Here is a 144,179-nt window from a genome sequence, read left to right as displayed (position 1 = left end):
TGGTCAACTTCTGTTTCGGGTTCCCTGAGGAAATGTGTTTGTTTTTTTGGTTTGTATGTATATTGCTCTATTCCCTAAGAAGTAATGCTCACTTGAATGTTTCAATTTCACTTATGTCAGCAGAAACAGGTATGTGTTTAGCACCTGGTCTCTCAATTCAACATTTTTACAGCATTCCATTTAAAATGTCAGCATGGTAGTTAAAATAATGTCAATTAATGCTATGGGTTTTAACTACCCCTTTAAGAGATCGATGTTATGGAAAGAGGCTGCACAGACCTCCTCGGACATTATTTATGTTCAAGAAATTCACCTGAACGAAAACGATTCCTTTAGGCTTGACAACAAAAAGATTCCCTTTATAGTCTAGTCCCCAGCATGCAGAAAAAAGAGGGGGTCTCCATTGCCGTAAAAGACTCGGTGGCATTCTCAATAACCAAGCAAATTATTGTTAAGAACGGTAGCTACGTCATCTTACATTGTTTAATTAATAATCTTCCTTATATTCTGATATCTATATACGCGCCTAAAGCCAAACAATGCAAATTTGTCAAGAAAATGATAACATTAGCCAAGATGAACAGATATGGCTCTCTTATCATAGTAGGCGACTTTAACCACACCTTATGGCCCTCAATGGATACTACTTCTAAATGCAGGGATCTGCAGCCTAGTCCTCTAGTACATACTTTTCATTTTACTTAGTTATATGACATTTGGAGGCTACAGAACCCTTCAGAAAGAGACTACACCTTTTTTTCACACCCACATAAAACTTAGTCAAGGATAGATTTTTTTTGGTAGATAGAACCTTACTCACCAGGGTAGATAAAGCTAGAATATCCAACATTAGTTGGTATGACCGCGCCCCAATCACATTATTGTAACATGAAAATTATAAAGCTTTTCCTAACCCAATCTGACGTCTTAACAGCTGTATCCTAAACCACGCTTCCTACAGCTCTCATATTCTCCTTGCTATTAAGGACTATTTTGATCTTAATGATAACCAGGAAGTCTCAGATACAACTCTTTGGTGTGCTCATAAAGCTAACCTAAGGGACCACTTTATTAAGCAAGCCACTCACAACAAAAAACTAGACAAACGTTTTACACAGATATTTCAAGCAAATTAACCTCCCTACATAGGCTTAATAAGTTGGTCTTCTCCAAAGATAGGGCACAAAAGATTACTCTTCTCCATCAACAGCTACATGAACTAAATCTTTATAAACATGAACAAGCAGTAAAAAGAAATAAAAAATGACCTACTACTGGCATGGGAATAAACCGAGTACTCTACCAGCCAAACAAATAAAATTCCAGATTTCTAAATCTCATATACCCTTTATAAGAAACCTTGACATTATTAAGGTAATGAATCCTCAAGACATTGCTAATGCATTTGTGAGTTACTATCACAAGCTATGATAACGGAAAGATATATATCTTTGTACCGTATTAGCCAGTAGATAAAAGGTATCAAGCACTGAGGACTCTCAATTCTAAATATTCTTCTCTCACAAGCTATATAATTTAGAAACTGACCCAATGAACCCACAACTAAGCATGGATATAATTACATCCTTTCTTGATAAGGTTAAACTACCGTGTCTTAAGGCCCCTTTACATTTAGCGATGCACCAGCGATCCGACCAGCGATACGACCCGGTCAGGATCGCTGGTGCATCGCTAAATGATTGCTAGTGAGCTGTCATACAGGCAGATCTCACAGCGATGCAGCAGCGGCGCAGCACACGATACTCACCTTTCACACACAGCGATCCTGATGACCTCCCGCCTCCACACGTCGCTCGTCGGCGCCAGCAGGAAGCCCAGCAGGAAGCGGACGACGAGAAATGGAGCCGGACATTCTCGCGCGATCAGTGATGGACAGCGGGGGAGCCGGTCGGAGGTAAGTATCACACATAGCAATATCGCTAGCGATATCGCTATAACGTCACAAAATCAGTGACGTTATAGCGATATCGCTAGCGATATCGATATGTGTAAAACCCCCTTTAGTTCGACTCAATTAACTGCACTATCCCACCCCTTCACAATTGATGAAGTCTGTAGAGCAATTGACTCACTTAACTTAAATAAAGCTCCAGGCCTTGATGGGTTAACAAATGATTATTACAAAAAATATAAAAGCTCCCTGTCTCTGTACCTGACAAAATTATTTAATGAAATCATTAAATCAGAAACCTTTCCAAAGGAAATGCTCAAAGCACTTATTATTACCCTACCCAAACCTGAGAAAACTCTGGATACCCCTTCTAATTTTAGAACAATCTCTCCATTAAATTCAGATTTAAAATTAAACGCTAAACTTCTCTCATTTAGACTACTCGATATTCTGCTCTTAGTTGTTCATAGAGATCAAGTGGGGTTTGTTAAAAACCACCAAACCTTGGATGGTACTCACTGCTTCATTAATATCATATCAGAAGTGGAGCGTCAAGGAATTCCATCTCTGCTCCTCACATTGGATGCAGAGAAGGCAATTGACTGCGTATACAACCCCTGACAAAAATTATGGAATCACGGGCCTTGGAGGATGTTCATTCAGTTGTTTAATTTTGTAGAAAAAAAGCAGATCACAGACATGGCACAAAATGAGTCATTTCAAATGGCAACTTTCTGGCTTTAAGAAACACTAAAAGAAATCAAGAACGAAAAATGTGGTAGTCAGTAATGGTTACTTTTTTTAACCAAGCATAGGGGAAAAATTATGGAATCACTCAATTCTGAGGGAAAAAATTATGGAATCACCCTGTAAATTTTCATTCCCAAAACTAACACCTGCATCAAATTAGATCTTCTTGTTAGTCTGCATCTGAAAAGGAATGATCACACTTTGGAGAGCTGTTGCAACAAGTGGACTGACATGAATCATGGCTCCAACACGAGAGATGTCAATTGAAACAAAAGAGAGGATTATCAAACTCTTAAAAGAGGGTAAATCATCACGCAATGTTGCAAAAGATGTTGGTTGTTCACAGTCAGCTGTGCCTAAAACCTAGGCCAAATACAAACAACATGGGAAAGTTGTTAAAGGCAAACATACTGGTAGAAAGGAAAAAGCGCTCCAGCTCCCATAAAATCATAGATTTGTTCCCTGAGCTGCCTCACATGAGCATGCCATTTGTCTAATGCTTTTAATGGAAGAATAAAAATCTTCGATTTTATTGGAGCTGGAGTGCTTTTTCCTTTCTTCATGTGATTCACACTTGTCCTGGCGGAGCTCTGTGCACCCGTGGCAGACCAGTGAACTGGTTACTTTTTCTTTTCTCTAAACATACTGGTAGACCATGGAAGGCGAAACATCAAGACCAGAAACTTAAAGCAATATGTCTCCAAAACAGGAAATGCACAACAAAATAAATGAGGAACGAATGGGTGGAAACTGGAGTCAACGTCTGTGACTGAACCATAAGAAACCACCTAAAGGAAATGGGATTTACATACAGAAAAACTAAACAAATGCTATCATTAACACCTAAACAGAAAAAAACAAGGATACAATGGGCTAAGGAAAAGCAATCGTGCACTGTGGATGACTGGATGAAAGTCATATTCAGTGATGAATCTTGAATCTGCATTGGGCAAGGTGATTATCCTGGAACTTTTGTTTGGTGCCGTTACAATGAGATTTATAAATATGACTGCCTGAAGAGAACATGCAAATTTCCACAGTCATTGATGATATGGGGCTGCATGTTAGGTAAAGGTGATTCTATGATTAATCTATGATTCTATGATTAAAGGCACTGGGGGAGATGCCTGCCATTACATCTTCAATAAATGCACAAGTTTACGTTGATATTTTGGACACTTTTCTTATCACATCAATTGAAAGGATGTTTGGGGATGATGAAATCATTTTTCAAGATGACAATGCATCCTGCCATAGAGCAAAAATTGTGCAAATATTCCTTGAAAAAAGACACATAAGGTCAACAAAAATATAGCATATAAACTGGTCTCCTATAGATTGGCTAACATTCCCCTCGAAACACTGCAGTATGCCTTACCATTCCTTAAGCTAGATGATCAGTTAGAAAGAGGAATAACTCGACTGGGGAACATGATGCAAGCTAACGCTCTGCGTCCCTTTTCTTCACTGGTGGATAAATATAGCATTAATAAGAGAGACTTTTTCAAAAAACTTCAAATCAGACATTTTATGAACAGTATGAATAATGGGTCAGAAAGCTATACTAATACTATTCTTCTATTAATAAGGACTCTTCTAAAGGGATTTCTAGAGCATATGAAGCTATAAATTCACTGAGCTTAAATCTTTGCCTTTTGTAAAGAGATGGGAGAGAGCCTTAAGGCCCCTTTACATTTAACGATGCACCAGCGATCCCGACCAGGATACGACCCAATCAGGATCGCTGGTGCATCGCTAAATGGTCACTAGTGAGCTGCCAAACAGGCAGATCTCAGCAGCAATGTAACGATGCAGCAGCGGTCGTTACTTACCTTTCAGACGCGGCGATGATGACGTCCTCCACCTGTGTCCATGCGTCGCTCGTCGGCGCCAGCAGGAAGCCCAGCATGAAGCGGCCGACGAGAAATGGACCCGGCCGATCTCGCGCGATCAGCGATAACCAGCGGGGGAGCCGGTCGGAGGTAAGTACCACACAGAGCATTATCGCTAGCAATATCGCTGCTGCGTTACAAAATCGGTGACGCTTTAGCGATATTGCTAGCGATATCGCTATGTGTAAAGCCCCCTTTAGGCTCTACTTTTACCCAGGAAGAATGGTCACAGGCATTACAGATAGCCAAACAGTCTTCAAATTGCATAAACCATTTTTAAACCTCTAGGAAGATCTTATACCGGTGGTATTTTTTTATTATTATTATACATTTTTATAGCACCGTTTATTCCATGGCGCTTTACATGTGAAAAGGGGCAAACATAGACAAGTACAATAAACATGAGCCATATGAGACACACATAAGTACAGAAGGAGAGAGGACCCTGCCCGCAAGGGCTCACAGTCTACAGGGGATGGGTGAGGAGGGTAGAGAAGGTCATGTGGCGGTTCAGTAGACTGTTATAGGCTTGTCGGAAGAGGTGGGTCTTCAGGTTCTTTTTGAAGATTTCAAAGGTAGGCGAGAGTCTGATGTGTTGGGGTAGGGAATTCCAGAGTATGGGGTAAGCACGGGAGAAGTCTTGTATGCGGTTGTGGGAAGAAAAGATAAGAGGAGAGTAGAGAAGGAGATCTTGAGAGGATCGAAGGTTGCGTGTGGGTAAGTACCGGGAGACCATGTCACAGATGTATGGAGGAGACAGGTTGTGGATTTCTTTGTATTTCATAGTTAGGGTTTTGAACTGGAGCCTCTGGACGATAGGAAGCCAATGAAGAGCTTGGCATAGGGGAGAGGCTGGGGATAATGGGGAGACAGGTGGATTAGTCGGGTAGCAGAATGGAGGATGGATTGGAGTGGTGCCAGAGTGCTAGAGGGGAGGCTAGAGAGTATGATGTTTCAGTAATCGAGGCGGGAGATAAGGGCATGCACTACTGCTTTTGTGGTGTCATGGTCAAGGAGTGCACGGATCTGGGAAATATTTTTGAGTTTGAGACGGCAGGAGGAGGCTAGGGTTTGGATATGTGGCTTGAAAGAGAGGGCAGAGTCGAGGATCACCCCGATGCACCGAGCATGCAGGACTGGGGAAAGTGAGCAGCCATTGATATTGATGGATAGGTCTGGTGGAGGGGTATGGGAATTTCACCCCGTATTGTCTCAATAAGATATTCCCACAAACATCAGCTTTATGCTGGAAGTGTCATTCAGAAGTGGATGATTTGTTGCATATCTGGTGGTCATGTCCCCTAATCCGCATTTACAGGTTACAGATTTATAGTATTATGTGGCGCCCCTGAGGGTTCAGTCGCCACAGAGGTACTGCACCTCCTCCTGAGGTGTAGTATCCCACTTCCCAGGTAAGATGGAACACCTGACCAGACCCCACCACTCACATCCAGCACAAACACTAGTAGTGTAGCAGAGCACCCTTCATGGCTCCCTGCTTGGAGCACAAAGAGTGCTGGGAGGTGGGTGGAGTTTAGACTGCACAAGAGAGTGGGAGAATGTTAGGAAGCAGGCAGTTGGTGAGAGAAGATCCCCAGAGAGGGATGGAGTGAAGGAGGTGCTGCAGCAGACTTCAGTGACCTGGAGCTGATGGCACGGGAAAGAGCAATAGAAAGCCTGATTCTTCAGAAGGAAGAAAGATTAGTGCGGAACGTAAGGAGAAGAGAACTAAGGACTAGGGTCAGAGCATAGCCCTTCCTCAAGTTTGAAACGCATGGCCGGAGTCCGGTCTCCGAGGCTGTTTGTGAAACTAACGTTCCTGCAGCAGAAACCGGAGGAATAGGAGTTGTGACCACTCTATTCCCACAAAAAGATTCGAAGACACGGTGGCAACCTAAGTGTGAGCCGGGACACGGATGGAGTCGGGACACGGATGGAGTCCCCAAAGCAGGCTACAGTCACTTGTCATGCGAGTGGAGTTTGAGTAACAACAAGCAGGAGGAACTTCAGTGTAACTCAGTACTGCAAGTACCTCAGGTAAGTGCTAGAAAGGAGACGTTCAGAAGAGGCACACAAAAGGGAGTGCTGGAAAGGTTAATTCCATCTGCCTGGGAGTTGGCTGAGCCCCTGATCTGGAGACCGCAGCATTGAAGCGAGCACCTGTCTGTACCAAGAACGTGAGTAAAAGAACTGGAACTGCACTCAGCTGTCGCATTGCCTTCTTCCTGCGCCAACCCACTCAGCACTGCTACATCTCTGTGCCTAACACTGCACCCTTTCCCTCAACATCTAAGATAAGCGCTAGAAAGGAGACGTTCAGAACAGGCACACGAAAGGGAGTGCTGGAAAGGTTAATTCCATCTGCCTGGGAGTTGGCTAGGCCCCTGATCTGGAGACCGCAGCAATGAAGCGGGCACCTGTCTGTGCCAAGAAAGTGAGTAAAAGAACTGGAACTGCACTCAGCTGTCTCATTGCCTTCTTCCTGCGCCAACCCATTCAGCACTGCCACATCTCTGTGCCTAACACTGCACCCTTTCCCTCAACATCTATTACTACTGCCCTGGGACTACAGCTCCACCTATGGGGAGCTTCAACACCATTGCTGCACCACACCATCTGTCCCAAAGAAGCAACCCTGCAGCGCTGGTCAAATTGACCAGAAACCACAGGTGGCGTCACGAATCACCACAATAACTTTATCCCCATCACTCTACCCCTTTTACATTGACCGCTTGAGGCCATGGACTGGGTCACTGCCACTGTGATATCTCCCATTTAAATCAACGGGCCCGGCACCGAGTACCCCACGGCCTCTGGGGACGAGTCAATGATTTCAGGCATACTGGGATATGACATAATGTGGGATCCTGCAACAGCTTTATTATCTCTGAAACTAGAGCAACTCCAATACGAGGATGCAGTAATTACAAGCCACATCCTTACATTTACAAGAGTCAATATAGCAAAGAATTAGAAAAGTGTTACAATTCCTTCATTTCAGGAGATAATGAGAAAAATTAATTATAATTGTATCATGGAAAGCCAGTTGCCTGGGTAGGGTTAGACAGTTTGATTCCTAACAACGAATATCCATTATATTCCTTTATTTACAATTAGGCAGCACAGAATACCTGATATTTGTTATCTAACAATACAAATTGTCAAGATGAGCATTTCATAACTGACATTACCAAAAAGAGCAATTATTTGTGTTATCTTGGTTATTTGTGTAAGTCTGGGTTATAGTTAAAAATTCTTTGGTTCCTTGTAAAGAAGTAATTTGCAATATTGACCAAATCTTGTACTATTGGTAAATTATTGCAATTATTTGAATGGCTGTTGTCAGCGTATCTTCTTGCTCTGGAGCCAATAAAGTTTATGTTAAAAAAATGATGAAAGCTGAGCTGTGATTGGTTGCTATGAGCAACAGTTTTCCTTGCAGACAGTTGTGGTAACTGAGGCATATTATTCTTATCATTTTTATGGTGCTATCGTCCTTCTGTAAAGCTGGAAATAACACTATTTATTACCGTGCTGACACAGACCACCCTCTGACACAGACTGCAGGGGGAGCCCAGAAACAGGAACTTTCCTTTGTCTGGCATGAAACATCCTCATTAACTTAAAAATTCAAACACAGATTTAAAAAAAGAAACAAGACTGATTTCTCCAACCCAGGTATCATTTTAATCAGTGTAACAGCGTCAACCTGACAATGCCTGGTTCGCTTTAAACTTATACAGGGTGGGCCATTTATATGGTTACACCTGGATGGGCCATTTATATGGATGCACCTATATAAAATGGAAATGGTTGGTGATATCAACTTCCTGTTTGTAGCACATTAGTATATGGGAGGGGGAAAATGTTTCAAGATGGGTGGTGAACATGGGGGCCATTTTGAAGTCAGCCATTTTGGATCCAACTTTATAAATGGCCCACCCTGTACAGCTACAACTAATACCACTCTAAATTAGTCCTTCTTTACAATTTCTATCTAAATGGTATTGCACTCAGGGGCAGAGCCATTGCGCTGAAATGCTCTGTGCTGCAGGGACACTGCACCTCCACCATGAACAGATGGGAGGGAACCTGCAGATGGCATACAGGTATATACTATATACAGAAGGAGATGACATACAGGTTACACTACATACAGGGGAGATGACCTACAGGTTTATACAGGAGGAGATGACATACAAGTATATACTATTTACAGGGGAGATGGCATACAGGTACATACAGGCTCAGACTGGCCCACAGGGTAACAGGGGAATCCCCCGGTGGGCCCCTGTGCAGATCTGGGCCCCCAACCCCACTATATGGATAATACTTGGCATAATTCACTTGATTTACTCTGTACAGAAAAAAGCAGCATCTCATCATTACCCAAACACCTAGCTTATTTTTATATAGAGATATAGGTAAATTTGTGAATGAGGGTAGTGTAATATTTGTATACGGTTGAAAAGTGGGCCCCTCAAAGTCAATGTTACTGGTGGGCCCTTGGCACCCTAGTCTGACACTGGGTACGTACTATATACAGGAGGAGATGACATACAGGTTATACTACATACAGGGGAGATGACCTACAGGTTTATACAGGAGGAGATGACATACAAGTATATACTATTTACAGGGGAGATGGCATACAGGTACATACAGGCTCAGACTGGCCCACAGGGTAACAGGGGAATCCCCCGGTGGGCCCCTGTGCAGATCTGGGCCCCCAACCCCACTATATGGATAATACTTGGCATAATTCACTTGATTTACTCTGTACAGAAAAAAGCAGCATCTCATCATTACCCAAACACCTAGCTTATTTTTATATAGAGATATAGGTAAATTTGTGAATGAGGGTAGTGTAATATTTGCATACGGTTGAAAAGTGGGCCCCTCAAAGTCAATGTTACTGGTGGGCCCTTGACACCCTAGTCTGACACTGGGTACGTACTATATACAGGAGGAGATGACATACAGGTATATACTATATACAGGGGAGATGACATGTATATACTATATACAGAAGGCGATCACTCACAGATATACACTATATACAGCAGAAGATGACATATAACAACAATTTATGTGCAATATAATCATTATAATTTGCTATAACAAACCAGAGTTAATTACTATGCCCGGGCAACGCCAGGCTCTTCAGCTAGTTCAAAATAAAGCAAAAAAAAAAAATCAAACATACACATATTTGGTATCGCCACGTTCAGAATAGCCCGATCAATAAAATAAAGGAATAACCTGATCGCTAAACAGCGTAGCAAGAAAAAAAAAGTCAAAACACCAGAATTACGTTTTTTTTGGTCACCGCAACATGCATTCAATTGCAAAAACTGGCAATCAAAAGACTGTATCTGCACCAAAATGGTATCATTAAAAATGTCAGCTCAGTGCGCAAAAAATAAGCCCTCACCCAACCCGAGATCACGAAAAATGGAGGCGCTACAGGAATTGACAAAATTATTATTTTTTCTTTTTTTATAAAGTTTGGAATTTTCTTTCACCACTTAGATAAAAAAGAACCTAGACATATTTGGTGTCTTTGAAGCCGTAATGACCTGGAGAATCATAATGGCAGGTCAGTTTTAGCATTTAGTGATCATAGTAAAAAAAAGTAATTTGGGATTGCACTTTTTTTTACAATTACACCGCACTTGGAATTTTTTCCCATTTTCAGGTACACGACATGGTAAAACCAATGATGTCTTTCAAAAGTACAACTCGTCCCGGAAAAAAACAAGCCCTCACATGGCCATATTGACAGAAAAATAAAAAGTTATAACTCTGGGAACAAGGGGAGCAAAAACTGAAAATGCAAAACTAAAAATACCTCTGGTCGTTAAGGAGTTAAAAATTGTGTTCATGGGTAACTAGAAGAATTGATGCCATTTTGATGTCTTTTGAAGGTTTCGTAAGCTTCTTAATTTGTAGCATTTTGCCCACACCTGCCTAAAACTTTGCAGATTGCTGTTTATAAACAGAAAACATTTTATACACTTGGAGGATATAAAATGGTGTTTATTGGTAATTGCGTACAATTCCTGATCATCACTTGACACTGGAAATCACTTTCCGTTTCTTATGTAACATGTGACTTTACTTTGACTTTAGCATTTTCTTGATAAATTTGTCAATAAAAAGAAAATCACTGCTTCAATGTGTGATTTCTCCGAGTTTTAGGAAAATGTGATTTGTGAGTAAAACATTCTGGATAAGAGTTTATACAAATGGATGTAAAGAAGGGTAAGAATAAACGGTTAACTAAAAAAAATACCTGAAAATGAAACTTTTATTAAGTTTAACTAAAAAATAAATAGAATTAGACTTACCGATGTCACGCTCGCGCCTTGGCTGAGTGGCGCGAGCCGGGGGGCTGTGGCCCCACTGTGCCACAAACCAGACTACCCTGGAAGGGGCGTAACTACGGCAGCTACCTCGGTCTTCGCTGGAGCCTCTGATGGTGAGCTCAGGCTTGTTCGGCAGGTAGCTGCCGGGTGCCACTCCAGAGTGGTGTCTGGCTGTGGCTGCTGATCCCACTCGGGAACAGGACACCTGGACAGGTGTGAGTGACAAGCAGGCTGAGACACAGGGCAAGCGGACACGGCTGGGACACAGGGCAAGCAGGCACGGCTTGGTACATTGGCAGGAAGGCACGGCTTGAAGACACAGGGCAGGCGGACACGGCTTGGAGACCCTGGACAGGCGGGCATGGCTTGGAGCCACAGGACAGGCAGGCACAGCTTGGAGACACAGGACAGGCGGGCGTGGTATGAGAAGGGGCAGGTAGAGACTTGTTCACACAGCAGGTGCAGGCTGGAGGGAGTGGTGTCTGTTGGAACAGGATTTGGACCTGTTCACACAGGAGGTGCAGGTATGGATATAGGCAGGAGTGTGGAGTAGGAAGAGCCGCAGGAGTACGGAGTAGGCTGGGTGGCAAGGGAGCCGGTCAGGCAGAGCGGCAAGGGAGCCGGTCAGGTAGAGCGGCAAGGGAGCCGGTCAGGCAGAGCAGCAAGGAAGCCGGTCAGGCAGAGCGGCAAGGGAGCCGGTCAGGCAGAGCGGCAAGGGAGCCGTGCAGGCAGAGCGGCTAGAGAGCCATGCAGGCAGAGCGGCTAGAGAGCCGTGCAGGCAGAGCGGCTAGGGAGCCGTGCAGGCAGAGCGGCTAGAGAGCCGTGCAGGCAGAGCAGCTAGAGAGCCGTGCAGGCAGAGCTGCAAGGGTGCAGATGCACAGACAGAGCTGCAAGGGTGCAGATTCACAGACAGAGCTGCAAGGGTGCAGATTCACAGACAGAGCTGCAAGGGTGCAGATTCACAGACAGAGCTGCAAGGGTGCAGATTCACAGACAGAGCTGCAAGGGTGCAGATGCACAGATAGAGCTGCAAGGGTGCAGATGCACAGATAGAGCTGCAAGGGTGCAGATGCACAGATAGAGCTGCAAGGGTGCAGATGCACAGATAGAGCTGCAAGGGTGCAGATGCACAGACAGAGCTGCAAGGGTGCAGATGCACAGACAGGGAGGACACAAGGAAAGACACAGCAGGGAAGGAAGCCACGGACAAGGAGAAAGGGAGATTAAGGTAGGACAGAGTACAGACAAGGTACTGGGACCAAGACTCAAGGGCCAGGATATTCAGCCTCCTGGCAGGCAGATAAGGTACAAGGCAAGACTAGGAGTAATAGTCCAGAGAAGGAGATACACAGAACAGGGCCTGGCTAGCTCAGCAGCAAGTTGCTAACTGAGTATAGACATTGCTCAGGCAATATTTCAGTGGTTGTGGCGGAGCTAAATAGTCAAGGGCTCTAGGTGATTGGTCAGGGACCCATTAGCCAGGTGTATCCTGACTGCATAAGAACCAGAGAGTTCAGGCGCCACCCCCCTATACACACAGTCAGGAAACATGGAGAGCAGCGGCACAGAGCTGGAAACAGACAGAATTCACAGCATGGCTTGAAGCAGAAAGTAAGTTGGTGTGCGGGGGATGGGAGGCCATGCAGTGATGCCAGCAGGGTTGTTACAGTACCCCCCCTTTATGGACCCTCTTCCTCAAGCCTGCCAGAAAGACCTGAAGAAGGAGTATGGGACCACACACAGTCCAAGTTGTCACGACATCCTTCACGTAGGGTGGAATATGTGTGCCATCAGGAATCCCAGAGTGCCAAGCTTCTTGGTGCCCGATGGAGTCAGCTTCCAACACAGAGGGTATAAGGACTTGGATTTCTTCCTCCTGAGTGGCAGAAAGCAGGGACCTGGAAGCCTCAGACTTGACCCCTACATCATCCGGCCAGCTGGAAACAGAAGAGACCTTTACTGAGTCCAACTTCAGCCCGATATCCCAAGAAAATTGGACCTCCTCCTCCACATGGGTAAAAAACAGAGATGCATAGGCCACTGTTCCCACCTCTTCATCCACCTGCCACATGGAAGTTGGAGGCATACATACGGGGAGCCACTTCCGCCTGTTACCCGGAAAAGACTGGGCCACTTCTTTCAAGTTGGCGAACGAGTACTGCTTAATCCTGGGACCTTCACCCACTGGCCATAGAGGAGCCGAGGGCATCCACTCAGGATCCATCTTCAGCCCAGTATCCTGGGGAAGACTATCAAGCGTCAGGGATGTTCCTGAGGACTGGTCACTGGTATGGTCACAGGAGGTGTGCGGAGAGGGCGCCACTGCTTTCTTTTCTTCAGTGACGTCAGTACACCATGGCTTGATAGCTGGCAGATCAGGTGGAGAGGGTGACGATACAGAAGACTGACCTTGCAGTAATGGAACTAGACACCTCTGTTGGCTAGGCAGATCCAAATGTAGCACCACGCTGGGTCTTTGGACCGGAAGGGGCAATAGAGTACCCGGCTCAAAACGACCGGTGGGCAAGTTGGTCAGCAGGTGGAAGACAAATTTCTCTGTGTATAATGCTCCAATTAGGAGCTGTAGTTGACCCCTCAATACTGGACTGTTCACAAGTAGGGCTCGGCCATCACCAAACCCCCTCAGTGGATTCTGGAGCGGTGGAGCAGGAACCATGCACAGACTTCATCTGGCTTGTAGCTTGCATACATCTGCATGGCCGAAACTCCCACAAGACACCGGAACAGTCACAGACTTTAGTAGCGAGGAGGTACTCTCACCAAGGGCAGTCTCTCCTACTGGCCCAAGGTTCTGGAGCTTTGGCTTCACAGGGCTGAGACCATAAGGATGTTCCTTCTCAGGACTAGCCTCTGGCGACAACCTAGCCAGCCCCTTTTTCTTAGACCTCTTGGATCTTGCATGGGGGGCTGCTTTGGCAGGCTGAGGAACAGATTGGTCATGGACGGTCACAGACGGAGAAGATGAATTGGCCACAGGTTTCTTTCGTCCGATACATTCCTGGAAGCTTGGAGGGGAAGACTCTTCAGGAGACACTGTACTGGGCTTGTCAAGGGCTTTGCAGAAGGCCACCAGGAAGGCCGGTAAGCTCGAGGTGATGGGATCCCCTGCTTCCCAAAGGGGGTTAAGCCACTGCAACGCATCTCCTGTTAGGTAGGACATTAGTAATCCTACCTTTACCCGATCGCTGGCGAAGTAGGGAGCATGCCATTGAAAATAGCGTAGGCACTGCTCCATAAAGGCACGACACTGCTTGGGGTCCCCATCATATCTTGGCGGGTCCGAGGGAGGTTCAACTTTAGGTATGCCAGCCTCTAGTTGAGCAAACAGTCTATTGGAGACCACAATGGTGGGCGGAGCAGTGAAGGATTGGGCTTCAGACCGGGTAAATTTATTTGGTTGCCCATACTGGCAAAAAAGTTCATCTTGCTCCGAGGGCGAAAGGACATGGGACTCAGCGGGGACCATGGCCTGAGCAAACTGTCACGCTCGCGCCTTGGCTGAGTGGCGCGAGCCGGGGAGTTGTGGCCCCACTGTGCCACAAACCAGACTACCCTGGAAGGGGCGTAACTACGGCAGCTACCTTGGTCTTCGCTGGAGCCTCTGATGGTGAGGTCAGGCTTGTTCGGCAGGTAGCTGCCGGGTGCCACTCCAGGGTGGTGTCTGGCTGTGGCTGCTGATCCCACTCGGGAACAGGACACCTGGACAGGTGTGAGTGACAAGCAGGCTGAGACACAGGGCAAGCGGACACGGCTGGGACACAGGGCAAGCAGGCACGGCTTGGTACACTGGCAGGCAGGCACGGCTTGAAGACACAGGGCAGGCAGACACGGCTTGGAGACCCTAGACAGGCGGGCACGATTGGGAGACACAGGACAGGTGGGCATGGCTGGGAGGCACAGGACAGGCGGGCAGGGCTTGGAGACACAGGACAGGCGGGCACGGCTGGGAGACACAGGACAGGCGGGCACAGCTTGGAGACACAGGACAGGTGGGCACGGCTGGGAGGCACAGGACAGGTGGGCACGGCTGGGAGACACAGGACAGACGGACACGGCTGGGAGACACAGGACAGGCGGGCACGGCTTGGAGACACAGGACAGGCAGGCACGGCTTGGAGACACAGGACAGGCGGGCGTGGTATGAGAAGGGGCAGGTAGGGACTTGTTCACACAGAAGGTGCAGGCTGGAGGGAGTGGTATCTGTTGGAACAGGATTTGGACCTGTTCACACAGGAGGTGCAGGTATGGATATAGGCTGGAGTGTGGAGTATGCAGAGCCGCAGGAGTGCGGAGTAGGCTGGGTGGCAAGGGAGCCGGTCAGGCAGAGTGGCAAGGGAGCTGGTCAGGCAGAGCGGCAAGGGAGCCGATCAGGCAGAGCGGCAAGGGAGCCGGTCAGGCAGAGAGGCTAGAGAGCCGTGCAGGCAGAGCGGCTAGAGAGCCGTGCAGGCAGAGCGGCTAGAGAGCCGTGCAGGCAGAGCGGCTAGAGAGCCGTGCAGGCAGAGCAGCTAGAGAGCTGTGCAGGCAGAGCGGCTAGAGAGCCGTGCAGGCAGAGCTGCAAGGGTGCAGATGCACAGGTAGAGCTGCAAGGGTGCAGATTCACAGACAGAGCTGCAAGGGTGCAGATGCACAGATAGAGCTGCAAGGGTGCAGATGCACAGATAGAGCTGCAAGGGTGCATATGCACAGATAGAGCTGCAAGGGTGCAGATACACAGACAGAGCTGCAAGGGTGCAGATTCACAGACAGGGAGGACACAAGGAAAGACACAGCAGGGAAGGAAGCCATGGACAAGGAGAAAGGGAGATTAAGGTAGGACAGAGTAGAGACAAGGTACTGGGACCAAGACTCAAGGGCCAGGATATTCAGCCTCCTGGCAGGCAGACAAGGTACAAGGCAAGACTAGGAATAATAGTCCAGAGAAGGAGATACACAGAACAGGGCCTGGCTAGCTCAGCAGCAAGTTGCTAACTGAGTATAGACATTGCTCAGGCAATGTTTCAGTGGTTGTGGCGGAGCTAAATAGTCAAGGGCTCTAGGTGATTGGTCAGGGACCCATTAGCCAGGTGCACCCTGACTGCATAAGAACCAGAGAGTTCAGGCGCCGCCCCCCTATACACACAGTCAGGAAACATGGAGAGCAGCGGCACAGAGCTGGCAACAGACAGAATTCACAGCATGGCTTGAAGCAGAAAGTATAGTTGGTGTGCGGGGGATGGGAAGCCATGCAGTGATGCCAGCAGGGTTGTTACAACCGGTAATTCGGTTTCTAGGAACCTTCCACGATGGTATACGGAGGTTGCCTCTTTGCCTGATGGGGGACAGGAAACACAGAGAGGTTAAAAGGCCCTCCCTCCTCCCACCTGCCAGTGACTTATAACTGAGACCATAGCACTGGTTTACTTTCGGGTTCCCAGATTTTTATCCAGGAGTATAGGGTGGGAATTAGTGCCATCGTGGAAGGTTCTTAGAAACCGAATTACCAGTAAGTCTAATTCCATTTTCTCTAGTCACCTTCCACGACGGTATACGGAGGAATACCAACTAATTTGGCACTACGGAGGGACAACGGCCTGGAGAACTTTTCGTCCGAAGACTAGATCCCTACTGGATGATACTTCTAGTCTATAATGCTTTGAGAAGGTATGCAGTGAGGACCACGTTGCTGCCCTGCAGATCTGCTCTGGAGATGCACCTGCTTTTTCTGAGCAGGAGACTGAAGTGGATGTGGTTGAATGGGCCTTGATCCCCACTGGGGGAGGCATATTTTGAGTGATATATGCTTCCACTCTAGCTTTTTTTATACAATTGGTTATAGTGCTCTTTGCCACCTTTTTCCGCTTGTTTTGGCCTGAGGAATGGACAAACAGATTCTGGTCGACTCTGCAAGGACGGGTTTGGTCCAGGTAATGTAGAACAATGCGCCAGACATCCAGAGTATGAAATTTTTCCTCTTTAGCATTTGCTGGGTTTTGGCAAAATGATGGTAGGACAATTTCTTGGGACCGGTGGAACTCAGAGACTACTTTCGGAAGGAAGGAAGGGCCAAGACGAACGACTATTGAGTCATCTCTAACAAGCAAATAAGGCTCTCTTATCGATAGGGCTTGTAATTCGCTTACTCTCCTGGCTGTGGTTATGGCGATCAAGAACACTGTTTTGTTTGCCAGGTTTTGAGGAGAGCAGGAAGATAAAGGTTCGAAGGGTGGACCTGTGAGCCTCTGGAGCACCAAGTTCAGATCCCATGGAGGGACTATCGTTTGTTTCTTAGGATTCATTCTGATGGCCGAAACAATGAATCTTCTGATCCAGCGAAGGCCTGCCAGATCCTGGTCAAAAACAGAGCTGAGAGCTGAGACCTGGACCTTCAGGGTACTAGGTCTAAGGCCGATCTCTAAGCCCCTCTGTAAAAAAATCCAGAATTTGTGACATATTTGGCCTGAGTGGATCCGGTAAGTCTGGTAGACAAAATGATGAATATTTTTTCCAGATTTTATTGGATATAGCGTTAGGTACAGGCTTCCTGGATTTTTGTAGGGTAGCAATTACCAGATCTGACAAACCCTTGGATCTCAGTAACTGGGCCTCAGTAACCATGCCGCTAGATTCCACTTCTGAGGGTTTGAGTGAAGAATCGGCCCCTGCGAGAGGAGGTCGTCTTCTAGTGGTAAGAGAAACGGGGCATCTACCTGCATCTCGGCAATCAAGTTGAACCAACTTCTTTTCGGCCAGAACAGGGCTACTAAGATAGTCGGGGTCCGGTGTTCTCGTACCTTCCTCAGGACTTTCGCCAGGATTGGAATTGGTGGGAAGGCATAGGCCATGTGGAAGTCCCAATTTTGGGCAAGGGCATCCACTCCCCTGGAATTGTCTCTGGGGTTTAAGGAAAAAAAGGCTTCGACCTGCGCGTTTTGGTGAGAAGCGAAAAGGTCGATTTCTGGTAGGCCCCACCTGTCCGCCAGCAATCTGAAGCTTCTGCTGTTTAGACTCCATTCCCCAGGATGGATGACCTAGCAGCTTAAAAAGTCTGCCTGTATGTTGAAGGTGCCTTTTAAATGGACCGCCGTCAGGGACAACAGGTGTTTTTCGGCCCAACAGAATATTCGAGTGGAGATCCTTTTCAGGTTGCTGAATTTTGTACTGCTCTGGTGCTTGATGTGAGCAACTGTGGTCATGTTGTCCGAATATATTTGGATGTGATGTCCCGTAATCTTGTGACCTGCCATCAGGAGGGCTTCTTCCACAGCTTTCAGTTACCTGAAATTGGACGATTTCCCGCTCGTTGTCTGATCCCAGAGTCCCTGGAACGGAGTATGATTTATCATCGCCCCCAGCCCCTTCTGCTGGCATCCGACGTGATTGTAGTCAGAGGGACCTGGTTCCAACTTACACCTCTGCAGAGGTTTCTGGTGTTCATCCACCTTGCTAAGGAGGCTCTTACTCGACCCGGTGTGTGCACTGTGTTGAACTGGTAGTGCTTCACCTGACGACTCCCCTGTACCGCAAACCTCAGATACATTCTGTGTCTCAGGTGGATTGGAATATGAAAATAGGCATCCTTTAAGTCGATGGTTGACATAAGGAAGTGTGGCCCGATCAGGGGGATGGCTGACCTTACGGATTCCATCTTGAACTTTCGGTATTTTATGTGCCGGTTCAGTCCCTTCAAATTTATAATGATACAGGCCTCGCCTGATGGTTTGGTTAACAGAAATAACCGAGAGTAATGGCCCTGACCCCACTCTGATTCGAGATTGGAGATTGCGTTTGATCCCAAGAGGTCTCTGAGACCTAATTGCGGTGTTGTCGGTCTTTTGGGGTCGGGAGGCAAGTGACTTTTAGACCTTGTGGAGGGGAGGAGATGAACTCTATCATTAGGCCCTCCCTGATGACGTTGAGGACCCAGTGAGAATTGGTGATGTTTTCCCACTGATGTACATATTTTGAGAGTCTCCCCCCCCACCGAGTCGAAGTAATTGCTTCTCTGGTTAGGCCTGCTGCTGCTGTGGGACGTGAATATTTTTTCCGCTACCCTTCTCATAACTCCATCTCCCTGTTTTACCTTTACCTCTTGCTTGGGAGGTTTGAGCCTGTGGGGCACGAAAGGGCCGTTTTTTGAAAGGTTTTTGTTCTGGGAGAGCTTTTTTCTTGTCGGTGGCTTTCTGTTATGGACGGCGGAAAACGCTAAATAAAAATATAAATAAAGCGTGTTCGCCGCCCGGGGTCCACCGTGCGGCAGGTGTAGAAACCGCTGCTGAGAGAGGCAGAACACTTAAACGGTAGGGTGCACAGGGTTCTAAATCACCCAAGTGCAACCTAAGCAGTCTCTGTTTAGAGCTGCACAGGGAAATAATAGGAAAATGATACGCTGAGCCTGTTAACAGCACAGGATCACAGCGGCACACGTGCGGTAGCCAGAGAACAGAGTAGTTAGGTAACGTCACTACAGCCGAACGGACTTACCATAACTGGATGTGTGCACGGCATCACAACTGCAAATGCCAAAATGGACTGCAAGCGCAATATCGCAGGCGCAAAGCAGGACGCTGGCTGCTGCAACAGATGGAGCTGGCGCTAGCGCTGCTACTGGCTGACCCAATCACTCACACAATCGTAATAACCAAGGAGGGGGATATTTAATGAGTCAGTCACCAGTCCAAGCATCCATCATCAAACACACAGCAGCAAGTATAGAAAATACTAGCGCATGGCGGAACAGCCATGCGCACTTTTTATAGCGTACGGGACCTTCCAGAAATCTCCAGAGCACAGAGCAGAACCAATGAAATCAGGAGCAGGACCTGAGCACCTGACTCCTGAACTCCAATGAGAGCTTGTCCCGTGAGCATGCTCTGAAGCTGGGAAAAAGGACTTAATGTTAGAATCTGGGTTCCTGCATAGGCATAGAAGGACCCAGATTCCTAACATTACCCCCCCTTCTAGGGCCCCCTCCTCCCTGAACCCTCCGATCCACCAGCCCGTGCCCGACAGTGGCACAGGCCCCAGACTCGTCAGAAGGCGAGCCTGATGTCCCGGTAGGTGAAACCGAAAACCGGGACACGCGGACGGTGTCAGCGGAGGCCAGGTCGCAAGGTCTCAAGAGGGACACCCGGGAGACAATGGGAGCGGGAGTTTTAGGAGGGTGCCGCCGTGTATCGGCGGGCGTAGCCACTCTCCGTTCGGGAAGGCTGTCCCGAGCACATAGGGTGCATGCCCGAATAAATTTTTTTACATCCCGAGCCCTGTGCGGCCACCAATACGAACCGGCCAGTGACGTCGTGGTCTGCATATAGCCACGATGGCCATCCGCATTGGACCCGTGTGCCCACGCAAGAACTTTAGGCCGCTGGCGAGGAGGAACAAAAGTCTCGCCTACCGACTCACAGTCAGACCATTGCGGGGCGCTGTCTTGCTTGGAAGCAGCGAGTAGATGGTGACAACCACATATGGACTCCTGAGCCGGACATTTCTCAGAAATGGTGCGAGACACCTCTATGGGTTCGGGAGGTAGAACCTCTGGCTCGGGCAGGTCCAGAGGCTCAAAAAATTTGGGAGCCGGAGTACCTCTCCATTTGGAGTGAGCTCGCTCCATACCACGCTCCGAAAAACGGAGGTCGATACGGGAGGAGATAGAGATTAGCTCCTCCAAAGTGGTAGGGATCTCTCTAGTGGAGAGAGCATCCTTCATGTGCTCAGCTAACCCTCTCCAAAAAACTGGGATCAGTGCCTTGTCAGACCACTCTAACTCAGACGCCAGTGTCCGAAAACAGACGGCGTTTTGACTCACTGAGAGTGATCCCTGAGAAAAGGCGAGCAGTTGGAGAGAGGTATCGTGTGTAACCTGTGGACCGAGAAACACCTGCTTGATAGCTGTTAGCAGATTAGCTGCGGTCCCAACATCTGGGTCACCACGCTCCCATATCGGCGTAGCCCATTCCAGCGCCTTGCCCGACAGTAGGGATATAATAAAGGCCACCTTGGCCCGCTCTGTAGAGAATTGCACAGCCAGCAGCTCCAGGTGAATCGAGCACTGGCTGATAAAACCCCTGCAGGAGGCGCCATCCCCAGAATATTTTTCAGGCAACGGGAGGCGGGTAACTGTCGGCGCAAGGGCGGACATGGACATATGACCTACCGCATCCGTGAGTGCCTGAACAGCAGCGTCTGTGGCCTGCGAAGCTGCGAGAGCCCTCTCAAGGGTAGCCAAGCAAGCCTCGAACTGTCGCACGCATTGCAACAGTTGCTGCTGATCTGCCATCTCCAGCCAGACCCTGGCGCTAGTATTATGTTATGGACGGCGGAACACGCTAAATAAAAATATAAATAAAGCGTGTTCGCCGCCCGGGGTCCACCGAGCGGCAGGTGTAGAAACCACTGCTGAGAGAGGCAGAAAACTTAAATGGTAGTGTGCACAGGGTTCTAAATCACCCAAGTGCAACCTAAGCAGTCTCTGTTTAGGGACACAGAGCTGCACAGGGAAATAATAGGAAAATGATACGCTGAGCCTGTTAACAGCACAGGATCACAGCGGCACACGTGCGGTAGCCAGAGACCGGAGTAGTTGGGTAACGTCACTGCAGCCGAACGGACTTACCGTAACTGGACGTGTGCACGGCGTCGCAACTGCGAACGCCAAAACGGACTGCAAGTGCAATATCGCAGGCGCAAAGCAGGACGCTGGTTGCTGCAACAGATGGAGCTAGAGCGCGCTAGCGCTGCTACTGGCTGACCTAATCACTCACACAATTGTAATAACCAAGGAGGGGGATATTTACTGAGTCAGTCACCAGTCCAAGCATCCATCATCAAACACACAGCAGCAAGTATAGAAAATACTAGCGCATGGCGGAACAGTCATGCGCACTTTTTATAGCGTACGAGACCTTCCGGAAATCTCCAGAGCACAGAGCAGAACCAATGAAATCAGGAGCAGGACCTGAGCACCTGACTCCTGAACTCCAATGAGAGCTTGTCCCGTGAGCATGCTCAGAAGCTGGGAAAAAGGACTTAGCCTCTGGAGATAAATGTGAGAATCTGGGTTCCTGCATAGGCATAGAAGGACCCAGATTCCTAACACTTTCTCTAGTATCTCGTCTAGGGCTGGCCCGAAGACATATTCCCCTTTAAAGGGTATGGCACATAATTTGGCCTTGGAGGTGATGTCACCACTCCACATCTTAAGCCACAGCGCTCTCCTGGCTGAGTTGGACTGTACCAGAGATCTCGCGGCCACGCTAATGGATTCCATGGAAGCATCCGCTAGAAACCCACTAGCTTTATGCAGGATGGGTAGGGAGTCTAATAACTCACCCCTGGAGGTACCCTGTGATATGTGGGTTTCTAGTTCCTCAAGCAAACGAAACAAAGCTCTAGTGACGCAGGTGGAGGCGATGTTAGCTTTTAACGTGGACATAGATGTCTCCCAAGATTTTTTTTAGGAGACTCTCTATTTTTCTGTCCATCGGGTCCTTCAATTGTGAAGAATCCTCAAATGGGAGCGCAGTTCTTTTTGCGACTCTTGCCACCTGAACGTCAACTTTGGGAATGTCCCACTTCACAGAATCGCCTTCCAGGGGAAACCTATGTTTCATTTCTGAAGGAGTGCTGAGGCATTTTTCCGTCAGTTCCCACTCCTGCAAGATCATGTCCAATATGTTGGCATGCACTGGGAATCCTATGCGTTTTTCTGTTTTAAGCCCAACAAACATTTGGTCTTGAATGGATTGAGGCTCTGGTTCCTCTTCTAACCCCATGGTGCTGCGTACTGCAGATACCAGCTCCTCAATATAGTCAGAGGAGAAGAGGTAGTTTCGGATCTCAGCGGCCCTGGGTGATACGGGTTCCTCCCATTGCCAGAGGACGATGTATGAGAAAGGTCGGACTCAGAATCAGAGTCTTCAACCTGTATTTTCCTTTTCTTTGCTGGAGAATGGGATTGTGGTGGCGGAGGAGTAAAAGCCGCTAGGGAAGACTGTACCTCCTGTTTGAACAGGGAGCGAATCTCGTCTAAAAGGAACGGCTGCTCTGCTCTAACTACTTTGTCGGTGCAACACCGGCAAAGCTTTTTATCCCATAATGAGGGTATTTTAATGTTACAGATTGGGCACTTTTCCTGGTTGCAGCTTTGGGGGTAGACGTTTCTCCCTAAAACAAGAGGGAGAGAGAAGTCAGGACAAAGGGGGGCCCCCTAAATGATATCACCACCCCACGGACCCCTTCCCTGCAAACACCCACTGTAGCAGGGGCAGCGCTGGGCTCAGCAGACGCAGGGCACGAAGTGCTATCCATGTTGAGGATTTTGCCTTACCTCCATGTAGCCTTCAGCAGGGTTTTTATGCTTCTCAGAGCCAGCGCCTGCCCTCCAGCGTTGCGGTTCTTCCCCCTCCCACCTCCTGGGTCCATGTGCTGGCGTTAGAAGCGGGAATCGCGTGCAGTATGGAGGCGGCCATTAGCCAGAAGTCGGTGTCTTCCCCGGAGTGCCGATACCGGAAGTGACGCGTGAGATCCACTGACATCACTTCCGGGACGCCCCAAACGCCGCGTGCTGGAGGGGGAGAGACCGGGGAGCTCTGGGAGGCCCCCGGTCGGGGATCCCTGGCCTGCTTTGCCCTGTTGGGGGTGCGGGAAGGCCAGGAAGGGTCCCGAGGTCACCACAAGTGGGGATGACGGGAGCAGCTTAGGAGGAGGCGTGAAGCGACCACCGTTGCCTGGCAATACAGCCTGAGGTACTGCAGTCGCCGGCCACCACAGCACACGGAGACCTCTCCTTTCCCCATGGGGAACAGAAAAAAAAAGTATTATTATTATTACCTTTATGCATTATTTGCAGCTTATTTTTTACTTTTTATTTCAGGATATTTGTGTTTTTTGCTTTTTGTTTTCCCATGGGGAACAGGAAAGACACTGGCAGGTGGGAGGAGGAAGGGCTTTTTAACCCTCCGTCAGGCGCAATATAGATTCTCCTCAGTTCATGCGCAATGTGCCTGACAAGCACAGGTCAGAAAACCACCTATAGTAGCTACATATTTCAATTTCAGGACTATAGAAGTAGTCAGTGACCTTCATAGGAATGTATTAAAAGAGATTACACCAAATCAGATGCAAAAAAAACATTTATTAACCATAAACTTATTAAAACTAAAAGTACCACTTTTCGGTAGTACCGCCAAATAGGCTCCAGTTATCTTTACTTAACTATTGCTTAAATATAAAATTATGGAAAAAAACTTAAAGGATATTGCACTTAGATGTTACTTAATTATTTTCTACTCATCTTCAGTGGTTTCAATTGCAGCAGAAGCAGCACAGGTACACTTAGAAAAGCAAGGCTGGCAGACGAAAGTTGCATGGGAAAGGCAGATTGATTCTTTACATATTTTGCAGTCATATCTAGAAAGCCTTCTGAAACCAGATACAAATGAGCAGGTAGTACAACTGCGTCTTTTAGAAGGTGGTAGAGTCGGTGTTTGTTCTGGAACGTCCTTGGGACGTCCTTTGTATTTTTATCTTTGCCCAAATAATAAGCTAGATCTGTGTCTGTTTCCTCTGTATCAGTGTCATCACCATCCTGCTCTGTTCCAGAATCAGTGTTACATTCTGCTACCTCATCTTCAGATGAAATGTCACTAGATTCCTCTAAATCCTCAGTTACTGCTGGTTCTTCCTCATCATCTTCTAACAAAAAAATCTTCATTTCTTCTAAATGAAGGGGTTTAGATGAATCATACTGTTTTCTGGCCATTGCAGCAGAAAATCTGAAGCAAGAGAGAAAGAGTATGTGTTAGGGCGCAATGTGCCTTAGAAGCCACCCTCCTTTTGTCTAAGAAAACAGTACTTATGTGCACTAACTTAGCATTAATCCTTCATAAAACAAGCTAAATACACAATCGTGATGACTAAAAAAAGAAAATACTAACCTTTCAATTTGTGTTGAAATCAGGCGCAATGTGCCTGAGAAGCCAAAGTGTTGATATCTGCTCACTAGAAGGTCTGCTGAGTCACTGTGATATCAGGTTTCACAGAGCCTGTAGAGTCAGGAGATAACTAGGAGGGGTGGGGTTTTCTGATAAGTGGGCAAGGAGAGAGAAGTGAAACTAATTACTGTGTGCCTGTCAGATCTATTGCGCCTGACGGAGGGTTAACCTCTATGTGTTTACTGTCCCCCATCAGGGCAAAGAGGCAACCTCCGTATACCGTCGTGGAACGTGACTAGAGAAAAATTATATACCCACACCAAAGGTGAAAAGTGCAACATGCTATGAGGATATATACAAATAGTAATATCAGGATAAACAAAAAGGACCAGAACATAGGCTGGTATAGTACATGTAAACTTCTCCCTATGTCCTGCAGCGGTGCTCCAGGTGCGTCGAACGTCTGTGGAGAAAATCCAACCTACCCGAAGATTTCATCCATTATAAGTTTATGCTTCGAACATACAACACTGCCCTTCACCTCTCAAAACAAACCTATTTCAATACCCTCATCACTTCACTGTCCAATAACCCTAAACGTCTCTTTGACACTTTTCATTCTCTACTCAACCCAAGAGTACAGGCCCCAACCACGGAGCTTCGAGCTGACGATCTGGCCAATTACTTCAATGAAAAAATTGACCAGATCCGACAGGAAATTGTCTCCCAATCCCCTCATACCATGCACTGTCCTCCCTCCCCCACTGCATCCAGTTCACTCTCTGATTTTGAACCAGTCACAAAAGAAGAAGTAAGCAGGCTCCTTGCATCTTCTCACCCAACAACTTGCACCAGTGACCCGCCACATCTACTCCAGCCCCTTTCCCCTGCTGTCACCCCTTACCTTAGTAAAATATTTAACCTCTCTCTCTCTTCTAGTATCTTTCCCTCCTCATTTAAGCATGCCGTCATACATCCACTACTTAAAAAACCATCCCTCGACCAAAACTGTGCCGCTAACTATAGACCTGTCTCTAATCTTCCCTTCATCTCTAAACTCCTGGATCGCCTGGTCCACTCCCGTCTTATCCGCTATCTCTTTGATAACTCTCTTCTCGACCCTCTCCAATCCGGTTTCCGCTCTTTACACTCTACTGAAACTGCCCTCATTAAAGTCTCTAATTATCTACTAACAGCTAAATCAAATGGTCATTACTCCATGCTAATTCTTTTGGATCTCTCTGCAGCATTCGACACTGTGGATCATCAGCTCCTCCTCTGTTATGAATGGGTCACCGAGGAGGAACAACAAAAAGCTAAGTCCCAGAATACCAGAGAGGTTGGTCACTATGCAGATTCCTGATCTTAACCACACAAGTAACAGTAGCAGTGGAGCGTTCCTACGTTCTTCCTAGACGCCTCGTCACTGCCGGAGGACTACATAAATCTAAAGCAAGAAAAGGGAAAACTAACTGCCCCAGAGCAGACCCCAAAGGAAAAGACAGCCCCCACACATGTATTGATGGTGAAGCAAGATGAAAACACATACACAGGCAGAAAAATAGGCTGAGTAAACGATGGGGCCCGACTAACTAGAAAGGAGAGGAAAGGAAAACCACTGTCTGCAATCTGCCAATAAACCCTACCAAAAATAATGTCCAACACGTCTGATAGCAAAATTATCCCTGAAGTCACTAGACTTCTCCCACTATATCAGCACTCTGAAATATTCTGAAACAGAGCAAAAGGAGGCCAATCCAACAAGGGACAAAAAGACAAACACAGATTAATAGGAGTGGAAGTTCAGCATAGCCCCAGTAGGGGCAAGCTGACCACACAAGAAACTGAACTGACCAGCAAGCTCAAGTGTGAACATTAGCAAAAAACAAACTTAACTGAAGAAGACTGGAAGAGAGCTGAAGTCCAAGACCTGAGTAGCAGACTGAATCACCAGCAGCAGGATAGGGCATCGGCTGTCTTATATCCAGTCTGATACTCCAGAGATCCAATCGTTATCCTTCTCATCAGGTGGCAGATCACGGCCTCTTAAACCAACCTCACTACCTCCTGTCACCACCAGAGGGAGAACAGAAGGAGAACGCTCAACTGGAGGAGCAGAAAATGAGCTCGTAACACTCCTCACTATGCTCCATTCCATTGGCCTCAAAGACACTGTTCTCTCCTGGTTCTCCTCCTAGCTCTCTGACCGCTCCTTTACTGTAACTTTTGCTGGCTCCTCCTCCTCTCACCTTCCCCTTACTGTTGGGGTTCCTCAAGGATCAGTCCTTGGCCCCCTCCTCTTCTCTTTGTATACTGTTCCTATTGGTCAAACAATCAGTAGATTTGGTTTCCAGTACCATCTCTATGCTGACGACACCCAATTATATGCTTCTCCTGACATCACGCCAGCCTTTCTAGAAAACACCGGCGATTGTCTAAATGCTGTGTCTAACATCATGTCCTCACTATATGTGAAACTGAACCTGTCAAAGACTGAACTCCTTGTGTTTCCTCCCGCTACTAATGTACCTATACCCGACATTGCCATTTCCGTGTGTGGTTCCACTATTACTCCCCAGCAACATGCCTGCTGTCTGGGGGTCATACTTGACTCCGAGCTTTCCTTTGTCCCCCACATACGATCACTGGCTCGCTCTTGTTATCTGCACCTCAAAAACATTTCTAGAATTCGACCTTTTCTTACTTTTGACTCTGCAAAAACTCTGACTGTTTCTCTTATTCATTCTCGTCTCGACTATTGTAACTCCCTTCTAATCGGTTTCCCTCTTACCAAACTCTCCCCTCTCCAATCTGTCTTGAATGCTGCTGCCAGGATCATATTCCTCGCCAATCGTTACACCGATGCCTCTACCTTGTGCCAGTCATTACACTGGCTACCCATCCACTCCAGAATCCAGTACAAACTTATTACCCTCACCCACAAAGCTCTTCATGACTCAGTACCAGCCTACATCTCCTCCCTTGTTTCAGTATACCATTCTACCCACGCTCTCCGTTCTGCTGATGACCTGAGGTTAGCATCCTCAATAATCAGAACCTCCCAGTCCCGTCTCCAAGACTATACACGTGCTGTTCCAATTCTTTGGAATGCACTTCCCAGGTCAATACAAGTAGTCCCCACAATTTTAAGCGTGCCCTGAAAACGCATTTATTCAGACTGGCCTATCACCTCAACACATTAACCTAATCTATCCCTGTGTGGCACAGCCAAAATTTTTGCCATAACTAGGTTCCCTGCATCATGTTCCCACATGCTTTATGCATCCATTAGCCCTCTGCATCTGTACTGTTACACACTTAACATTATGGCTGGTCCATACAATCAGGGTAACTGTTACCACCCACCTTTCGTGTCTCCCCTTTTTTCCTCATAGATTGTAAGCTTGCGAGCAGGGCCCTCATTCCTCTTGGTATTTGTTATAACTTATAATCTATGTGATTATTGTTATGCTGTAATGTCTATTGTCTGTACAAGTCCCCTCTGAAATGTAAAGTGCTGCGGAATATGCTGGAGCTATAGAAATAAAATTTATTATTATTATTATGTCCCAATGCAGTGGTATATTAGTTTACAACTGCTATGTATTTTAACATATCACCTAAGGTTGAGTAAATAATTAACTTGTAAAAGAAATGGAAGGTGACTGTTAGCCCTAAAAATCACAATGCCACATCAATGGAAGTGATATAGCTAACTGCCTAGGGTTCCCAAAGTTTTGCCCTGCATGGACAGATAAATAGATTGCAATAGCATTAGTGTCTAGACCAGCTGTGCTTTAGATAGTAGCCAATCATATTAAGCCAATGTGGAGAATGAGGTGTACTGGCCCTAAGGCTACTTTTACACTTACCGCTTTTTTTGCAACCCGTTATTGTGGCTCGCTTTTGCGGGCCGTATCGCCACATTTTTTACGGTCTGCCGCAATAACAGACCGCAAAAAAGCTTGCAGATCGCCGTTTTTCAGTTTTCCAATACTATGCAAAATAGTATTGGGAAAAAAAACGGCAGTCCGCAAAACCAGAAGTCACGGTGCATTGCAAAAAAAACTTCCCCTTGTTTTTGCGGCCCCATTGATTTTCAAAGGGGGCCGCATCTGTATTCTGTGAAAAAAAGATCGAGCAGGCTCTTTTATCACGGCCGCAAATACGGCCCTCACGGCCGTACCGCACACAGCGCACTGTGGAATTTTTGCGGGCCGATTTTATGGCCCCATAGAGATCTATTGGGGCCACAAAGTCGGACCACAAAAACACGGTAAGTGTAAAAGCAGCCTTAATGCCACTCCTGCTATACAACTACCTATTTGCAGAGGTTGGCGCTCTAAGAAGGCGAGAGATGGCGCCCCCGCTCATGTGTCGACTGCCCCCTAGCTCCTGAAACAACCCTTTGCCAGATGTATAGTAGGATACAGAAGGCCAGTTGACCTGTATCTGCTGCGGATAGTGTACAAAGCCACAGATGAGGGTATCAAATGTTTTAAAGGGGTAAATCTCATAAGTAAAGGAGAGTAAGGGTATATGTGTTAAAGCAACAGAGCATGAAAGCAGACACTTTCATGCACACCATGTAGATGGTGAGTGCACAGTGAATACAGCACAACTGTAAGGTACAGATTATATAAGGCTAATTCCTGGCATAAAAACAAAGGATAAGATGCATAGATGTACAGTCTGCTAATAGATATTAATATGAGTATTAGACACATCAACAGCTGGTAAATACGCACAAGTCAATTGGCCCACCCAAAAAACAATACTGATATCAGGGATACAAGATCACGATTGCTTATCTGTTTAGATGTGGTGCTGCAGGTACAAGAAGTGATGCCAGGTTCAATCTCGACACGTTTCCCCCATACTGTGTTCATCAGGAGATAGCAAGATGTCGGCGCATGGCAGAGGATCAGCGTCCTGTAGATGAGGCTAAAATGTTCTGGACAGGAATATGGCTTCCTCCCAATATGAGTTATCTGATGTGTAACAGGATTTGCTTTATTTGTTAGGCTACTTTCACACTAGCGTTACCAGGCGCAGCGCAGGGCCGCCGCTAAGCTCCGCCCTGGCCACGCCCCCTCCTGTCAGCTCCTACTATGGTCGCATGACGCTGTATGCGATCAGTGTACCCTATATTTAGCATTGGGTACGCTGGTCGCGCGCTGGTATGATTTTGCTGGCACGTGCGCCCTTTTGGCGCTGCACCGAGCACACAAAAATGCAACACAGAGGAGCTGACAGGAGGGGGCGCGGCCGGGGGCAGAGCTTAGCGGCGGCCCTGCACTGCGCCTGGTAACGCTAGTGTGAAAGTAGCCTAAAACGGTTACTACATTCTGTACATGAAAATGTTTTTTCCCCTATGTGAGTTCTCGGATGTGAGCGAAGAATTGAGCAGTTATTAAAACATTTACAGCAACGTAGAAAAAGTAGTATGGAAGCACATAGAGATCACCACATAAAAGCCTTTATTATGAATGGCATTGGAAGACAAAAAAAGAAACATTTTAAAACATATTTAGAAAGCCAATAGGCCATTTATATGCAGATTAGGTACGTCTATAGTTAATGACCACCTATCCGCAGATACCCGATGCATTACAGTTCACAGGATATCCAGCAAAGAAAATTTTCTACACGAAATAGAAGTTTAGTTTATACTGACATAAAATGCAAAGCAAAGGAATATGAACAATTTGTAATGGCAAGATACAAAAAAATAATAAAAATAGACAAATATTCCTCAGTTATAATTAATAAGCACAGCAGTGATATGCATGTCAGCGCACAAGGACTTATACTAAACACGGATAATAATCAAAATAATAAATAGGTCAAAATAAGTAGAACAAGGAACCTGTGAATGAGGCAAAAGTAGAATGAGGAGAGAAAACCCCACATGTTTCGCCACACAAGCTGTTACTTCTTCAGGGGTAAGAATGATAATGGTGTCAGATAATGTCCCTTATATACACTTAAAGATAATAGAATAATGAGGTAAATCATGTAACTACCAGGTGTAGGAGACAAAGGGAGTAAATCAGTGGGTTATATCTGACTTTGGAAATGTGAACATTGATGTGAAGTAAGATATGTTTAAAGAGGAACACATCAGAGGACAATGAAAAAATGAGAAATTTATACTGTAAGGGAGTATGTCCATACAAAATAGATATATGGAACATTCAGTAGATCTAGAGAGCATGCGCATATGATACAGCATTGGCGCCGTAGCAGATAAGCAAGACATGATAATAGATTACAAAATATAAGGTAAGAAACACATATTAATGGTAAAGAGAAAGAGCAAATGAATCATGACATATCTGAATAATCCAATAGAATTCAACATGTAATAAATATATAAGGGACAATATAATGATATATAAATATAAGAAATATTAGAGATGCAAAAATCTATCTTTATCGAAGGAGGCCCAAATACAGAGATGTAATTGTTGCAATTACAGGAGAATATCAAGGTGTGTAGATTGGATTTCATCCCTTTTTGGATAACTGGCATTTATTGTTAATTGCATGCATCTCCTGATCATCCTTGGTAGTGTAAATGACTTTCCCTTTCATCTGTAATGTATGGCTTTACTTCAACTTTAACAGATTTTGATCAACTTGTCACTAAAAAGAAAAATCTCTGCTTCCATTCATCTTATGTTAACAAAAAAAAATGTGATTTGTGAGTAAAAGGTTCTGGACGTCAGAATGACTTCCTCCCTATATGAGTTTTCTGTTGAGGTACAAGGCTTGTTTTATTTGTAAAAACATTTGCTACGTTCTGAACTTGAATTTTTTTTTTTTTACTCTGTATGGGTTTTCCTGTGTGAGCTAAGAGTGAAACTATCATTAAAATATTTCCCACATTTTTTACATGTAAATGGCTTCTCTTTTGTGTGAATTTTCTGATGTGTAGCCAAGTGTGATTTGCTTCTAAAAGCATTCCCACAGTCTGGACATGAAAATGGTTTCTCTCCTGTGTGAATTCTCATGTGTATAACAAGATTTCCTTTCTGAGAAAAACATTTCCCACATTCTGAACATGAATATGATTTCACCTCTGTGTGAATTTTTTGATGTTTAACTAGAAGTGGTTTGCTTATAAAACATTTCCCACATTCAGAACATGAATATGGTTTCTCCCCTGTGTGAATTCTCTTGTGTATAAGTAGATCTCTATTCTGAGAAAAACATTTCTCACATTCTGAGCATGAAAATGGTTTCTCCCCTGTGTGAGTTCTCTGATGTGCAAGCAGGCGTGATTTGTGTGCAAAACATTTCTCACATTCTGGACATGAAAATGGTTTCTCCTCTATGTGAATTCTCTGATGTCTAACCAGGTGTGATTTGCTTGGGAAAAAATTCCCACATTCTGAGCATGAAAATGGTTTCTCCCCAATGTGAAACCTCTGATGATAAACAAGAGTTCCTTTCTGTGCAAAACATTTCCCACAATGGGAACATGAATATGGTTTCTCCTTTGTGTGAATAATCTGATGTGCAACCAGGTTTGATTTGCGCATAAAACATTTCCCACATTTTGAACACGAATATGGTTTCTCCCTTGTGTGAATTCTCTTGTGTAGAATAAGATTTCCTTTCTGAGTAAAAGATTTCTCACATTCTGGACATGAAAATGGCCTCTCCCCAGTGTGTGTTCTCTGATGTCCAAGCAGGCGTGATTTGCATGTAAAACATTTCCCACACTCTGGACATGAAAATGGTATCTCTCTTGTGTGAATTTTCTTGTGTATAGCAAGATCTCCTTTCTGAGTAAAACATTTCCCACATTCTGAGCATGAAAATAGTTTCTCCCCTGTGTGAATTCTCTGATGTCTAACCAGGTGTGACTTGCTTGGAAAACATTTCCCACATTCTGGGCATGAAAATGGTTTCTCCCCAGTGTGGGTTCTCTGATGTGCAAGCAGGCGTGATTTGTATGTAAAACATTTCCCACATTCTGAACATGAAAATGGTTTCTGTGCTTTGTAAGTCTTTTGATGCTGCATATCCTTTCTGTTACTTTTACTATGCTCAACAGCCTGTGATGAAGAAGACGGTACTTGCTCAAAAGGATCAGTCGAAAGCTTTTTGATGTGAGGACTTGGAGGTGGTTCCGGGATATTGATCTGATCTTCATATGAACCTGGTGTGACATCATGATCATCTGTTTTAAAATGTGAAAATTTCTGATGATCCTCTGAGCTTCTGCTACAGCAATCTGCCAAGATTAAAATGAATTTAAATTTTATTCAATAACAGTGAATAATATTTCTTACAATAATATTTTAAAGCAATTCTATAGAAGCATTTCTATAAATAGGTTGGTAAAGTTCAACTGAGTAAGAGAAAGTTGACATCAGTAGATGGCAAAGCAGGGACTAGTGGATTATTATGTTTGTTCACTAGGTAGTGCCCTTTCTATAGTTCACTTCTCAGAATTTTGTTATAGAAACATTTAGTAAAGACTCATGAAGGTGTAACAGGGACCAGGGGTGTAGTCGTGGCTGATGGTGGTTGTGTGGCGCCCCCAGGAGTATGGTCGCCACATTGGCATTGCCTTCCTCCAGGGAGGGTGATGTCAGGCTTGGAGGCAATGAAGGGTCTCTCTAACAGTTAATCATTTTCATGCAACACAGTTCCCACTCCAGGCCAGCAGAGGGAGCTCTGAACCAGGATTGGGGGAGGAGCGCGCTCTGAGGGCCAGGAGGGGAAATAGAGAGTTAGTGTGAGGAGGGCAACATGTGTAGACGTGTGGAGAGAAGCTGGAGGTTGAGCTGAGGATAGAGAGCTCCCTCCCAGTGATAGCGCATGATCTGGAGTCTGGTCTCCACGGTTGTATGGATACTGAAGGTCCTGCAACAGAAACCAGAGGAATAGGAAGCTGTAAATGCTCTATTCCCAACTGAGACTCGGAGGCACAACAGCAACTGGTGAGCCAAGAGAGATAGAGGGCTACAGCTGTCTGCCATACGAGGTAGTTCTAAGAGAAGATAAGAAGGAGGAACTTCAGAGTAACACTGTACTGCATGTACCTCAAGCCAGCGCTAGGAAGGAGACTACACAACCCATCTGATAGAGAGATTCAAGATTTGCTTCCAGGCTAGCCTGCTCCTGTGCCATCTGTAATCAGGACCCTGGACTGTGTTTGCCAAGTAAAGGTAAAGAAACTGCACCCTGTTGTGTCCTTGCCTCCTTCCTGCAACATCCTCAGCACTACTACATCTCTGTGCCAAACACTGCACCTTCTTCCTAACCCTTTATCTACACTGCCCTGGGACAACAGCCCTACCTGTGGAGGGCTAAAACATCATTGCTGCACTACACCATCTGTCCCAGAGGATCTGCTTGCAGCGTCTGCTTAACACCTCCCTTGTCGAACACCACTTATAAACTTTATTCCCAACTAAACACCTTTTACATGGGCGCCCAGGGCCACGGACCGGATCACTGCTGCTGTGACAACCCCCTCTGAGAAACCAGCCCGGTACCGAGTACCCCACAGCCCTGGGAGGGCGACCCAGTTACTCTGTCACACCCTGGTCTCCTGCCACATACACACAGTGTCCCAGTGGTAGCGTACCTTTTTGTCCACTTTCCCATCCTACTGGATCCTCTCTGGCCCACTGAGGGTCTTTTTCTTGGGGTTCCACACAAATAGAGACCGAGTCAAATTCCAACTTAAAACAAATGATTTTACTTAGTTCCTTTCTCAGCTCATCCAGTTCACACTTAGGAACAGCACAATATACTTCACAAGACACATTCTCTGTCCCTGTGCTGTTTGTTGTTCACTTCTTCAGGACTATCGCAGGGTCACACCGTTGTCCCCGGTACCGCAGCATTCTGTCTGACTAGTCTGACTAGCTTTAGGAGTTCCCAGTCCATTTCACCCCGGACACACAGGCATCTTCTTATGTAGCTGACCGACACCATGACGAACCTGCCCTGTATCCTTTGCTTCATCAACTATTATTACTTATAGGCCCTGGACGAGCTGGGCTCCTTTAGTTAAAGAACGGTTACATGACTCAACTGCCTTGTCTGCGCTCTCAGGCCCTACTCACTGAAAAGCAGGAAAACCTTTTAGATTACCCCAGTTGGCTCCTCCTGTTAACTAATTCCTATCCCACACTGCCTCCCTCTAGTGGCCTAAGTCAAAAACTACAATTTCCCTACCCTCTAATACTACATAATATTATTTGTCCTTTGGACTGGAGAAGTGCGGCCGGTTAGTAATAAACAGAGGCAAGGTAGTCAAGACCGATTGAGTGGAATTACCAGCAGGGCATATAACAGATGTACAGACATGCTACAAGTACCTCGGCATCCCACAGGGATACAGTAACCATGATAAGGAGGCAAGGAAAGCAGCAACATCCAAATACCATCAAAGAGTAAGACAGGTCCTGAAGAGCCAGCTCAAAGGGAAGAATAAATTCCACGCCAACAATACATATGCCCTGCCAGTTATCAGATACCCTGCTGGCATAGTGTGCTGGCCAAAAGAAGAGATGGAAGCTGCAGATGTGAAGACACGAAAGCTCCTCACAATGCATGGCGGTCTCCACCCTAAGTCTAGAACCTAAAGATTGTATACCAACAGAAAGGAGGATGGTCGAGGCTTGATAAGCATCCAAGCCACCATCATGGATGAAACAAGGAGTATCCAGGAATACATCAGAAGAATTGCACCAGAAGATGAGATCCTGAGAAGAAGCGTAAGGCAGCAACAACAGATCAGGAAGGAAGAACCGGAACATGAAGCACCATGGCAAGACAAGCCGCTGCATGGGATGTACCACCGACAGATATGGATGTGGCCGACATGGCGAAACCCTACCAATGGCTGGAGAAAGCTGGACTCCGAGACAGCACAGAGGCACTAATCATAGCGGCACAAGAGCAAGCACTAAGTACAAGATCCATAAAAGCAGGAATCTAGCACACAAGACAAGACCCAAGGTGCAGACTATGCAACGAAACCTCAGAAACAATCGAACACATAGTGGCAGGATACAAAATGTAAGCAGGAGCAGTGTATAGTGAATGCCAAAACCAGGAATTGTATTTAGGAACATCTGTGCAGCATATGGGCTAAGCCCCCCTAAGTCCAGGTGGGAGAAAAGTGGTGGAAAATGAAAGGGTTAAAATCCTGTAGGACTTCAAGATCCAGACAGATAAGCCGGTGTTGGCTACCCAACCATACGTTGTCTTAGACAAGGATCAGAAGACAGCAATGATAATTAATGTGGCAGTGCCAAGTGACAGCAACATCAGAAAGAAGGAATATGAGAAGCTGGAGAAATACCAGGGCCTCAAAGGAGAGCTGGAAAAGATGTGGAAGGTGAAGGCAACAGTGATTCCAGTGGTGATAGAGTCACTGCTCCAAGTGATCCTAAGTTGGAAGAATGGCTACAACAGATCCCAGGAGCAACATCTGAGCTCTCTGTCCAGAAAAGCGCAATACTGGGAGCAACTAAGATCTTGCGCAGAACCCTCAAACTCCCAGGCCTCTGGTAGAAGACCTGAGAATGAGAAAGGACAACAGAGACCACCCCCATTGAGCGGTGAGAAGAAAGTTTTTTCATATATATTACACTATACATCAGCACATATAGCAGCATTACATTCCACATTAATGTATCAGCTGTCCAGGAATGTACGAACACAGACAAGGAAGAGTGGGCACAGCTAGTCCCTGAGCACCCCTTACAAAGGCACCTGTAAAACAGTAATAACAGGTGTCTGTGATGATGCAGCATTTATTCTTAATGCCAGATGTATATTTAGTAGGCCCAGGGACATGAGCTATTGTTCTTATAAGCCTGAACGTTGCCTCTTATTGTGAATTGATTTGTTATTTCTGAATTGTTGAATGACTGCTGTTTACCTGCTATAATCAGCTCATACAGTTTGTGTTGCTATCTTTGGAGGACCAGGTTGCTGGGTAATTGAACAATTGATTTTTTGCAAATATGATTATTTTACCCATTGTAGCAGTCCATATAGATTGTTGACCTGCAAACAGGAGCAAACTTTACAGATTGATCAAATACAATGAAAGTTGACCTCATCCCACCTTCCCCGTGACATGAGGATGATGGCCTGGAGGACAGCTGTGTGTTTAAAAAAGGACCTTTACCCTTCTGCAAAGAGATGCCACAGACCAGCCAAGGCACCATAACTCCATCAAGAGGAATACAGTTTTGAGACTATACAGGATGTCAGCTTAAGGGACCATGGCCCCAGATGGAGTAATACATATCTGCTCCATTCAACATTACTGAACCCATGGAGATGTTCGGAGAAGCCAGGTAGGAACTACAGTATTTGGACACCTGGCCCCATGGAGAAATTCGGAGAAGCCAGATTGGGACCAACCGGTCACCTGGCAATGTAACTCAATGGACTGTCAGGAGGTAATGACAGGCTTACCAATCTCTCTGTGGGTGCCCACCAAAAGCGGGGTGCCATTGTTGGGGTAGTCGTCCCTGGAAGCACTGAAGTTGCAGCTTATCTAATTCCAGCTAGCCAAATGAAGGGTGAGCTTCTGTAATTTACATCATCTTATGTACTTGTTGGGACTGTGCTATATAGCTCTTGCAAAAATTAAGAGACTACTTTCAAATATTCAGTTTGTCTGATTTTTCTCTTCATAGGTATATTTGAGTAAAATGTAAATTGTTCTTTTAGCCTATAAACTTCTGACATGTCTCCGAATTTCCAAGCAATACATTTTGTATTTTTTTTCTGACAAAGAAAAATGCTCAAAATTAAAAAACAGTGCTTTCAGATCTCAAATAATGCAAAGAAAACAAGTTCATAATCATTTAGAAACAACAATACTAATGTTTTAACTCAGGAAGAGTTCTAAAATCAATATTTTGTGGAATAACCATGATTTTTAACCCCTTCACCCCCAAGGGTGATTTGCACGTTCATGACCGGGCCAATTTTTACAATTCTGACCACTGTACCTTTATGAGGTCATAACTCTCGAACGCTTCCATGGATACCGGTGATTCTGACACTGTTTTCTCGTGACATATTGTACTTCATGTTTGTGGTAACATTTCGTTCAAATAACTTGCGTTTATTTGTGAGAAAAACGGAAATTTGGCGAAAATTTTGAAAATTTCGCAATTTTCCAACTTTGAATTTTTATGCCCTTAAATCACAGAGATACGGCACACAAAAAACTTGATAACTAACATTTCCCACATGTTTACTTTACATCAGCACAATTTTGGAACCAAAATTTTTTTTTGTTAGGAAGTTATAAGGGTTAAAAGTTGACCAGCGATTTCTCATTTTTACAACACCATTTTATTTTTAGGACCACATCACATTTGAAGCCACTTTGAGGGGTCTATATGATAGAAAATACCCAGAAATGACACCATTCTAAAAACTGCACCCCTTAAGGTGCTCAAAACCACATTCAAGAAGTTTATTAACCCTTTAGGTGCGTCACAGGAATTTTTTTGAATATTTAAAAAAAAATGAACATCTAACTTTTTTTCATAAAAAAAATACTTCAGGTTCAATTTTTTTTATTTTACCAAGGGTAACAGGAGAAATTGAACTGCAAAAGTTATTGTGCAATTTGTCCTGAGTACGCAGATACCTGATATGTGGGGGGGAACGACTGTTTCGGCGCATGGCAGAGCTCAGAATGGAAGGAGCGCCGTTTGACTTTTTCAATGCAAAATTGGCTGGAATTCAGATTGGACGCCATGTCACGTTTGGAGAGTCCCTGATGTACCTAAACAGTGGAAACCCCCAACAAGTGACCCCATTTTGGAAACTAGACCCCCCAAGGAACTTATCTAGATATGTGGTGAGAACTTTGAACCCACAAGGGCTTTACAGAAGTTTATAACGTACAGCGGTACAATTAAAAAATCATATTTTTTCCACAAAAATGATCTTTTCACCCCAATTTTTATTTTCCCAAGGGTAGCAGGACCCTAAAAGTTATTGTGCAATTTGTCCTGAGTACGCTGATACCCCACATGTGGGGGTAAACCACTATTTGGGCGCATGGCAGAGCTCGGAAGGGAAGCAGCGCCATTTGACGTTTTTGGCTGGAATTGAGATCGGACACCATGTCGCGTTTGGAAAACCCCTGATGTACCAAAACAGTGGAAACCCCCCACAAATGACACCATTTTGGAAAATAGACCCCCTAAGGAACTCATCTAGATGTGTGGTGAGAACTTTGAACCCCCATGGGCTTCACAGAAGTTTATAACATAAAGCCATACAATTAAAAAATCATATTTTTTCAACAAAAATGATCTTTTCACCCTCAATTCTTATTTTTCCAAGGGTAACAGGACCCTAAAAGTTATTGTGCAATTTGTCCTGAGTACGCTGATACCCCACATGTGGGGGTAAACCACTATTTGGGCGCATGGCAGAGCTCGGAAGGGAAGCAGCGCCATTTGACGTTTTTGGCTGGAATTGAGATCGGACACCATGTCGCGTTTGGAAAACCCCTGATGTACCAAAACAGTGGAAACCCCCCACAAATGACACCATTTTGGAAACTAGACCCCCTAAGGAACTTATCTAGACGTGTGGTGAGAACTTTGAACCCCCATGGGCTTCACAGAAGTTTATAACATAAAGCCATACAATTAAAAAATCATATTTTTTCCACAAAAATGATCTTTTCACCCTCAATTCTTATTTTTCCAAGGGTAACAGGACCCTAAAAGTTATTGTGCAATTTGTCCTGAGTACGCTGATACCCCACATGTGGGGGTAAACCACTATTTGGGCGCATGGCAGAGCTCGGAAGGGAAGCAGCGCCATTTGACGTTTTTGGCTGGAATTGAGATCGGACACCATGTTGCGTTTGGAAAACTCCTGATGTACCAAAACAGTGGAACCCCCCCACAAATGACACCATTTTGGAAACTAGACCCCCTAAGGAACTTATCTAGATGTGTGGTGAGCACTTTGACCCCCCCAGTGCTTCACAGAAGTTTACAACGCCCGGGCGTGAAAATAAAAAATTCGTATTTTTTCCACAAACATGATCTTTTAGTCACCATTTTTTTATTTTCCCAAGGGTACCAGGAGAAATTGGACCCCAAAAGTTGTTGTCCAATTTGTCCTGAGTATGCTGATACCCCATATGTGGGAGAAAACTACTGTATGGGCACACGTCGGGGCTCGGAAGGGAAGTAGTGACGTTTTGGAATGCAGACTTTGATGGAATGGTCTGCGGGTGTCATGTTGCCTTTGGAGAGCCCCTAATGTACCTAAACAGTGGAAACCCCCCACAAATGACACCATTTTGTAAACTAGACCCCCCAAGGAACTTATCTAGATGTGTGGTGAGCACTTTGACCCCCCAGTGCTTCACAGAAGTTTACAACGCCCGGGCGTGAAAATAAAAAATTCGTATTTTTTCCACAAACATGATCTTTTAGTCACCATTTTTTTATTTTCCCAAGGGTACCAGGAGAAATTGGACCCCAAAAGTTGTTGTCCAATTTGTCCTGAGTACGCTGCTACCCCATATGTGGGAGAAAACTACTGTATGGGCACACGTCGGGGCTCGGAAGGGAAGTAGTGACGTTTTGGAATGCAGACTTTGATGGAATGGTCTGCGGGTGTCATGTTGCCTTTGGAGAGCCCCTAATGTACCTAAACAGTGGAAACCCCCCACAAATGACACCATTTTGTAAACTAGACCCCCCAAGGAACTTATCTAGATGTGTGGTGAGCACTTTGACCCCCCCAGTGCTTCACAGAAGTTTACAACGCCCGGGCGTGAAAATAAAAAATTCGTATTTTTTCCACAAACATGATCTTTTAGTCACCATTTTTTTATTTTCCCAAGGGTACCAGGAGAAATTGGACCCCAAAAGTTGTTGTCCAATTTGTCCTGAGTACGCTGCTACCCCATATGTGGGAGAAAACTACTGTATGGGCACACGTCGGGGCTCGGAAGGGAAGTAGTGACGTTTTGGAATGCAGACTTTGATGGAATGGTCTGCGGGTGTCATGTTGCCTTTGGAGAGCCCCTAATGTACCTAAACAGTGGAAACCCCCCACAAATGACACCATTTTGTAAACTAGACCCCCCAAGGAACTTATCTAGATGTGTGGTGAGCACTTTGACCCCCCAGTGCTTCACAGAAGTTTACAACACCCGGGCGTGAAAATAAAAAATTCGTATTTTTTCCACAAACATGATCTTTTAGTCACCATTTTTTTATTTTCCCAAGGGTACCAGGAGAAATTGGACCCCAAAAGTTGTTGTCCAATTTGTCCTGAGTACGCTGCTACCCCATATGTGGGAGAAAACTACTGTATGGGCACACGTCGGGGCTCGGAAGGGAAGTAGTGACGTTTTGGAATGCAGACTTTGATGGAATGGTCTGCGGGTGTCATGTTGCCTTTGGAGAGCCCCTAATGTACCTAAACAGTGGAAACCCCCCACAAATGACACCATTTTGTAAACTAGACCCCCTAAGGAACTTATCTATATGTGAGGTGAGCACTTTGACCCCCCAGTGCTTCACAGAAGTTTACAACGCCCGGGCGTGAAAATAAAAAATTCGTATTTTTTCCACAAACATGATCTTTTAGTCACCATTTTTTTATTTTCCCAAGGGTACCAGGAGAAATTGGACCCCAAAAGTTGTTGTCCAATTTGTCCTGAGTACGCTGACACCCCATATGTGGGAGAAAACTACTGTATGGACACACGTCGGGGCTCGGAAGGGAATCAGTGACGTTTTGGAATGCAGACTTTGATGGAATGGTCTGCGGGTGTCATGTGCGTTTGGAGAGCCCCTGATGTACCTAAACTATTGAAACTCCCCACAAGTGACCCCATTTTGGACACTAGACCCCCCACGGAACTTATCTAGATGTGTGGTGAGCACTTTGAACCCCCAAGTGCTTCACAGAAGTTTATAACACTCGGATGTGAAAATAAAAAAATCATTTTTTTCCACAAAAATGATATTTTTGCCCCCAATTTTTTATTTTCCTAAGGGTAACAGGAGAAATTGGACCCCAAAAATTGTTTTGCAATTTGTCCTGAGTAGGCTGCTACCCTACATGTGGGGGTAAAACACTGTTTGGGCGCATAGCAGAGCTTGGAAGGGAAGGAGCACCATTTGACTTTTTCAACTCAGAATTGGCTGGAATTGAGATCAGACGCCATGTTGCATTTGGAGAGCCCCTGATGTGCCCAAACAGTGGAAACCCCCAATTCTAACTCCAACCCGAACCCCAACACGCCCCTAACCCTAGCCCTAACCCTAGCCTTAACCCTAGCCCTAACCCTAGCCCTAGCCCTAACCCTACCCCAACCCTACCCCAACACACCCCTAGCCCTAACCCTAGCCCTAACCCTAATGGAAATAAATACATTTTTTTTATTTTATTATTTTTCCCTAACTAAGGGGGTGATAACGGGGGGGTTTGATTTACTATTTATGGCGGTTTTTATGTTTGGCGGCTGTCGCACGCTAAAAGACGCTTTTTATTGTAAAAATAGTTTTTGCATCACCACATATTGAGAGCTATAATTTTTCCTTATTTTGACCCACCGAGTCATGTGAGGTCTTATTTTTTGCGGGACGAGTTGACGTTTTTATTGGTACCATTTTCGGGCACGTGAAATTTTTTTATTCCGATTTTTGGGACGCAGAATGAACAAAAACCAGCGTTTCATGAATTTCTTTTGGGGGGGGTGCGTTTACACCGTTCCGCGTGCGGTAAAATTGATAAAGCGGTTTTATTCTTCGGGTCAGTACGGTTACAGCGATACCTCATTTAGGTCTTTTTTTATGTTTTTGTCGGTTTTATGCAATGAAAACTATTTTATATAAAAAATAATTATTTTTGCATCGCTTTATTCTGCGAGTTATAACTTTTTTATTTTTTCGCTGATGATGCTGTGTGGCGGCTTGTTTTTTGCGGGACAAGATGACGTTTTCAGCGGTACCATGGATATTTATATGCGTCTTTTTGATCGCGCGTTATTGCACTTTTTGTTTGGCGGTATGATAATAAATCATTATTTTTTGCTTCGTTTTTTATTTTTATTTTTTAAGGGGTTCGCTAAAGGAGTTAACTAATGGGACAGTTTTATAGGGCAGGTCGTTACGGACGCGGCGATACCTAATATGTGTACTTTTATTGTTTTGTTTTTTTATTATTTTCAAAAAATGAATTTATTGGGGAATATTTTTTTTTTTTTTTACTAATTTATTTGGCGATTTTTTTAAATTTATTTTTACACTTTTTTTTAATTTTTTTTTACTTTATTACATAGTCCCAGGTGGGACATCACTGTCCTGTGACAGATCGCTGATCTGTCACATCACAGATCACTGTGACAGATCAGCAATCTGTCACAGGCAGTGCACAAGGCTTCCTCATGCCTGCGCTTTGCAGGCACTGAGGAAGCCAGCTTCCCCAGGCCCCCGAAGGCCCCCGTCGCCATCTTGGATTCGGGGGCCTGGAGGAAAGGAGCCCCCCGCAGCAGCGCTGCACATTGCGCTGCCGTGGGGGGCTCAGGGAAGCACGGAGGGAGCCCCCTCACTGCCGATGCTTCCCTTTAACCCCCGGTACACCGCGATCATGTTTGATCGCAGTGTGCAAGGGGTTAACGTGTCGGGGGCGGTCCGTGACCGCCCCTGACACATAGTGCCGGGTTTCAGCTGTGATAATCAGCTGACACCCGGCCGCGATCAGCGGCGCTCACCACGTGGGCGCCGCTGATCGCGGTAGACGTACTATCCCGTCCCCGGTCATACGGGCCCGGGTACCGTGGACGGGATAGTACGTCTCATGTCAGGAAGGGGTTAAAAACACCTTTCATGCATCTTGGCATGCTTTCCACCAGTCTTTCACTCTGCTTCTGGCTCAAAAATTTAAGCAGTTTTTCTTTGTTTGATGGTTTGTGACTATCCATCATCCTCTTGATTACATTCCAGAGGTTTTCAATGGGGTTCAGGTCTGGAGAATGAGCTGCCCATGACAGCGCTTTGATGTGGTGGTCTCTTAATTTTTTCCAGAGCTGTATGTTATTGTCTGTTGGTGGTTCAGTAAATCATTGCCACACCGTTTTATCCCCACCCTGTGTTGTTTGACTCTTTGGACTCACTATCTGGTTTTGTCAGTACCCAGTTGATGGCATCTTGTTCCAACTTGCTGGTAAGTAGAATCATATAGCAGAAACAATGGACACTATTAATAAGGCATCAGTGATTTTTCACAAATGCATACATATTTCGTGTGTCAGTGTTTTTCATCTGAGTTTCCTCAGTGTTTGGTCAAAGTTTCAGTTTTTACCATTAGATTTTCATTAGAGATTTTTAAATCATGGTAAAAAAATATTGCAATGTTTCTCCTACTGAATGCAAATCACAGACATCCTAAGAACTGACCACCACTACTGTGTGTGGTCCATGATTTCATAACTTTTACAGACCCATAGACCTGTATGGGCATTTTTCATTTGCGACACAAGAACATGTGAATAGAATCACAGACTAATTATGACGTGTTCTGTTCATGAAAACCACAGATAGAACAACGGACGTCTGTATTAGGCCTAAGATGGATTGTATACAACCAACGATGGATCGATATCATGGATTCTCTCGGGTAAAGCATAAAGTGGTCTAACAAATATAATCTCAAAGTATCCTTTATCGTTTTCCCATTCAGGCAATGACTTTCTATCTTTCATTTTTCCCTCTCCTTTAACCCCGTCACCCCCGAGCCTGTTTTCACCTTCCTGACTAGGCAAAATTTAACAATTCTGACCACCGTGACATTATTTTGTAATAACTTTGGAATGCTAAAACGTATTCCAGTGATTCTGTGATGGTTTTTTCATGACACCGTATACTGAATGCTAGTTGTAAATTTAGGCTCATATTTTTGCGTTTGTGAACATATCAGAATTTTGGCAAAAATAGTTAAATATTTACCACATGTCTACATTACATTACCATTATTTTTGAAACATCATTGTTTCTGTTATAAAGTTAGAAGGGTTAATAGTTGATCAGCAATTTCTCACTTTTCCAGCAAAATTTGCAAAACCAATTTTTGTAGGGACTACATGACATTTGAAGTGATTTTGAAGGGCCTTTGTGACAGAAAGTAACCAAAACTGACACCATTTTAAAAATTGACCAATATAAGTGCTCAAACCAACATTCAGTTAGTTTCAGGTGCTTCACAGTAGTGAAAGCAATGTGGAAGGAAAAAAATAAAATTTTACTTTTTCCAACAAAAATGTTAATTTAGCCTCAAATTTTGCATTTTCACAAGCATAACAGGAGAAACTGGACCATATAGTATGTTGTGCAATTTTTCCTGAGTACGCCAATACCTCATATGTGGTGGAAAACTAGTGTTTGGGGGCACGGTAGGACTCGAAAGGCATCGTTTGATTTTTGGAATGCAAAATTGGCTGGAATAGATAGCAGATGCCATATCGGGGTTTGCAAAGTCCCTGACATGCCTAAATAGTGGAGACCCCCCCACAAGTGACACCATTTTAGAAACTATACCCCTCCAAGGAACTTACAGTATCTAGAGGTAAGGTGAGCACCTTGAACCCACAGGTGCTTCGCAGAATTTTATAACATTGAGCTGTAAAAATAAAATAGGTTTCATTTTCATAAAGGAAACAAAAGAAAATGTACCATGCAATTTGAGCAATTACTACCAAGTACACTGATACCCCGAATGTAGTGGAAAACTACTGTTTGAGCACATGGAAAGTTTTGGAAAGGAAAGAGCACCAACTTAATTCTGGATCTCAATTTTGGCAGTAATAGATTATATAGATATGCCCAAAACAGCAGAAACCCCCACAAGTGACCCGATTTTTTTAAATTATACAGTTGTGGCCAAAAGTATTGACACCCCTGCAATTCTGTCAGATAATACTCAATTTCTTACTGAAAATGATTGCAAACACAAATTCTTTGGTATTATTATCTTTATTTAATTTGTCTTAAATGAAAAAACACAAAAGAGAATGAAGCAAAAAGCAAAACATTGATCATTTCACACAAAACTCCAAAAATGGGCCAGACAAAAGTATTGGCACCCTCAGCCTAATACTTGGTTGCACAACCTTTAGCCAAAATAACTGCGACCAACCGCTTCTGGTAACCATCAATGAGTTTCTTACAATGCTCTGCTGGAATTTTAGAGCATTCTTCTTTGGCAAACTGCTCCAGGTCCCTGATATTTGAAGGATGCCTTCTCCAAACTGCCATTTTTAGATCTCTCCACAGGTGTTCTATGGGATTCAGGTCTGGACTCATTGCTGGCCACCTTAGAAGTCTCCAGTGCTTTCTCTCAAACCATTTTCTAGTGCTTTTTGAAGTGTGTTTTGGGTCATTGTCCTGTTGGAAGACCCATGACCTCTGAGGGAGACCCAGCTTTCTCACACTGGGCCCTACATTCTGCTGCAAAATTTTTTGGTAGTCTTCAGACTTCATAATGCCATGCACACGGTCAAGCAGTCCAGTGACAGAGGCAGCAAAGCAACCCCAAAACATCAGGGAATCTCCGCCATGTTTGACTGTAGGGACCGTGTTCTTTTCTTTGAATGCCTCTTCTTTTCTCCTGTAAAATCTATGTTGATGCCTTTGCCCAAAAAGCTCTACTTTTGTCTCATCTGACCAGAGAACATTCTTCCAAAACGTTTTAGGCTTTTTCAGGTAAGTTTTGGCAAACTCCAGCCTGGCTTTTTTATGTCTCGGGGTAAGAAGTGGGGTCTTCCTGGGTCTCCTACCATACAGTCCCTTTTCATTCAGATGCCGACAGATAGTACGGGTTAACACTGTTGTACCCTCGGACTGCAGGGCAGCTTGAACTTGTTTGGATGTTAGTCGAGGTTCTTTATCCAACATCCGCACCATCTTGCGTTGAAATCTCTTGTCAATTTTTCTTTTCCGTCCACATCTAGGGAGGTTAGCCACAGTGCCATGGGTTTTAAACTTCTTGATGACACTGCACAAGGTAGACACAGGAACATTCAGGTCTTTGGAGATGGACTTGTAGCCTTGAGATTGCTCATGCTTCCTCACAATTTGGTTTCTCAAGTCCTCAGACAGTTCTTTGGTCTTCTTTCTTTTCTCCATGCTCAATGTGGTACACACAGGACAGAGGTTGAGTCAACTTTAATCCATGTCAACTGGCTGCAAGTGTGATTTAGTTATTGCCAACACCTGTTAGGTGCCACAGGTAAGTTACAGGTGCTGTTAATCACACAAATTAGAGAAGCATCACATGATTTTTCGAACAGTGCCAATACTTTTGTCCACCCTCTTTTTTTATGTTTGGTGTGGAATTATATCCAATTTGGCTTTAGGACAATTCTTTTTGTGTTTTTTCATTTAAGACAAATTAAATGAAGATAATAATACCAAAGAATTTGTGTTTGCAATCATTTTCAGGAAGAAACTGAGTATTATCTGGCAAAATTGCAGGGGTGTCAATACTTTTGGCCACAACTGTATAACATTAGGCTGAGTAAATGAAATCTGACCATTTTGCTTTGGCCCCAAGTTTTCAATTTTCAAAAGATATAACAGGAAAAAATGAGTGATACAATTTGTTATGCAATTGCTACCGAGTACGTCAATACCCCATATGTGGTCAAAGACCATTGGGCAATGAAGAAAGAATAATTACATTTTTAACAATAAAATGCTGTTTAAGCCCCAAATTTTTAATTTTTATAAAGGGTAGTAAGAAAAAATTGGGCCTCACGGTTTGTTGTGCGAGTTCTCTCGAGTGCACCAATACCCTACATGTAATTGGGAAGTATTTTTCAAACACAGCAGAAAGCTCAGAAGGGAAGGAGCGCCATATTATAGTGCAGATTTTGTTATGATTTGAGCGTGCCATGACCCAGTGGAAAAGCTCCCGAGATGCCAAAACAACAGAACCTCACTATAAGTGACCCTATTTTACGAACTACACCTCTCAATGAATTCATGTAAGGGTGCAGTGATCAGATTCCGTGTGTCACAGAATTTTATACCATTGAGCAGTGACAAAAATGTAATTACATTTTTACCACAAAAAATGTGTTTTTAGCCCCACATTTTATATTTTTACACAGAAAATTAGATAAAACTGGCACCAGATTTGTCTCACAATTTGTTCTGGACGTGGAAATATCTCATATGTGTCTGTACAGTAATGCTTTGCTACACAGCTAGATTCGGAGGGAATGAGCGCTATCTGACTCTTGGAGAACAAAGCATAGAATAGTTTGCAGACTCCATATACAGAGCCCTTAAGTGCCAGAAGAACAGAGTCCCTTCTCTAATGACACCATTTTGTATATTACACTCCTCTGGGAATTTATATACAGGAGTAGTGAGGATTTTGACTACATGAATGTTTCCCAGAAACAAGCAGCAATGGATGTTGCAGAGTGAAAATTGCACATCTGTCAGTGTAGTACCCTTATACAGTATTATGCCCAACTCGTGCTTCTCGAGGCATGCACCACTAAATTAAGAGCTCTTATTGCTATAGAAATGCCAAAAATTTGGATGCTAAGTGTGGTTTAGGCACACTGTGGAATTCTGAATGGAGGTGAGCATTTGAATTTGGGATCACAGAATTCGTTGGATTTCTTTTGGGGAACGAGGACCCATTGTCATAGGTTTACCGCGACAGAGAGAAGCCAGAAGACCGCAGCATTTGATTTCTCCTACTCATGCATGGATTTCAAGCACTTCACCTTCTTCTTAAACAGTGTAAACTTCTTTTGGCAGTGCAGGTGTTAATCTACTCTATTGCGAGCTCCTGGAGCTAAGGCTCTCTGTTGTGCCCTGTTAGCCACTCCCATCTCCTATATAAACTGAGTCCTGGATAGCACTCATTGTCAGAGAAGCTTATGCTGCATGGCTGCAGGTTCTTGGTGGTTATTATTGGAGAAGGATTTGGGTGAGTTTATCCGTAACTGTTGCTAGGTTATGAGTGTGTGATAATTCCCTTTCTTCTCCTACTTTGGTTTAATCCCATCCTCCACGCCCTGGTGCATACATATTTGTATGTTGGGTCTTTTTCATTACCCCTGTTCGTATTACCTTGTTAGTCTGATTGGTAGTTGGTGTATTACAGTACACCCTGACTATCACCCTCTTCTCTGGGTGGGGGAAGGGTACAGACTGAGGGTGGATTCAGGAACTAAGGCAAGGTACATGACCCTGGCATCTTCACTATCAGAAGTAGTTTGGGGATCACGGCGAGCTAGGGTGCCCCTAACATTAGGGACAGGGAAGAAGGCCCTGGTCCCTAGACCCCCAAAAACAGAGTCATGACACACATAGTGCTTTTCTAGAGTATTTCTACCACCAGTAAAGTGGACAGATGATGGACCTGAGTGTGGACTTGCTTTTTTTGCGGAACACATCCGAATGACATGATTCAGATGAAACCCCAAAATATCCATTCACTATAATGAGGCAGCAGGGTAACTCTGGACTCTGTTCAGCATTGTCCTTTTCAGAAGAGAATAAAACTGTGACAGCTTTTATGCACTCTTAAAAAGACGTATACTGCCTGGATCAAAGGCCAGATGGCACCAACAGTGTTTATAAGATAACCCCGGTGTAAGCGCTCAACAAAGAGAACAGTATAAATGTGATCCAAGCCTTACTGCTATCTTTGGGAGAAAGATTGCACAAATCAACAGAAGATCAAGAATTGGTTTAATTTAATTTTTATGCAGTTTTTCATGCGGTTTAATTGAGGAAAACTCTCATGGTGCTAGCGGGAATGTCACCGAGGTAACGGCAGTTCAGGCCCGGCTGGGAACGAAGCCTCAGTGACCGGACACAACCTCTAGGACGTCACCACTGGTTTCTGAGGCTGCACTCGCAGCAGTTCAGTCACCAGTGGTTATCAGCCTGGATGGACGCATCTTGGTACCGTCCAGGTTGAAAACTGTTTATCCCCCAGACATGGATTACGGCGTGGGACAGAACGTCGCATAGGTATGGTATTTTTTTTTTTTTTTTTTTACTTTTATTACAGGAGAACCAGGGCTTCGCTGGAATTAGGCATTTAAATAAAATGGAAAAAACAGTGTTTAGTCTTATTTCAAGTAAAGGACTTTATTCTGGCTGTGTCTTTATTTGTGCAACAATGAATAAAATTTATACAAAAGATAGAAGTTCCCAGACAAAAATTGTCTATTAAAGAGTTAAATTCCATAGCTCAAAGACACTAATATAATGCTCAAAGACACTAATATAATGCTCAAATGCTGTGCTACTATTGCCCAAAAATATCTCATAGTATGGTACCTGAGACTGTAGTCCCTAATAGGAAAAACTGATGCTACAACAATAGTGCAAGGAAATAAATATGTTAAATAGAAAGTTTGCACAGATATTGCTCCACTACACGAGACTTTCCTTTATTTATGCATTTGCACTTTATATATTATCTAAACGCGCTCATCTTTCATCGTTTTTAAGAAATCTCAATATGGAAGAGGCCAGGAGCCATTTGGTGAGCTGCATTTCTTGCTACATGTTCACAGACTTACCAGTGGAAAAGCCAAACTTCACATGCCACAAATGCAAGCTTGTGTCCCTGTTGGAGGAAAAGTTGCAAAATCTCGAAGAGAGGTTAGCTACGTTGAAGATCATTAAGGAAGGTGAAGAGTTCTTAGAGAGAGCAGAATTATCTCTTCATGTTACAGAAAGAGAAGAAATTCGAAGTGCACCTGAAGAAACAGAGGAATGGAAACATGTGACCCAGAGAAGCAAGAGGATCAGGAGGCAGTCAGCACCCATACTTCTTAGGAACCAGTACCAGGCTCTCACGCAGGAAAACGATGAAGATATACATCAGGATAAGACTTTGCCCACAAACAGCAACCTTGTACGCCTTCAGAGTCCTCCTGGATGGAGAAAGAAAAACGTTGTGAAGAAGAAACGAAGAGTGGTGGTCATGGGGGATTCCCTTTTGAGAGGAACAGAGGCCGCTATCTGCAGACCGGATATAACGTCAAGAGAAATGTGCTGTCTTCCAGGTGCAAAAATTAAAGATGTGTCTGACAGGATATCAGGACTCTTCAGACCTACAGATGACTACCCATTCCTGCTACTACACGTGGGGACAAATGACACCGCAAGAAACGACCTGGAAACCATCTGCAGAGACTTTGAAGACTTAGGCAAGAAAGTGAAAGAACTGGGAGCGCAGGTGGTCTTCTCTTCCATCCTCCCAGTGGATGGCCATGCAACAAGGAGGTGGAATAAGATTCTGCAGGTGAACAACTGGCTACGTCGATGGTGCCGTCAGCAACGATTTGGATTTATGGATCACGGATTGAATTACCTTTACGATGGACTACTTGCTAGAGATGGGGTGCACCTTACGAAGACTGGAAAACATGTATTTGGAAGTCGCCTTGCTACACTTGTAAGGAGAGCTTTAAACTAGAACAACATGGGAAGGGAAGCAAAAGACCAGAAAAAGCCAAACACCTGACAAATGCTATTGAGAACTCTGCTATTAGAAGTGGAAAGGAAGAACAAAGACAAAAGAAACTAATTAATACAAATATTGGAGAAAGAGAAAACAATCACAAACTAAAATGTTTCTATACTAATGCACAAAGCATGGGCAACAAACTAGGAGAATTGGAACTACTAACACAGGAAAATGATGTCATTGGAATCACTGAGACTTGGTGGGACGATACACATGATTGGAATACAAGACTAGAAGGATACAACTTATTTGCAAGAAACAGACTTGATAAACGAGGAGGAGGTGTCGCATTGTATGTTAGAAATGCGTATATCTGCACAGAGATTGAAGCTTCAGAGACTGGGAGTTCTGTGGAAACTGTTTGGGTAAGAATACAAGGACAGAACAATGGAAAGGACACCATTGTAGGCATTTACTACAGACCGCCTGTGCAAGCTGAAGATATGGATGAAGTCTTTATGCATCAAATGGCCAAGTTCTCCAAAAAATATGACATAGTTGTCATGGGAGATTTCAACTATCCAGACATTTGTTGGGAATCTCTCTCAGGCAAAACTAACAGGTCAAGGAAATTCTTATCCTCTCTTGCTGACAACTTTATCTTCCAAAAGGTACGGGAGAAAACAAGGGGAACTGCTACCTTGGATCTAATCCTTATAAACAGGGAGGAAATGGTTGAGGAGGTAAAAGTGGCTGGGACCCTAGGAGGCAGCGACCATGCTATTTTAGAATTTTGGATAACTAGAGGAGGAAGACCTGTGAAGACTCAGACGTCAAGGTTAGATTTCAGAAAGGCAGATTTTAAGGGATTCAGAAAGAGAATTGGAGGGATCCAATGGCTGGATATCCTTAAAGACAAAAATGTCCAGGAAGGATGGGAAATCTTGAAAAATGAAATTCTCAAAGCACAATTGTTAACAATTCCGAAAAGAGGGAAGAATAGGAAGCATTTAAGGAAGCCAGGATGGATGAACACAGAACTTAAGCACATGCTAAAAAGGAAGAAAAAAATGTTTATAAAATGGAAAGAGGGAGGCAAATCTAAAGAAGAATATAATGCTGTCTGCAGAACCTGCAGGGCACAAATCAGATTATCTAAAGCTGACAATGAATTGAGGCTTGCAAGAGATGTCAAAAGCAATAATAAAGGATTTTGGGGATATGTCAAAAGTAAAAGAAAAGTCAAAGATGCTATAGGATTTTTACAGGATGAAAATGATGAAATGGTAAGATAGGATGTTGAGAAGGCCGAACTTTTAAATTCCTATTTTGCATCTGCTTTCTCTCAGAAAGGAAATGTAACATCAACTGTTCTTCACTGTCCCATTAAGGGAATAGAAGATTCCAGGATATCTATAAACAGAAATATAGTGAGGAAACACTTAGCTAACCTAAATGAATTCAAGTCTCCAGGTCCAGATGAATTACACCCCAGAGTACTGAAGGAGATAGCAGAAGAAATTTTTGAACCCCTCTCCATAATCTTTGAAAATTCTTGGAGAACAGGTGAAGTCCCAGAAGACTGGAGAAGAGCAAATGTTGTTCCTATCTTCAAAAAGGGGAAGAAGGTGGACCCAGGCAACTATAGGCCGGTGAGTCTGACTTCTATACCAGGAAAGATCTTTGAGCAAATTATCAAACAACATGTATGTCAGCACCTGGATAAGAATGAAGTGATTAAACAGAGTCAGCATGGGTTTGTAACTAATAAGTCATGTCAGACTAACTTAATTTCCTTCTATGATGGAATCACTGATTGGGTGGATCAAGGAAATGCTGTAGATATAGTATATCTTGACTTCAGCAAAGCATTTGACAAAGTATCTCATACAATCCTTATTGAAAAAATGACTAAGTATGGAATGGACAAGGCAACTGTTAGGTGGATTCATAACTGGCTTAGTGATCGGACCCAAAGACTGGTCGTAAATGGCTGCACATCCAGCTGGAAGAATGTCTCAAGTGGGGTACCACAGGGCTCTGTACTGGGCCCTGTATTGTTCAACATCTTTATCAATGATTTAGATGAAGGAATTGAGGGTAAACTGATTAAATTTGCTGATGACACAAAGCTAGGAGGGATAGCTAATACTAGAGAAGAGAGAGAGAGGATTCAAAAAGATATAAATAAACTGGAGAAGTGGGCAGCAACTAACAGAATGGTTTTTAACAGGGAAAAATGCAAAGTACTACATCTGGGCAATAAAAATGAAAAAAGCATATACAGAATGGGAGGAATAGGGCTAAGCAACAGCACATGTGAAAAAGACTTGGGTATACTAATAGATCACAGACTGAATATGAGTCAACAGTGTGATGCAGCAGCAAAAAAGGCAAATGCAATTCTAGGATGTATTCACAGAAGCATACAGTCTAGATCACGTGAAGTCATTATTTCCCTCTACTCCTCTTTGGTCAGACCTCATCTGGAATATTGTGTCCAGTTTTGGGCACCACATTTTAAAAAAGACATCAACAAACTGGAGCAAGTTCAGAAAAGAGCGACCAGAATGGTGACCGGTCTGCAAACCCTGTCTTATGAGGAAAGGTTGCAGGATTTGGGAATGTTTAGTTTGCAAAAGAGAAGACTGAGAGGAGACTTAATAGCTGTCTACAAATATCTAAAGGGCTGTCACATTGTAGAAGGATCAACTTTATTCTCATTTGCACAAGGAAAGACTAGAAGCAATGGGATGAAACTGAATGGGAGGAGACACAGATTAGATATTAGAAAAAACTTTTTGACAGAGTGATCAATGAATGGAACAAGCTGCCACGAGAAGTGGTGAGTTCTCCTTTAATGGAAGTCTTCAAACAGAGGCTGGACAGACATCTGACTGGGATGATTTAGCGAATCCTGCTTTGAGCATGGGGTTGGACCAGATGGCCCAGGAGGTCCCTTCCAACTCTGCGATTCTATGATTCTATGATTCTATGATTCTAAATATAGGATTCTCTTGCTACTTTTTAGTTCTTGAAATATGGGAGGCTTTTTATGCACCTTGTACTAAGAATATCATTTATTTTGGCCTTTTATATCAATATGTGCAATGAAAATAATTAGTCTATCTATGCCATAAGATTATCTCTGCAGCATTTTTTTGTATTTGTGTTTCCCCACTTCTACTCTCTTTTGTATCGTCACGTATATTAATAAGCTCTGTTTTTTATTATAAAAAGAGTTGCATTGTTGCATATACCAATTTAAAAATAACCAGCCAATGGATAGAATAATTAAAATATACCTTTTATTGATTTTTTAAAATTAAAGTGCAAGGTGCTCAAGTAACGTTAAACACAACAAAGAAGAACGCATAAATGAAAAAAGCTAGTATTGCCCATCGTTACTGAGTATCCCAATTATCAAGCATATTCATTGGGTATTTTAAATCAGTCCAGAACAACCAACCTTTACAAAAGACATAAGAGAAACTCTTATGTCTTTTGTAAAGGTTGGTTGTTCTGGACTGATTTAAAATACCCAATGAATATGCTTGATAATTGGGATACTCAGTAACGATGGGCAATACTAGCTTTTTTCATTTATGCGTTCTTCTTTGTTGTGTTTAACGTTACTTGAGCACCTTGCACTTTAATTTTAAAAAATCAATAAAAGGTATATTTTAATTATTCTATCCATTGGCTGGTTAAACAATTTGGGAAGTGGATATCCTAGTGCTGTATATACAATTTAAAAATAAACGTTTTTTTATGGTAAAAAGCTTCCTTTTTCTCTTCGGGTATCTTAGTAAAGGAGAGGTGTCTTATAGATACCTCCCCATTACTAAACTGTGGGTTTGATGTCACCTGACAATACAAAGGTGACCTCAACCCCACAAATATGAACCCCACTTGACAAGGTTACAGGGTAAGTGAGAAGAGTTTGGCAAAGCGCCAGAATTGACGCATTTAATAGATGTGCCTTTTCTGGGCAGATGCGGGCTGCTATTTTTAGGCTGTGAGGGGCCCAATATCCATGGCCCCCTACCAGCCTGAGAATACCAGCCCCCAGCTGTCTGCTTTAGCGAGGTGGGTTGTCAAAAATGGGGGGGGACCCCACGCCATTTTTTAAAATTATTTAAATAAAAAAAGAACAGCGTAGGGACCCCTCTATTCTTGATAACTAGCCTTGCTAAAGCTGACAGCTGAGGATTACAGCCCACAGCTGTGAGTTTTGTCTGGCTGGATAGAAAAAATACAGGGGAACAGACGCCTTTTTTTTATTATTTACAGAGCAAGAGCTGCTGAGGAATACTTCCATCCGCCGCTCCTGCTCTCCACTGTAATTAGCGGCAGCAGGTTTCAGATGACGGGATCAGTAGTCCCATCCGCTGACACCAGTGACCGGAGGTAAACGTTATATCTCCGATCATAGCCGAGCACTCAAGTTGTCTTTTGACAGCAGGGGAACCGCGGCTCTCTGACCAGCGGGGATGATTTCACAGCCGATCACAAGCGGTGTTTGCTGTTGAAGTCCATGTTTGGTGTCCGTGCCCGAACAGTAGGTGTTCAGTACGGACACCAAACTTTACTGTTCTGGTTCATCCATCTCTACTCAGGGGACATTATTACATGTTAAGTGGTGGTATAATACTACCGCATGCGTTGGGGGACACTCGCTTGGCACGGGATTAAGGTAGACAGGCATGGTTTTGCAGATAAAACAGTCTATTTCGGTTTATTCAAGCATCATAAACCACACGGTAGGTCCTGTTGCACGTCACAGGCCTACCACCGTCCATAATATTTCAACATCTGGCTTTAACTTGCAGTCCCTAAACCCACCAGACCGCTCTGTCCAGTTACCGGGGGCGACTGCACACCAAACAGTTCCTTTACATTCATGGAACAATACAAGCACCAACAGTCTGTGGAGGTACCTTACAGGAGCTCCTGCTCCAGATGCCGACTCCTTGTCAGTTCTGTCTCCCGAGGAAGATGCCTTGCTGAGATCACCGTCCTTGTGACCAGGGCACTCCTGAGAATCCAGATCCGCAGAAGGAACGCTAGCTTCCCCAATGCAGGGCCGTCACAGACTCTGCTCACACATGGCCTCTCCGGGTGCTATTCAGGGATCCGATCCTACTCCCAGGACCTCCCAACACACCGGTCTCCAGGTCCAATGCCTCACCATGTGCTCTTCAGAAAGCTAGCAATTTCCAACACACAGGCCTTCCAGGACCTTGCACTCTGACCACTCAGGTTCACACACTCCTCCAGGTGACCAGACCTCAATCACATTATATATCCAAATCCATCCCCATATGTGGGTGGTGTATGTGTGGCTAGCCGATCCCGCCCAGCTCCGACTAGCCCTATAAGCCCCCCTTAGGGTATGTTTTCACAGACAGGATTTTCTCGGTATTTGCTCAGGATTTGACACAGGTGAAATCTGCATCAGAGGTCACTGGCAGGTCACCTGCGGTTTTTACATGCGTTTTTTTCACGCGGATTTATATGTGTTTTTGTAAGCTAAATAAAGATATATTTAACAAAAAAAACAAGAATTGTGATGTCAGTTCCAGGTCAAACCTCTTCTTTTACATACTCCATGGAAGAATGTTTACACATAGATAGATAGATAGATAGATAGATAGACAGATAGATAGATAGATATGGGATAGATATATGGATAGATATACAGATAGATAGAGAGATAATAGATATTGGGTAATAAGGGGTTAATGCACCTTTCATTGTAAGGTGACATCAAGCCCGGTTACTAATTCTATAGTATTTAAAAAGTAAAAAAAAAAAAAAAAGCCAGAAAAAAGTATTTTAGTGAAAAAAAAGCACCACACAGTTTTGCCATTTTATTATACGCCTAATTCCCAGAAGCCATCGATCTCCTGAAAAAAAATAAAATAAACAAACACAAATACTTCCTGTCCAACGTAGTCCTTAATAATGAGTGTCCCACGACGAGTCCAGCTCGGTTACATCTGGATGCATGACATCTAGAGATAGTAGAGCTTGTAGATGACCGCCGGAGATCTCCGGCGGTCACCTACACTGTAGTTCTCATGGTCAGCTGACCGTGAGAATTAGCCTAGTGACCGGAGATAACCCCCGGTCACGTGCATGGCAGTTTTCGCTATAACACGGCAATTCTCGCGGTAAGCCAAGTTATCGCGAGAACTGCAGTGGATGGGGACTTGCAGCTGTGGGAGGAGGTAAGACCTTATGTAAATTAATAGACATGCGTAGTAAGCTGCGTTTATGCAGTTATTACGCATGTGACTAATCATTAGATGCAGTTTTACCGCATCTGATTGTCTATGGGAAATTTACGCTGTGGGGACGGCGTGTCCACGCATCGTAAATATACATCTTGCAGTCTAGAAAGAAACGCCGAATGTGCGGATACGCAGGTCTGCTACCTGCGTCTTTGAACGCATAGTGGAGATGGGATTTCATAAAATCCCCTCCACTATGCTGTAACATCTAGACGCTGCGGGCTTGATGCTGCGGATGTACGCAGTGTCAAACCCACAGTGTTTCCTGACCATGGAAACATACCCTTAGGCTGGAGTCACACTAACCTGCGCAAAATACGCTCCGTATTTTACATGCGTAATACGGATCAATGACCACTAAATAGTGGTCCGTAGGTCATCCGTAAGCAAGGTGAGGTCGCGTATTTTGCGCATGTGTGTCTCCGTATGCAATCCGTATGGCGAGATTTTCTCGCAGCCTTGCAAAATGGACATTTAACGGTTTTGAGGCCTACAAACAATTTAAATCATTAGCCTGCACCCTATTTAGACACTCAGAAACAGGTGGCTGCCTACATTCTGTACATTTCTCTCCTTGCTTTCACGAGGTGTGTTGGTGTTCTTTGTGCAGCATGTCAGAGGGTCTGACATTCAATACAACCGAGCAGGTTCTCTTTACCTGGCTTTTGTCACGGCGCTTTGGCCAACCATATCCTGTGATAGTGGATCCGCGGAGGAGGAGACGCATGTGGGTACATCCACTTTTGAGGCAACGACTCACAAGAGGGCATTTTCACCGCCTCTATTCGTCTCTGCGGGAGCATCCGGACAAATTTTACCAGTACTGTCGAATGAGCATTTCCACATTTGATCGCCTCTTGGAGACAGTGCGCCCTGGGATCACATTTCAGGACACTAGGATGCGCCAAGCCATATCTGCAGAGGAGCGACTTCTACTCACAATACGGTATGTACTCCACAACCACATTCTCTATGTTCATAATGTGTGTGTTAATTTATGTTTTTTGGCCTTCTTGGACAATGTTTAATACCCTCATCTTACTCAAAATATGTTTCACCTGACACAGCACAATGTTACATCTAATATGTACTGCATATCACTTAGTCATTGTGCCACCAAATATGTGTGTGTTGTTCTCTCTCATTTCCTACCAAGTTTGGTCGGCATGTAAATGATTTTTTTTTACTTTAGCCATTCTAACCTGGACTATTTCTGTTGTTCTACAGCTTCCTGTCCACTGGCCTGTCTTATGCCGCCCTCCACCATGAGTTTCTCATTGGAAAGTCCACCATTTCAGGCATAGTGAGGTCTACATGTGCACAAATCTGGACAAGACTCCATCAGGTGTTCCTACCCAAGCCCAGGATGGAAGACTGGTTAAGGATTTCAAGGGACTTTGAGGAGGACTGCCAGTTTCCAAATTGTATTGGGGCTCTGGATGGCAAACATATCAGGGTGCGTAAGCCGCCGAACTCAGGGTCCCAATTCTTCAATTATAAGCAATACTTTTCTGTTGTATTGTTGGCTCTGGTAGACCCTCAATACAAGTTTATAATTGTTGACATTGGGGCCTATGGAAGGACGGGAGACTCTAGAGACTTCAATACTTCCATAATGGGTCGGCGGCTACGCACCAACCAGTTGGATCTGCCACCACCACGCCAGCTACCAGGCTCCCCCGAACAATCAGTCCCTTATGTCCTTGTGGCAGATGAGGCCTTTCAGTTATCACGTAATGTCATGAGGCCATATCCACGGCGCAACCTTGACCACAGGCGCAGAATTTTTAACTTGCGCCTATCACGTGCTAGGCGACTGGTGGAGTGTTCCTTTGGGATTCTTTGTGCCAAATGGCGGGTACTCCAGTCTGCCATTCAGTTGAGTGAGCAAAATGTGAATGAAGTGTGAAAGCCTGTGTTGTTCTGCATAACTTCACCAGGATACATGATTGCTCCTCCTCTGATGGTGTTGTGCGTAGGCCGGACAATGTGCGCAGGGTGAGACCACCTATCATCCCTCAACGTAGACCGCTCTCTGGCCTCAAAGTGCGTGATATATTCACTAATTACTTTATCTCACCTGAGGGGGCTACTTCTTGGCAAGAGAATGCTGTGTCTATGTTCTAATTATTTTTGGTTCAAAGTGTGTCTAAATATATATTACTCAAGCCTTGTTATGATTCTATGAGTGTTTCTTTGCATTGGCTGGTGTCTGTTAGTATGTTGTGAGGGATAGTGAGAAATCACACAGAGACGTTAACTAGAGTAGACAAATTTTTAGTTTTGCCTTTTTGTTTTTTGGTTTTTGCTTAAAGGCAAACATAATTTTGCCATCACACAAATTTGGCAATGGCCAAAATGACCCTTTGGGCCTTCGTTAACTTGATGTAACATTAACATAACAGAAAATAACTGCAACAAACATTATGCAATAACAACATTGCTGCATGCCTACATTAACCTGGATTAGGCAACAAAGGGTGAGCTCCATCACCAAAATAAAGTCAATAAGATAACACTCACATTTCCTCATAATGTTTTCCAAACATAGAAAGATTCCACCATGACAGGCAAGGCTACCTCACATCTTTCACACAGATATTACCTGTCTGTAGAACAGACAATATTTAAGCATGCTATACTGGAAAGGATGAAAATACAAAATTCACTTGTTAAGACATAGAGAGAGCGTGATATTGTGAATGCTGGTCGCCTCAAATTGGTTTACTAGAGAATGCTAATAACAAAGTTGACTACTTAACTAAAGGCAAGCACGCCTTTCCTAGGCGTTAGCAAGTGATTAGTGTATTTTCATCTTTTCAGGTAAAGCAGCATAGCGCATTTAAATATTCTCTTTTATAAACACATGTAATATCTGTGTGAAAGGCGTGAGCTAGCGTTGCCTGTCATGATGGATTGTTTCATATGTTTGGAAAACATTGTTTACAAATGTGAGTGTTAAATTATGTTCTAAATATTGGTGATGGAGAACACCTGTTTTTTTCTCTAGATTAGAAGCACCAGTTACATGTCACTGGACATCTCCAAAGTTTGGATTCATAAATCCTCATATGTAGGGGAAGGGGAACGGGGAGGACCAGCCTCGGGGTGCTGCTGGACATTGTGGCCAACATCGCCCTGTGTGGGGCCATACTGTTGCCCATGATGCTGTTGTTGTCCAGCCTCCTGGGCCTGTTGGTGATACTGCCCAGAGTAATAATGATGATGGTGAGGGGCTTCTTGTTGGCTATGGTAGGCCCGTGGATCATACCCACCAAGATAGCCAGATCGTCCCCAACCAGGTTGGGACCAGCCTCCAACACTGGGTGGGTACAAGTGGCCATATTGGTGGGGTTGGCTTGCTGAAGACATTTGGGGCTGCAGAATAGAAGGATGGGTAGGGGGAGGAAGGGGTTGAGGTGTTGGCCCACGTATTAGGGGCTGTTCAGACCCTGCTTGAGCAAGCATCTGTGTGGATGGTCTCATGCGCATTAAATTTCTTGGTGAGAGCTGCCACCTCTCCAGAAATTCAAACACCTCATATGGGGTATTGGGGGGGTGCTTGCATCAAGCAGGATCTGAATACACCCCCTAATACGGAGCCTGACCTCACGGGTAAGGGCACGGAGATAAAGGGTGAGGCTACGTGCATAGGCCTCCTCACCATCATCTGTAGTGACTCTGGACAGGTAATTCAGCACCCCAGTGTCCACATTGGTCCTGCTCTCTTGAATGGCGACCTGGCGCCTTCTTCTTATTCGCCGTGTTGCTAGAGCAGCCTGTGGGGAGGGCCTGATCTGGGCAGTTGGGCTGCTGCTCAAGTTGCCCATCTCTTCCAGGATGGGTGAGGTTGCAGCTGCAGACCGTCCTGCTGGTGTGTTTTGTCGGGCAGCCATTGTGTGCTCTTGTGATGCCTCCTCTTCAGACATCCTTCTTGTAGGGGGAGAAGATGGGCCAGCCACCTCATCCCCTACAGGATCAATAACGGGCTCTGCCTCTGAGGCCGTTCCTCGATCCGTAAGGTTGGATTGAGTTCTGTTATGAAATAGAACAGAGGCAAAAATACATCAATATTTTTGTCCCTGTAAAGTATTTGTGTAATGTTTTTGTGTCATGTGGTGTGAGGTATGTACTTACGGTCTCAGAGCCAGAATTGGGGCGAGGAAGTTCAGCCGGTCATAATATATATATTTCCGCTTTACATGGCCAGCATCCCCACTCCTGGACCGCTGCTGGCGTTCCCGGCGGTATTGGTCCCGGATGCTTCTCCACCGTTTCATCACATCTTCCACTGCAATGTGACAGGAAAGATTGTCAAAATCACATATTTGAGTGGTCACATTTTCAAACAGTAGTCTAGGCATGGGGCCTTATGGGGTGTGCGTTCTACCCATGGTGGCATATGTAATTGGGGCGATACCCAGGGTCTCATTAGCTCCCCTGAAAATAATTTTTGTGGCTAGGAGGATGAAGAGCTTGTGGCCTCACCCCTAATTATGGCTGTGTGAAGCCACGTGTCACATCCTAATGTAACGGCCTCATGAGGCTAAAATTACATGCCCAGGAAGGGGGGGGGCTGATTGTAGAGTCATTTTATAGCGCGCGCTAACGTTAATTATATTTTTATGGTTGCACTTACGAATTTTCTGCTGCTCCTCACGTGGTCTGTCACCGAAGTCATGGTACATCTGGCGACAGATGCGCCTCCATGACGCCTCCTTTCGTGTGCGGTTCGCATAGTTTGCGTCGCGTGGGTCCCATATTTCTGGACGCTCCTGCACCAGCACAATTAGCATCTCCACATTTATGTAAGTGGACGCCATGCTGCTGCTGTACTCCGTGGAGGCGTACTTCCTGGATGTCTGGAGCGCTTTTTGAGCTCATTTGCATGTCTAGGCTTCCTGTTGATGGATTGGCCCATTTCCTGTTCACCAGCCAAAAGACCTGCGTATTGCTCGCAGGTCACACGTGTGGTCAGTGTGTAATCTGTATTTTTTGCGCACCCATTGACTTGCATTGGCGTGCTACGGGCGTAGTACGCTGACAATCGCAGCATGCTGCGAGTGGCACGGAGCGTAGGATACAGGGGAGAAATATACGCCTGGTGCGAGTGACCCCATAGAGAATCATTGGTCCGTGTCTAATGCGTGCTTTTTGCGCCTCTCACGCACCCGTATTCCTCGCTAGTGTGACTCCGGCCTTATAGGTAAATAAACTCATGGAACTACAAGTCCCAACACAACAACATAATTTTTGACCTTACAGCGCAGAGGACCTCTGCGACACATACCGGCCATTTACAATCATCCCGGTCACTGTTTCACCATCACAAACAAGGAAACGCCTACATGCATATCCTGACAAGCACATACAGCGCCACCTAGCTGTAATAGGGGTCACTGCATCACAGTGGGCACTTAAAAAGCATTATTGTTATAGTGGCACTCAGAGTAATGTGGCCGTCAAATGTGCACTTGGGGCATTATTACTTTGCTGGGGCAAAATGTGGACACTGTTCTCTAAGATATTTGCACTTGGCATTGATGTTTTCTAGGGGCAATTTTACCATCTTAAGAGCACAAAAGAGGCATTATTACTACGTAAGGGGCACAGTGGTGGCATTATTGTATGGGGCAGTAAGAGGAAACATTATTATACCATGCAGTAGGTGCAGTGGTACAGACACATATGGTAGCAGCAGCATAGTTTGGGGTATCAGCAGGATGAGGAGTTTGTGTAGGTTGGAGATAGATGGTGAAGGTGCCTGAAATGCGATAAGTCAAATGTATCTTTGTTGTAATCTTTGCAGACGAGTCCTGGCTGAATAAGATGTCATGTCGGTCAGGGTCAGATGGAAAAAAATGGGAAAAGTGAACAACTCCATAGGAAGGAAGTCAGCTGTAAGTCACTATCTCTAACTGTACTGTAATCACTGATGTGTTCTGCAGGACTGATATCTACCACTATATGGTCACCATATGGTGAAAATATAAAGCTTCATCTTTGGAGAAGTTTTTGGCGGCTCAATGGTTAGCACTGTTGCTTTGCATCGCTGGGGTCCTAGGTGCAAATCCCACCAAGGACAACATCTGCAAAGAGTATGTATGTTCTCCCCGTGTTTGCATGGGTTTCCTCCAGGTTCTCTGGTTTTCTCCCACATTCCAAAGACATACTGATAGGGAAATGAGATTGTAAGCCCCAATGGGGACAGTGATTATTATTTATTATTATAGCGCCATTTATTCCATGGCACTTTACATGTGAGGAGGGGTATACATAATACATACAAGTACAGTAATCTTAAACATACAAGTCATGACTGGTACAGGATGAGAGAGGACCCTGCCCGGGAGGGCTCACAATCTACAAAGGGATGGGTGAGGATACAGTAGGCGAGGGTAGAGCTGGTCGTGCAGTGGATCGGTGGTTACTGCAAGTTGTAGGCTTGTCGGAAGAGGTAGGTCTTCAAGTTCTTTTTGAAGGTTTCCATGGTAGGCGAGAGTCTGATATGTTGTGGTAGAGAGTTCCAGAGTAGAGGGGATGCGCGAGAGAAATCTTGTATGCGATTGTGGGAAGAGGAGATAAGAGGGGAGTACAGAAGGAGATCTTGTGAGGATCGGAGGTTTCGTGCAGGTAAGTACCGGGAGACTAGGTCACAGATGTACGGAGGACTCAGGTTGTGGATGGCTTTGTATGTCATGGTTAGGGTTTTGAACTGGAGTCTTTAGGTAAAGGGGAGCCAGTGCAGGGATTGACAGAGGGGAGAGGCTGGGGAATAGCGGGGGGACAGGTGGATTAGTCGGGCAGCAGAGTTAAGAATAGATTGGAGGGGTGCGAGAGTGTTCGAGGGGAGGCCACAGAGCAGGAGGTTGCAGTAGTCAAGGCGGGAGATGTTGAGGGGCATGGACTAGGGTTTTTGCAGATTCTTGGTTGAGGAATATAGTGATGATAATGTTTGTAAAGTGCTGAGGAATAAATGGCACTATATAAGCGAGTGAAATAAATATTAGCTCAGTGGGTATATGACTTTTCGCATCCCTGCCCATCAGCTATATGAAAAGGCTGCAGCGACACTATGCAGAGCGTAGCATCCTACCAGACCCAGCTCTGTATGTAAAGTAGCACTTTTGCCCAGCCCTACAACCTAAGAGCAATAACTAGAACTTAGTTGTAATACTGGACACAGCAGTGAATATAATTTATATAGTCGTATTACACTCTCCTCACTTCTTGTAACATACAGCTGCACAAAGATATTACACATTCTCCACCCGACAAGTTGGCCTGTGTACCTTCAAATGCCAGGGCTGAATTTTAGTCCCAGTCCGGCTCTGGCTATAACCTATTTATCTGCTGACAGCGCTGTATGGTGGCTTGTTTTTTTGCAGGACAAGGTAACATTTTCAGCTATACCAATTTTATCTCCATTCTACTTTTTGATCGTGTTTATTCAATTTTTTGGACGATATGATGAAAAAAACAGGGTTTTTGCTGCATTTTTTTTTACTATTTTTTTTTTACAGAGTTCACTGATTAAATAGTGTGGCAGTTTCATAGGCTGGGTCATTCTGGATGCAGCGATACCAGACATGAGCATTTTATTTTAACAAATATTCCTATTAGTTTAATATTTATTTCAATTAAAAATTATATATTATATATACACACACAAAATAAAATATTTTTTTTTTTTCATGCCAAATAAAGACAGCACTCCATTGTTAAGCCCTTCCTGACATCAGTCGTACTATCCCGTCCATGGGACCCGGGCCCCTATGCCCATGGACGGGATAGTACGTCTACTGCACACACCTGTTCAGAGCGGCCTATCACATTCACTAATCAAAGTCATTCTCTGTGTAAGTGTGCGTGTGTAGCCCATTCACTATCTCCATCCATCCTTCACTCCTGCAAGATGGCTGGACCTTCACTGTAAATACACCATTGTAAATACACACCTGTACTCTGTATCTCCCTCACCTCATTGTAGATGGTAAGCTCTCACGAGCAGGGTCGTCTTATTTCGTCTTATTTTGCTTTAATTATTGTATTGTTAGCGTTGTTACTTATGACTTGTGTTTTGAAACTGTTAAACTGTAAAGCGCTGCGGAATATGTTGGCGCTATATAAATAAAGATTATTATTATTATTACCGCGATCAGCGGCGCCCACGTGGTGAGCGCCGCTGATCGCGGCCGGGTGTCAGCTGATTATCACAGCTGACACCCGGCACAATGTGTCAGGGGCGGTCACGGACTGCCCCCGACACGTTAACCCCTTGCACACCGCGATCAAACATGATCGCGGTGTACCGGGGGTTAAAGGGAAGCATCGGCAGGGAGGGGGCTCCCTCCGTGCTTCCCTGAGCCCCCCATGGCAGCGCAATGTGCAGCGCTGCTGCGGGGGGCTCCTTTCCTGCAGGCCCCCGAATCCAAGATGGCGACGGGGGCCTTCGGGGGCCTGCAGGAAGCTGGCTTCCTCAGTGCCTGCAAAGCGCAGGCATGAGGAAGCCTTCGGCACTGCCTGTGACAGATTGCTGATCTGTCACAGTGATCGGTGATGTGACAGATCAGCGATCTGTCACAGGACAGTGATGTCCCACCTGGGACTATTTAATAAAGTTAAAAAAAATAAAAAAAGTGTTAAAATAATTAAAAAAAAAAAAAAAAAAAAAAAAAAAACAATAAAAGTACACATATTAGGTATCGCCGTGTCCGTAAAGACCCGCCCTATAAAACTGTCCCATTAGTTAACCCCTTTAGCGAACCCCTTAAAAAATAAAAATAAAAAACGAAGCAAAAAATAATTATTTATTATCATACCACCAAACAAAAAGTGTAATAACGCGCGATCAAAAAGACGCATATAAATATCCATGGTACCGCTGGAAACGTCATCTTGTCCCGCAAAAAACGAGCAACCACACAGCATCATCAGCGAAAAAATAAAAAAGTTATAGCTCGCAGAAAAAAGCGATGCAAAAATAATTATTTTTTATATAAAATAGTTTTCATTGCATAAAACTAACAAAACATAAAAAAAGACCTAAATGAGGTATCGCTGTAACCGTACTGACCCGAAGAATAAAACCGCTTTATCAATTTTACCGCACGCGGAACGGTGTAAACGCACCCCCCAAAAGAAATTCATGAAACGCTGGTTTTTGTTCATTCTGCGTCCCAAAAATCGGAATAAAAAGCGATCAAAAAATGTCACGTGCCTGAAAATGGTACCAATAAAAACGTCAACTCGCCCCGCAAAAAATAAGACCTCACATGACTCGGTGGGTCAAAATACGGAAAATTATAGCTCTCAATATGTGGTGATGCAAAAACTATTTTTACAATAAAAAGCGTCTTTTAGCGTGCGACAGCTGCCAAACATAAAAACCACCATAAATAGTAAATCAAACCCCCCGTTATCACCCCCTTAGTTAGGGAAAAATAATAAAATAAAAAAAATGTATTTATTTCCATTTTTAGGCTAGGGTTAGGGTTAGGGCTGAGATTAGGGTTAGGGGTGTGTTGAGGTTCGGGTTGAAGTTAGAATTGGGGGTTTCCACTGTTTGGGCACATCAGGGGCTCTCCAAATGCAACATGGCGTCTGATCTCAATTCCAGCCAATTCTGAGTTGAAAAAGTCAAATGGTGCTCCATCCCTTCCAAGCTCTGCCATGCGCCCAAACAGTGTTTTACCCCCACATGTAGGGTATCAGCCTACTCAGGACAAATTGCAAAACAATTTTTGGGGTCCAATTTCTCCTGTTACCCTTAGGAAAATAAAAAATTGGGGGCAAAAATATCATTTTTGTGGAAAAAAATGATTTTTTTATTTTCACGTCCGAGCGTTATAAACTTCTGTGAAGCACTTGGGGGTTCAAAGTGCTCACCACACATCTAGATAAGTTCTGTAGGGGGGTCTAGTTTTCAAAATGGGGTCATTTGTGGGGGGTTTCCACTGTTTAGGTACATTAGGGGTTTTCCAATCGCGACATGGTGTCCGATCTCAGTTCCAGCCAAAAACATCAAATGGCTCTGCTTCCCTTCCGAGCTCTGCCATGCGCCCAAATAGTGGTTTACCCCCACATGTGGGGTATCAGCGTACTCAGTACAAATTGCACAATAACTTTTAGGGTCCTGTTACCCTTGGGAAAATAAAAATTGGGGTGAAAAGATCATTTTTGTGGAAAAAATATGATTTTTTAATTGTACGGCTTTATGTGATAAACTTCTGTAAAGCCCTTGTGGGTTCAAAGTTCTCACCACATATCTAGATAAGTTCCTTGGGGGTCTAGTTTCCAAAATGGGGTCACTTGTAGGGGGTTTCCACTGTTTAGGTACATCAGGGACTCTCCAAACGTGACATGGCATCCGATCTGAATTCCAGCCAATTTTGCATTGAAAAAGTCAAACGGCGCTCCTTCCATTCTGAGCTCTACCATGCGCCGAAACAGTCGTTCCCCCCCACAAATCAGGTATCAGCGTACTCAGGACAAATTGTACAATAACTTTTGCAGTCCAATTTCTCCTGTTACCCTTGGTAAAATAAAAAAAAATTGAACCTGAAATATTTTTTTTGTGAAAAAAAGTTAGATGTTCATTTTTTTTAAATATTCAAAAAAATTCCTGTGACGCACCTGAAGGGTTAATAAACTTCTTGAATGTGGTTTTGAGCACCTTAAGGGGTGCAGTTTTTAGAATGGTGTCACTTTTGGGTATTTTCTATCATATAGACCCCTCAAAGTGGCTTCAAATGTGATGTGGTCCTAAAAATAAAATGGTGTTGTAAAAATGAGAAATCGCTGGTCAACTTTTAACCCTTATAACTTCCTAACAAAAAAAATTTTGGTTCCAAAATTGTGCTGATGTAAAGTAAACATGTGGGAAATGTTAGTTATCAAGTTTTTTGTGTGCCGTATCTCTCTGATTTAAGGGCATAAAAATTCAAAGTTGGAAAATTGCAAAATTTTCAAAATTTTTGCCAAATTTCCGTTTTTCTCACAAATAAACGCAAGTTATTTGAATGAAATTTTACCACTAACATGAAGTACAATATGTCATGAGAAAACAATGTCAGAATCATCAGGATCCATGGAAGCGTTCCAGAGTTATTCCTCATAAAAGGTACAGTGGTCAGAATTGTAAAAATTGGCCCGGTCATGAACGTGCAAACCACCCTTGGGGGTGAAGGGGTTAATCATTCAAGTGCTTGAGAAAGGCTCAGTTGAGCCAAAACGTTGCCTTGATATGTGGGTCTAATAAACTCACTATCACTTGAAAGATTAATAATGGCGTGCTGCCTTTATTTGGAATAAATATTGGATTTTGTGGCTGAAAATAGGACTTTTCGTCTGGGGCCGTGCACCCAAAGCTAAGTACTGTGCCGTTTTCCTTTTTGCTAATATATATATATATATATACACACACACACACATATACACACATACAGTGTATATACACACTGTACATATATATTACACAGTGCTATGGCAAAAAAGAGACCACTTTCAAATTTTCAGTTTTTCTGATTTTTCTCCTCTTTATAGGTATTATTTTTGAGTAAAATGTAAATTGTTCTTTTAGTCTACAAACTTCTGACAACATGTCTCCGAATTTCCAAGCAATAAATTGAGGGTTTTTTTCTGAAAAGGAGAAATTGTCAAAATAAAAAAATAAATAGAAAAAAAAAAAAAAAAAACAAACAGTGATTTCATACCTCAAATAATGCAAAGAAAGCAAGTTGATAATCATTTAGAATCATGTATCAGATATTAAACTGATAATAACAGATACTACACTTGATCTTAGCCAAAAGGACGAGAAGTGATGATGACTGTTTGATGTAAAGTGCCAGCCACTGTTACTTTTGAACACCTTATGGATCTATACTTCAAGAAGCACCCAAAAATAGATGGAAACAAAAACACTGGAGAGTTCAGAAGTGGTAATTCCAGAACCAGTAGTGTGAAGTGTCCCATCACTACATTAAATCAGATAATTTTGCCTACTTTGATACATTGGATCATTACAGATCACCGTAAAAAAGCACAAATCTGTCAATGAGTGTGTGGGAAAAAAAACTGCAGCAAGGATTATAATATTCCCTGACTAGATGCCTGTAATACGCTGTCTCTACTGCAACAACTCACCCTACACAAATTGCAGATAAGCGCAATATTATAAGAGAATAGAATCTATTTGAATTAGCCCATCACCCGGCGGGTAGGACTGTCCAGGAAGGTGCTCCACTCTGTGCAAGGTATTTGAATATATACTATTATGCTGTTTTGATATTTTGGTGATGGATGCGGTCCTATTGTCCAGTCCCTAGCACACTATTTGGACTCCTCTGCCTTGTAATAGATTGCTACTATGCACCTTTATAGGAGTCATTAGATATGCTTGTATATTTCTAGATACTATGATTACTATGCACGCTTTCCTTGGACAAACCTACCCCGGGCCTCTTACATGATGCTGGAATAATCATGTTCCATCTTCTAGCCCTATTTTGCCTGTTTGTCTGTGTAATATTTTATAAATTAATAAAATTGTTCTTATCTGCTTTGACCCTATGACTGTATTGTTCTATTGTTTGTGATTGATTCACTGCAGTTGGTCATATACTGTCCTTATCCATGATGGTTTTGCGGGATTTTTCTTTCTATCCTGTTGATTCTGGTTAACTGTTCCCACCAAATATGTTCATTGGATTTTGCTCATTTGCTCGTGTACATACACACACATATTTATAAAATATATATATATATATACACACATATATACATACACATATATACATACACACTGTTAGGCTATGTTCCCACGATCAGGAAGTAGCAGCATTTTATACTCTGCATAGCTTCCTTGTGTCCAAAAAGCTGCGATCTAATCATGCAGGTAAATCAGAGCGTGTTCACTGAACAATGCAGATTTACCGCATCTAGGGCCATCATTAGTGGCAGGCAGACTAGGCAGCTGCCTAGGGCCCCCGCTTTCCCAGCGGCACACCACATGGCAGCTATGGGGCCCGTGATTCAGGAGGGCCCGCCTGGTGCCTGCGCTGACCCCAAAACCCACGCCGCCCGCCCCATTCAACTGTATCGTCATGACGCTCCCTCTCCCATCATTCCCCTCTGCCTCTAACACTGTGGGTGTATGACAACGTCACTTCATTGAGTACTTGCTGTGTGCCGGACAGTGCAGCTGCTGAGACAGGAGCACAGAGCAGCGTGGAAAACAAGCAGGAGAGGTGAGGTAAGTATTTTTTTTTTTTTTAATTTATCAGTAAGTACTGGAATGTGGGGCTGGATTATATTCTGGGGGGGAGGGTCGGGGGGCTACATTATACTCTATGAGGGGGCTGCATTATGCTATATTTGGGGAGTTGCATTATATTCTATAAAGGTGCTACATTATATTCTATGGGGAGGGCTGCATTATACCCTATGAGTGGGCTGCATTATATTCTGTGGGGGTCATTATACCCTATGAGGGGGCTACATTATATTCTATAGGGGTCCTACATTATACTCTGTGAGGGGGCTGCATTGTTTTCTATGGGGGTCATATAACCTATGAAGGGGCTGCATTATATTCTATGGAGGGGTTGCATTATACTATATGAAGGTGGCTGCATTACATTGTATGGTGGGTCTACATAATATTCCAGGGGGTGGCGGCATTATACTTTGTGAGGGGGCTGCATTATATTGCATGATGGGGCTACATTATATTCTATGGGGGTTGGCTGCATTATGCTCTATGAGAGAGCTACATTATATTCTATGGGGGGCTGCATTATGCTGTATGAGGGGGATACATTATATTCTGTAGGGTAGCTGCATTTTACTCTATCGGATTATGGACAATGCATTATACTATATGTACTACACGGGATCTATGTATACTGTATGAAAGACTAAGGGGAATACATTATACTATATGAAGAACTATGGGGTGCATTATATTATGGGAAGTGAATTGTACTACATGGAGGACTATGGGGGGTGCATTATGCATTAACGGTGGTCTGAGGAGTGCATTTTAATATATGGAGGACTATGAAGAGTGTATTATACTGTATGGAGGACTATGGGGCACATTATATTACAGTGGGGAAAAAAAGTATTTAGTCAGCCACTAATTGTGCAAGTTCTCCCACTAAAAAAGAGGAAAGAGCCCTGTAATTGACATCATAGGTAGATAATAACTATGAGAGTCAAAATGAGAAAACAAATCCAGAAAATCACATGGTATGATTTGGCAGGATTTATTTTTCAAATTATGGTGGAAAATATGCATTTGGTCATTAACAAAAGTTCATCTCAATATATTGTTATATATCCTTTGTTGGCAATGACAGGGGTCAAACATATTCTGTAAGTCTTCACAAGGTTTGCACACACCGTTGGTCCATTCCTCCATGCAGATCTCCTCTAGAGCAGTGATGTTTTGGGCCTGTCGCTGGGCAACACAGACTTTCAAATCCCTCCAAAGGTTTTCTATGGAGTTGAAATCTGGAGACTAGGCTAGGCCACTCCAGGACTTTCATATGCTTCTTATGAAGCCAATCCTTTGTTGCCCTGGCGGTGTGCTTGGGATCATTATCATTCTGAAAGACCCATCCATGTTTCATCTTCAATGCCCTTGCTGATGGAAGGAGGTATGCACATAAAATCTCACAATGCATGGCCCCATTCATTCTTTCATGTACACGGATCAGTCGTCCTGGTCCCTTTGCAGAGAAACATCCCCAAAGCATGATGTTGCCACCCACATGCTTCACAGTAAGTATGGTGTTCTTTGGAAGCAACTCAGCAATATGTCTCCTCCAAACACAAAGAGTTTTGTTTCTACCAAACAGTTCTACTTTGGTCAGATCATATGATATTCTCCCAATACTCTTCTGGATAATCCAAATGCTCTCTAGCAAACGTCAGATCTTATTATACTGAACACCCAGGCATTGGCCGAGATTTCCTCCCAGGCAGGTTGGAAGTGGGACAGCCTTCCTCTTACCTGGGACAGTGCATCACTTGGAAGATTTTTGGCTCCTCATCGAGGAACCCTCAAATATGAACACACTTATTCTACCAATCACTCTGTTCCTTGGAGGGTCTAATCCTGCTGAACTTTCTCCTATGAAAGAAACCTTTAAGCCGGGGTCACACTTGCGAGAAACTCACACGAGTCTCAATACCCGGCACTTCCACCGGCACTCGGGACAGGAGTATGCGGTTGCATGTAATTCGATGCAGCTGACCACTCCGGTCCGAGTGCCAGGTATTGAGATGCGAGACTCGTGCAAGTTTCTCACAAGTGTGACCCCGGCCTTAACCCCTTCACCCCCAAGGGTGGTTTGCACGTTCATGACCGGGCCAATTTTTACAATTCTGACCACTGTACCTTTATGAGGTCATAACTCTGGAACGCTTCCATGGATCCCGGTGATTCTGACATTGTTTTCTCGTGACATATTGTACTTCATGTTAGTGGTAAAATTTCATTCAAATAACTTGCGTTTATTTGTGAGAAAAACGGAAATTTGGCGAAAATTTTGAAAATTTTGCAATTTTCCAACTTTGAATTTTTATGCCCTTAAATCACAGAGATATGGCACACAAAAAACTTGATAATTAACATTTCCCACATGTTTACTTTACATCAGCACAATTTTGGAACCAAAATTTTTTTTTGTTAGGAAGTTATAAGGGTTAAAAGTTGACCAGCGATTTCTCATTTTTGCAACACCATTTTATTTTTACAGACCACATCACATTTGAAGCCACTTTGAGGGGTCTATATGATAGAAAATACCCAAAAGTGACACCATACTAAAAACTGCACCCCTTACGGTGCTTAAAACCACATTCAAGAAGTTTATTAACTCTTTAGGTGCGTCACAGGAATTTTTTTGAATATTTAAAAAAAAATGAACATCAACTTTTTTTCACAAAAAAAGTACTTCAGGTTCAATTTTTTTTATTTTACCAAGGGTAACAGGAGAAATTGGACTGCAAAAGTTATTGTGCAATTTGTCCTGAGTACGCTGATACCTGATTTGTGGGGGGGAACGACTGTTTCAGCGCATGGCAGAGCTCAGAATGGAAGGAGCGCCGTTTGACTTTTTCAATGCAAAATTGGCTGGAATTCAGATCGGACGCCATGTCACGTTTGGAGAGTCCCTGATGTACCTAAACAGTGGAAACCCCCTACAAGTGACCCCATTTTGGAAACTAGACCCCCCAAGGAACTTATCTAGATATGTGGTGAGAACTTTGAACCCACAAGGGCTTTACAGAAGTTTATAACGTACAGCAGTACAAGTACTATTAAAAAATCATATTTTTTCCACAAAAATGATCTTTTCACCCCAATTTTTATTTTCCCAAGGGTAACAAGACCCTAAAAGTTATTGTGCAATTTGTCCTGAGTACGCTGATACCCCACATGTGGGGGTAAACCACTATTTGGGCGCATGGCAGAGCTCGGAAGGGAAGCAGAGCAATTTGATGTTTTTGGCTGGAATTGAGATCGGACACCATGTCGCGATTGGAAAACCCCTGATGTACCTAAACAGTGGAAACCCCTCACAAATGACACCATTTTGTAAACTAGACCCCCTAAGGAACTTATCTAGATGTGAGGTGAGCACTTTGAACCCCCAAGGGCTTCACAGAAGTTTATAATGCCCGGGCATGAAAATAAAAAAATCGTATTTTTTCCACAAAAATGATCAATTAGTCCCCAATTTTTTCATTTTCCCAAGGGTAACAGGAGAAATTGAACCCCAAAAGTTGTTGTCCAATTTGTCCTGAGTACGCCGACGCCCCATATGTTGTAGAAAACTACTGTATGGACACACGTCGGGGCTTGGAAGGGAAGTAGTGACGTTTTGGAATGCAGGCTTTGAGGGAATGTTCTGCGGGTGTCATGTTGCATTTGGAGAGCCCCTAATGTACCTAAACAGTGGAAACCCCCCACAAATGACCCCATTTTGGAAACGAGACCCCCCACGGAACTTATCTAGATGTGTGGTGAGCACTTTGAACCCCCAAGTGCTTCACAGAATTTTATAATGCTCGGACGTGAAAATAAAAAAATCATTTTTTTCCACAAAAATGATATTTTTGCCCCCAATTTTTTATTTTCCTAAGGGTAACAGGAGAAATTGGACCCCAAAAATTGTTTTGCAATTTGTCCTGAGTAGGCTGATACCCTACATGTGGGGGTAAAACACTGTTTGGGCGCATGTCAGAGCTTGGAAGGGAAGGAGCACCATTTGACTTTTTCAACTCAGAATTGGCTGGAATTAAAATCAGACGCCATGTTGCATTTGGAGAGCCCCTGATGTGCCCAAACAGTGGAAACCCCCAATTCTAACTTCAACCCGAACCTCAACACACCCCTAACCCTAATCTCAGCCCTAACCCTAACCCTAGCCTAAAAATGGAAATAAATACATTTTTTTTATTTTATTATTTTTCCCTAACTAAGGGGGTGATAACGGGGGGTTTGATTTACTATTTATGGCTGTTTTTATGTTTGGCAGCTGTCGCACGCTAAAAGACGCTTTTTATTGTAAAAATAGTTTTTGCATCACCACATATTGAGAGCTATAATTTTTCCGTATTTTGATCCACCGAGTCATGTGAGGTCTTATTTTTTGCGGGACGAGTTGACGTTTCTATTGGTACCATTTTCGGGCACGTGACATTTTTTGATCGCTTTTTATTCCGATTTTTGGGACGCAGAATGAACAAAAACCAGCGTTTCATGAATTTCTTTTGGGGGGGTGCGTTTACACCGTTCCGCGTGCGGTAAAATTGATAAAGCGGTTTTATTCTTCGGGTCAGTACGGTTACAGCGATAGCTCATTTAGGTCTTTTTTTATGTTTTGTCGGTTTTATGCAATGAAAACTATTTTATATAAAAAATAATTATTTTTGCATCGCTTTATTCTGTGAGCTATAACTTTTTTATTTTTTCGCTGATGATGCTGTGTGGCAGCTCGTTTTTTGCGGGACAAGATGACGTTTTCAGCGGTACCATGGATATTTATATGCGTCTTTTTGATCGCGCGTTATTACACTTTTTGTTTGGCGGTATGATAAATCATTTTTTGCTTCATTTTTTATTTTTATTTTTTAAGGGGTTCGCTAAAGGGGTTAACTAATGGGACAGTTTTATAGGGCGGGTCGTTACGGACACGGCGATACCTAATGTGTGTACTTTTATTGTTTTTTTTTTATTTTCAAAAAATGGATTTATTTGGGGAATATTTTTTTTTTTTTTTGTAATTTATTTGGCGATTTTTTTTAAATTATTTTAACACTTTATTTTTATTTTTTTTTTACTTTATTAAATAGTCCCAGGTGGGACATCACAGATCACTGTGACAGATCAGCGATCTGTCACAGGCAGTGCACAAGGCTTCCTCATGCCTGCGCTTTGCAGGCACTGAGGAAGCCAGCTTCCTGCAGGCCCCCGAAGGCCCCCGTCGCCATCTTAGATTCGGGGGCCTGCAGGAAAGGAGCCCCCGGCAGCAGCTCTGCACATTGTGCTGCTGTGGGGGGCTCAGGGAAGCACGGAGGGAGCCCCCTCCCTGCCGATGCTTCTCTTTAACTCCCGGTACACCGCGATCATGTTTGATCACGGTGTGCAAGGGGTCAACGTGTCAGGGGCGGTCCGTGACCGCCCCTGACACATTGTGCCGGGTGTCAGCTGTGATAATCAGCTGACACCCGGCCGCGATCAGCGGCGCTCACCACGTGGGCGCCGCTGATCGCGGTAGACGTACTATCCCATCCATGGGCATAGGGGCCCGGGTCCCATGGACGGGATAGTACGTCGGATGTCAGGAAGGGGTTAAACTGAGGAAGGGACACACTTGTCTGCTGCCTTGTCAAGTACATCGTCCATGGCTTGACCAAAAAGATATTTCCCTTCACATGAGATAGAGCATAGCCTAGTCTTGAAGTGGGCATCTCCTGGCCAGCTCTTGAGCCATAGGGTGCTGCGGGCAGCATTAGAGAGGTTTGCCAAAAATGCTGCAAATCTAACAGAATCGGCCGAGGCATCAGCCAAAAAGGAAGCCACTCCCTGCAACAACAGAAGATCCATAGGATCTTTTCTCTTGGGGTGTTGTCTCTTAGATGGTTGTCCAGCTGCTGTAGCCACACCATCATAGATCTTGCCATGCAGGTTGCTGCTATTGTCGGTTTTAATGAGCCTGCTGATGACTCCCAGGCTTGTTTTAGGAGGACCTCTGCCTTCTTATCCAAGGGATCCCTGAGAGTCCCTAGGTCTTCAAAGGGCAACATAGATCTTTTAACTGGTTTAGCAACCGATGTCAATCTTTGGGGTTCTTCCCCAGATGCCCGCCTATTCCTCATCAAAAGGATATCTCCTTTTTGAGCAAGATGGTAGTGGCCCTTTCCTTTCCGCTCTCTATTAATGAGCATTTTGATCTTTTCATTAACTGGAAAGGAACGCCTCTTCCTCTGATCCAAGCCACCAAACAATGTCCTAAACTATTTTGGTAGTCTTGGGATCAGATATGCCCATAGTGGACCTTATTGCCCTGACCAGCCAGCCAGTATCCTCAGCTGGGAAGCAGGGCCTACTCCCCGTGTCCTCCTCAGAGGAGGAAGAGGAGAATGAATCCATTATGTCCGAATCCTCCTCCTTGAACTCTATTGATCTCTCAGACTCTGATGACAGTGGTTCTAGCTTCCCCTCTTCTCTTTGCCCCATTAGGTGTCTTAAGGACTCCTGGACCTCAATCTAATGATGGCCTTCAGGTCCAAAGCAAACCCGGGTGTTTCTTCCGAGACCGTCTGCTGTATATACACCCAGGGCAGAGTGTTGTGAGTTCATTTTCCGGTCCACCAGTTGTGAGTTCTCCTTCCAGGCTCCCTCTGGTGGTAACTGGAGGTAGTGAGGCTGATTTAATCAGTAGTGATCTGCCACCTGATAATGAGGATGACGATTGGACCTCCGGAATCTCAGACTGGAGTTAAGACAGCCGATGCCCTAGTCTGGTGCTGGCGATTCCTTCTGGCTTGTCAGGTCTTTGTTTTCAGCTCTGTTCCAGTCATCTAAAGCCAAGTTTTTCTGCTAATGTTCACACTTGATTTTGTTGGTCTATTCAGTTTTTTGTGTGGTCAGCCAGCCCCGGCTGGGGCTGTGCTAAATTTTCACTCTTATTTATCTGTATTTGCCAATTTGCTTTTTGTCCCTTATTAGATTGAAATATTCTGAGACAGAGCAAAAAGAGGCCAGAGTGCTGATATAGTGGGAGAAATCTAGTGACTTCAGGGTTAATTTTGTTATCAGAAGTGTTGGACATTATTTTTGTAGGGTTTTTGGCAGATTGCAGACAGTGTCTTTCCTTTCCTATCCTTTCTAGTTAGTTTGGGCCCCATCGTTTGCTCAGCCTATTTTCCTGCCTGTGTTTGTGCTTTCATCTTGTTTCACCGTCAATACATGTGTGGGGGCTGTCTTTCCTTTGGGGTCTGCTCTGGGGCAGTTAGTTTTCCCCTTTTCTTGCTCCAGGCTTATTTAGTCCTCCGGCTGTGGCGAATCGTCTAGGACCATCGTAGGTACGCTCCACGGGTGCTGCTAGTTGTGTTGTTAGGATCAGGGATCTGCAATCTGCATAGTTACCAAGCTCTTTGGTTCTCTGTGACAGCTTGTTTTGTTTTTTTCTCCCTGGTGACCCATTCATAACAGCAGAGTCTCTTTTTATAAGTGCCATGTAGGTCCCCCTTGCACAGGGCACTCCCTATTGTTCTGCTTGGAACTACATTTCCGGGACCTTCCCTAGTAAAGTAACACACAGCGAAAGGGGGCCTGTTTTAATACAGTGCACTCTCATATAGATCACTCACCATTCAGCTGATAAATCTACGGTATTGGAGACAGAGGCTGAGCTAGTTCTGAAGAATGTCTCACCCTGGAAGTGGGCTCGTGACCTGCCTTGCTCTTCAGGCTGGTCCTGCTGCTTGTATGACCGCTATTGCGTCCTTGCCGATGCTGCTGGCAGCGCTGAAGAGGCTCCTGGATCGACTGAAGCGAAGAAGATGGTGGTAGTGGTGGTGGCTGCTGGTGCAGTGGCATCGGGCGACGCTACTGTTGTGGCTGCTTCAGCTCATCCATGATCCGGATTGCTGCAGGAAATGCCACCATCTTGCTGGGCACTTCCCTTTAAATATCGGATGGCCCTGCCCAACTGTGCTCAGTCTCCTGTGGTTTCAAATCCGGTACGCTGTGTGCAGGGACCCCCCTAGCCCTGCGCATACGCAATCCCGGATGGCAGATGTAGTCTCCGGCGCGCTATGTCACCGGGACGCACCAGATATCCTCCTGCTTCCCACAAGTGCGCAGACCTGGATGGCCTCGCTTTCCGGCACACTCGACCCCAGGACACACCAACTTCCTCGAGTATGCAGTCCTGGCGCACATCGCTAGGGCGCTCCTGCAATCTCCAGTGCACGCAGACCACCCGGGACCTCATGTCGGCTGGAAGACATTTGCCCAAGAGGTCTCAGCCTGCATGGCGCTGCACCAACCTCCCGGTCGACGTCACCTCACCCGCGGACGGCATCCTACGTTTCTGGACACCCTCCCACATAAGTGTAAGTGTACCGCTTCATTCTGCAGGTTGAAACGAGGATGGGAAACTGAACTAATGCGGAGGAAAGGTGCCATCTTTTTATTTAGTAGGTTTCCTGTCCCGTTGGGCGGATACCCTTTCTCAGGTGGTGCTGTCATGGGAGAAGGGAAAAAAATGGTTTCCTACAGTATTTACTTCACTGAAAAGGTTGTGGATAAGAGAAATTTTGGTTTCTAGCTGCATAATTCATTCTTTATATCCTGTGAGTCCTGGTCCTGTGGAACTTTGTAAAAGGATGGGTAATGTCATGTACTTATCGCCTCTGAGCGGCCTCATCACACCAGATGCCATCATCGCAGTAGATTCTATGGTGTCAACAAACATGATCGGTCAGTCAGTCCCAGTTTTCCTGACACTAAATTATTATTAATTTGCAAAGTGATTACTTTTTTGGAACAGTATATCTTTTTCCGCTTTGTTTATAAAAGAACAGCTGCAAGTCTGACATTAAAGTGCATCTTTCCTTTACTACATCTTTCATCTGTTCCGAATAGTCAAATACAGTTTGCTTCAAAGCTTTGGAGTGAACTCCGTGGATTATTACAAGCCAAGCTGGGTCTCCGATCAAAGGTCAAACTGAATGAGTCAATCCATCTGGAAACAAGAACTGGCGCAACTCAAGGAACATGGAAAAGGTCACTGTAATGGGATTCTCCATTATTTCATCCTGATAATATCTTTATTTTAGCTTCTGGGTCGAACGACATGTCACTAATCACTGACCACTGTAAGAAAATGTTCTTATCGGGAGAGTTGGAAGAGCCAGGACAAAATTGCAGACAATTCTTCCCGAAGCTGAGGTTGAAGTTTATTCGGAGATACACGGCAAAACAGATACAGAATAACAGAGGAGTCGGAATATGCGGGCAAAAACAGGAATTCAGATGGACAGAGATTTGCTAGGAGGTCTAGCGGTGATAAGGCTCTGTGCCCTGGCCATGGTGAGGCACAGTGGCATGATGGCGATGGAATGGCAACAAGCAACAGTAACAGGAGCTTCTTATACATTATGAGAACAAAGAAAGCTGCATTTTGCCGCAGAGGGTGTTAACATTATAATTCTAAGGCATTTTCATGGTAATTCTACAGAAACGTGGTTTAGAACAGAGAATATGACATAATACGAAGATATTAATTAACGTTTCTCCAAGCAACACTAAAACCCATAAGTCATTGGTATCTATGGCTACTGTCCTAAAATCTCATCATTGTCTCCAATCTATGTCCATAAATTCTTACATCCTGACATTTTAATGACTTTACTTTTCGCTACCACACTATCACGTAAAAGCATATTGACCATATATTTGGTGACCTATTCCCCTATTGATCCAATCTTCCTCTATGCACATCTACTGAAGTTGGTAAGAGACATGATCTCATTTTCCATCCTCCATTTAGTACATTTTATTAGCTCTTTTGTAAAAGTTGAATCTTCTCTAACTTTCGACAAGATGGCTGCTAGAGACAACATGGCCGCTCAGTATATTATGGCTGACCATTCTCTTACAACCACAGCGGTAACCAATGCATCTTTGCTCCTGCCAGATATTTTCTTGGCCCATTGCCATTACTTTTATTTCTCTGGCTCTCTATGCAACAATCTAATGGTGTTTAATTTAACATATGGAAATACAAAGATTTAATAAGCTGGGGGGATGAATTTGTAATTTATTTACCAAAATGCAAAATGTAATTTAAGCATCTTCTGTGGCCTGTATTTGAGTGCAGAAACCACATTTGTGGTCCTCAACCATGGATTTTTATTTTTCCCTGTTGTAAGAAGACCCAATTTCAACTTTACCAATACCAATCCATACGAGAAAAGTTTTCAAAACTTGTGTTATACATGCTAAAGAAAAATAAATAAATAATCAACACAATTGTAGCATCCAGTGACTCAAAAAAATCTGTGATGTCTGGGCAGCCAGAGGCTACTGCTCACCTGTGCTGTTATCTGTAGGAATCTCCTCTTTACACTGCTCATCATTCCTCACATATGTCTCTGTAGTATCAATATGGGTCCGATTTTCATCCTAAAACAAATGTTGTAAAAGTCACAGACAGATAGAGAAGTCACATCTATGATCAGCTCTAATCCTGCCATCTCCACCATTCTCATTACACAAGTATAAAACATATAATACTGGTGGAAAAAACAAGACTGAGCACAAGACCTTCACAGCCGTCTACAGACTGGGCTGCAGGTAGTTACCAGGTGCCATTTCCAGGCAGACTTTGGTACTGCAGCTGACAATCCCAAGTAGTCGGGATCGCTGAACGAGGAGACGTGATCGGAGTCGCTGCCGAGCAGGATTCGAAGACAGACAGACAACTTGGATCATGAAGATAAATGCGTGTGAGAACAAGAAACTATTCAGAAACAGTTTGGTAGCTGGGACTAGGACCAGGGATTAAGGACTGGCCGCCCCAGGACCAGGGGTCCAGGTACTACCAACACGGTTTCAGGATTCGGATATGGATACTACTGAAGCGGCCACAGGATAAAGAACACACTAGACTGTACTAATGGAACAAAAAGGGAAAGGGAATAATTATAACAGACTAAGGATGGGGGATGTGACAACAAACAACTGCACACACCAGCACACTTAGCACTAAACTATAGGGGTTGCTCAGGCACCTCCCTATTGGGGAGTGTTCCTTTTATACAAGAGGTCTCCCAACTATTGGCTGGGAGAGATCTTGCAAGAGTACTCATTTAATAGATGCCTCCCAACCATTGGCTGGGGCCATTTTACTATGTGCGCTCGCTGCTACTTTAAGAGCAGGGAAGTGTACCGACACAGAAGACAAGAAGCATGTCAAGAGATGGGAAGGCAACAATGCATCTATGGCAGCGAGCATGTCAGCGTCACTGCATGGAAGGGGAAGGGAAACCATGCAGCGGAGAGAGCATTAGGATTACAATAGGAGAGATTTAACGGCACCTTCTCTTCATCTATCTGATGATCCTGTGGAACATCGGGATCTTCTTGTTTACAGTCCTGTTGAAGAAGAGGACGGGGACATCTCTCTGGTGTTGTCCTCTCACTGGATAGAACTGGAGGAAACACAGGGACTGAATTATTTGTTTACATACACATAATTATAGGCCGTGTGTATTTAGTCCTGTCTATCACCTGGTGATGTGAGGGGCTGGGGAACCTCCATCAAGACATCCCTGTACTGATCTTTGTGTTTTTCTAAATTCTCCCACTCCTCCATGGAGAAATAGATGGTGACATCCTTATAGGAACCTGACACAAACAATAATAAGAAAGACGTAATGTGACATCATCAGAATCTCTCACCTTTCCAGTAAGTTTTTAGAGAATCTCTAGGGTGCAGTGTAATATCCTCTCTATCTGTGATGGGTCAATCAGGAAAATTCTCTTATATAGAAAATCCCCACTGAAAGGATCCACTATTGTAGGAATCTGAATGAAAAAGAAAAAAGTTTAAGAACACAAAACCTGAGAGGAAACTTTTGATGATATATTAGAAGAGAATCTTGGTTTTCCTGCACTTGGGGCAAAAATTCAGTTTGGCGCCACCTGCTATATACAGATTAAGCAGTTTGAGAAATTGTCATTTGACGGCTCATATATGATTTTGATACTTAGTCACATGCCATCGAGTTGGGCTTACCAATTCTCTCAATGTTCAGTAAAATATTGCAGCCCCTGCTTCGTTGATGAAAGCAAGAAGAGCAGCTAGTTGGCACAAGAACATAAGTATGAAAATCACATAAGTGGTCACATGATGACCGCTGGTATTAACAAGCAGAGCCAAACCCTGACAGTGCGTATATTGCAAACTGTTAGGATTTGCACACTACAGTGAAGAATTTTAATGCTCATAACAAATACAGATGTAGTCATCCTTAACTTAGCAGATGAAAATACTTCATCAACATAGCCATGTAGCACGATATCTGACAAGTTATGGATTGTTACATGCAAACAGGATCAGAACCAATATCAGCACAGAGATAGATCACCAGAACCACCATCAGTACAGGGATACATCACATAGCGTAGTAAACTGATAAGTTCTAATTTCACGTCTGCCCCACATACAATTAATGGCATGAGCGTTCAGTCTTCAGTATGTCCTCAAAAGGTAAGGAGAGACAAAGTTGTTATCAGTAATTATCAGACCATACAGGAACCTCTGAAATGAAGAGAAGTAGTTGGTATCATAAAGGGGGTTTTACACATAGCGATATCGCTAGCGATATCACTATAACGTCACCGATTTTGTGACGTTATAGCGATACCGCTAGCGATATCGCTATGTGTGATACCTCCGACCGGCTCCCCCACTGTCCATCGCTGATCGTGTGAGAATGTCCGGCTCCATTTCTCGTCGTCCTCTTCCTGCTGTGACGACGAGCGACGCGTGGAGGCGGGCGGGAGTACGTCAGGATCGCTGTGTGTGAAAGGGGAGTATCGTGCGCTGCGTCGCTGCTACATCGCTGTGAGGTCTGCCTGTGTGACAGCTCACTAGCAATCATTTAGCGATGCACCAGCGATCCTGACTGGGTCGGATCGCTGGTGCATTGCTAAATGTAAAGGGGCCTGTTAGCCAACAAACATGCGGGATTGCCTGCAATACACGGTAATGCCGTAGCCCTGTTGGCTACTGGTGTGATGGAAATATATACAGTTCATATAGATCTCACTTGCATGTATACTCCTATATACACGTATAATCACAGCTTATATATATATATATATATATATATATATATATATATATATATATATATATACACACTCACTGGCCACTTTATTAGGTACACCATGCTAGTAAGGGGTTGGACCCCCTTTTGCCTTCAGAACTGCCTCAATTCTTCGTGGCAGAGATTCAACAAGGTGCTGGAAGCATTCCTCAGAGATTTTGGACCATATTGACATGATGGCATCACACAGTTGGCGCAGATTTGTCGGCTGCACATCCCTGATGCGAATCTCCCGTTCCACCACATCCCAAAGATGCTCTATTGGATTGAGATCTGGTGACTGAGGAGGCCATTTGAGTACAGTGAACTCATTGTCATGTTCAAGAAACCAATCTGAGATGATTCGAGCTTTATGACATGGCGCATTATCCTGCTGAAAGTAGCCATCAGATGTTGGGTACATTGTGGTCATAAAGGGATGGACATGGTCAGCAACAATACTCAGGTAGGCTGTGGCGTTGCAACGATGCTCAATTGGTACCAAGGGGCCCAAAGAGTGCCCAGAAAAAATTCCCCACACCATGACACCACCACCACCAGCCTGAACCGTTGATACAAGGCAGGATGGATCCATGCTTTCATGTTGTTTACGCCAAATTCTGACCCTACCATCCGAATGTCGCAGCAGAAATCGAGACTCATCAGACCAGGCAACGTTTTTCCAATCTTCTACTGTCCAATTTCGATGAGCTTGTGCAAATTGTAGCCTCAGTTTCCTGTTCTTAGCTGAGAGGAGTGGTACCCAGTGTGGTCTTCTGCTGCTGTAGCCCATCTGCCTCAAAGTTCGACGCACTGTGCGTTCAGAGATGCTCTTCTGCCTACCTTGGTTGTAACGGGTGGCAATTTGAGTCACTGTTGCCTTTCTATCAGCTCGAACCAGTATGCCCATTCTCCTCTGACCTCTGGCATCAACAAGGCATTTCCGGCCACAGAACTGCCGCTCACTGGATTTTTTTTCTTTTTCGGACCATTCTCTGTAAACCCTAGAGATGGTTGTGCGTGAAAATCCCAGTAGATCAGCAGTTTCTGAAATTCTCAGACCAGCCCTTCTGGCACCAACAATCATGCCACGTTCAAAGGCACTCAAATCACCTTTCTTCCCCATACTGATGCTCGGTTTGAACTGCAGGAGATTGTCTTGACCATGTCTACATGCCTAAATGCACTGAGTTGCCGCCATGTGATTGGCTGATTAGAAATTAAGTCTTAACACACAGTTGGACAGGTGTACCTAATAAAGTGGCCAGTGAGTGTATATATTATAATCCACTGCCACGAACCAGACAGCTTTTAGGGGTTTTTTTCATGGCTAAGAAAAGAGGAAGTACAAAAGATGTGCAAAAGTGATGAGTAGATGTCTCAACTTTGTCCTGATTTCAAGAGTTACAGAGTTACACTTTAGTAACTTATCCAGCCTTTCTGTCATGCATTGATCACGATATATTCCATATACTCAGACAGCCAATAGCATTGAAGCTCAATCGTATGTTAATTAACTAAACATTCCTTTCTATACGTAATTATAAAACCATGTATGTGTAATAAACCTTCAGAGTATTGAGGGAATGCTATCCTGTAACTAAATGTGTACAGAGTCATTTCTTTGAGTGCTCAAAATACTCAGTTTAAATGGGAGCGGCTGCAGCACACACAGGGATAGATTTATCCCAACCAAATTTCCATAACATTGGCATTACTGTGATAGGCCAGCCACGTCAAGTCATCGGGTTATATATAAGACCCGGTGACACGATGCTCGACAAATTGTCCTCAGGAAGCAGTTCAGGGAGAGATGTTATAGGAGCGAGTGCTTCTTTTAGAGCAGGAATATATGCAGGGTTTAATATTGCTATTGCAGTACTTGTATAGCGTTGCTGCACCATTAAAAATCCTTTTCAGGGCTACATATTTTCTTTTACTTATTATTAATACTGAAAAGTTTGCAGGCATATATTATATACCCAATTTAAAATGTCAAGGTGTGCAGTGAGAGATGGGGAAACGGATGTGCAGCTGATGGCGCACACAGAGACTGAGGCTGTGGGTTAGGTGAAACTGTGCTTGCTGAGGGAGAACAACATACGCTCATCCATGAGATCTAGCTTCCTGTCCAAGATTGCATGAAGGCACGTGACACCATCCGAAGCCAGACCAGTGTGAACAGGTGGTCTGTTGGATGGCAGATAGTGCTTACAGTAGGTTTCCTAGCACCATGTTGGCGACACCAGTCTGAAATCTGTCTTCCGGAGGCCCAGTCTGGGTAGCTGTACCGGACTCACGCTCTGGTGAACGCAGCCCTGCTAAATCCCTGCTTCTGGTAGCAGCCCAGACGGGCATCACTGCCTCCCTCCCTCCACCCACTGATTTATTTCCTGAAGCCACCTGTCGCCTCTGCAGGCCTTCTCCTCTTTCCACTCCTTTTTCCAATTCTCCATGTTCTTGGCTGTGCATGGACATTTCACCTGTATGGCGTACCAGGCGTGTGGCCCATCCACCTTCATAAATCGCATGGCCTCCCCAGGATACAGGTTGCGGAGTCTTTGGGGTAAATATTCTCTTTATGTCAGTGTGCCTGAGGTACACCTTGTCTTTGGTTCCTTCATCCTGGATGAATTTGAAACCACAGATGTCAAAACTCACAACCATGCCATCAGAGCACAACTCCTCAAATTCTGCTACACGTGGCCCTTCACGTCACTCTTGTGTCAGCTCCTCTGCCTTCTGTCTCTCCTCAGTGGATTAATTTCGGCCTATACAAAATTCATGTATATACACATGTAGGGTTCAGACAGGTTCTCAGGATGCAGTGACGAGACACGAGACTGAGTGTGATTTGTAAAATAAACGTTTATAAATTGGTGCCACTGGGGCTTTGCTGAACAAAACAAATAGGCAACAACAAACTGTCCTCTCAGGGACTCAATAACATTTACAACACTTTTTCTTATATTATATGCGACTAATCCGGCTATTCCGGGTGTTGCAGGCCACGTATGGCCGAACTAAAGGTCCTTCTTTCCTATGGACAACTTATCCTTCCAGGCGTCGTTCAGGATCGCAGATGCGGCTGCCTTGATGCCCCGATGTCCCGGGATGATTGGGTTCGACGGGCCCTGAAGAATCTGTGCAGACGGGGCACAACAGGCCCTGAAGAGTCTGTGCTGGCGGGGCACAACAGGCCCTGAAGAATCTGTGCTGGCGGGGCACAACAGGCCCTGAAGAATCTGTGCTGGCGGGGCACAACAGGCCCTGAAGAATCTGTGCTGGCGGGGCACAACAGGCCCTGAAGAATCTGTGCTGGCGGGGCACAACAGGCCCTGAAGAATCTGTGCTGGCGGGGCACAACAGGCCCTGAAGAATCTGTGCTGGCGGGGCACAACAGGCCCTGAAGAATACGTGCTGGCGGGGCACAACAGGCCCTGAAGAATACGCGCTGGCGGGGCACAACAGGCCCTGAAGAATACGCGCTGGCGGGGCACAACAGGCCCTGAAGAATACGCGCTGGCGGGGCACAACAGGCCCTGAAGAATACGCGCTGGCGGGGCACAACAGGCCCTGAAGAATACGCGCTGGCGGGGCAAAACAGGCCCTGAAGAATACGTGCTGGCGTGGCACAACAGGCCCTGAAGAATACGTGCTGGCGTGCCACAACAGGCCCTGAAGAATACGTGCTGGCGTGCCACAACAGGCCCTGAAGAATACGTGCTGGCGTGGCACAACAGGCCCTGAAGAATACGTGCTGGTGTGGCACAACAGGCCCTGAAGAATACGTGCTGGTGTGGCACAACAGGCCCTGAAGAATACGTGCTGGTGTGGCACAACAGGCCCTGAAGAATACGTGCTGGCGGGGCACAACAGGCCCTGAAGAATACGTGCTGGCGGGGCACAACAGGCCCTGAAGAATACAGCAGGGTACGCCTTCCAGGAAGTCTTTACCGGCTCCCGCCTCACAGCGTAGTCATGACGCAGTCTCGAAAAATGACGGTTGGCCGGCCTCTACTCAGGGTCCCCAAGTAAACGGGATGGGGGCCTCTATGGCTGCCTATGGCGAGGTGGCGCCCCCCTGAGGCCGGTGATGACAGGGCCGCAGCTGTGGGAGAAGGCGGGGGGGAAGTGTCCTGACCGCTGTAGCGGATTGATGTGTAGCCGAAGCGGCCGCTTGAGGTCGCGGAGCGGTCACAACGGGGCGGGAAACAGCAGGTGCGGCAGTGTGCAACCGTGTGCGGGGAACGGCCTCAGGTGAAAGTCTCTCACATGTCACTTGTCGGTGAGTCCATAGCTTCCCCCTCACAGACCCCTGACGGTCTCTCCTAAATACACCGCCCGTTGCCCCGTTCCTCTCTATGTCATACAGCTTCCTGTCTCCTGTCAGGCTCTCTGCCAACTGACACCTGAGCACGCCCCCTGCTCCTTTTATCCTCGCCCCGCCCCCTGTTGCCCTGACAACTTCAGTCGCATGTCTCAATTCGCTGTCCCCCGGTGTGGTTCTTTCAGGAACCCTGATGGCGGTCCCCTTGGTTCCAGCCCAGTCACTTTCCGGGGGTCCTCCTCCCCACATGCAGGCTCCCTCTCCCTGGGTAGGAAAAGGTACCAGACAGGCCTGGTATTTTGTATCTCCCCCTCATGGGCATCCCAGGTCTCCACTCACCCCTCTTGAGCCTTTCTGGTCTCGAAACACGGTGCACTCGTGAACTCATTACGGCACTGTTCGTCCACATTCTCCACCTCCATTCAGGCCTCTTCTGGCCCACTCTGGTCACCCTAGCAGTAGACATGGTAATCGCAGACTACAAGTGTCATCCACATGCTCTCTCTGCAGCCTCGTCCTACATCCATCTGAGCCTTCATTGCTGCAGCGCCACCAGGGTTTCGAGCTGGAGCGCATTCTCCAGCACTGATACAGCACTGGCTAGCACTCACTCAGCGATCCCGCTGAAAGCCATAATGACGCCTGTTCTGTCACTCTCATGGCAAGAGTGCAAGCGCACGACAGAGGAAAATTGAAAAACAAGTTACGCCTGCATACATAATGTCAGTCGAAGCAGTAAACACAGCATCTTTTGACACAGTAAATGTGCAGGCGCGTGATGTCGAACAACATAAAATTAATAAGTTAACTGCATGAGGAAACCATATGTTGCACCTGCGTAACTAATAATCATTCACTGTAAAGAATGGGCCAGCACATGATGTCAGTCAAAGCTGTGAACACTGCATCCGCGCATGCAGATATATGCGCAAGCGGCACCAAGCAAACCAAAGGTTTGTAATATGTCTACGCGAATGAAAGACCAATGACCGTGAAATTATGCAAATGTCTGTCGTCAGTTGTGTGTCAAAACAGATGGAACCACTGAATCGATGCAAACTTCACATGTGCACAGGCACGTGACATCAAACTAAAGAAGATATACAACTATGCAGATGATAAGTAGTTATGGCAAGATCAAACAATTATGTGATGTCAAAAATTACATCTGTGCGCACTGACAAAGTGAATATGTTTGCATAGGTATGAAAAGGAAAAGAAAAAAAAAGGCTTTGTCACCTATGGCACACTTGTGCATTATTCTGTTTATAAGTCTGTTAGTCTCTGTTGGACTCCATGTAGCCACGGTACATTCACTTTTTCCCCCCTTTTCCTTTTTATACCTGCACAATCGCATTTACTTTCCTTTGTCAGTGAGCACAGAAGTAATTTTTATTGATGCCACATAATTGTTTATTTTTACCATAACTACAAATCATCTGCGTAGTTGTAGTATTTTTTTTTTGTCGTTTCGATATTGCGCACCTTTAGGGTATGTGCACACGTTGCGGATTGGCCTGCAAAATTTTCCGCACAGAATCTGCATCTCTTGGCAGAAAGCGCAGGTCAAAATGCTTGCGGATTTCATGCAGAATTTATGCAGATTTTTTGCGGATTGTCATGCGTTTTTTGAAGTGCGGATTTGCCTTACTCATTGTATAGTCAATGGGTGCAGAAACGCTGCATTTCTGCACAAAGAATTGACATGCTACGGAAAAAAAAACACAGCGAATCCACGCAGATTTTTCCTCAGCATGTGCACAGCAATTCTCAAATTCCCATTGACTATCATTGGTACTGTACTACATTGCATTGATGCAATTCCGAGTGTCCAAAAACGCTGTGGAAACGCATCAAAATCTGCAACGTGTGCATACAGGCTTACACGTGAGAATGTGAAGATTCAGTGGTTATATCTCTTTTGACACACAAATGTTGCCATCATTGGTCTTTCATGACACACATCTGTACATATATCTGTGAACGTGTAAAGAAAAAGCCGGTCGGCACTGCCAATGCTACTGCCGATGTGAGACTGTCATGTCCATACTGCTCGTGGAGGCTGAACCCCGATATCTCGGGTGCTAGTGCAGAAAACACAATGTATGAATCCAATGAGAGGAAAGAATAGCATAGCACTCACCGATCCAGGTGAAAAAGTCCGCTATGCTACTCTTTCCTCTCATTGGATTCGTACATATATCTGTGTTCACGGCTTTGACTGACGTCATGTACTGGGACATTCTTTGCCATGATTGACTATTACATATGCAGGCGCAACATATGGTTTCCTCATGCAGATACCCTATAAGTTTTATTTTATTCAACGTCACGCACATATACTGTGTGCACAGCTTCGACTGACATCATATGCTGGTTCATCCTTTGCCGTGATTGGATATTATGTACACAGGCATAACTTGTGGCTTTGCTTGCCTGCTGTTGTGCGCTTGCACATTTGTCATTTAGAGGACTACCTTGATGTGTGCATGGAACATGAACTTTATTGACACTTGTGTATGAATTGCTAGTTAACTGGTGCGCAAGCGCACTGGGTACATCCACACCCCGTTTTGAACTGTGGATTGCTCGCTTTCTTAAATTTGGTAATCCCGACTGCCTTACACGCTTCTTTTCTCACAGATATACAATACAATAGTGAAGAGGATTACCTAAGCTATTCCGAACTTTAATAGAACACAAAAAGGAGCAAAATATGGAATATTTTTTGACCATGCCCCTACTCACACCCACAAGCGACACACATTAACCATTTCTTTCTACCCTAACAGGAGATATGAGAGGGGGCGGAGCAGTGGGGAACATTCAGTGTCCAGCTGGAACGCAAGGCCTAGACCCAAATCCAAGACTGGCCCTCTGTATCTGGGATGGTTGGGACCTGTGGGTTTATTTTTTGTTCATTCATTCCTAGTTGTAGCAGAAATTTTCATTTTAACGGAAGCTTCACTTTATGAGGTCTTGCTTTGGCGGGTCTGTATAGCCGAACTTTGATTTTTTTATGTGCATTTATTTCAAGCTCCCTGTACTATAGACTCGAAACTATAGAGGGGAGAAAAAAAAAAAAAAAATCCGCACAGAAAGAGACATAAAAACGCAGTGAAAAAAAAGTAACCTAAGTTACCTAATAGGTACAGAAAATCTGCAACATCATAAACTCACTAAAATATCCAGACGGTTGGCAGTTATGTTAGGGCAACATGGTGGTTTAGTGGTTAATGCTGCAGCCTTGCAGTGCTGGGGTCCTGAGTTCAAATCCCACCAAGGACAACATCTGCAAGGAGTTTATATGTTCTCCCTGTGTTTGCATGTTTCCTCCCACATTCCAAAGATGGGGCTCACAATCTAGAGTCCCTATCAGGGACAGTGCCGATAATGTCTGTAAAGCGCTGTGGAATAAAATGTCATGTGAACGCAATCTGAAAACGTTGTGGCTTTGGGGCTGTTTTTTCCTATCGGCTTCTATGTGGAGCCTGAAAAAACCACAGCTGCGCTTCAAACTTCACCAAAAATGCATCAACTACGGGGAAAAGGCATAAAAAAAATGCAATAATCAGAGAATATTGTTATTGTGTCGTGTGGTGTGTGGACACCTACAGAAAACGTGTGTACGACATGCACCGATGGGAGCAGCATGTGTATGATGATGCACTGAGTGGAGCCGCGCGTATCTAAGGCCTATGTAAAGAGCAGAGCCGTATATGCATGGCGTATATAAGGAGAGGAGCTACACATGTACGGCGTGTTTACAGAGAGCCGTGCATGTATGATGAATAGCCGCGCATGTACAAATAGAGCAACACAGATACACCTACTTTTTGTCAGCACTGAGGGGGTTACTGCCCCCGCGGACAGTAATGGGGAATCTCCAGCACCTACCTCCACCTGCAGAGCCGCACACCACATATATGGCTGTTCTGTGCACACAGGACCTGGGATGAGGTCACAGGAGGGGAGGGGTCAGAGGTCAAATGATCACAGACCATGTGGTTATGATTTGAATGGAGCAAAGTTGTGCATGTATGAAGAGGAGTCGCGCATGTATGTGTCATGGAGCCAAGTGAGAAAACTGCACCCTTCAAGGTGCTCAAAACCACATTCAAGAAGTTTATTAAGCCCTCAGGTGCTTCACAGGAATTTTTGAAATGTGGAAGGAAAAAATAAACATTTAACTTTCTTTCATAAAATTTTTCCTTTAGATCTATTTTTTTTTTTACTTTTGCAAGGGTAGCAAGAGAGGAACATACAATTTGTTGTGCAATTTCTCCTGAGCATGTTTATACACCATTTGTGGGGGGAAAACAATTGTTTGGAAAGGAGTGCCGTTTCGCTTTTTTGAAAGTAAAATTTGCTGGCATAATTAGCGGTTGCCATGTCGTGCTTGGAGAGCCCCTGATGTACCTAAACAGTGGAAACCCCGCACAAGTGACTCCATTTTGGAAACTAGACCCCTTAGGGAGTATATATAGATGTGTGGTGAGCACCTTGAACCCACAGGTGCTTCACAGAAGTTTATAACGTTGAGACGAGAAAATTAAAAAATCAGATGTTTCTGAGCTAAATCTTTTTTAGCTACAAAATTTGCATTTTTATAAGTGGAAGAAGGAGAAATTGCTCGATACAATTTGTTGTGAAATTTGTCCTGAGTATGCCATTACCCAAAATGTGGAGGAAAACAACTGTTTGGGTGCACGGCAGAGCCTGGAAGGGAAGGAGCGCCATTTGACTTCTTAAATGCAAAATTTGCTGAAATAATTAGCGGATGCCATGTCGCATCTGGAGAGTCCCTGGTGTGCCTAAACAAAGGAATCCCCTCAACAAGTGAGTGACTCTATTTTGGAAACTATACCCCTTTGGGAACTTATCTAGATGTGTATTGAGCACCTTGAACCAACAGGTGCTTCACAGAAGTTTATAACGTTAAGACGTGAAAATAAGAAATTACATTTTTCCCAGATAAATTTTTTTTAGTTCCCAATTTTGTAATATAATCAAGGATAACAGGAGAAAATTGACTTCAAAATGCATTGTGCTATTTCTCTGAGTTCACTGATACCCCATATGTGGCTGAAAACTACTTTTGAGGCACAGTGCAAAGCTCAGAAAAGGAGTACCATATTGCAGTGCAGATTTTGCTGCACTTGGTTGAGGGTGCCATGTTACATTGACAGAGCCCCTGTGGTTCCAGAACAGCAGAACCCCCCATTAGTGACACCATTTTACAAACTAAACTTATCAATGAATTCATCTAAGGGTGCAGTGATTTTATTGACACCACAGGTGTGTCACATACATTTACACCATTGGTATGAGGAGGCAGAAAGAGCAACTAGGTGAATATAATAAAATATCACTTTATTAAACAATTCATTATCAAAAAGTACAATGTATAGAGTAACAATAAATATAAGCATCAGAAAACCATAGCAAGATAATCCAGATAAGCCACAGGGGAGTAGCAGTGCCCTATCATGCATGCAAACAGCTTGAGATCATAAGGTTAAATAAAAAAAGCTAGTGCCTGACTTGCTTCATGCATATAGGAGAGCTCCAAGCAGCGGTCCATAAAGGAAGTAAAGCATGGACAAAACTGTCCATGAAAAGTATAGGACCAGAAGGCTGGAAACGCACCAAAATCTGGGGGACACTGCAGGCAGCCCTGGGCCGGGTATGGAACGCGTTTTGTTGCACCACTTTTTACACTGTTTTTCTTACAAAACGTACATGTGTAGCTTCTCTCCGTACAAACCCCATGCACACCCCATGCTCTATACACTTGTCGTACATGTGTAGCTCCTCTCAATAAACATTATACATACGAGGCTCTGCTCTATACACACATGGCTCCGTTCAGTACATGTGTAGCTCCTTTCTGCACACCCGGCTGTGCTCTACACACGTCATGCATAAGTAGTTCGGCTTGGCACACGTCATACGCGGCTCCACTCGGCACACGCCCCTTCCCTCCATACACCTTGTACACACACGTTGTTCCACTCCGCACACCTCGTACACTTGTAGCTCTGCTCCGTACACCTCGTACACACGCGCCTTCGCTCCATACACCTTGTACACACACGTTGTTCCACTCCGCACACCTCGTACACTTGTAGCTCTGCTCCGTACACCTCGTACACACGCGCCTTCGCTCCATACACCTTGTACACACACGTGGTTTCACTCCGTACACCTCGTACACATGTGGCTCCGTTCCGTACACATGTGGCTCCGCTCCGTACACCTCGTACACACGCGGCTCCGCTCCTTACACCTTGTACACACACGTCTCCAGTCCGCACGCCTCGTACACAAGCGGCTCCTCTCCGTAAACCTCGTACACCTGTGGCTCCACTCCGTACACCCTCGACTCCTGACCATGTGACCCCTTCCCCAAGAAGTATATAAGGATTTCTCCCTGAATATGCAGTGTCGTCGTCTCCATCACAGGCGGATTGTACTGAAATAAATCCATCTCTATATATTGGGGCATTTCTACATCCCTAGATTTTGGGGGGAAATAAAAGTCACAGATTTTTATTCTTCCTATAAAATTACTAAAAATAATGGGAAACAATTACAATAATGACACAAATCAGCAGATAGACAGACTTGCGTCTGTGTAAGTAAATGGCATAAATAGTTTTGTTTTTTTTCCTGTAAAACCTTTGAAAAATGTCATATAAATGTAATGCTGCTTCTTTTCTGCAGGTGTCTGCACCACACGACAAAATAACAATATTCTCTGATTATTGCAGTTTTTTTTTAATGGCTTTTCCCCCGTTATTTGGGTTTTTTTTTTTTTGGTTTTTTTTTTTAAATGAAGATTTGAATCAACATTTTTTTTTTAATAACATTGCAAAGCTTTGATTCTGCACTTAAAAACACAGCTGTGTTTTTTTTAAATTCTTAGCAGTGTATAGGAAAAAAGCTTTAAAGCCACACAGTTCAGCAGCATCGTCAGACGCCCGGAGGACGGAGCTTTCATGAGGTCATGTCCACTAGGACATTTATGCCGTGTTCACACATTGCTGTTTTGTTTTAACTGTCAAAACAAAGTGTTGTGATTTCATGATAATTCTGCCTCTTGTGTGTCTAAAGACGTGGCTAAATTGTGGGGATTTGGTGTGTTTTGTTTTTTTTATAGTATAGGGAGCTTGAAAAAAAAAAACATGTTGAAAAGAGCAGTTGCTTTTTAAATAAAGTAAATCTTTATTTTTATATAGCGCTAACATATTCCGCAGCGCTTTACAGTTTGCACACATTATCATCACTGTCCCCGATGGGGCTCACAATCTAAATTCCCTATCAGTATGTCTTTGGAATGTGGGAGGAAACCCACGCAAACACGGGGAGAACATACAAACTCCTTGCAGATGATGTCCTTGGTGGGATTCTAACCCAGGACTCCAGCACTGCAAGGCTGCCGTGCTATCCACTGAGCCACCGTGCTGCCCTTTATAATTTCAGATTCAAAAGCTTTTCTGTAGTGTAAAAAAAAAAAAAAAAAAAACACTTTAAATACGCTTCTTCAAATCTGTACCGAAAATGCATTAAAAAAAATGCAGCAAAAAAGCAATGGCCAGAAAAGATTGTCATTGCGTAGTTTAGTGTGGGCATCTGCTGAAAACATGAAATAGACAGAAAAAAACGCAGTATTTATGCAACGTTAACTTACAGATATGAGAAAACTATATCATATAGTGAAGCTTCCATCGAAATGAAAAGTTGCCTGTTTGTTAGGAAATCCCCACGTGTTTAGGCTGTTTAACAGCCACAAATCGTGCAGCTACAGGGACTCGAACATAATATATGAGCACACCCAAGATACTCGGATAACACCCGAGCGTGCTCGAATAAGACGTTATCTGAGTACATTCACCTGTGTGTCACACTAATGCTGTAGCCATTTTGGCAGCGGCACTACTGTGATTGGCTGACCGTATGACATCATCAGAGGTTATAAAAGAACAGGCGCCACTCACTGATGCCATTGTAAAGCTCTGGGACAGTTCTTATTGGAAGGAGAGAGTGCTTGCCCAGGCTTGTGTGTGCACAGCTGAACAAAACAGAGTCCTCTAGCGTTGAAACTGGTGCTGATTCTCCCAAAAAAGTGTTTAAAAATGTTCCTGGATTCAGTTACTCATCCACACAGTATGACATGCTTTCTGATACATTTCTGTGTTATGTAAAATTACAAAAATGGATTGCTACTTCCAATAGATGGCACTAGAGTTCTAGTCCTCTTCCTCTCTGAAGAGACAATTTGCATATTTCCCAGAGGAGCATTGCAGCTTTAAGTCTCCTCCTCTCGGCATGCTTAGCATGTCAATCTCCGCAAGGAGAAATGATACTTCTTTGATAAAAATGAATTGTAAATTATTTTTTTTTCTGGATTTGGTTAATCATTCATACAGTGTAATGTGCTTAGTGGGCAACAAAGGAGGCAGAATCACACGAGATTCTCAAAGGAGTGACTAAGAAGAATATTGGAGCCAGACCAAGATGGCGTGACAGCGGAGGTGGCTGGAGCCTGTGGTCCAGAAACGTCCACTTTCCTGGAACCACTGTAAGGGGGTGGAGTGCAGGAAGTGGGAGGGCTGCCTCCTCTGCTCCATGCCCGGAACAATGTACAGGGCAGCAGGTTCCCCGGGGGGGACAGAGAAGGGGCTGAGGACAGGAAGCCAGCAGAGCAGAGAGTGAGAAAACAGTGCGCGCTTTGCTCAGAGGAGCCTGGGCAGGAGACGGGGAGAATGCTGACACAGACTGGGGAAGAGCCAGAGCTCCCGGTCACAGAGTAAAGACCGGGGTACCATGCACAGAGACAGCAGACCATGAGACTGTGTACTGCGGAGACAGCAGAGGTGCGCCCTGACCCCCATGGACAGACTGAGACCTGCAGAGACCGGAGCCCGTGACTATGTAAAGTTGGAGTCTGCATTGACAGATGAGGTGTGTGTCCAGACCCCCGTGTGAAGTCTGTGTCTAGTGCAAAGGCAGCAGCTATAGTGGAGACAGCAGCACGAGCAGAGGCAGTGATCTGTGCTGAGAGATCTAACAGGGGACGGAGAGTTGTCTCCCCTGGGAGAAGCTGTGTGCTGTGATTAGACGCTTCCCTGCAAAGAGGCTGCATGCAGTGACAGGGCTGCAACCTCCTTAGAGAGATTGAGCCACGTACAAGTTGCGGTGACCTATGTGTTAATGCAGAGCCCCTGATTCTGGTGAGAAAGCACTGCTGTGGAGTAAGAGAGAAGGACTTGGAGCACAGGGGATATCTTCAGTCTCATACCTCTCTGGCTCCTGCAGTAACCCCTCGTACCCCGGCTAGACAACGTTAAAGGCCCAGGATACAAAGTAGACTACAAGCGCTGCTGGTAATTCGGCGCCAACGTTGGAGAAGAGTGACCCCTTCAATAAGACCCCTGCAGACGGATAAGTTTCACCATAGGAAAGTAACTCTTATTACTGTTTAAATACTGTTTATGCTTTCTGGCTGTTTGCTAAACCCATTCGCATTATATTCATATATACACTGTTATTTTGCCTGTATAATTCCCTGTAAATAAACCTCCCCTTTAACTGTTGGTCCGTCTGCTCCATGGTGACATACTCTTATTCCTGCATGTTATTACACCACCAAGTTCCAAACTGAGGCCTGAACCAATGCTATAGCCTTCACCTCTCGGGTTCTTACGGACTGGAGAGCTAGGATCCAGGAACTGGTGAGTAGACTGTGGGGCCTACTTTGATTGGTAGAGACAAGGAGGAGAACCAGGACCAGGGCTGGAGAAATGCTAGAGGGCCCTTTAGCCAAAAGGTACCGAAAGTTGGCATCCTGGAGGGAGGTTGCTATGTATGACCTGCAGCAGAGATGGAGTTCCATCGAAGAGTTTTGGACCTGTCATCACATCTCGTTTCAACTAGTGGGTGGAAAAGACGGAGCACATGCCTCGAAGGCTGCAAGAGCTGACAGCTGGAACCAGGGTAACATTTCTCAAAATGGAGGGGCAACATTGATGGTATACGGTGGGTGTGATCTGAGAAGGAAGGGAACAGGATAAACCCTTCTTGAGGAATGAACTGACCTGGGAGAGGCTCCTTGAGGTGTCTCTATATGAGGCTACTAACATCACCAAGAGATTGATCTGTCCTTGGGGGTTCCTCACCTCCTATGCGGAAAACAGGTGATGGTGCAGGTGACACAGGTGGCTGTTCCCCATTTCTACATATTGGGGGCTCTAGCACTACCCAAAGCTGGAACCGGACACCTGAAGACAATTACTGTGTTACCCTGTATTATATAACATTGAGTGTTATAGTTAATTTAGTTACAAAATGCACAATTGGTGGAGAAAGGTTGAATTTGATGGACCTAGGTCTTTTTTTCTATGTAACTGTGCGGAGACAAGGAGGGTTGGCGGGCGTCCCAGTCCGCTAGCCGAAACCTTCTATGTAACTGTGTGGAGACAAGGAGGGTTGGCGGGCATCCCAGTCCGCTAGCCGAAACCACATGGACTAGGGATCGTCCCACCGTATACCCGCTCTCCCTTTAAAGTGGGTATAACACTACTCAGACAACACAGGGCGAGGGTAAAACAGTGTAACAATGCTTTATTGAACCACAAAACAGACAGATAACATGTAGCCCAGTCCCAGCAAATTACCCCAAGATGGTGCACATTAGCGTTTCACCCTTTCGCTGGCTTGCCGGGATAAGAGCAGCTGTTACTTCAGAACTTCCAGGGTCGACTACCCCACCTGTGGCACTCACACAGAGAGGAGGCAACAACAAGAGTAGGAAGATGATAGTCCATTCAGGCATGTGGCCAGGTGTCCGGATGGTCCCAACCTGGTTTCCCCAAACGTATCCATAGGTGCCAGGTGACCGTAGTTCAGCGATAGTCAGTGAAGCAGATCTGTATTCTTCCAGCTGGACCCCTAAGCTGGTATGCTGTAGAATGATAAATCTGTGTCCCTCGTGATGGAGCCATGATGTCTTTGATGCAGTACTATGGAGTCCCTGAATGTTTAAATGTCTTGGTTGAATCTCTGGCTGTCTCTCTCTATACAGAGGCATGTAACATTTTTAGAATTTAGAAGTGTCTTTCATTCAGTATTTACATAAAGGGTAAGAATGGAGATGAGATCAAGTAGCATTACTTGATTTCTTAACCTATTTGCATAGTTCTTTATCCTCTGTTTTCGAAGTCAATTAACTATCTAGCTGTTACACACTCAGATACTTACCTGGGCTCCTTCGTCCCCCAACGCAACGCTGTTTGGGTCCCGTGCCACATCTTTCCTGCGCTTCCTGGTCCTCAGAGGGTCCGTTGTCCGCGCATGCGTCTTAGGTCCCGGCCGTGCGCTCCTTCACTGCTTTATGCTGCAGGAGGGTCGTGACCTGCAACCACCACCCTGTCGTGGCGGCCTCCACTGAGTATTTCAGGCGGCTTCCTGCTTGAGGTAAGTGCCTGATTATCTTTTGTGCCTATCCTATCGTCAGCCCTCATGCAGGCGCTTGTGCTAATCTTTTAGTGCAACCATTTCCTCATTTTGATATGTAAGCTGTTTTTTGGTATGCATTTGTTCAGACTAGTTCTTGATGTCCTGTCAGTTTTCTGTCATTTGTATGCTGGCTTTCTGACTGAGCACTCCGCCCTGCAACATGCTGTGGTTTTAATTACATCCAATCACATTTGGTTCCGACCTTCCTATAAATATAGGCTTTACCAAGTTATTAGCCAGAGGTAAGTGTTCACACTAGTCAGTTAGGTCAGAGACCCATTCGATCCATGAGATTACCTTGACGTTGGTGAATGGGCTCACATTTTTTGGCCAGATTTTGTGCTAAGCATCTCATGTGTTTTTCCTAAATTTCAAAAGCCATTACGCTATTCACACTTCATGTATTTCACATTGACATGCCTTAATGCAATTGAGTGCAACTATTTCCTAATTTTGATATGTGCTAATCTTTAGTCAGGTCCCTGGTGTGCTTCCCTGCGTACTTCCCACAAGCGTTTACCCTGCTCTGTTCTTTTGTTTCCACGTCTCCAGTCGGCCCTGGATCCTGCTTCTCCTCCCTGACCCCAGGTCCACGTTTCCTGTCCTTATGTCCCTGTCCCTGTCCACCATCCCTGCATTCCTGCTAGCTCCAAGTCCTTCCTCTTAGTTCCCTACGCCCTCTGTCTCCTTTTCAGTCCTACGCCTCTTGTTCTTTTGTCCCTTAAGAGCCGTCCCTTTGGTACCGGCCGTCGAGAAATTAACCCCTTTGGGCCTGACCCTGACGCTCCCTGTATAGGATGTTACATTTCACTAATAGCACACTAGGTCAACATTGTGGAGGCTGGGGCCGAGTCCCACCCTGGCACGGCACATGTGCTACTGACGCTGAGGAATGATGGCCCTACTTCTATCAGGATTTCCTCCACCTCCTGCACCAGTGCATGCACCCTCTAATGTTTCTCCTCATTTTCCATCTCCAACATTCTATCTCAGAGAGCACATCAGCTGTAAGCTCCGCAGCACTACCTCAGCAATTTAGACAAATCACACACCATGGTACAGTTATTGAAAGGAATAACAGACCAGATAGCTCTGTGGCTCTCACCGCTGAACCTACAGTACAACCAGGCATGGGCGTAATCTGGTGGCGGCAGTGAAGCTTGGCAAACTCACTCACGAACCACGCTTGGGCCCCCGTGCTCAACTTGGTAGTTCAGCAAATTCTGAAAGCCTACCGATATATGGCAGAGCTTCTGGACAAGGTACACCACATCAGCTCCCATTTCTGCCAGCCAGTTACAGCTGCCACTGCTCTGGCAGTGATGAAGTAGTGCATGCAAGTTCAAGCTCACCGACTGGTGTGGGGTGTGACCACATGCTGGAACTCGACGCTGCATATGGTGGCAAGTCTTTGTGAGCAGCAAAGGCCAGTTGTGGCATACTAGCTCCAACATGCCCAACCTTATGCTGATCAGCCTCCACACATTTAAAATAAAGATTGGGAATGGATTTGTGACATTTGTGCAGTTCTCCAAGACTTTAACGCCTTCAGGGCAACTATCTCACTTCTGTGCTTCTTAAACAGTCACTGCTGACAATTAAACATGAAGCTTTACAAGTGGACCAGGTGGAGATGGAGGAAGACATGAGGCATGGAGATACTGCCATGCCTCATCTCATCTCTTCTGCTAAGTGCAGATTGGGTAACAATGAGAAGGTGGAGGCTAAAGAGGAGGAGGAACAGGAGCTGACTGATCATGCAAAAAGGGTAGTACCCACACAAGCTTTGTGCTGTCTCTCCTACATGGATAGGCTGAGGTGGGGAATAAGGAGGAAAATATGGAGGAATAGAAGGAGTATGGAGATTAGCCCATATGGCTGACTTTATTAACTGCCACCTTTACCTTGACCATCACGTTACATTCATCTTGGCACCAAAAAAGTATCAGTTGTTCATCCTGCTAGACCCATGCTCCAAGGAGAATTTTGCATTGTTTCCTGGCTTTGCACTTTGCGTAAAGCGTTTGAGTCTAGAGTACGACAACAAAACTTTCTGATTTTTGCTACGCCAGTTGGTGCCTTCAAGGGTGTACGAATGACCCTGCTTGTAATTATTGGTAGGCTTTGCACTTATTGCATAGCCTATATGAGTCCAGGAGTTCCAGTGCACGACAATTTGAACAGAATGTGTATGAGGTCCTCCTTTTTGTCTACTACAGAGTGTATCTGAATCCGTCTTCAATCAAATGTTTGGCAGTTCTTGCTTTCACATTCCACACTTGCATTTCCATTGTTTTAATAACAAATTCAATTTTGGCTTACTTAAATTACTTTTTTTTAAATGTTGTCTTATATACAAGTCATTATATAGAAAAAAAGTTAAACATTTTTTCCTGTAAACTCCAAATTCTTGTCATTTTTTTAATTTATTTTTTATTTTATTGTCCGTCTTTAAAATGGAGTGAAAGTGTGACCCCATTGTTCTCAACAGCGATCTGAGATACTCACAATGAGCATCCAAGCATTAGATATTACTCGGTTCGAGTAACGAGCATCGGAGCATTTTAGTGCTGGCTCATCTGTAATACTACATTTGTATTTGTTATGCATTAATTCCAAAATTCATCACTGTAGTGTGCCAAATCCTAATATGGTGTAATATACGCACTGTCAGGATTTTGTGTCTGCTTGCTGATACCAGTGGTGATCATGTGACCACTGATATGTGATTTTCATACTTATGGTCCCATGCTGACTAGCTGCTCTTCCTGCTTCTATCAACTAAGCAGAGGCTGTAGAATTTCTCTGAACATTGAATGAGTTAGGAAGACCTGCTCATTGGCACGTGACTAAAGTATCAAAATAATTTATGAGCAAAGAAATAACAATTTCTCAAACTGCTTATTTTTGTATATAGGGGGAGCCAAACTAAATTTTTCACCTTTGTGCAGGAAAACCTAGATTTGCTTCTGATATCTCATCAAAGGTTTCCTTTAAGGTTTAGATTATTTTTTTAAATCCTTTTTAAATTGTGTCATATAGAAGTCACTATACAGGGAAAAAAAGATTCTTAACATTTTGTTTTCCTGTAAAATGCAATTAATCATTGGTGTTCTGTCCTCACTAAATGAAGCAGAATTCATGTAGCTATACAGGCAGCTAAACTGCTTTACCGGGGGTCCAATAAGGAGACTATGGTTGATTCTGTGCTTTATTGAACGTGATGGTATATTGATGCGGTGAAACTACAGGAAAACATAAATATACTCAGCCAATACAGGGTGCTTCAGGAATTCTTATATACATAATACAATATAAATTAACATCTGGACTATTAGCTAACAAGGGGAAAAACTAAGCAGGCTAATATGGGACAGGAATTAGATACAGGAAGCATAAATACATATCAGCGATGCTATCACAAGGGGAGAAGAGCAATGAGATGCTTCCTGAATGCAGGGTGAAGGAAAATAAAGAACTGGTGGGAAAATACCATAACCCTTTGCAAAGGCTACCAGGATGTATTGCAACCTTACCAGAATGCACTGCAACGGAGGGAAAAGGCATTAAAAGTGAAAGTAAAACAACACAATAAGACTGCGGTTATGACTCTGGTCACTAGAGGGAGCCAGAAACAATGAAAACAATAGAATCTATGGAAAACCAAACATTCTATATATTGTCAGTAAATCACTGTAAAAATAAACAAGCAGACAGTCAAAGGTTATGAATTAGATGTGGGAGACAGAACAATTGGTTTGGAATGTTTTATTGTCACTCCTTAAAGTTGGGTAAAAATGTGACACCATTATTCTCAGCAGCGATCTGGGAGTCATAGATGCTTCCAGGGGACTTCCTCATGCTGTTCTCCTTCCATTCAGCGCTTGTTCCATCCATTTGAACATTTTCACTGGCCCAATGACCTCTTTGTAGGGTCTACCAGCTTTCACACTGACCCCCATTATACTCGTTACTTGAAACAAGCATTAGGAATTGCTAGGTTCGAGTAAAGAGCATATGAGCATTTTAGTGCTTGCTCATCTCTAATGCCTACATCTGTATTTATTTTATGAGCAGTAATTATAAAATTTATCACTGCTGAGTGCTAAATCCTAACAGTGTGCAATATGCTCACTATCAGGATTTAGCTTTGCTTGCTGATACCAGCGGTGATCACATAACCACTCATATGTGATTTTCATACTTACAGTCCCGTGCAAACTAGTTGTTCTTCCTGCTTCTCTTAATGAAGCAGGGGCTGTAGTATTTCACTGAACGTTGAGAGAATTGGAAAGAGCCCATTGTTGGCATGTGATTGTAAGTATGAAAATCATATACGAGCGGTAATAGGAAGGGGCGTCAAAGTGAATTTTTACCCCTACTGAAGGAAAACCTAGATTTTTTTTTTTCTAGTTTTGTATGATTTTACTTTTCTTTTTTTATTCATTCAAGTCCCTACAATATTGAATTCTCACAGTGGAGATTTTTTATAGAATTGAATTTTTGTGATTGACCCATCAAAGATGGATAGGGACAGGGACAAAAAGAGGGAAAGGATATTACACTTCACGCTAGAGATCCTATTTCGGCTTACTGGAGAGGTGAGAGATTCTGATAATGTCACATTACATCATTCTTATTGTATGTGTCAGGTTCCTATAAGGTGTCAGGATGTCACCGTCTATTTCTCCATGGAGGAGTGGGAGTATTTAGAAGGACACAAAGATCTATACAAGGACGTCATGATGGAGGTTCCCCAGCCCCTCACATCACCAGGTAATAGACAGGACTAAATACACATGGCCTATAATTATCTGTGTGTAAAGAATGAATTCAGTCCCTGTATGTGTTTCCTCCAGTTCTATCCAGTAAGAGGACAACACCAGAGAGATGTCCCCCTCCTCTTCTACAAGACTGTAAACAAGAAGATCTCAGTGTTCCTCTGGATCATCAGGTAGATGGAAAGAAGGTGTCGTGAGATCTCCCCTATGATGTGTAGACGGCTGTGAAGGTCTTGTGCTCAGTCTTGTTTTATCCACCAGTATTATATGTTTTAAACTTGTGTAATGAGAACGGTGGAGATGGCAGGATTAGAGCTGATCATAGATGTGACTACTCCATCTGTCTGTGACTTTTGCAATATTTCTTTCAGGGTGAAGATCTGCCCCATATTAATACCACAGAGACATATGTGAGGGGTGATGAGCGGTGTAAAGAGGAGATTCTACATATAGCCATACAGGTGAGTAATAACCACTAAATGCATAAAGCCACATATTCTTTTGAGTCTCTGGATGCTACAATTATTAATTATGTGTTGATTTTTTGGAGTGTGTGACACAGATTTTGAAAACTGTTTTTTTTCCCTATGTATTTGCATTGGTAAATTTGAAATTCCATCTTCTAACAAAACAGAAAAATAAAATCTACGCTAATCAACATAATTGTGGTTTCTGCACCCAATCACAGGCCACAGGAGAAATTTAATTTTGCTTTTTATTAATTAAGTTACCAATGCTTCCCTCCCACTTATTAAAATATATAAAGTGCTCTCAGTGAGAGAAACAAAATAGGAATCTTGTGGGTATGATACCTTTTAATGGCTAACAAATAATAGTGAATGTTGTTACAAAGCAAGCTTTCGGGACTGCTTATGTCCCTTCATCAGGCTGCTGAAGGGACATAAGCAGTCCCGAAAGCTTGCTTTGTAACAACATTCACTATTGCAGTCCCGAAAGCTTGCTTTGTAACAACATTCACTATTATTTGTTAGCCATTAAAAGGTATCATACCCACAAGATTCCTATTTTGTTTCTCTCACTGAGAGCACTTTATATATTTTTTTCTACTGGCTAACATGGTACCAAACCACTTTTTTCGTTTTACTTATTAAAATGTAGCATTTATTTCCATATATTAAATAGCATTAGATTGTCGCATACAGAAAACCACAAAAAATAAAAGTAATGGCAATGGGCCAAGATAATGTCTGGCAGCAGCAAAGATGCATTAGTTACCGCTGCTGGCAGTGATCAGTGACGTTCCACCAAGAAGATGAACTATAGATATTAGCAGGGTACCTGGGCAACATTGGAAGAAAAGCTTTAGGGGATCGGTAAGGTTAGTGTGATGTATTCTATTATTTTGATACATGCTGAACTTCAAAGTAAGGGCTCACACTCATCAGTGTAAATAAAATTGGTCTGATGTTGTTCCTGAAAAGTAGGATGAGTGTCAGGCAAGTACAATGCGATTTTTCTCATCTGTATGACATGCGTATGCAATTCGTTTTTAACATCAGCTTTTACATACAGTGATTCTGTCATTTTAAGCTAGTTTACTAATAAAACAATCTGATATACAGATTGATCAAAATTTTAATATCCTCAAAAAGTCCATTTATTTCAGTTCTTCAATACAAAATTATTATATACAGTCATTACAAACAGAGTGATCTATTTCAATTTTTTATTCAAGTGTGTATTTATGTTAATGATTATGATTTGCAGCCAATGAAAACCCAAAAGTCATTATCTCAGTAAATTAGAATAATTAAAAAACACCTGCAAAGGCTTCCTAAGCATTTAAAAAGGTCCCTTAGTCTGTTTCAGTAGGCTCCACAATCATGGGGAAGACTGCTGGCTTGACAGATGTCCAGAAGGCAGTCACTGTCACACTCCACAAGGGTAAGCCACAAAAGGTCATTGCTAAAGAAGCTGGCTGTTCAAAGTACTGTATCTAAGCATATTTGTCGTGACACGTAAGGTGTCACTGGCACTGCCTAGGGCCAGAGAGTCGGGTGGTGGGTGCAGGGCCAAAGTATCCTTTAAATGCTCGGAGAGACCCCATCGGAAAAGCCCCGATTGCTGAGTCATCCCAGGAAGTCTCGGAAGCCCATCGCCTGTACTCAGAACAGTACCACGCAGCTGAGCACTTCCCCCTAGGTAAGAATCATAACCATGTCCTCTGCCAGTCTCACACAATCAAGTTCATCGTATATAAGACCCAAGGCCTCGAAGAACCGATCAACAAACATTCTCTCAGGGAGGTAGGAGATAGGGAGAAAACCCCAGGATTGTGGCCCATCACGTAACAGGGAAATAACTGTCCCCACCCTTTGACTTTCATCACCTGAGGACCAAGGGCACAGATAAAAAAGTAGTTTACAGCTCTCTTTAAATACCCAGATTTTTTTCCTATCCCCAGAAAAGGTATACGGACGTTTTATAGAGGGTATAGAAACATCAGACACAGTACCCTCCCCTTTGCCAGACGAGGAAGAGGCACCCCGAACAGCCTTAACCGTATCTGCCAGCTCCCTCTGTACCTGTTGGTGAGAGGCAACCAAGGCCCTTTGCTCCACAGATAGATGCTGCATCATCTTGGTCAGGTTAGATACCTGATCTGTCAAAGCATGCAGCGGTTCCATAACAAATACACAAAAAAACTCAGGAAAAATTGTAAGGGTCGTTGATAATGTCGTGACACCTAAAGTGTCACTGGCGCTGCCTAGGGGGTGCTATTCAGGGGCATGTGAATAAACATAGGGTGTACAGAAAACAAGGCACGCTGAACTCAAGGACCCTAAACTAATGCAATGAGCAGGACCTGGCACTGAGCAGTCACGTCACCAGGGGGTGTAGCCACCGCACAGGAGTGCAGAGAAGGACAATGAACACGTACACACAGTGCAGGGCAGAAAACATAAAACGTTGTTGGGTCGCCCTCCCAGGGCTGTGGGGTACTCGGTACCGGGCCGGTGTCAGCGGGATGTGTCACAGCAGCGGTGACCCGGTCCGTGGCCCTGGGGGCCCAAGTAAAAGGGGAATTGCAATGGTGGAAATGTAGTTAATGGAATGAATAGTTCGTGACGCCACCTGTGGTGTTCGGCAAGTGAGATGTTAAGCCGACGCTGCATGTAGATCCTCTGGGACTGGTGGTGTGTTGCAGCCAAGATGGAGAAGCTCTCCACAGGTGAAGCTGTAGTCCCAGGGCAGTGTAGATTTAGGGGTAGAGGAGAGGCGCAGGCGGTGTAGAAGCTGGTACTCAGATGTAGTGGTACAGGGCGTGTTGGCACAGGAATAAATGGAGGACACCAGGGCTTGTAATTCCAAAGCTTTACTCACAGTCTGTAGTACACACCGGTGCCTGCCTCCGTGCTGTGTCCTCCGGGTCAGGGACTCAGTCAACCTCCAGGCAAGATAGGATGCTCCTTTCCAACACTCCGCCAACATGTGCCTTTCTAAACGTCTCCTCTTATAGCGCCTTTGGTGTGAAGTACTCCTAGTACTGAGTTACACTGGAGTTCCTCCTGACAGATGTTCCCAAGAACAGCCTGCTTCGGGGACTCCTTGCTTCTGAGTCCCGGCTCACTACCAATGTTGCTGTTGTGCCCCAAAGTCTGAGCTGGAAGTAGCGCAATTACAGCCTGCTACTCCTCCGGTGTCTGCTGCAGGACCATTAGTGTCCATACAACCTCGGGGACTGGGCCCCGGCCTTGCGCTTAGAACTTCTAGGCAGGGTTCTCTCCTAACCCACGTCCTCTGTTCCCTTTTACTCTAACGTTCCGTACTAGTCTTTCCTTCTCATGGAAGATCAGGTTTCTGTTCAATGTCTTTCTCTTTCTTTCCTTTCCCGTGCCAGCAGACCCAGGTCACTGAGATCTGCTGCAGCTCCTCCTTCCTCCATCCCTCTCTCTCTCTCAGGGATCCTCTCTCTCTACTCACTGACTGACTGACTGACTGACTGCCTTAAATCCTAAACCTTCCCGCTCTTTTATGTATTCTAACTCCACCCGCCTCCCAGCACGTTTCATGTTCCAAGCAGGGAGCCACCAAAGGTGCTCTGCTACACTACAAGCACCACAATGTGGCTTTGCTGAACTACTGTGTTGTGTGGGATGCAAGTGTTGGAGCGTGGTCAGGAGCCTCCAACTTACCTGGATGGTGGGGCACCACACCTCAGGAGGAAGTGCAGTACCGCTGTGGCAGCTGAACCCTCAGGGGCGCCACACTTCCCACCCCCCTTGTTAAACACAGCATGTCCACAGGCTGCAAGTTAAACAGAGTTGACAATACAGGAACATACAAAATTTTATAATGCTGAATAAACATGTCTTATACTAAGCTTCCCAATGTGGGAGGCACGGTTTCTTGAACGTTACAAACAAGTGAACTAACTATCTAAATTTAAAGTTATGTTACCTAATTTAAAGTGCTATGGAAGCAAACTCGATATCAATTCACATTCTCTAGCAACACATTTTCTTTCTGTTACTTCGCACATTCTCTTACTTTCTTCTTTACAGGACCACCGCTGGTGTCTGGTTCATCACCCGTAACTTCAATTCTTTATTCACATTCAAGGGGTTTGTACTTCAAAATTTCTTTAGTTTACCATTTACTATATTTCTACATTTGTAAAACATTCACTGTATTCCTTTCTCAATTATACCCTATAAAATCTGTCATTAAACATTATCACTTTCTAGCTTTCTGTTTCAAAAATATGTTAACCATTATCAATATGTGCAAAGAGTAGTGATGAGGTAGTTCTTCCTTCAGGAAGAGAGTCCTATGTAAAACCAAGAGAGAGCACCTAAGGAGGTGCAAACTATGTACAAATTGCAGTTCTGGATCATTCAGTGTTCATGATCTCCACAGTTCAAGTGTGAAGGCTGCCAATACAACTGGGCAACAACTGGAAAAACAAAACTAATCCACGATGATCAAAATAGAAAACAGGTACCAAATAGAAAACAAAAGGCACAACGGTGCAAATACCCTCCTGGGTAACAAGTTATTTTTGCTTGAGATTGCTAGTGGTGGTCTCCTCCTGGGATTTCTGGAAACTGGTTACTGGAACTGCTTCCAGGGGAGAAAATTTGGGTGTCTTCCTCCTGTTGCTGACTGCTTGCCATAGGGCATGGTGATAGCAGCTGGTGTGATTGCCGCCTAGGGTCTTGAAACTGTGGTAAATGGAACCCATGATGTGCTTCGATACCCATCAGCTGTTCCTCATTGGTGGGTGGTTCTGCTGCCCTGGTGCGGGGCCTAACATCCAGGGAGGCCGCGGCCTGTTGGAGCTGGTAGGTGGCTATGCGGGGGCTTTGTAGCCAAGGGATCATGCCAATATCCCAAAGCGGCCTAGACTCTTCCAAGCCCTGAAGATGCCGAATTGTGCGCGCCTGTTCCAGCCGTACCCTTCTCAGTAAGGACCTCTTCCACCTCCCCATCTCCGACAGCCTAGTGTCCCCAGCTGACTCTTCCAGCTGCCCCATTTCGAGTTACCGCAGGCCAGCCTCTGACAACGTGAATTTGGGGAGCAACCCATTAGGAGGGCCGGGGTATATACCTGGTGCCTCCCGGAGGTGTGGCCTCTGCTCCTGTGCAGGCATGGTGGCAGTGGACGCCGTTCGGTGGGATACCAGGGATGGCGGTGGAGCTAATGACTGTTCCGGGTCCGCAGGGGTCTCTGGAGGGACCTGCGCGGCCACGTCAGGTCCGGACGGGAGCTCTTCTTCCTCTGCTTCGGCTCCCAAGGCCTCAGACAGCTCCTCCAGTGGTAACGGCAGAGAGGGGACAATGGATGCTGCCGGGGGCATGGCAGCGGTCACAGGCTCCACAGAGTCTGCCTGGAAAAGATCCGGTGCAGCAGCGGCGGGTGTCGGGGTTGCGTGTACCGCAGGTGTAGGCCCTTCCTGGGAGCGCTGCAGAATTAAGGTCCATAGCGCTTCCTGCCTCAGTTGCAGGCAGCGTGGTAGCTGGGCTATTTCGTCCTCCAGCTGCTGGCGGTTCATCTCCGACACTGGGTTGGAGCCTTCAGCCATGGTGCCAGGGAGATCCAGCATAACCTCCTCGCGCTCCGCAGGCCTCCTCCCGTCTTCTTTCCAAGATGGCGTTCTTCTTCCTGTCTGAGCTCTTTTCCCGCCACTGACTTCCGCTCCTCCCTCTGGGGGCAGCGTCTTCTTCCAACTCCTCCTTACCAAGTCAGTATACGAACCCCTCGGGGGGTGGGCCATGTCACCGTTGCATAGTAATTCAGGCAGGGGAGGCCCAGGACAGTTCGTGGTCTTTTCTTAGGACCTCCCATGCTATCACGCCCTTCTTCACCGTGCCTGCAGCCATTTTTAGCATTCATTTTACAGTCTATTAAATTGGGTCTTCTACACATTTTCATAAAAAACTTTAAGTCTTAGGCACGCAGAACCTGATGGCATCGGGTCTCGTCATCCTGTTCATGACGCCAAGTTGGGTCACCCTCCCAAGGCTGTGGGGTACTCGGTACCGGGCCGGTGTCAGCGGGATGTGTCACAGCAGCGGTGACCCAGTCCATGGCCCTGGGGGCCCAAGTGAAAGGGGAAATGCAATGGTGGAAATGTAGTTAATGGAATGAATAGTTCGTGACTCCACCTGTGGTGTTTGGCAAGTGAGATGTTACGCCGACACTGCATGCAGATCCTCTGGGATTGGTGGTGTGTTGCAGCCAAGATGGTGAAGCTCCCCACAGGTGAATCTGTAGTCCCAGGGCAGTGTAGCTGTAGGGGTAGAGGAGAGGCACAGGCGGTGTAGAAGCTGGTACCCAGATGTAGCGGTACAGGGCATGTTGGCGCAGGAATAAATGGAGGACACCAGGGCTTTCAGTTCCAAAGCTTTACTCAGTCTGTAGTACACACCGGTGCCTGCCTCCGTGCTGTGTCCTCCTGGTCAGGGACTCAATCATCCTCCAGGCAAGATAGGATGCTCCTTTCCAACACTCCGCCAACATGTGCCTTTCTGAACATCTCCTCTTATAGCGCCTTTGGTGTGAAGTACTCCTAGTACTGAGTTACACTGAAGTTCCTCCTGACAGATGTTCCCAAGAACTTTCCTTGTACGGCAGACAGCTGTAGCCTGCTGCGGGGACTCCTTGCTTCTGAGTCCCAGCTCACTATCAATATTGCTGTTGTGCCCCCAAGTCTGAGCTGGAAGTATCGCATTTACAGCCTGCTACTCCTCCAGTGTCTGCTGCAGGACCATTAGTGTCCATACCACCTCGGGGACTGGGCCCCGGCCTTGCGCTTAGAACTTCTAGGCAGGGTTCTCTCCTAACCCACGTCCTCTGTTCCCTTTTACTCCTACATTCCGTACTAGTCTTTCCTTCTCATGGAAGATCAGGTTTCTGTTCAATGTCTTTCTCTTTCCTTTCCCATGCCAGCAGAGCCAGGTCACTGAGATCTGCTGCAGCACCTCCTTCCTCCATCCCTCTCTCTCTCAGGGATCCTCTCTCTCTTCTCACTGACTGACTGACTAACTGCCTGAAATCCTAAACCTTCCCGCTCTTTTATGTATTCTAACTCCACCCGCCTCCCAGCACGTTTCATGTTCCAAGCAGGGAGCCACCAAAGGTGCTCCGCTACACTCCAAGCAGGGAGCCGCAATGTGGCTTTGCTGAACTACTGTGTTGCGTGGGATGCAAGTGTTGGAGCGTGGTCAGGAGCCTCCAACTTACCTGGATGGTGGGGCACCACACCTCAGGAGGAAGTGCAGTACCTCTGTGGCAACTGAACCCTCAGGGGCGCCACACTGTCAAGTAGAGCCAAAGGTCAAAGCCAGGAGGGAGCAAAGTACCTAATGTTAGGACAAAGAGTAAACAAGGACTAGCCAAAGGGTCTGATTACCAGGAGAGACAGAGCAGTACAAAGCAGAAGACAAAGACAGAAGTCAGGGCACAAAACCGAGTCATTCACAGCAAGGCACACAAGCACAGAGGCACAACGTTTACAAACGAGTAAACCTGTGTCAGCAACCACAAGCCGAGTATACAGGAGTATCACCGACACACAATCCAGAAACTGCCAACATTAAATAGCCAGCCCAGAACCAAAGAGATGTGGACTAAACTTAACCCTGACCTGACCAGGATGGAGACGGCACCATCCTTTCCAGAGCCATGACAATATTAACGGAAAGTTGAGTGGAAGGAAAAAGTGAGGCAGAAAAAGGTGTACAAGCAACTGGGATAACCGCAACCTTGAAAGGATTAAGAAAAGGCCATTCAAAAATTTGGGGGAAATTCACAAGAAGTGGACTGCTGCTGGAGTCATTGCTTCAAGAGCCACCACACACAGACGTATCCAGGACATGCGCTACAAGTGTCGCATTCCTTGTGTTAAGCCACTCATGAACAATAGACAACGCCAGAAGTGTCTTAGCTGGGCCAAGGAGAAAAAGAACTGGACTGTTGATCAGTGGTCCAAGGTGTTATCAGATGAAAGTAAATTTTGCATTTCATTTCGAAATCAAGGTCCCAGAGTCTGGAGGAAAAGTGTTTAGGCACACAATCCAAGCTGCTTGAGGTCTAGTGTGAAGTTTCACAATTAGTGATGGTTTGGGGACCCATGTCATCGGCTGGTGTAGATCCACTGTATTTTATCAAAAACAAAGTCAGCACAGCCATCTATCAGGAAAATTTAGAGCACTTTGTTTCCCTCTGCCGACAAGCTTTTTGGAGATGGAAATTTCATTCTCCAGGAGACTTGGCACCAGTCCACACTGCCAAAAGTACCAATACCTGGTTTAAAAACAACAGTATCACTGTTCTTGATTGGCCAGCAAACTCGAATGACATTAACCCCCATACAGAATATATGGTGTATTGTCAAGAGTAAGATGAGAGACACCAGACTCAACAATGCATATGAGATGAAGGTTGCTATCAAAGCAACCTGGGCTTCCATAATATCTCAGCAGTGCCACAGGCTAATTGCCACCATGCCCCGCCGCATTGTTGCAGTAGTTGATTCAAAAGGAGCCTCAACCAAGTATTGAGTGTTAGAAACGGCGGAACGCACTAAATAAAAATAATAATAATAATAAAGTGCGTTCGCCGCTTGGAGTCCACCGTGCAGTAGGTGTTACAACCGCTGCTAAGTAATGGCAGACGAGCAATGTGGCAATATAATGCGCACGGGTTCAACTTCACCCAAAGTGCGCAGAGCGCCGCAACAAAAACATACAAAAAGGCTGAGCCTGTTAGAGTCATAGGCCTCAGGTAAATGCACACATGGTATAAGGTCACAGGAGCAGGAACTAAGACAGAGGGGCGGCATCCGTCTAGACCTACCATGTGTGCGGTGTCGCTACTGCGAACGCCAAGAAGGGCTGCAACTGCAGCGCGGTGCAGGACACTGCCGCTGGACGACACAGCTACAAAGCAGGCGCTATGTCGGACGCTAGCGCAGAGGTGCGGTGTGCACAGTGGCCTAAGGCTTGCCACCGACTGGCGCAGGCTACTGAACTAATTCCCTAACCTCATGCGTAATATCAGAGGGAAGGGGTTTCATAATAAGTCAGTCACCAGAATCATACATCCGTCACCATTCACACATAGCAGTATAGCATGGCAGAACGGCCATGCGTGCTTTTTATAGCAGCCGGGACCTTCCGGACGCTTCCAAATCTCCGAGATGGACCAATGAGATCTGGAGCAGGACCTGAGCACATGACTCCGATCTCCAATGGGAAACCATCTCATGAGCATGCTCAGTAGGTGTCATGATCCATGCTGGATCATGACTGATATAAAGCACAGGTAACCTTTTTTTTTCCTAAGCTGTGCTTAAGGTGTTTTTGCCCCCGGTGGCCATTAGGATTATTGCACTGTGTCGTTTGTTCTAAGTTTTCCCCCCCGTTGGTGGTGAGCGTCATTGCACTCTAGTTTCTTTTGTTTAGTGCACATGATTATAATACAGGTGTGATTGCTCGCTGCTATAAAAGTCACAGGTGTTGGTGATAGTGTTCATTTCAACCATCCTTGGTGGAGGAAGGAGCTGGAGATCAGCTCTGACAGCGCCTGGTGTGAAAGGAGTCATAGGGGATTTCCTTAGCTCTGACAGAGCTTGTGGCAGCGATTCAGGAGGAGAGCTGCATGCTGGTGGTGGACTCTGTTGCCAGGAGCAAGTGCAACAGAGTAAAGCTAAGGCTGGTTTCACACTTGCGTTTTTTTGCCCTGTTTTTTCCCCTATCTTTTACATGGGTGCGCATAGGTGCGCATACACATGCATTTGTACGCGCTTGTATGCGCATGCGTTTTTTTGTAGTGTGCACTCGGGCGCACAAAATGCATCCTGTTGCATTTTTTGTGCGTCCGACTTGCCCCAAAAAAAGCATGCGCACGCAATGCGTTTTTTTGCAGCCAAACACCCATTATAGTCTATGGGTGCGCATGGTAATGCGCACATATGCACGAAAAAATGCGTTTTTTTCTTTTAAAAAACGCACCCAAACCCGCAAAAAAAGCACACAAATGCATGATGTGTTTTTTATGTGCGTTTGCACTGCGCACGATGCACAGCGCAAAAAAACGCAAGTGTGAAAGTAGCCTCAGTTGTGTTTTCCCGTTTGTGTTTTCTTCTTAGTGTGTATTAGTACAGCGGTGGGGCCAGTGCCTGCGCCACCCAGCTCCCTAGCAAGGGATAGGTGTAGGGTGTGCTAGGGCGACAGGTCGTGATCGGCGCCCGGTGCGGAACCGGCATAGGGAACGTTAGGAGCGGTAGGGACACTGACTCAGGGAAGTGCAGGAGGTCTCCACGTCCCATTTCCCTATCGCAGAGCCCACCATTGTAACTGTTTTCCCTACCCCTTTTCTTGTTGTTTTAGTTACCGGTCTGCGAGCCGTGTCACACAGGACAGTATCACGTGCTGCGTCCTGTTGTATTAGTTACTAGCCTGCGAGCCGTGTCACACAGGACGGGGCCACGTGACAGTAGGAGGACAGAGGGACTTAGCCCCTGGAGACATTTGCTGCAAGGCAATCTCCTCTGCGGTAGATAAAGAGCAAGAGACCGCAGAATGTAAGGGTCTGGATTCCGTAGCAGACGCAGGAACCTGACTGCTAACAATACCCCCCCTCCTAGGGCCCCCTCCTCTCTGAGCCTTCCAATCCACCACCCTGTGCCCATCAGAGGCATAGGCCTCAGACTCGTCCGAAGGCAAGTCTGATGTCTCGGTAGGTGACACGGAAATCCGGGACATGTGGATGGTATCAGAGGCGGCAAGATCGCCAGGTTTAAGAAGGGTCACATGGGAGACAACGGGAGCGGCAAAACCGCCGGAGCATAAGTTGAAGTGGGACGCCGCGGTGTGTCGGCGAACGTCTCCACTCTCTGTTTAAGGAAGCTTACCCAAGCACACGAGGCGCATGCCTGAATATATTTCTTAATGTCCCGAGCCCTGTGCGGCCACCAATACAACCCTGCCAGGAGTTTTGTGGTCTGCATGTAGCCACAGTGACCACCCACCCTGGACGCGTGTGCCCACGCAAGGACTATCGGCCGAAGGCGAGGGGGGACAAAGGTCTTGCCAAGGCAGGCACAGAGTTTGGCCATTGCGGAGACCCGTTATCCTGGTGAACAGAGTGCTGACAGTGGCAGCCGCAAGTGGAACTTAGTGTCGGACGCACCTTGAGACTGGCGCGAGACACCTCCATGGGCTCTGGGAGTGAACAAGTGAACACTCTGGCTCGGGTGATTCCAGAAGTTCAAAGAGGTTGGGAGCCGGAGTAACCTTCCGTCTGGATTGAGCATGCTCCAGCCCGCGCTCCGAAAAACGGAGATCAATACGGGTGACAATGGCAATCAGCTCCTCCAGACTTGCAGGAACCTCTCTGGTAGAAAGAGCATTCTTAACATGCTCAGCTAAACCTCCCCAAAACACAGGGATGAGGGCTTTGTCAGACCACTCCAGCTCAGAAGCCAGTGTCTGAAAACGAGCGGCATACTGACTAACCGAGAGGGATCCCTGAGTCAAGCCAGTAGCTGTAGAGAGGTGTCGTGCGTGACCCGTGGTCCCAGGAAGACCTGCTTAATAGCTGTTAAAAACTGAGCAGCGGTCCGACCCTCTGGGTCACCACGCTCCCATAGTGGCGTAGCCCACACCAATGCCTTGCCCAACAGAAGGGAAACAATAAACCCCACCTTGGCCCGCTCCGTAGGGAATCGCGCAGCCAGTAACTCCAGCTGGATAGAGCACTGGCTGACGAAACCCCTACAGGAGGCGCCATCGCCAGAAAATTTATCGGGCAACGGGAGGCGGGTAACTGTCGGCGCGTGGGAAGACGTAGACATACGAGAAACTGCCTCTGCGATCTCCTGTACAGCCTCCGAAGACTTCGCCGCTGCGATAACACTCTCAAGAGTAGCCAAATGTCCCTCTAGCTGGTGAATGCACTGAAGGAGTTGCTGCTGATCTGCCATGACTAGTCAGACCCTGGCGCTAGTATAATGTTAGGAACGGCAGAAAGCACTAAATAAAAATAATAATAAAGTGCGTTCGCTGCTCGGGGTCCACCGTGCAGTAGGTGTTACAACCGCTGCTGAGTAATGGCAGACAAGCAATGTGGCGATATAATGCACACGGGTTCAACTTCACCTGAAGTGCGCAGAGCGGGCTCTGTTCACACACAGAGGTGCCGCAACAAAAACATACAAAATGGCTGAGCCTGTTAGAGTCACAGGCCTCAGGTAAATTCACACACGGTATAAGGTCACAGGAGCAGGAACTAAGGCTAGTTTCACACTTGCTTTTTTTTGCAGCGCGTTTTTCCCGCAAAAAAACGCATTGAAAAAACGCATACATAAGCATACAACTGCTGCGTTTTTTTCAAGCATTTTTATGAGCATGCATGAAAAAAACGCAGCGTTTTTATGCGTTTGTATGCGTTTTTAGCGCGTTTTTACCGCGTTTGCGTTTTTTTCCAACATTTTTAGGTGGCCCCTCACACTACCCAAACCATGACTTTACTAACCCTAACCCTGACCCTAACCCTAACCCTAACCCTGACCCTAACCCTAACCCTGACCCTAACCCTTAACCAAATCATACTTAACCCTAACCCAAACCCTAAACCCTAACTAACCCTAACCCTAACCCTGACCCTAACCCTAACCCTGACCCTAACCCTAACCCTAACCCTGACCCTAACCCTTAACAAAACCATACTTAACCCTAACCCTGACCCTAACCCTAACCCTAACCCTAACCCTGACCCTGACCCTAACCCTTAACCAAACCATACTTAACCCTAATCCTGACCCTAACCCTAACCCTGACCCTAACCCTTAACAAAACCATACTAACCCTAATCCTGACCCTAACCCTGACCCTAATCCTTAACAAAACCATACTTAACCCTAATCCTGACCCTAACCCTGACCCTAACCCTAACCCTAACCCTAACCCTGACCCTAACCCTTAACAAAACCATACTTAACCCTAATCCTGACCCTAACCATGACCCTAATCCTTAACAAAACCATACTTAACCCTAATCCTGACCCTAACCCTGACCCTAACCCTAACCCTAACCCTAACCCTGACCCTAACCCTAACCCTAACCCTAACCCTGACCCTAACCCTTAACAAAACCATACTTAACCCTAATCCTGACCCTAACCATGACCCTAATCCTTAACAAAACCATACTTAACCCTAACCCTGACCCAAACCCCAACCCTAACCCTGACCCTGACCATAACCCTAACCCTAAACCCCCTTAACTAACCCTAACTCTAACCCAAACCCCTAAATTCCATGGTTTAAAAAAAAAAACGCATATGCAAAAAAACGCATACATGAGCATGCCAGTGCGCACATATGCGCATCCATAGGCTATAATGGCCATTTTTAGCGCAAAACGTGCGCATATGTGCGCATGCACTTTTTTGCAGGGCCAAAAAATGCAACATGCTGCGTCTGGAAAATCCCAACGCACACCCCAAAAAAACGCAGCGCATGAAAATCGCATACATGCGCTTACCAGCGCGCAGGTATGCGCACCCATGTTAAATATAGGGGAAAAAACGCATGCGCAGGTGTGCGTTTTTTTCCAGCGCTAAAAAACGCAAATGTGAAACCAGCCTAAGACAGAGGGGCGGCGTCCGTCTAGACCTACCGTGTGTGCGGCGTTGCTACTGCGAATGCCAGGAAGGGCTGCAACTGCAGCGAGGCGCAGGACACTGCCGCTGGATGACACAGCTACAAAGCAGACGCTATGTCGGACGCTAGCGCAGAGGTGCGGTGTGCACAGTGGCCTAAGGCTTGCCACCGACTGGCGCATGCTACTGAACTAATTCCCTAACCACATGCGTAATATCAGAGGGAAGGGGTTTCATAATAAGTCAGTCACCAGAATCATACATCCGTCACCATTCACACATAGCAGTACAGTCTATACTAGCGCATGGCGGAACGGCCGTGCGCACTTTTTATAGCAGCCGGGACCTTCCGGAAGCTTAAAGATCTCCGAGATGGACCAATGAGATCTGGAGCAGGACCTGAGCACATGACTCCGATCTCCAATCGGAAACCGTCTCATGAGCATGCTCAGTAGGAGGACAGAGGGACTTAGCCCCTGAAGAGATTTGCTGCAAGGCAATCTCCTCTGCGGTAGATAAAGAGCAAGAGACCGCAAAATGTAAGGGTCTGGATTCCTGCAGAGCAGACGCAGGAACCTGACTCCTAACAATTGAGTGCATTTACTGAACATACATTTCAGTTGGCCAACATTTTGGATTTTAAAATAATTTTTCAAGCTGGTGTTATAAAGTATTCTAATTTACTGAGATAATGACATTTGGGTTTTCATTGGCTGTAAGCCATATTCATCAACATTAACAGAAATAACATAGTAATTAAGGTTGAAGGAAGACTTTACGTCCATCTATTCAACACATATCCTATTCAGACACTTGAAATAGACCACTCTGTTTGTAATTACTCTATATAATGAGTTTCACTTTTTGTATTGAAGAACTGAAATAAATTAAAATTTTGCTGATATTCTAATTTTGTGAGACACACCTGTATATAGCCAGTGCAGTTCTTGTGTAGCTTAATGTACTTGTATTTAGCTAATAATGAAATAAATTTATAAAAAATGGCTTGGGGTCGCCTATATTTTTCTTAACCAGCTAAGGGAAAGCTGACAGCGTGGGTCTGATGTTTATAGTCTGGGAATAACAACATATAAAATAATACAATACAAAGGTGACATGAACCCCACTTGACACTGCCACAGGGCTAGTGGAAAGAGCAAGGCAAAGCACCAGAATTGGAGCATCTAATAGATGCGCCTTTTCTGGAATGGCTGTGGACTGTTATTTTTAGGCTGGGGGGGGCAATATCTATGATCCCTTACCAGCCTGAGAATACCAGCACCCAGCTGTTTGCCGTTTAAATATTAAAACAGCATGGGGCCCCTCTATTCTTGATAACCAGCTTTGCTGAAGCTGACAGCTGGGGGTGTTGCAGCCGGCAGTTGTCAGTTTTGCCTGGCTGATTATAAAAAAAAATACAGGGAAACCCCAAGACATTTTTATTAAATTTATTTATAGCACAGACAAAGGCTGATGAATACTTGCATCTGCCCACCATCTGTTCTCATTGTTAACAGTTCAATACAAATTGCAACATTGTCCCCTGCTAGCTCTGGTCACAGTGCAAGCAGGTGACAGTGATGTGAGTTGTCTTCACTTCAGCACCTGGTGCTGGTGAACAGCGTGAACAGTACCGCTGATTCCCAGGCTCTGGTGTGTGTCACACTGATGACACATGGATGTTTTGTGGCCCGTGCTACTACCAGAAACGCTGATGTCTAAAAGAGCCCTTAGTGAACACAATCATTTACCACACTTTGGCCGACTTTTGCTTATATTTGTGTGCGGTAATCCAAACACTAATCTGAATGTGCAACGTTTGTGCCGAATTTGCAAACATTTTCCCAGCAAGTTCGCTATTTCCTAATCATTAATAATAACAAATATGTTAGGAAAACTGGGACTGATTGGCAATTGTATTTATTGAATACCATAGAAAATACTGTGATGATGGTGTCTGGTGTGATGAGACCTCTCAGAAGTGATAAGTAGATAACATTACTCAGCAGAAAAAAAAGAAAAGATGTGCTCCAGCGATGAAACAATCCACTGATGTATTAAAAAGTTTTTTATTTGCTTTTTAAAAACATGAAAAAACAATGTGGGTAACACAAGAGGCAGAAATATGACCAACGCGTTTCAGCAATTAAGCCTTAATCATGCTGAAACCATGATTAAGGCTTAATTGCTGAAACGCGTTGGTCATATTTCTGCCTCTTGTGTTACCCACATTGTTTTTTCATGTTTTTAAAAAGCAAATAAAAAACTGTTTTGAATACATCAGTGGATTGTTTCATCGCTGGAGCAGATCTCTTCTTTTTTCTGCTGATTGCTGACGCCCTGGACTGGGGCGGCTCTGTGCAGAGGACTTCCACTATTACAGACCAGCATGCTGTGGTGAGCTGACTTTCCTTTTCCCCTACCCTATCTTTTGATAGATAACATTATCCTTCCTTTTACAAAGGGCCACAGGAAAAGATCTCACAGAATATAAATAATGAATTACATGGCTAGAAGCCAAAATTTCTCTTGTCCACATCCTTTCCAGTGAAGTAAATACTGTCGGCAACCATTCACCTTTCTATAAGCAAAGACCCAGTGAATTACAAATTTCTAGAAAGTCATATAAATGAACCTTGAATTCAGGATAATGCTCTGGTGCCTCTTTCTATGTCGCATCCCCATATATGATGCTGGGTCAGGAGTTGTTCTTCATCACTGGTAGATAATTGCTGTGTTGCATTTGCTTCTCATAGTGGCAATCAGAGTTGAGCTACCACTGCTGCTGTTAACCCTTTACATGCTGTCAGTCTCTGATGGCAAAATTTACAGTGCATGATCTAGGGGGATAGGCGGTGCTGTTCCATGCGCTTATCAACTCCCTTAATTGTGGAGTGCCAATAGATTGCTATGACCATGCTGAAGGCCCCTATGCTGGCCATGATTGTACTCTTGTGAAGACCATCCTGCAAATGGTTTCATAGGAGACTGTGATTTTTGCTATATACTGCAATATTGAGGTATTTCCATATAAAGTAAAAGCAATCAGGTGATCACAGATTTAAGTTCTTGAAGAACAGTAAGAAGTCATTAAATGTTTTTGTTTAAATATATAAACGTTTCTCCAATAAAAGTAGAAATAATTTGAATAAAAGAAACCATTTGGTATCATTGTATCCATAAAGTCTGTTTTAAAAAAATATACTGCAAGATCAATGAAACCAATTTGTAATACCAACAACAGAGAAAAAAAAAAAAAAAAGGCCAGAATTGCAACTTTTAGACCCACAGCCCCGGCAAAAATTCAATAAGTGGTAAAAACATCATATGTACCTCAAAATGGTATCAATAAAAATGTCAGTTGGCAAAATAATAAACAAACAACAAGCAGCTCCATCAACATAAAAATGGAAATGGTACAGATCTCAAAAAATTATGACACAATTTTTTTTTTTTCCTAGACAATTCTGGGTGTTTTGACCACTTAAATAAAAGTCACGCCGGTTACTTAGAAAATGCAATTCTAGAACTGAATTTTTTTAACAACGTCACCGCATTTGGAATTTTTTGCCCATTTCCTGTACATTAAATGATGAAACACAAGGTGTCAACTTTGTCCATTCTTCATACTGTGATGTCAACGAAAAAAAATATTACATCTCTTTAAAGAAATGGAGGGGGGAAAAAATGAAAGTTAGAAAATTCGCCTGGTCGGGAAGAGGATAAAAGATACTTTGTGAGATTACATTTGTTCGGCCACTTAATGTTTGACCTGAGAGAATCCATGATCTTGATCCACCATTGGTTGCAGATGATCCATCTGAAGCCTCATACAGACGTTCGTTTGTTTTTTCTGTGGTTTTCATTGACAGAACACACAACCATTAAAGTCTGTGGTTTAATTCACATGTTCTTGTGTTGTTGTGGACAGCATGTGCACAAAAAATCACAGAATCACAAAATGAGAGACACGTGCTAAAATAGTTAAGGTGTAACGGCACCAGGAAACTTGTGGTATCCGAATTCATGATATGACCAGATGACAGAGCTGTGCGGAATGTCAAATAGCGTTCAGTGCTCAGTAGTGATGAGCAAGTATACTCGTTGCTCGGGTGTCCTCCAAGTATTTTCCCATGCTCGGAGATTTAGTTTTCGTCGTCTCAGCTGCATGATTTGCGACTTGTAGACAGGCTGAATACATGTGGGAATTCCCTAGCAAACAGGCATTCCACACATGTATTCAGCCTGTCCAGCAACTGCAAATCATGCAGATGAGACAATGCAAACTAAATCTCCGAGTACGCCAAAATACTTGGAGGACACCCGAGCAACGAGTATACTCGCTCATCACTAGTGCTCAGCAAAAATGACTTAAATGTGCAACAAAAACATAAATGAGAGTGGCACTCACCAAAATCGATAAAAATTGATAGTCCTTTATTCCTTTCCTTTGGCACATGGACAGGGTGCGCAGGAAAGCAGAGGAACGCGGGGAGAGACACAGGGCGACGGGCGTATCGCGTTAGTCCAACGCTTGTACAGGTCCAGTTGTGAAATTACTAAGGGTAATTCCCTTTTAAAGGCTATAAACCCAGTATAAACTGATACAGAAAAGAACGTATAATGTAAAAACAAGTACAGAGAACCACATTCTAAAGAAACAGATGAATCTAATGTTATTTCAGCCTAGAGGACCCTGCCCATTGGTATTCATAATCATCTTGTGTCTTAATGATAATTTATCATGATTACCACCTTGGGGTGGATATTAACCACAATCGCAAAGTTTACAGGTTAGAATTATGTTTTTCTTGCAGATGTTTAATAAGTCTCAATGAGCCCTTTCTTGAACTAATTGAATGATAATGCTCACGGAATATTGCTTTCAAAGGTCTAATCGTTTTGCCAATGTAGTAAAATAAGCATGGACAATAGATAATTTAGACGACAAATTTTCTTCTGCAAAAAATAAAATCAGTAAGTCCTATGCGCATTGGATTAATTGTAATATGAAAGTGGCAACTTGGACAGTACACAATGACAAAGATCTACAAAAAAAAAATTTATTAAAACCCGTCTTCTCTTATAGAAGATGTCATAATATCATAATATAGGGAATATTTCAGTTCATAATAGATTACTATCCATGCCTAATATTTTCTACTTGCATATTACAACTAATTGCCTTTGAAAGGGAGTTACCCAAAGTATTTGCATATCTGGACCTGTAGAAGCGTTGGACTAATGCGAAATGGCCATCATCCTGTCTATTTCTCTCCCCGCATTACTCTGCTTCCGTGCACACCCTGTCCATGTCCCGAAGGAAGGAATAAAGGACTATCCTTTTTTTATCGATTTGGTGAGTGTTGCTCTATCTTTATGCTTTTGTTTCACATGCGCTAAAAACCTTCAGAGAAGGACAACCTATGAGAGAAAACAAAAGCTGCCAACAGTTATGTTGCGCACCCTGTCAAATATGTGCAAACCTAGATAAGATGTTCAAGAAACCATAAATCAGAATATTTCTTGGCACTAGAATGTCCTTCCCAGGAACACGTGGGGCCCACAACAAGTGCAAACAGCACAATAGGTATATATGTAAATGAACACAATAACAAAAAAGGCTGCTGTATATGTGCACTGTACATTGAATAGAAAGCTTTGGGGTATGTGACAAACCAGGCCGCAAATAGGTGATTTAAAAAAATTGAAGTATGGAGATCAGCCTAGTTTGCCCACTCCGGGTCCCAAACATGGGTACACAGCTAATGGGAAGCGATATAAATGTAATGTCTAGGTTAAAGAAAGGGAGACCAGACCCTTAAATGCAACAAGTGTAGAAATCTGAAACTAACCTGAAAAAATTAACTGGAGTATAAATTGATATGCATGCAAAATAAGAATGTTCACACTGGCAAGTTTTGGGTTTTTTTGCCGGTTTACTGGTGATCATGAATGGAGGCAGGTCATATACAGAAGTCAGGCAGAGGGATGCAGGTCAGATGCAAGTTGGAGAAGTATGGAGATTAGCTTCAGTTAGAGAGACAGATAAAGGGAAAATCCAGAAGTCAGGTCATTTATAGAAATGCTTCTATAGAATTGCTTTAAAATATCTAATATTGTAAGAAATTATATTATTCCATTCATGATGAAAAACAAAATCCATTTTTTTTCTTAGCAGATGACTGTAGCAGAAGCTCTGTGGAACATGTGCTATTTTTACATATTAAAGCAGATGCTCGTGGTTTCACATCAGATTCATATAATGATTCTATAGAATTGCCTTAAAATATCAACTATTGTAAGAAATATTATTCCCTGTCATTGAATAAAATTTAAATCCATTTTAATCTTCGCAGATGGCTGTAGCAGAAGCTCAGAGGACCATCGGAAATTTTCACATTTTAAAAAAGATGATCATGATGTCACACCAGGTTCATATGAAGAGCAGATCATCATCCCGGATCCACCTCCAAGTCCTCATATCAAAAATCTTTCATCTGATCCTTTTCAACAAGTCCTGTCTTCTCATTCACAGACTGTAAAACATAGACAAAATAACAGAATGGATGTGCAACATAAAGGGACTTACAAAGGAGAGAAACAGTTTTCATGTTCCGAATGTGTGAAAAGTTATACTCAGAAAGGAACTCTTGTTATACACCAGAGAATTCACACAGGGGAGAAGCCATTTTCTTGTCCAGAATGTGGGAAGTTTTTTACCAACAAATCACAACTGGTTATACATCAGAGAACTCACACAGGCGAGAAACCATTTTTATTCTCCGAATGTGAGAAGCATTTTACAGACAAATCAAACCTGGTTACACATCAGAGAACTCATACAGGTGAGAAACCATTTTTATGCTCAAAATGTGAGAAGTGTTTTACAGACAAATCAAACCTGGTTAGACATCAGATAATTCACACAGGGGAGAAGCCGTTTCTATGTTTAGAATGTGGGAAAAGTTTTAATCAGAAATCAAATCTTGTTAGGCATCAGAGCATTCACACAGTGGAGAAGCCATATTCATGCTCAGAATGTGGGGAATGTTTTAGTGATAGTTCCACTCTCAGCTCACATAAGAGAACTCATACAGAGTAAAAAAAAAAAAACCATTTTCACATAAAGAATGTATCATTACTTTTGTGTATTACCCGTGTAGGGATTAATGACATTTTGGGCAATATTCGTGATTATATACATAAAGAATGTAGTAAACATTTTACAAATAAAGTAGACTGTCAGATAACTTATAGAGGGAGGAAGCCATTTTTTTGTGTCCAGAATGTTTTTTTACTCACAAATGACATTTTTGTTAACATCAGAGAAATCACACATAGGAGCACCAATTTTTCTTTTTGACATATTCATCAAGAAACCTTTAAAGTCAAAGTAAAGTCATATATAACATAAGAAAGGGAAAGTAATTTAGAGCATTGAGTGATGATTAGGAAATATATGCAAGTACTAAAAAACACCTGTTATCAAAAGCAATTAAAATGCAATTTACACACCTTTTTATATTCTTATGTATTTTCAACAATTACATCTCTGTATTTGGTCCTCCTTCGATTAAGATATGATTTTGCATCCACATTATTTCTTATATTTATATGCCATTATAATGACCTTTATTTGTTTATTATATGGTGAATTACATTGGATTATTCAGATATGTCATGATCCCTTCACTCTAGCTCTTTGCCATTAATAATATGTGTTTCTTATCTTGTATTTCCTGAACTATTATCTCTCTCTTATCTGCTATTTCTGCCCAGGCATAAATGTTGTATCATGTGTGCATGCACTCTAGATCTATTGAATGTTCCATATATATATTTTGTGTGGACATACTCCATTTTTCATTGCCCTCTGACGTGTTCCTTTTTAAACATGTATCTTTGTTCACATTAATGTCCGATTTGTATTCTGTGCTATGGATTAATTGAACATTCTACATATTATGTAAGAGTTTATCTATTCACACATGTGCGGTCTACTTACAAACCATTAGTGGCGCAGAGCTCTTTTTCGCATGCCCCGCCTTCTCTTACGATTAGCTTTGTCGATCTCGCATTATAATTTGCGCGCATGCGCTATAGCTCAACTGAACTTTCCTATGGTCTAAATCCTACAAAACCTCACGGAGTCATTGTCCAAATACAAGTATAGTAAAAAAAAACAAAAAAACACATTTTATTAAAGAAAAATTACAGGACATAATACATCAAATAGGTATGAAAACAAAGTACAAAGAGGGCCCAGGTGTGAAGGACAACAAACATTGATTATGTCACAGAAAGAGAACAAGAGAAAAAGCAGAGCAAGCACAACCTCTCACTGGTACAGGTGGACACATGTTGGCAGGCAGTATTATGGGTAAGCTAAGCATCTTACATCACTTATGACATTTCCCTTGGGTTTTGAGACACCTGAAGTTGGTATTTACTTCTACAAATAGTCATCACCCATATAATACTGTTTTCTTGACTTGGGGACCTTCTGATCGTATTCTTATACTGCAACTTACATGCACTATGCACTTTGAGTATAACCGTACTCTGGTCCTTTGAGGTCGTGCTTGCTCAGCTTTTTCTCTTGTTTCCTTCAAAAATGAGCCCTCGTTGTGCTTTGTTTTCTTAGCTATTTTATATATGTATTATGTCCTGTAATTTTTCTTTAATTAAAATTATTAATTTTGCTACTATACTTGTGTTTGGACAATGACTACGTGAGGTTTTGTAGGATTTATGATATTTGGAGTGTCCGTATTTACTTATCCTGGTCCTTGACTAAGGCATATGGACAGTTTGATTTGTTATATAGTATGTATGAGTGGATTTTGCTCCCACGTTCCTATAGCCTGTATGATTATTCTTGTACGCATGCACAGCTTGTCTACAAATTACAAGGTGTCCACATGTTTTATGGGCATGTGCAGCTCTTGCCTATGAATTCTTAACTTGCACATGTGTCTTGATAACTCTAGAAACTTTGATACTTCTTGTTTGGCGCATGCGCAATGATTGTTTCAAGCATACTTTATCAATACGGCGTGTTTGTGACCTTAAATCAACTTTATATCTTATGTTCACGCATGGAAATTACGCATTGATGGACTCTGGTATAACCCATCGATTTACTCCCTCTGTTTCCTACAACTGATAACGAAAAGATTTACATTATTATTCTATTATCTTTGTGAAACCATTACTCAGTCTTATCCCAGAGGAAGCAACCGGTTGTGTGAAATACATTTGCTTTTCTCTCCCTCTACTTTTGCCTCATTCACAGGTTTCTTGTTAGACTTATTTTGCCCTATTTGATTTATTATTCTCATGGTTATCTATGTTTAGTATAAGTCCTTATGCGTTGACATGCCTATCACTTCAGTGTTTATTAATTGTAATGTAAGAATAGTTGTTATTTTTTTGTATCTTGGCATTACAAATTGTTCATATTCCTTTGGTTATCATTCTATGTCAATATAGACTAATATTCTATTTTGTAAGATTTTATTTGCTGAATATCCTGTGTCCAGTAATGTATCGGGAATATGAGGATGTGTGGTAATCTAGCTGTTGACATACCTAATTTGTGTATAAATGGCCTATTGACTTTTTTAAAGGTTTTTTTTTGTGTATTTTTTTTGTATTCCAATGCCATTCATAATAAAGGCTTTTATTGTAAATGTTTTAATAACGGCTCCATTCTTAGCTTATATCAGAGAACTCGCACAGGGCAAAACAACATTTTCATGTACAGAATGTAGTAAATGTTTTGCAAACAAAGAGAGTCTTGTTACACGTCAGATAACTAATATGAGGTGAAAGCCATATTCATATCCAAAACATTTTACTCACAAATCACATTTTCCTAAACATCAGAGAAATCACACATGGAAGCAGCAATTTATTATTTTTATTGACAAATTCATCAAGAAAATTGCTAAAGTCACACGTTACATAAGAAAGGGAAAGTAATTTATAGCATTGAGTGATGATCAAGAAATGTTTTTTTATCAATTGCCAATAAATATCTTGGCACATAAAATCTAATTTATATACTTTTATATCCTCCATGTATAAAATATTTTATGTTTATAAACAAAAATCTGCTAAAGTTTTAGGCAGGGGTTGAAAAAATGCTACAAAGAAGCTTAAAACATAGAAAAGTTAGACGTTTGTTTCATCGATTTAACAAAATACAAAGTGAGCGAATAAAAGAAAAATCTCAATCACATCAATATTTGGTGACCAACTTTGTCTTCAAAATGGCATAAAAAGATTACCGTAATTCTTCTAGTTACACTTGCAAACAGTTTTTACAGGAAATCAGTAAGGAAGTTTTTCCAAACATCTTGGAGAACTAACCACAGATCTTCTGCTTCATGTAATCCCAGACAGACTGGATGATGATGAGATCAGGGCTCTGTATCATAACTTCCAGGACTCCTTGTTATTTAAGCTGTTAATTGTTCTTAATTACCGTATTTTTTGCTTTGTAAGACGCACTTTTTTCCCCCAAATTAGGGGGGGAAAATAGGGATGCATTTTACAATGCAAATATACCTTTTATTGTGCTGCCGCTGCGGGTGTCCGTTACTTGCCGCCACCGCGCTGGGTCCCTCTGGTGCTGCCACCGCCGCACTGGGTCAGCGCTGAAATCTCCTCTCCCGAGATTTCAAAGCCGAGATCTCCATCTGCGCTTGCGCGGTGGCCATTTTCCAGGAAGCAATCCACCGCACAGGCATGGATGGAAAGGCAAAGCCCCCCCACGCAGCATGGGACAGAGCCTGGCGGCAGGCATCGGGGGACCCAGCACGGTGGCGTCAGCACCCCGGGGACAGAGTGGGCAACAGCACCCCGGGGACAGAGCAGGCAGCAGCACCGGAGGACAGAGCGGTAAGCAATAAGATGCCTGGATTATAAGAAGCACCACCTGTTATGAATGGGTCACCGAGGAGAAAAAACAACACAAGCTAAGTCTCAGAAAACCAGAGAGGTTGGTAACTATGCAGATTGCAGATCCCTGATCCTAACCACACAACTAGCAGCAGTCGAGGAGCATACCTACGATGAATCTAGACGCCTCATCACAACCGGAGGACTACATAAGCCTAAAGCAAGAAAAGGGGAAAACTAACAGCCCCAGAGCAGACCTCAAAGGAAAGACAGCCCCCACACGTGTATTGACGGTGAAACAAGATGAAAAAATAATTTACAATTATTCTTAAAATTCAGAAATTTAGACCGATCCCCAGAAAACACATCAGGAGTAGGGATCTTGGGTTCAGCAGCATGTGACTGAATGAGGTAGGTGGAAATTCCCTGTACTTCAGCAGCAAGTTGCTCCACACGATCAGAAAGTTGCTTAATCTCCATTAGGAAAAAAAATTCTCCTACGGCCCCAGAGAAAAAGAGGAAAAAATACAAAAAAAAAATTCTGACACTTTTTTTTTTTTAAAACAATTTTTTCCTGCTTTTGAGTACCCTAGAATCTGCGGTATGACTGGTGATTCTGTTATGAATGGGTCACCGAGGAGAAAAAAACAGCACAAGCTAAGTCTCAGAAAACCAGAGAGGTTGGTAACTATGCAGATTGCAGATCCCTGATCCTAACCACACAACTAGCAGCAGTCGAGGAGCGTACCTACGATGAATCTAGACGCCTCGTCACAACCCGAGGACTACAAAAGCCTAAAGCAAGAAAAGGGGAAAACTAATTGCCCCAGAGCAGACCCCAAAGGAAAGACAGCCCCCACACATGTATTGATGGTGAAACAAGATGAAAATGCAAACACAGGCAGGAAAATAGGCTGAGCAAACGATTGGGCCAAACTAACTAGAAAGGACAGGAAAGGAAAGACACTGTCTGCAATCTGCCAAAAACCCTACAAAAATAATGTCCAACACTTCTGATAGCAAAATTAACCCTGAAGTCACTAGACTTCTCCCTCTATATCAGCACTCTGAAATATTCTGAGACAGAGCAAAAAGAGGCCAATCTAATAAGGGACAAAAAAGGCAAATTGGCAAATACAGATAAATAAGAGTGGAAATTCAGCACAGCCCCAGCCGGGGCTGGCTGACCACACAAAAAACTGAATAGACCAACAAAAGCAAGTGTGAATATAAGCAAAAAAAACTTAGCTTGAGAAGACTGGAACAGAGCTGAAGTCCAAGACCTGAGAAGCAGATTGAATCACCAGCACCAGGATAGGGCGTCGGCTGTCTTATATCCAGTCTGATACTCCAGAGATCCAATAGTTATCCTCATCATCAGGTGGCAGATCACTACCAATTAAACCAACCTCACTACCTCCTGTCACCACCAGAGGGAGAACAAAAGGAGAACTCTCAACTGGTGGAGCAGAAAATGAGTTCACAACAGTACCCCCCCCTTGAGGAGGGGTCACCGAACCCTCATCCACGCCACCAGGCCAATTAGGATGGGCCCGGTGAAAAGCACGGACCAATTTATTGGCATGGATTTCAGAGGCAGAGACCCAAGAATTATCCTCCTGGCCATAACCCTTCCATTTGACCAAATACTGGAGTCTCCGTCTAACCAAACGAGAATCCAATATTTTCTCTACCTCATATTCCACATTGCCTTTAACCAATACAGGGTCAGGATGTGCTGCCACAGGAACTACTGGCTCAACAAACCTCTTCAACAGTGATTTGTGAAATACGTTATGGATCTTGAATGTAACTGGAAGAGCCAATCGAAAAGAAACAGGATTAAGAATCTCCAAAATCTTATAAGGTCCAAAAAATCTTGGCTTAAATTTTGGAGATGCAACCTTCATAGGAATATTCTTAGACGACAACCAAACCATATCACCCACTTTAAACCGGGGACCAATGGTCCTATGCCGGTTGGAAAAACGCTGGGCCTTTTCCTGAGAGAGTGACAACTTATCCACCACTTGGTCCCATATCTGCTGCATTCTCTCAACCACAGTGTCCACACCTGGACAGGACAAAGATTCCACTTGCCCTGAAGAGAATCGAGGATGAAACCCAAAATTACAGAAAAAGGGTGACATCAAATTGGCAGAACTAGCTATTGTTCAGCACAAATTCAGCCAAGGGCAAAAATGAGACCCAATCATCCTGATCAGCAGATATAAAACATCTTAAATAAGACTCCAGGGTCTAGTTTGTTCTCTCAGTCTGCCCATTGGTCTGGGGATGAAACGCGGAGGAGAAGGATAACTGAATTCCCAGATTGGAACAAAAGGCTTTCCAGAATCTGGAAACAAACTGGACTCCTCTATCGGACACAATGTTCTCAGGAATCCCAAGTAACCGAACCACCTGTTGTAAAAACAAGGGTACCAACTCAGCAGAAGATGGCAACTTTGGGAGTGGTACAAGATGGACCATCTTCGAAAATCTATCACAAATCACCCAGATAACAGTCATTCTCTGAGAGACAGGAAGATCAGAAATAAAATCCATTGAGATATGGGTCCATGGCCTCTTGGGCACCGGCAGGGGCATCAGCAACCCACTAGAAAGAGAACAGGGTTTAGACCGAGAACAAGTCCCACAGGACTGTACAAAATTCCTGACATCACGAGATAAGGCAGGCCACCAAAAAGACTGACTCACCAAATCTCTGGTACCAAAAACACCTGGATGACCAGCCAATGCGGAGCAATGAATTTCAGACATCACTCTCTTTCTCCACTGGTCAGGAACATACAATTTTCCCATAGGGCAACGCTCAGGTTTATCCTCCTGAAATTCCTCCAGGGCGCGTCTCAAATAGGGCGAAATGGCAGAAAGAACTACCCCCTCACCTAGGATGGTAGTAGGCTCGGTCACATTAAGAGAATCAGCAAAGAAACTCCTAGAAAGGGCATCTGCCTTAACATTCTTAGTGCCCGGAAGAAAAGAGACCACAAAATTAAAACGCGTGAAAAACAAGGCCCATCTAGCCTGTCTAGGATTCAAGCGTTTGGTCGACTCCAGATAAATCAGATTCTTGTGATCAGTGAGGACTACAACTTCATGTCTAGCTCCCTCCAACCAATGTCTCCACTCCTCAAATGCCCATTTCATGGCCAAAAATTCCCGATTCCCCACGTCATAGATGCGTTCAGATGGGGAGAACTTTCGAGGAATGTAGGCACAGGGATTCATCTTAGAAGTCACAGGGTCTTTTTGGGACAACACAGCTCCTGCACCAATCTCAGAAGCGTCTACCTCCACTTGAAATGGAAGTGAGACATCAGGTTGCCGTAAAACTGGAGCTGAAGTAAATCTCCGCTTAAGCTCCTGAAATGCTGAGACAGCCTCAGGAGACCAATTCAGCACATTAGCTCCCTTCTTGGTCAGATCATTCAGTGGTTTGACAATACCAGAAAAAATTATCTATAAATTTACGATAGAAATTAGCAAAACCCAAAAACTTCTGGAGAGTCTTCAAAGAAGTAGGCTGAACCCAATCATAAATGGCCTGTACCTTGGCCGGGTCCATTTCAATAGTCGATGGAGACAAGATAAATCCCAAAAAAGAAATCCTCTTTACACCAAAGAGACATTTCGGTCCCTTAACAAACAGGGAATTCTCCCTCAAAATCCGGAACACAGTCCGGACATGTTCCACATGAGAATCCCAATCACTAGAAAAGATCAAAATATCATCCAGGTAGATGATCAAAAACTTATCCACAAAGTCACGGAAAATATCATTGATAAAAGGACTGGAAGACAAAAGGGGCATTAGTGAGCCCAAAAGGCATCACCAGGTACTCAAAATGTCCCTCCGGAGTATTAAACGCCATCTTCCATTCATCCCCATGCTTGATGCGAATAAGATTATACACCCCCTGAGGTCAAGCTTAGTAAACCAGCAGGCACTCTTAACTCTGGAGAATAAATCAGACATCAGAGGTAACGGGTACTGATATTTAACCGTCATCTTGTTAAGGGAACGATAATCAATACACGGTCTTAATGAACCATCTTTCTTGGCCACAAAAAAAAAAACGGCGCCTAAAGGTGACGAGGATGGTCTAGTATGACCCTTCTCCAACGACTCCTTAATATAGGATCGCATAGCATCATGTTCGGGTACTGATAAGTTGAAAAGCCGACCCTTGGGAAATTTACACCCAGGCATCAACTCAATTGCACAGTCATAACTCCTATGAGGAGGCAAAGACGCAGACTTTCTCTCACTAAAAACATCAGAGAAATCAGCCAGATAATCAGGAATATCATGAGGCTGAGGAGAGGTGGAGAAAACAGAAGTGTCCCTAAGAACACACTGACAACCCCAACTCACCACAGACACAGATTTCCAATCCAAAACTGGGTTATGAGTTTGCAACCAAGGAAAACCCAGAACAATAGTATTATGCAAATTATGCAACACCAAAAATTTACAACTTTCTTGGTGGTCTGGGGCAACTCGCATTATCACCTGGGTCCAAAACTGAGGTTTATTCTCCGCCAAAGGAGTAGCATCAATACCCCTCAAAGGAATAGGCGTCCACAGAGGCGTCATGGAAAAACCACAACGTTTAGCAAAGTCCAAATCCATCAGATTCAGAGCTGCTCCTGAATCCACAAAAGCCTTAGTGGAAAACGTGGATAAGGAGCAGATCAGAGTAATTGCCAAAAGGAACTTAGGTTGTACACTGCCCACAGCAAATGTGTGTGCAAAACGTTTCTCTCGTTTAGGGCAGACAGAAATAGTATGAGAGGCGTCTCCACAGAAAAAACACAGATTATTACGCCTTCTAAACTCCTGACGTTGCGCCCTAGACAAAACCCCATCACATTGCATAGGTTCAGACATTCGTTCAAAAGGTGGCAGCGCCTCCCGTGTAGTTTTATGTTCACGTAAACGTCGATCAACTTGAATGGCTAATGACATAGAACCATCCAGACCAGAGGGAACAGGAAATCCCACCATAACATCTTTTATGGTCTCTGATAAACCCCTCCGAAAGAAAGCTGCCAATGCACTATCATTCCATGTAGTAAGGACCGCCCACTTTCACAATTTTTGACAGTATAACTCTACAGAATCCTGACCCTGATTTAATGCCAACAGGGTTCTCTTAGCTTGATCAACAGCATTAGGTTCATCATACAACAACCCCAAGGCTTGAAAAAATGCATCCACATTAGTCAGAACAGGATTTTCAGGTGTCAGAGAAAAAGCCCAATCCTGGGGATCGCCGCGCAGCAAGGAGATGACAATTTTAACCTGCTGCACAGAGCTCCCTGATGAGTTAGGCTTCAAGGCAAGAAATAATTTACAATTATTCTTAAAATTCAAAAATTTAGACCGATCCCCAGAAAACACATCAGGAGTAGGGATCTTGGGTTCAACAGCATGTGACCGAATGAGGTAGGTGGAAATTCCCTGTACTTCAGCAGCAAGTTGCTCCACACAATCAGAAAGTTGCTTAACCCCTTCACTACCAAGGGTGGTTTGCACGTTAACTCCCGGGCCAATTTTTACAATTCTGACCACTGTCCCTTTATGAGGTCATAACTCTGAAACGCTTCCATGGATCCCGGTGATTCTGACACTCTTTTCTCATGACATATTATACGTCATGTTAGTGGTAAAATTGCATTCAAATAACTTGCATTTATTTGTGAAAAAAATGGAAATTTGGCGAAAATTTTGAAAATTTTGCAATTTTCCAACTTTGAATTTTTATGCCCTTAAATCACAGCTATACGGCACACAAAAAACTTAATAAATAACATTTCCCACATGTTTACTTTACATCAGCACAATTTTGGAACCAAAATTGACCAGCGATTTCTCATTTCTGCAACACCATTTTATTTTTACGGACCGCATCACATTTGAAGCCACTTTGAGGGGTCTATATGATAGAAAATACCCAAAACTGACACCATTCTAAAAACTGCACCCCTTAAGGTGCTTAAAACCACATTCAAGAAGTTTATTAACCCTTTAGGTGCATCACAGGAATTTTTTGAATATTTAAAAAAAAAATGAACATTTAACTTTTTTTCACAAAAAAAATACTTCAGGTTCAATTTTCTTTATTTTACCAAGGGTAACAGGAGAAATTGGACTGCAAAAGTTATTGTGCAATTTGTCCTGAGTACACTGATACCTGATATGTGGGGGGGACCACTGTTTCGGCGCATGGCAGACCTCAGTAGGGAAGGAGCGCCGTTTGACTTTTTCAATGCAAAATTGACTGGAATTCAGATCGGACGCCATGTCACGTTTGGAGAGCCCCTGATGTACCTAAACAGTGGAAACCCCCCCAAGTGACCCCATTTTGGAAACCAGACCCCCCAAGGAACTTATCTAGATATGTGGTGAGAACTTTGAACCCACAAGGGCTTCACAGAAGTTTATAACGCACAGCGGTACAATTAATAAATCATATTTTTTCCACAAAAATGATCTTTTCACCCCAATTTTTATTTTTCCAAGGGTAACAGGACCCTAAAAGTTATTGTGCAATTTGTCCTGAGTACGCTGATACCCCATATGTGGGTGTAAATGACTATTTGGGCGCATAGCAGAGCTCGGAAGGGAAGCAGCACCATTTGACGTTTTTGGCTAGAATTGAGATCGGACACCATGTCGCGATTGGAAAACCCCTGATGTACCAAAACAGTGGAAACCCCCCAAAAATGACACCATTTTGGAAACTAGACCCCCCAAGGAACTTATCTAGATGTGTGGTGAGCACTTTGAACCCCCCCAGTGCTTCACAGAAGTTTATAACGCTCGGGCGTGAAAATGAAAAAATCGTATTTTTTCCACAAACATCATCTTTTAGTCCCCATTTTTTTATTTTCCCAAGGGTAACAGGAGAAATTGGACCCCAAAAGTTGTTGTCCAATTTGTCCTGAGTACGCTGACACCCCATATGTGGGAGAAAACTACTGTATGGGGACACGTCGAGGCTCGGAAGGGAAGTAGTGATGTTTTGGAATGCAGACTTTGATGGAATGGTCTGCGGGTGTCATGTTGCCTTTGGAGAGCCCCTAATGTACCTAAACAGTGGAAATCCCCCACAAATGACCCCATTTTGGAAACTAGACCCCCTGAGGAACTTATCTAGATGTGTGGTGAGCACTTTGAACCCCCAAGGGCTTCACAGAAGTTTATAACGCCTGGGCGTGAAAATAAAAAAATCATTTTTTTCCGCAAAAATGATATTTTTGCCCCCAATTTTTTATTTTCCTAAGGGTAACAGGAGAAATTGGACCCCAAAAGTTGTTTTGTAATTTGTCCTGAGTAGGCGGATACCCCATATGTAGGGGTAAAACACTGTTTGGGCGCATGGCAGAGCTTGGAAGGGAAGGAGCACCATTTGACTTTTTCAACGCAGAATTGGCTGGAATTGAGATCAGACGCCATGTTGCCTTTGGAGAGCACCTGAAGTGCCCAAACAGTGGAAACCCCCCAATTATAACTCCAACCCTAACCCCAACACACCCCTAACCCTAATCTGAGCCCTAGCCCTAACCCTAGCCCTAACCCTAGCCCTAACCCTAACCCTAGCCCTAACCCTAACCCTAATGGGAAAATGGAAATAAATACATTTTCTTTTAGTTTTATTATTTTTCCCTAACTAAGGGGGTGATAACGGGGGTTTGATTAACTATTTAAGGCGGTTTTTATGTATGGCGGCTGTCAGACGCTAAAAGACGCTTTTATTGTAAAAATAGTTTTTGCATCAACACATATTGTGAGCTATAATTTTTCCGTATTTTGACCCACCGAGTCATGTGAGGTCTTATTTTTTGTGGGACGAGTTGACGTTTTCATTGGTACCATTTTCGGGCACGTGACATTTTTTGATCGCTTTTTATTCCGATTTTTGGGACGCAGAATGAACAAAAACCAGCGTTTCATGAATTTCTCTTGGGGGGTGCGTTTACACTGTTCCACGTGCGGTAAAATTGATAAAGCAGTTTTATTCTTCGGGTCAGTACGGTTACAGCGATACCTCATTTAGGTCGTTTTTTTATGTTTTGTCGGTTTTTTGCAATGAAAACAATTTTATATAAAAAATAATTATTTTTGCCTCGCTTTATTCTGCGAGCTATAACTTTTTTATTTTTTTGCGGATGACGCTGTATTGTGGCTCGTTTTTTGCGGGACAAGATGACGGGATAAGATTTTTTTTTAATTATTTTTAACACTTTTTTTTTACTTTATTACCTTGTCCCAGGTGGGACATCACTGTCCTGTGACAGATCGCTGATCTGTCACATCACAGATCACTGTGACAGATCAGCAATCTGTCACAGGCAGTTCTGCAGACTTCCTCATGCCTGCGCTTTGCAGGCAGTGAGGAAGTCAGCTCCCTACAGGCCCCCGAAGGCCCCCGTCGCTATCTTGGATCCGGGGGCCTGTAGGGAAAGAGCCCCCCGCAGCAGCGCTGCACATTGCGCTGCTGTGGGGGGCTCAGGGAAGCACGGAGGGAGCCCCCTCCCTGCCGATGCTTCCCTTTAACCCCCGGTACACCGCAATCGCGTTTGATCGCGGTGTACAAGGGGTTAACGTGTCGGGGGGGTCCGTGACCGCCCCTGACACATTGTGCCGGGTGTCAGCTGTGATAATCAGCTGACACCCGGCCGCGATCAGCGGCGCTCACCACGTGGGCGCCGCTGATCGCTGAGACGTAATATTCCGTCCATGGTAATTAGGTCCTGGGTCACATGGACGGAATATTACGTCCATTGTAGGTAAGGGGTTAATCTCCATTAGGAAAAAGAAATTCTCCTACGGCCCCAGAGAAAAAGAGGAAAAAATACAAAAAAAAAATTCTGACACTTTTTTTTCTTAAAACAATTTTTTCCTGCTTTTGAGTACCCTAGAATCTTTGGTATGGCTGGTGATTCTGTTATGAATGGGTCACCGAGGAGAAAAAACAAGACAAGCTAAGTCTCAGAAAACCAGAGAGGGTGGTAACTATGCAGATTGCAGATCCCTGATCCTAACCACACAACTAGCAGCAGTCGAGGAGCGTACCTGCGATGAATCTAGACGCCTCGTCACAAACGGAGAACTACATAAGCCTAAAGCAAGAAAAGGGGAAAACTAATTGCCCCAGAGCAGACCCCAAAGGAAAGACAGCCCCCACACATGTATTGATGGTGAAACAAGATGAAAACACAAACACAGGCAGGAAAATAGGCTGAGCAAACGATTGGGCCAAACTAACTAGAAAGGACAGGAAAGGAAAGACACTGTCTGCAATCTGCCAAAAACCCTACAAAAATAATGTCCAACACTTCTGATAGCAAAATTAACCCTGAAGTCACTAGACTTCTCCCTCTATATCAGCACTCTGAAATATTCTGAGACAGAGCAAAAAGAGGCCAATCTAATAAGGGACAAAAAAGGCAAATTGGCAAATACAGATAAATAAGAGTGGAAATTCAGCACAGCCCCAGCCGGGGCTGGCTGACCACACAAAAAACCGAATAGACCAACAAAAGCAAGTGTGAACATTAGCAAAAAAAACTTAGCTTGAGAAGACTGGAACAGAGCTGAAGTCCAAGACCTGAGAAGCAGACTGAATCACCAGCACCAGGATAGGGCGTCGGCTGTCTTATATCCAGTCTGATACTCCAGAGATCCAATAGTTATCCTCATCATCAGGTGGCAGATCACTACCAATTAAACCAACCTCACTACCTCCTGTCACCACTAGAGGGAGAACGAAAGGAGAACTCTCAACTGGTGGAGCAGAAAATGAGGTCAGAACAACCACCATTTTATTAAAAAAAACATTTTTTCCTCTTTTTCTCCTCAAAATTTGGGATGCGTCTTATAAAGCGAAAAATACGGTACATTGGCTGCATGATCTGTATGTCTGTGGTCATGGTCCTACTGCAGAATAGATTTTGCCTCCCTGACAGTGTTGCATGATAGATAAATATATGTCTATTTCTCAGCAGTGGTGGATGATGGTTTGTACATGACGACTAAAATAAGTTGTGTTCTCTGTGGCAAATCTAACCATGAAGCAGGGAAAGATAACCAAAGCACTCCAGATTTAAATGAAAATGAGCATTTATTTCAATGTCATCAGCAAGTAAGTCTGTGTAGAACAATGAGCCAATGTTTCACTCACATGATCGCAGCCTACAATAGGTTTCTACTGTAAAGGTGCTTATTCCATGGCACTTTACATTTGAAAAAAGGGTCTTACAAAGACAAGTACAATAAACATGAGCAATACAAGGCACACACAAGTACCAAAGGAGAGAGGACCCTGCCCATGAGGGCTCACATTCTAAAGGGGATGGGTGAGGATGCACTAGGAGAGGGTAGAGCTGGTTCTGCGGTGGTTCAGTAGACTGGGGATCACTGCAGGTTGTAGGCTTTTTGGAAGAGGTAGGTCTTCAGGTTCCTTTTGAAGTTTTCTGTGGTAGGTGAAAGTCTGATATGTTAGGGTAGAGAGTTCCAGAGTATGGGGGAAGCACGGGAGAAGTCTTGTATGCAGTTATGGGAAGAAGAGATAAGAGGGGAGTAGAGAAGGAAATCTTGAGCAACCTTTGACAATAACGGATAGGTCTGGTGGAGTTGTAGAGTGAGATGGGGGAAAGATGATGAATTCTGTTTTGTCTATGTTCAGCTTTAGAAAGCGAGCAGAAAATAAAAATGAAATAGCGGACAAAAATTTGGGGGGTTTTGCTCAGTAAGGAGGTGATGTCAGGTCCAGATAGGTAGATCTGCGTGTCATCGGCGTAGAGATGATACTACAAACCGTGGGATTCTATGAGCTGTCCCAGGCCGAAGTTGTAGATGGAGAAGACTAGGGGTCCTAGAAAGGAGTCTTGGGGAACACTGACAGACGGGGCGAGGTGCGGAGGTGGTGTGGGAGAGGGAGACACTGAATGTCCGCTCTGTTGGATGTAGGTAACGACTCATCCAATCCACATAGGCCAGGAAATCAAACCACAGATGCCCATAAATAATTTCTGTGTAAAAATGAAAAATGACACAAGGAAAAGTATTGGACAAATGAAGAAAGAGAGGTGTAAAAATTCATGAAAAGTCATGACACCAGTTGAATTTATTACTAATTAAAAAGCAATCCACTAAGTGAAAAAAATCAGCTGGTTCAGCTGACAGCTTATAAAAAGGTGTCTCATTACCAAGCTAAGATGTCACACAAGAAACATCTCATAATAGGTAAAACCAGTGAGCTGTCTCAAGACCTTTGCAACCTTATTGTTGCAAAACATACTGATGGCATTGATTGCAGAGAAATTTCTAAACTACTAAAGGTTCCATTGAGCACCTACAATTCAAACAAGGGAATGTGCCATTTCTAGTAGATGAGATGATTGTGTGGCTTTCTGTGTGTGATGCTCATACACAATTCTGAATGAACCAAGATATTTTGAAAATGTAATTTCCATTTTTTTTATCATTTTGAATATCAATTACATATCTATCCAGTTTGTGATTTTCATAACGCTTTCTTTTTTGCCTTCTTAATGTTACAGCTTCAATGTTGACCGTTGTACATCTCATCCCTTGGTGAGCTCATATTGTCCTCATCACTGAAGCTGTATATACTGTATATATATCTTCCGTTGGTGAAAATGGACACAGCCCTTTGGGTAAACATAGGAGAGGCAAAAAAAAAGGTATACAGTCTCTGCATCTGTGGGGATCCATTCAGTCAGGATATAACAACCACTCACTGGTTCAGCTTTTCCGTCTCAGGGCACAAAGCGCTTAAGTTCTTCTTTCCAGCCCTACTGAAACCTAAATGCCTCTGGAGGCTGACTACTTAATTCCTAGACCACACCTTGAGATGGAGATACGGTGGACAACCTCCCACTCGCTCTCTGGTTGTCCACAAAATCCCGGCCCTTAAAAAGTCTGTTTAACTCCTCTCATCACATAGAGTGCTGGTTTCAAATCAATGAAGATAATAGCCTCAGTTAAATATATCTCCCCTCCAGAACCTTGCCAGTGACTTTATCACAATACATATACAGTTGTGTGAAAAAGTGTTTGCCCACTTCCCTATGGTTTTGCATGTTTGTCCCTCTTAAAAGGTCTTTTTCCCTTAATAATAAAGACCTTCATTTAAAAACTGCATTTTTTGTTTTCTTGTGTTATCTTTATCTAATATTTAAATTTGTTTATCTTAAACAAATATGACAAACATTCAAAAGAATAGGAAATCAAGAAGGTGCAAACACTTTTTCACACAATTGTATATCCTGCATCCTGGTTTATTTCCCCCATTTTGTTGCAGTTCTTTAATATATAGAAATAAATAAACGATTATATTCACCAGGGGTATACATAGACATTATGGGGCCCCATAGCAGAAGTACACTGCTCAAAAAAATAAAGGGAACACTTAAACAACAGAATATAACTCCAAGTAAATCAAACTTCTGTGAATTCAAACTGTCCCCTTAGGAAGCAGCACTAATTGACAATCAATTTCACATGCTGTTGTGCAAATGGAATAGACAACAGATGAAAATTATTGGCAATAATCAAGACACACTCAATAAAGGAGTGGTTCTGCAGGTGGGGACCACAGACCACAGCTCAGTACTTACCAATGCTTTCTGGCTGATGTTTTGGTCACTTTTGAATGTTGAATGTTGGTTGTGCTTTCACACTTGTGGTAGCATGAGACAAACTTTACAACCCACACAAGTGGCTCAGGGAGTGCAGCTCATCCAGGATGGCACATCAATGCGAGCTGTGGCAAGAAGGTTTGCTGTGTCTGTCAGCGTAGTGTCCAGAGGTTGGAGGTGCTACCAGGAGACAGGCCAGTACACCAGGAGATATGGAGGGGGCCATAGGAGGGCAACAACCCAGCAGCAGGACTGCTACCTCCGTCTTTGTACAAGGTGGAACAGGAGGAGCACTGCCAGAGCCCTGCAAAATGACTTCCAGCAGGCCACAAATGTGCATGTGTCTGTCATGTCGGACGCTGTTCACACCACTGCGTCCGGCAGGCAGAGGTAGTTCCACCTCCAGCCACTATAGCCTCAGTGGCGCCGGCTTGATCTTCAGGCTATCGGGGGTTAATCTAGCTGAAGATCAGGTTGGATGTTTGGTCACGCCCACGGTCTTTAAATAGTCGTGCTGGCCTATGGGCGTCGCCGATTATAGCTTGTGTGTCATACCAAGTGGTTCCGGTCTGGAGTGGAGGTGTTGGAGAGAGAGAGAGAGATTCATATCTGGTGTCGTATGATCCATTGTTACCTTCTCGCCTTCCCATATTTGTGTTTTGTTGTGCCCTGTTCACATTACTGTATAGTCCTGTGTGTATGCGGCGCGGTGCAGTTTAAGTTCTCCCTGTCTGTCTTTATTGTTTGGGGCTTTGGTGGTTTGTCTCCTCACTGGGTGGAGGGTGGAGGGTTAAGCTTAGGGCTGAGCAGGAGATAAGGAAAGGGTGGAGGCTCAGGCATTTGCACCTTCAGCAAAAACCCTGGGTTGAGGGTCAGACAGGGTTTCCCCTAGTTAAAGGGACATCACAGGGGCCCCGGGTATTTCTGCCTTAGTTGACCTAAGCCCCGCGTGACAGTGTCTGCATAAACGGTTAGAAACTGACTCCATGAAGATGGAGTGCCCGGCGTCCACAGATGGGAGTTATGCTCACAGTCCAACACCATGTAGGACCCTTGGCATTTGCCACAGAACACCAGTTTGGCAAATTCGCCACTGGCGCCTTGTGCTCTTCACAGATAAAAGCAGGTTCCCACTGTGCACATGTGACAGATGTGACAGAGTCTGGAGACACCGTGGAGAGTGATTTGCTGCCTGCAACATCCTTCAGCATGACCGGTTTGGCAGTGGGTCAGTAATGGTGTGGGGTGGCATTTCTTTGGAGGGCTGCACAGCCCTCCATGTGCTCTCCAGAGGTAGCCTGACTGCCATTAGGTACCAAGATGAGATCCTCAGACCCATTGTGAGACCATATGCTGGTGCGGATAGCCCTTGGTTCCTCCTAATGCAGGACAATGCCAGACCTCATGTGGCTGGAATCTGTCAGCAGTGCCTGCAAGATGAAGCCATTGAAGCTATGGACTGGCCCGCCCGTTCCCCAGACCTGAATCAAATTGAGCACATCTGGGACATCATGTCTTGCTCCATCCACCAACGTCATGTTGCACCACAGACTGTCCAGGAGTTGGCAGATGCGTTAGTCCAGGTCTGGGAGGAGATCCCTCAGGAGACCATCCGCGACCTTATCGGGAGCATGTCCAGCTGTTGCACAGTAGGGAGGTTATACAGGCACGTGGAGGCCACACACAATACTGAGCATCATTTTGACTTGTTTTAAGGATATTACATTCCACTTTAATTTTGTGTGTCACTCCAAATCCAGG

General features: G+C 44.3%; 1 protein-coding gene and 1 pseudogene across 1 annotated transcript; both read right to left on the bottom strand.

Moving 5' to 3' along the window:
- Positions 1–30,316: 30,316 nt before the first annotated feature.
- LOC141050976 (uncharacterized) lies at positions 30,317–92,264 on the bottom strand. The gene is made up of 5 exons (XM_073547742.1): positions 92,215–92,264; positions 82,469–82,585; positions 82,277–82,389; positions 81,271–81,361; positions 30,317–33,098 (listed from the first exon to the last, which is right to left on the bottom strand). Exons 2-5 carry the CDS (start codon positions 82,551–82,553, stop codon positions 31,681–31,683), a joined length of 1,707 nt encoding a protein of 568 aa, XP_073403843.1. The 5' UTR covers positions 82,554–82,585; positions 92,215–92,264; the 3' UTR covers positions 30,317–31,680.
- Positions 69,350–69,474, bottom strand: LOC141051215 (U2 spliceosomal RNA; annotated as a pseudogene).
- Positions 92,265–144,179: the final 51,915 nt, after the last annotated feature.

This window comes from Dendrobates tinctorius, unplaced genomic scaffold (assembly GCF_039654945.1).
Source record: "Dendrobates tinctorius isolate UK_male_01 unplaced genomic scaffold, ASM3965494v1 ptg000155l, whole genome shotgun sequence".
NCBI lineage: Eukaryota > Metazoa > Chordata > Amphibia > Anura > Dendrobatidae > Dendrobates > Dendrobates tinctorius.
This window is presented reverse-complemented; position numbering and strand designations above follow the sequence as displayed.

Bases quoted from the DNA above. Each gene is read 5' to 3' on its own strand.
- LOC141050976 (XM_073547742.1), bottom strand. From the start codon at position 82,553: ATGGAGGAGTGGGAGAATTTAGAAAAACACAAAGATCAGTACAGGGAT. The intron at 81,362-82,276 runs GTGCCGTTAAAT...CATTTGTTTTAG, and splicing joins ATCAGATAGATGAAGAGAAG to GATGAAAATCGGACCCATAT. The intron at 33,099-81,270 runs GTGAGCAGTAGC...TAATCTTGGCAG, and splicing joins TCCTACAGATAACAGCACAG to ATTGCTGTAGCAGAAGCTCA.